This window comes from Lytechinus pictus, chromosome 8, assembly GCF_037042905.1.
Source record: "Lytechinus pictus isolate F3 Inbred chromosome 8, Lp3.0, whole genome shotgun sequence".
Taxonomy (NCBI): Eukaryota; Metazoa; Echinodermata; class Echinoidea; order Temnopleuroida; family Toxopneustidae; genus Lytechinus; species Lytechinus pictus.
Window position 1 is genome coordinate 27,973,805 of NC_087252.1, and position 139,962 is coordinate 28,113,766.

At 36.7% G+C, this 139,962-nt stretch overlaps 6 protein-coding genes, 1 long non-coding RNA gene and 1 pseudogene across 12 annotated transcripts in view; 3 read left to right on the forward strand and 5 right to left on the reverse strand.

Annotated features, from left to right (window-relative positions):
• LOC129266937 (uncharacterized) overlaps positions 1–8,965 on the reverse strand; it is a 9,697-nt gene extending 732 nt beyond the window's left edge. The window contains exons 1-4 of one of the 4 annotated variants that reach the window (XM_064103138.1): positions 8,606–8,962; positions 4,326–5,495; positions 3,396–3,461; positions 1–1,616 (exon numbers count right to left, since the gene is read on the reverse strand). The exon at positions 1–1,616 is cut by the window's left edge and continues 732 nt beyond it. In XM_064103138.1, the coding sequence (XP_063959208.1) occupies positions 1,429–1,616; positions 3,396–3,461; positions 4,326–5,495; positions 8,606–8,873 (1,692 nt within the window). In that variant the 5' untranslated portion in view covers positions 8,874–8,962 and the 3' untranslated portion in view covers positions 1–1,428. Of the gene's footprint in view, positions 1,617–3,395; positions 3,462–4,325; positions 5,496–8,605 lie in introns of all 4 variants that reach the window. The other 3 variants (XM_064103140.1, XM_064103139.1, XM_064103141.1) reach the window with 3 other exon arrangements.
• A 160-nt stretch (positions 8,966–9,125) lies between these two features.
• LOC129266585 (uncharacterized) lies at positions 9,126–14,496 on the forward strand. The gene is made up of 4 exons (XM_064103142.1): positions 9,126–9,698; positions 11,626–11,758; positions 12,828–12,898; positions 13,460–14,496. The coding sequence occupies exons 1-4, from the start codon at positions 9,329–9,331 to the stop codon at positions 14,179–14,181; spliced, it is 1,296 nt and encodes a 431-aa protein (XP_063959212.1). The 5' UTR covers positions 9,126–9,328; the 3' UTR covers positions 14,182–14,496.
• Positions 14,497–19,014: 4,518 nt separating this feature from the next.
• On the forward strand, positions 19,015–26,939 carry LOC129266584 (uncharacterized). Its single transcript, XM_064103143.1, has 5 exons — positions 19,015–19,303; positions 19,776–20,012; positions 23,593–23,725; positions 25,041–25,111; positions 26,140–26,939. The coding sequence occupies exons 1-5, from the start codon at positions 19,174–19,176 to the stop codon at positions 26,751–26,753; spliced, it is 1,185 nt and encodes a 394-aa protein (XP_063959213.1). The 5' UTR covers positions 19,015–19,173; the 3' UTR covers positions 26,754–26,939.
• A 14,708-nt stretch (positions 26,940–41,647) lies between these two features.
• On the reverse strand, positions 41,648–59,559 carry LOC129266163 (UDP-glucuronosyltransferase 2C1-like). Its single transcript, XM_064103877.1, has 4 exons — positions 58,394–59,559; positions 56,119–56,344; positions 55,663–55,882; positions 41,648–44,831 (listed from the first exon to the last, which is right to left on the reverse strand). Exons 1-4 carry the CDS (start codon positions 59,240–59,242, stop codon positions 44,549–44,551), a joined length of 1,578 nt encoding a protein of 525 aa, XP_063959947.1. The 5' UTR covers positions 59,243–59,559; the 3' UTR covers positions 41,648–44,548.
• Positions 59,560–66,585: 7,026 nt separating this feature from the next.
• LOC135155259 (uncharacterized protein K02A2.6-like) lies at positions 66,586–70,596 on the forward strand. Its single transcript, XM_064104183.1, has one exon. The coding sequence runs from the start codon at positions 66,586–66,588 to the stop codon at positions 70,594–70,596; it is 4,011 nt and encodes a 1,336-aa protein (XP_063960253.1).
• Positions 70,597–71,928: 1,332 nt separating this feature from the next.
• Positions 71,929–73,327, reverse strand: LOC135154906 (uncharacterized; annotated as a pseudogene).
• A 15,740-nt stretch (positions 73,328–89,067) lies between these two features.
• Positions 89,068–99,472, reverse strand: LOC135153056 (uncharacterized). Of its 3 annotated transcripts, none has more exons than XM_064103878.1 (5): positions 95,277–99,472; positions 94,424–94,593; positions 93,608–93,745; positions 91,851–91,940; positions 89,068–89,944 (listed from the first exon to the last, which is right to left on the reverse strand). In XM_064103878.1, exons 1-5 carry the CDS (start codon positions 99,412–99,414, stop codon positions 89,687–89,689), a joined length of 4,794 nt encoding a protein of 1,597 aa, XP_063959948.1. In that variant the 5' UTR covers positions 99,415–99,472; the 3' UTR covers positions 89,068–89,686. The 3 variants fall into 3 exon arrangements, with proteins under 3 accessions (XP_063959948.1, XP_063959950.1, XP_063959949.1); XM_064103880.1 differs by lacking the exon at positions 91,851–91,940 and adding an exon at positions 92,433–92,505; XM_064103879.1 differs by lacking the exon at positions 91,851–91,940 and having other exon boundaries at positions 89,598–89,944; positions 95,277–99,471.
• A 13,424-nt stretch (positions 99,473–112,896) lies between these two features.
• LOC135155134 (uncharacterized) lies at positions 112,897–118,593 on the reverse strand. Its single transcript, XR_010294480.1, has 3 exons — positions 118,438–118,593; positions 116,577–116,760; positions 112,897–115,546 (listed from the first exon to the last, which is right to left on the reverse strand). It is a non-coding gene; the product is annotated as an uncharacterized LOC135155134 (long non-coding RNA).
• Positions 118,594–139,962: the final 21,369 nt, after the last annotated feature.

A 139,962-nucleotide genomic window follows, 5' to 3' on the forward strand; every position in this document is an offset into this window, starting at 1 on the left:
GAGCAAGTGAAGCGAGCAAACCAAAAAATATCGACCTCTTTAAAATGATAATCATGATTATGCCATAGATATAAGCATTATATTCATATGATAAATATACAGTTTGTACATCACTATTTCATTTTTTCTTTTCTTGGTTTTTCCTTGGTCATGGAGCTTTTTTATTGCCCCCCCCCCCCCCCCATTACACGTCAGTTTGTGTGTTCATTAGCAAAAGTGTGTACATACAAAATTCCAACTCATTCTTTATCAAAGAATATAACTAGCGATGATGAAAATCAATTAATTTTAATTTAATCGTAATGATAATGATAATATTTCTAAACCATAAAACCTCGGTAGTGGGGGATGATTGTACACAGCATCTCCTCCACTTGAAAACTTTTTTTTTGTGGGGGGGGGGGCATCCCCCACACCACCTAGCTCTCTATGATGAAATACAACAATTTATGAGAATCTCTACTTTTCCAGGGTGAGTTTCATCATTACCCTGAAATAAATCATTTTAATCCTAATACATTTCTGCTATTTTGCCACTTCACCTCTCTTTGGCCATTATAGATGCTTTTTAAAGCATCAATATTTTTTTTTTTGATTAAACTGTTAACTAAACTATCACTAAGTGATTCTCGTATAAATAAAAGTAAAATGACAAATGAAAATGGCAAACGATAAATCAATGCAAAACAAACCCTTTTCATTAACAAGTACATCAAATCCTTTTCTTTTTTTTTTTTAGTACAAATTATAAGAAAGAATTTGTATTACTAATAGCGTACACATGTTTTACGCAAAATTTGGAACGGTTATGCGCAAAAAGGTGAATAAGAGTAGCAACGTCTGTCGAGCATTTCATGATAGACAAAAAGACTGCACTTTTCACTGACTAATTTGGTTAATGCCAATCAGGTTATATGATATCAAAGGCCTATGAAAAATACTGGGGATAGATCACTAGATATTTGTTTTATGAAACGCTCCCTTGCAATGGACCTATTGTCAAACAAACTCTATCCTTCCTCCTACAATGTTTTCGCGCCAACTATAGGGAGTGTTCGATGCTCTCTACAACGCACCAGTTCCTTTGAAAATGCAAGTCAAATCACGATCGATAGCTGAGAGGTTTTCTGTCGAAAGTTGGTGGACCGGGACAGCAGATTGCCCGAATACTCGGACCGTACGAAGAATTGCAAATAATTTTGTCGTTTGTCAAGATTTCACGACCATTTAGATTCACCGATTTTTGGCGAAGGCTGTTTCGTCTTTGAAGGGCTTTTTTGACAAAACAGAAAAGAGTATCTGCGTTTTAGTTCTGGAAAGTGGCTGCGGCGTCTGTATTTATAGTGACTGGGAAACTTACCTATTAAACCGTTACCGTTACTGAAACTTCAACACAAAAGTTGTTTAAACTATATAAACAAAGAAAATCTAAATGAAACTACCACAGTAGTAATTGTCGTCACTTTCCTTCGGATGCAAGTAACCACCGTGTCTGAGGGAACAGTCGCTAAGCCAATGCACCAGATTCGTTTTGGCATCGTCACTAAATGTTCCTGACTTCGGGCAGTAGCGAAAGTAGCAGACTCCTGAGGACGAAATGAGGCGATAAAAGCGGTCTGCATTCAATGAGAGATAAAATGAAAGTAAGTGAGAAGAGCAAAAATAAACAAATGTGTACACCCCCTCCACGATGAGATAGATCAAGGTATAGGCCTATTTTGAACAATTTTTATTGGCTCTATAATGCTCCTATATTTCATCGTTCAAGTTCCGTGTATGTCCAGGAATCCATAGAGATATACAATTTGTATCCTGAATGTTTTATATAAATACATTTCAACAATATTCTTATATATGCCATACATTCTTCTCCATCTCCTCCGTGAAATACATTTTGAACAATGAAAAGAAAATGGGTATTAGACCAACTGGTTATGAAACGAAATGGTCATAGACAAGCTGGTGATTAGACGAAGTGATTATTGGACCAAATGAATGTTAGACGAAATGTCGATTGACCGAATGGCATGAGACTAAATGAAAGTAGACCATGTGATGGGTGGACGAGTTGGCATTGGACGAATTTGCAGTTTACCAATGAATCAAACTACTTGAACAAAAGCCGTTAAGACCTAGGCCATATGCACTAAAATTACAACAACAAAAAACATCAAGTGCACCTCCCTCTTCCCCTTTTTTGTTCCCCTCTACTGTGAGTTATGTGCTTGACTGGAGGTTTACGTGAATGCTTTATTAAACAATAGAAGTTTAACCAAAATATAACCGAACAGGACACGCTAAAGCGCTCATAAAAAGTGATTAAAATTCATATCAATTTGTGTATCATTGTTAACTATGATGAACCTGGAGATTATCACACTTGTATGTCCGAGCTTGGCTTGCACTCAGGGGCGTCGATCCATTTTTCAGATTGGGGGGGGGGCAAAATCATTAACGTTCCAAAGGCGCTCGATCGTACAAAACACCCACCCACACACACACACACACACATTTGTATACATATATATATATATATATATATATATATATATATGACTCATGAGACACAGACACGTATCTCACTACACAGATAGTACGAGTGCCGAGAGTGAGCTCAAATTTCTTTATATTCTGAGCTGAAAACTTGATATTCTAAGCATTTTTGGTACCAATGATTAAGATTTGTATCTAAAAGAGAATAGATGCGAGCGCGAAGCGCGAGCTGAAAATTTTGATATATCGATCTGAAAAAATGACAGTTTACTGGACGTTTTTGATAAAGAACAAGCTATATATCCAAGAAAAGATGATTGCAAATTGAAGCAGTTCTTTTGAGGCTTAGAACTGAAAACGGGACATTTACATTCACCAATTTAATCATGAAAAGTATGGGTTTTTGCTACAGAAATGATGCGAGCGCGAAGCGCGAGCTGAAAATTTTTATATTCCAATCTGAAAAGCGGACACTTTGAGCACGATTTTAAATAAAGAACGAGTTGTGTATCTCAATCTCGCTTGCTGAACATTACAATCTTGTTTTTTTTATGCATATCCGGAATTATTGGGGGGGCAAAATGATATGTTTGCCCCCCCAATATTTTAATTGGTGGGGCGATCGCCCCCCCTGCCCCCCCCAGGATCGACGCCTCTGCTTGCACTGGCGTATGTCCTTGCGTCATATATCTTCAGGAGGGATGGAACAATAGATCATCCCCCTGAACAATAGGTGTGACGCAAGGATCTACGCCAGTGCTTGAGAGTACATTATTAAAGACCCTTGCTTACCCCACCCCATTCCCCACAACACTGACTCCCGCCTGCCTCAAAAGATATCCCAATAAATATTATGCACAGTGCGACGTATCCGACTTTGCGTATGCGCCTTGATAACTTACTCTCAGGCTCTGAGATGGGGCTTGTAGGAGTGGCCGGCAACAAGACAGCGACATTTTGTCTGTTATCTGGCAAGGAATAGAAAAGAAGTTTGGAAATTATACATATTGTAGATCGATATTACCCATTAAACGTTTATTCGCGGGATTTATTGATTTCAAATTATTCCTATTCTGCCGTACTTTGGCAAAAGGAAGCAAGTTACAAAAGTATCATTTGTTGTAAATTGGCAATGTGTGTTTGTCATTGGCGTCAATGCAATTTAACAGCATATTTTCTCCAATAACTTTCCATGGAACGATCATTTCGTCCCCCAAATTTTGCCCGAACGTGCAACATACAAAGCAGGTTTCAGAAACAACAATAACTCAAGTGTGTCACTTGCTTCATTTTGCCAAAGTTGGGCAGTATTGATACAAAGTGATGGATACTAATCTTGTTATTTAAATTTCCATCTATGTTTAGAAGATTTTAACATAGTTTCTGGAAAGAATGGTTTTCAACCAAGCTCCACTACTTGATATTCTGGCGGTAAATTTATCAGCCAGTTGTGAGCTAATAAAGGAGAAGTAGTACACCAGCTAGCTAACAGTCTTAACATGAAATGAACAGTGTATGACATGCTGTAGCACAGGCACGGATCCTGGAATTTTCTGAAGGGTGTCGATCAGGCGCGGTTTTAGGGGGGGGGGCTTTTAGGGACTGAAGCCCCCCCCCCAAAAAAAAATAATAATAATAATAAATAAATAAATAAAATAACTTTTAGTCTTTTAGAGAACTGCGCCTGAAGGGGGTGTATTTGTCCCGAATATTTGACAAGACAAAAAGATCTAAGAACACGGAGTACTGAGTGGAGAGTTATCATGGTTATTACAGCTAAATGAATTTAATTCAGATTTGAAGAGATACTGATAATTGTTAAATAAACATACACGTGTTTTTCAGACAAGCCATCAAAGCTTTATCAAATTCTTTATATGGTAGGGGATTTGGTGATGTCCCAACGTCGATAAGAATGGCCGTGTACAAATGCCAGTTGCGTTTTAGTTCTTTCCAGCCGCCAAACCGCATCAGTGTCTTTTGAGGAAAGAGGTCTTTAACAGCATCCGAAACTGATTGGTTTACACTACGAGAGAAATCCAAGAAGGCCAGAAGGAGACACTTTTCGTCTATATTCCTCTGCTTACTTGCCATCACTTGGTCTACACGCTGGTCTACAGTTGACTTCGATGGCGCAGATGGTTGCGTCATTGCTGAAGTCGCTTGTCCGTAACCATGGCTGTTCGGTTGGGGATATCCTTTGACGGCTGCTGACGAGTAGGCATCGCCGGATGAAGTTGTGTTGCGATGCTGGGAAGGTCCTGAAGAATCACTTCCTCCTGCTTTCTCAATGTATGATCCCGAGCCAATTAGGCTAACGGAAGGCTGATGAGGATCTTGTGACAATGGACGTGGAAGTGAGGACATATCTGCTTTGCCAGCTTTTATAGGAGACATATGTCTATCAATAGTGGCGGGAGGAATTCTACTTGACCCTATATACGGAAGAACCTCAGTCTCCTCTTTAGAGTCCTTTATCTCCATCGGTGCGTCAGCAGCGGAAGTTGAGTCTTCCTTAGCTTCCTGAGTCTTCCTTTCGCTACGAGCACTAACAGCCGTGTGCTCTAAAACCTCTTGCCCTTCTCCTTTACCACGTGTAATTTGCAAAGCAGTATTCTCATTATCAGAACTACCCTCGTGTCTCGTTACACTATTTTTGTGCGATGAAGCCGAAGTAGATTTAGTTTCTGGGATTTTCCCCGACGAATGCGATTGCTTAGGTCTGGGCATATTCGTTGTTGTTGCTTCACTCAATCGTGCTGCGGATGTAGACCCTTCTAGGAGAGGCTTCGGTTTTTCATGATGCGGTGCATTTTTAAGGAACTCAATAAGGCGCGAGATGTGTTCATCTTCCATAGTTGCCGGGTTGTTACATTGGATGACGCAGTGAGAACACTTGAAAGTTGTTGGCTGTGACTTTTTAAAAACCATCATGAGGGCGCTCTTTGATACTGGGCTGTAACTGGTCATGGAATGAACAATGACACCCACACGATCAGGACCTGCAGAAAAAATGTATAAGAGATATGAAGAGTATTGTTAAACACTGATCGTTATACAGTGACACATGCACGTAATACCGATATCCTGATACATCACAATGATGAAGTCTATTCTTGATGATAAGGAAACTAACTTTAGCTTACTTTCAGAATGATGGTAGTCGATGAGTGCCCAGAAAAGTCCCTGAATTAAGTGATATTAAACAATATTTGCAGATGAAACGTCTACTGATGGTAATTGAGTGCATTCTTTGAGAAGATGCGATTGTAAATGATATTCAACAAATTCGACACACATACATCATTCACAAGCATTCAATATGTGATTACCTATGCAGTACATGTAAATAACAAAAACATAACGATGGTCCATAAATTATCAGTAGCTATTTGGGTTAGGTGGGTGTGACTTAAATTAAAAAAAACACTTTTTAAAAGGGTGCTCTTCATTGGAAACGGTGTGAAAATTTTGGCCTTGTCCAAATGAAAACCTCAATTTGTGATAGACTTGGACATGCTATTCAGAATTTTTTTTATTTCACTGATTTCGCTTTCATTTTCTTGGTTGTGGAATTTTTTCCCTCCAAGCCCCTATCGTTACGTCAGTATGTGTGTATTCATGTAAACATATGCAGGGGCCGCGGAACGGTTTTCAAAGTGGGGGGCTGACCATGCAAAAAATCACAATCGTATGGTCATTTTTACGTTTTTGTACATGGTTTTGGAAAAAAATGGGGGGGGGGGGGCTGAAGCCCCCCAGCTCCCCCGCTTCCGCGGCCCCTGATATGTACATATGTGAATGTGTGTAACTTCCACCTAGTGTGTTTTAGAAAAGCGAGCGAAGCGCAAGAGGGATATATATATAGTAATAATAGTGATAATAATAAAGCAATAATAAGAATTGTAATAACAAGTTTTTAAAAAATGTAAAGATTATCACTTGATTGTTCCTCACTTTGAAATGGGGGGGGGGGGTCACAGCGTCTCCATTCTAAGAGTTGGGGGATGCAGCCCCGATTGCCCCATATTCCCCTCTCCCGACGTCAACGCCCCTGAGATGATAACCAAATTATATGTTGATTCAGTGGATGTTATAAAAGAATGAGACAAGAAAAATTTCGATGTTGTTGTTTTTTATAGAAAAGTATGCTTGACACTAAAATTGTGAAGAAAAATTTTCCAAACTGAACATTTTTTTAAAATTCTCAGATCATGGTATTTATTCACAATAGCATTTATATACAAACAATAAAAAAAAAATTCAATTTAACAATGCAATAATCGGATGGAAAACTGGTTTAAAATCGAATAAAAAACATATAAACAATAAGTGTACATATCTCCATGCTTCGTAGTTTTACAACTTCCTTGTGCATTGGATTACATAAGTATTTTCAAAAGGTAAAATTCCACATAAATTATAATGAAACTCATTTAACGCTGGCGTCGCTACACCACGCCACGACAAATAATGCTAACTTGAAGCTCAAGCAGAAAGTTTTGATAGAAAAACATGTCTGATCACATTTAAGTATTTTCAATTTTAAAAACAGAATTCGTATTTTACTGAAATACCCAAAGCACGGAGGGACGAAAATATCCATTGTACGTGATTTAATGATTGGCTTAAATTTATTATAAGCGCTATGTATAATCCACCTGAACTGTCTGAACAAGAGATGGATCTCATTAAAAAGGCAATGCAAAAGCGATCAATCACAAGGGGAATGTTTATTTTTCAATCATTTCCCTCTATCTTTTTTTTACCACCCCACATCTGTATCCAACTAGTCTTGTCTTTTTCTTTCCTTGTACTTTTTTGCACCGCCACAAGTGGGTAGGACGGCCCCTTCGATCTCCCTGTATCCAGGGGCGGATCCAGCTTTTGTCAATAGGGGGGCCCGAAAAAAAATCACCCATATTTTTCCCGATCGGCAGCTCAAAGTTGATTTTGGTTTGTTTATTTGAAGGGGTAGTCCTAACAGTCATTTCTTAGCTGTAGCTATATTCTCATGAAAGAGCATACATATAATAATCTCTTAAACTTTATTATAATAGTGCGAGCGCTAATCTCTTAAACTCTATCATAATAGTACGAGCGCCAAGCGAGCAAAAATTTATGAATTTTGTCCTGATAATTGAACATTTTGGGCAATGTTTGTAATCCTGAACAAGATGCGTATGTAACTGCGAGCAGAAATGTCTGATATATTTATTTCCTGATCGAAAAAGGACCTGTTAGTGTTAAGGATTGTTTGCAGTACAGCCGTGAGGACGATACATATTTCCACAATCAAATAATGCGAGCGCGAAGCGCAAGCTGTAAATTTTTGACATTCTGACCTAAAAAAATGGACATTCTAAGCACTTTTCGTAATCATGAATAGGATAGGTATATATATATATATATATACTAAACGATGCGAGCGCAAAGCGCGAGCGGAAAACAAGAGATTTAGGCTCAAGAATGAGACACTCTATTCATGTTTTGTAATTGATTAAAAGAGATGGGTAATTGGGTACCTTCGTACGTTAATAATGCAAGCGCGAAGCGCGAGCAGAAAAAAATGATATTCTGATCTGAAACTGGATAATTCAAGCACGTTTTAAACAAAGAACAAGCTGCGTATCTCACTAAACATGCGTGCGCGTGTTTTAGATTTAGACCTAGAATTTAGGCATTCTAAATACATTTCTTAATCATGAAAATCAATGTACGATATGATTTGATATTCCGATCTGAAAAAAAGGGGTCGATTGCAAAAAATTTATATGATGACATGAAAGGTTTATATTTCCCATGTCTTCACCACCACTTGTTTTATTCACATGTCTTTCTCCTTTGTTTTTCTTTTTTTTTCTCCCCTCTTTTCCCTTCTTTTTTCCTTTCCCCCCTTTTTTATTTTTTTTTTAGCTCCGCCAATAAGGGGGGGGGGGGCGGGTCCCTCGCCCCCCTGGATCCGCCTATGTTGTATCTGTCCATGCAACCAGATACTTCTCCACATTTGACTTGCCAGCCTGGACCTTAAATGTAAATGTAAATTTAAATAATGTAGATCTTTCAGAACTTCTCGTTGGAACGGCCATTTAATGTAATATTTAATATTTACCATATGTTTCCTTTAGCTTGAGCAGCAGTTTGTTGTATTTAGCGTCCGCAACATCAGTGATGGAGTTACGACCTTGTGAAATTGAATGTAACAGAACCACAGCGTCATACTCATCTTGAGGCACAAAGGACTGTAAGTCCCGATGTGTAAGTTTCACAAAAGTACAATGCAGTCCATGTTTTGTATTAATACGTTCAATTAACTGATCGACACAGGATTCCTTTGAGAGAGAAAGAAAAGCAACTACGATACCACCAGCATTGGCCATTATTCTGGGTTGTTTGTGCTGTGCTGTGCGGGAACTTGTAAGAAAAATACACTGGAATTCGAGTAGCAAAGAAATCTGATGATTATAATTTCCGCAAGAGTTGACGATTGCGAAATGTCATATGACCCTGAGGAGAGGGCGGGATGTTCTATGGAGGCCCGCCTTAATGGGCGTATCTTATACCCGTGTTAAGCATGCGCACTTTGCTTCCACTGGGAGGCTATTTACCAAGCCTTATTTGATGATCACATTATGCTAAGAATTTTGAAATCAAATTTATCTGTGTTTATTCATTCGACCTCTCGCAATAGAATTTCCAGTAATATTTTACAATCGGTTATAACATTTTCTTTCTTTTTAATGACACCGAACTGCAAACGTTTCCCAAAGAAACTACTTTCCTCGCTTATATTCTGCAGCTCTAGACACGGGAGTGCCTGAAACCGAAAAGTCACATGGCAGCAGACCTTCTTCAAGACAACATGGAGTCGGAAATAAAAGAACTCCGTGAGATCGTTCAAAATTACAAACCGGGTATTACTGTAACAGTTCCCGACAAAATAACATTTCCCGAAAATTTGTTCATTGGACTGTTTGGCAGGACAGGATGCGGGAAAAGCTCTCTTATAAATTCCCTAAAATTTGCTGTATCAGGACGTCTGAGAAGGGCACAGTGGATCGACGTTGCAAGTCAAGAAAAGGCAGGAGGCCACACAATGTTCAGAAAGATAGCCAATTTGACCCACTGCATGTACGTAATTGATAACCGAGGCTTAGACAACCCGAGTGCAGAACAAGCACAAGCTGAAATAGCAGCGCAACTGGGTAAGTTAAGTTTTAGCGTTTTGGTCAGGGATTTGTATGGGAACGATTTCTAAAAAGGGGAGCTGGTTTGTGAACAAAAGATTGACAATCCCCTTCCCCCACGAAAAAATGATTTTCTCTCCGAAATTAAGGTATCCACCTGGACCCCCCCCCCCCCCCCCAGCATCCCCGCTTTTCAGTTAACTACTCTCATTCCGAGTTCCCGCTGTCATGATTTGCGCCACGACATAAATGGCGTACTTAATCGTGGAGTAGTCGTGGTGATCCTATCAGATCGTATCCACTAGCGTACCTACGGGGGGGGGGGGGGGGCAGGGGGGGCACTCTGCCCCCCTGACGAGTCAAAACCCATGCAAAAACGTATCTTTCCCCCCCCCCTGACGGGCTTGAAAAACCTTTTTTGTCCCCCCCCCCCCCCCCCCCCTGACGAGCTTTAAGACCTTCAATGCCCCCCTGACGAGCTTGAAGACCTTTTTTTTTTTTTTTTTTTTTTTTTTTTTGCTTGTCAATTTTGTTCTGGTACGAAATCCTTTATTTGTGATCGAAGACCTTTTTTTTTTGCTTGTCAAATTTTTTGGCGGACGGTTTTGCCCCCCCTGTGGAAAATCCTAGGTACGCCACTGATCGTATCAGATCAGTCGTGGTAATCGATCGCATCATCGTAGAAATATTTTGAATTGTTCGATTTTTTGCGATCATTTACGAAAGGCCAATCGTGGCTTTCGTAAAGGATCGTTACAACAATGGGAACGAGGTATTAGTTTAGTCTGCTGTGCAAACCCCTCACTCGAATTAAGGGTCTGAATGTGCAACTTACTCATGCATTGTAAAACAGCACATTTTGTATGTGCTAGTCTTTGCGTGGAGACACACTTGCTGATCAAATTTTCAATAAGGGTCTGTGCATGCAGACTAGTATTAGTTAAAGTTCATACCCAGTTCCCAGTGTCGTGCGATCCGTTTCGAACGTTTAGATATCGATTAATTAGCCCTTCGTAATTGATTGCGAACATTTTTAAACCATTCAAATTTTTCCAACATGAATACGAACTTCACAGCCGGTATGATGCGATCTGACGCGATCACTGCGATCAAGTTTTTACGAATAAGATGCACCGTTTCAATCGTAATACGATTCGTGACGATGTGAATGAGATATTAATGGAGGTACAGCAGAGCAATCGTTAAAGTGGCAGGCACATTAATTAAAAAGGGATCTTACAGAACAATTTCAGCAATGAATGGTAAAGCATTTGAAAAAAAAGTCAAACTGACTATCAGGCCCGTATTCTGAACTCGGGTGTAACTTAAATTCAGGTTTAAAGTTGTGGTTTAAGTATGGGTAGCCAATCGTGAAATAAATCACTAACAGTAGAATATAATATTTCAGCTCAATTGACTCTCAAATCATCCCCCATTGTCTAGGAAGTATAAATAGATGATTGTCTTCACCCTCAAGGAATCAGGAAAAAGCACAGTAAACATAAGAAATACACAATATAATTTTTAAAAAATGACACTTTTGACTTCCCATAATTCTAGCACAGAGTTAGACCATGGTCTAAATTAAACCAGACTTCAGAATACGGGCCCAAAAAATAGAAAACAAGATAGTATACTCCGTAACATTTATGATTTTATCGCTCAAGTGGTCTCTTTTGGAATGTTAGCCTATAATCGTACAGGTAAAATCTATTAGAGGTAATTGTAAGCATGGTAAGGTAAATTCGCTGAACCATTAGGCCTACCCACGTATTGGAACGCATAATCCTATAAAACTATTAAATAATTTTTATTTATTTATTCATTTATTTATCTGTAGTTTTATTTATGCAGGGTGGCATTGTCAGTTTCAAAACGATTTCCACAACGAGCCTGTCATATAATATAACTGAATCAAACGTTCATATTGTACTTCTATTGTAAGATGGTCATCGAGGCTACAGCGAAAGTGTGCAGTGGGCAACAGACGAAGAGCAACCAAGTTCTGATACGTCATGTACACCAACACTAAACCTTGAAACAGGACACCCGATTTCATGTGTTATCTTCGTGTTCAGGTACATTAAACACTGTACATTAAACCCGGCGTACACTATGCGATTCGTTGCGATTTGATTTACAAAGAAATTATAATAACATTTGATATGAACATTCCAACCAATAATATCTTTGCGATCAGAGATAAGAATAGAAGTAGGACTATAGTGAAATACATTTTCAGTCTAGTTCAAGCCTCCATGTAAGAATAAACTCAAATCCAATTCAAAATCACAATGACGTAATCATCGATCGGCTGCGACTTGGAACCGATTTGGACTTTACTCCGACAACAGGGCATGCCACAAAGCACAATTATGATTTTATTGTTTCTAACATTGTACCGGTCTTCAAATAAAGTAATTTTCTTCTTAGAACTTTAATATTTAATGCATAATGCGATTTATTTAAAAAAAATCGCGTCGTATCGCATCGCATTATGTGCGTTGGGCTTCGGGTGAATCGGTGTTCTGAGAGGAACACATCCTTGGGTGTTATGAATCACCATAAAAAACGTAATTTACGCCAATTGAACTAGCCATAAATTAAACACTGGTTAAAGTGCTTGATAAGTTGGTAAAGTGTTCTCGGATTGCCTAATGGTGTAGGCTAGTCTTAATACCACTGTTTCGATCTAAACACCTACCACCCAGAAATGACAGGAATCATTTCTGTGAATTTATTTGAAAATTTCTGACATTTGACTGTAGCGAACGTAGTGGTAGTTCAGCGAAACAACCGATGGTGCAGAGACTTTTCAAGCTTATCGTCTAAAAGGCGAGCTACCTATTGCTTAAGGGCCTGAACGTACTGCAAGCTGACATATGGTGATATTGCTCCATTTCTAGAACGCCATCAAAAGACGACAATAATACAAAATCATGGCAAGAGTTTTCGTAAGATAGAAAGGGAAATGATTAGGACTTACTTCTCTTCAGAAATTCATTGAGTAATTTGAAATGATGTTCTGTTTGAAATGGTTAATAGAAGTTCATTTGTTTTATCATCATACCGATCGAATGTTGCATCGGTTTCGTTGTTTTGTTATGGTAGAACTTATTTTTAGAAATCATCTTTTATTTCTTGCAGCGCCATTCACGATATAGAGGCTGACTTCGCAGGGCTTAATCTCGTGATCGATTTCTTTCATCGACACCAAGGTATTCCTCAATTTATAATTTCGTCCAAGCCCTTCGATCGGCAAATAATTGTTAGCCTACGCTGTCACTGGCCTAGAAGCCGGCATATTCCCGCATATTCGACAGCCTTGAGAAGCATAAATGTCTGCAATTTTCATCAATCAAAACAAAACCAAATGTCAATTATTATACTGTAAGCGATCTTCCTGTTTGTGTCCCTTTCATGAAAAATTTGTCCCCAGCAAAATGATAATCTTATATTTTTGTTTGCATTCTAACGTTCTGATAATTGAATTTGCATCATCAACATAACAACAAAAAAACATTTGGAGAAGTGGCATTGCTTCAAGGCATAATATGACCTCGCAAGATTTGTAATGAATATACAAAGCGATGTGTAGAGGTGACATTCATTCGAGGCATATACATGTATTACAAGTTAAGACCTCGACAGATTCGTAATAAAAATACACAGCAATAGGCTAAAAAGAGTGATGATAAAAGTTTTGCCATAGTAATTATTATATAGAAATCAATTAGAGAGGGTAAATGTCACAGGTACATTTTGTCATTCAACTATAGGTTGCTACCCCATCGCTGTTGTCACTCACGTTGACGTTGCAGAGCGAAAGAACGTCGAAATCCTGGCTGCCGTGCTCCGTGTATCAGGGTTTGGTGACATCTACGAGGTGGCTAACATCACAGACGAACACACCAAACTCGACGAGCAATACCAACTCAATCTTTTGTCCCTGCTTGAGAGATGCATGACGATCGGAGATAATACTGCTGTCTTCAAGCATTACCAACGAGTAGAGAAGGAGAAAAAGAAAAATATGCTGAAGATGGGTCGTAGAGAAAAGGTAGTAACACCGGAAAACACTTCGCGTACCAAGCCCACTGACATGACTGAAGACCAGCGTTGCAAAAGGGGAGAGGTTAAAGAGACGTTGCAAAAAACGGAGGAGGAACGGAAGGAGATTGAAACACTCAAGAACGAATTTCAGATGAAGATGATGGAACTGGAGATGTTAGAGTACGAGCACAAGATGAAGATGAAGCTGCAGCAACAGAGGCATGAGCTTGAGATGCAACAGAACGCCCTGGAGATCCGGGAGATGAAACTCCAGGAGGAAGAAAGGGAACGTCGCTTTCAAGAACAGTTGCGGAAGATCGAGAGTGATAATCGGGGAGAACTCATCCGAGTCATGGAGGCAAATAATGCCGTCAAGGGAGCTAGATTTCCAAGGTTCCAACCAGTAATCAGTCTTCCTAGCCCACTTCCTTCATGTCGTCTTCAGTGATTTCAGAATTATTTTGAATTCAGTCGACACACCTTGACTGTAGACGTATTGAGCGGACGCATGCGCACAATTTTAAGACGCTCGATGGGCTAGCCCAGCGACAGCTCTATTTAGCTTATATTGTTAAGACAGGAGCTGGGGGCTTCAGCCCCCACTTTTTTTTAAATCCCAAACTGTGTATAAAAACGTAAAAATCACCATAACATTGAGAATTTTGTGCATGGTCAGCAACCCCCCCCCCCCCCCCCCCACTTTGAAAACCGTTCCGCGGCCCCTGTAAGAGTAGACTAATAGACTTATTTCATTACTATCGACAAATTGGAAAAAAATACAAAATACACCACCAATTCAATTCCCGTAGCTCAGCTGGTAGAGCTGAGTGTCCTACTCATACTTTATTCACTAATAATCATTTAAGAGGCTGGCCAAGATCAAACATGCCTAAAAAGTATTGCGAGTACTGCAGTGTGATTCCTGCGGCAGTAATGCCTCCAACCTCAAAATGTGGTAAATTAATTTACAACAGCTATAATGAAGTTCTCGCACTCTCGCAGTCCTTTTTACCCCTTTTTAGCACCAATGGAATCATTCATTTGAACTGGTTCTACGGAAACACACGCCATGGGGGATAACCATCACATGTACGGTATATACAAATATGATGAAAAAAGGTTTTACCACTGACTAAAGATTCGGTTATCATGTTTTATTACGGTCCGGAAATAAGGTATTTTACGATTCAATGTATATTTTTTTTACTTAAAAATATATGTAAAGGTATATTAATCTAGGTAATAAGATTGATCATGAATTGAGTTTTATCACCTACCGCTTTTAGTCACCTTCCTTAAAAATCATCATCAGTGTCTGATTATTACCAATCATCTGGAGGTCTTTTCCTATTATAATGTAAGTCCTGTAGCTGTTGATAAGCTTTTGTGATTATTATTAGTAGTTTTTGTTCTATTTTGTCTAGATTGCTAGGAAAATTGTTAAACATGATAGGAGATAGAGATAGAATGCTGCGCCTATAAAACGGGAAATAAAGCATGAGATAAACATTTAAAAAAATCATCTATCTTTATCATTCAGGAAAGGCTATTATGATGTGTGTATTATGATATTATTTAAGAAAATATGTGTAATCCGGAATGCAAAGAAAAAGGTCATCCATTTTGTGTGTGTACAAAGCTCTGGAATCACGACACTACTGGCACAAAATGACAAAATAACATGAATCCTGACTGGAGGCCGGTGAAAAAATAAATCGTATTTTAAAATTCCCTTAATTGGACCTATTCTCAAGCAACGTACTCTGGTGGCAAGCGGTGAAAATGCTGCCAGAACAATACTCAAAGCAAACATCCTCACCCCGTCTGATCAGTTATTTAAAAAACTTGAATGGTTCTCCTATCCCCAAAGAGTAATGTATTTTCGATGTATATTTATATTTAAGAGCTTAAATAATTTATCTTCCGACTTTTTTAATGAAAATTTTAAATTAGTATCCGAAAAACATAACGTAAATACAAGATCCGCCTCCAATCTACAGCTCGATGTCCCAAAATGCAATACTGAATACTATAAATGCTCATTCATTATTTCCTCAATATCAATGTTCAATTCCTTGCCCCTTCATTTAAAAACCCTATCCACCCTCTCTAGTTTTAAAAAAGAACACAAATCATATATAATGTCCAGCAAATGTTAAAATGTCAATGATTCCTGTGCCACAAATATTTTAATAACTCAATTTTGCATGCCTTTCTGTGTTCTAATATGTATGATTTATATAATGTTTTTACCTTGTTTTACCTAGTATGTTTTACCACTTGTATATACATGTCTTGTTTTTATGCTTTTAGGGCCCCTTTTGATACCAGCTTTTGCTGAAAGGGCACCCTATTGAAATATTGTTTAATAAATAAATAAATAAATAAATAAACATTGTCAACTTCATTTTGAGGTTCTGTCAGAGTTTTTAACGTAATTAAATATATATCCATTTACCCAGCCTACCCAGCAAAAAACTTTGTGATAATTAAATAATCACATGGTTCAGGAACGATTAAAGATAACCCGTCGGCATCTTGCGGTCTTGTGAGAATATCAACAAAAACCTAATTGTTTTTTTAATAGAAGCAAACAAAAAATTATTAAAGAAATTTGAAGTCACTCCAAATAAGCAGTGTAGTAAATGTAATAAAGCATGATCATGGACAATTGATTACTGGTAGGCCTAATAGAGGGAACCCATCAATAATATTAAATAACTTTTGGAATTTGGAAAGATATTTATATGTAATTATTTTAGTACCATTTCAGTGTTATATATATATACAAACAATAACGCAGATATGATATCTAGAATACAAACACAGACATGTCCAAGGGTTATGCTTGACATGATAAGAGAGAGCATCTTTTTCTAAAGGAAAAACAACTACTTGAACGGCTTGTGACACCAGTGTGCGTTCGCTGAGCGGGAGTGAAACGGGGTGCACTTACCGCGCTCTTTCCAGACAACCGGGGGGGGGGGGGCTTTCACGAAAGGCTATGTTGAGTAGTTTCTCATTGCCCTTGGAAGCGGGGTGCTGCGTATTTATTTTTCATAGGCAGCATCAGTAATTCTGGAAGGTGTGAAAAATTGAGAAATGTAACGAAAATGACCTAAATTTTGTACAGAAACCTTCCCTTTTTTTGCTTGTCAAATTTACACCAGCACAGCAAACCCGAGTCATAAAGTTGTTCCAAGGGCCCTGAGATAGCTTTTCCATTAAGGCAACTGCCATGGTAACGAGGTTCAGCAGCCATTTGCAAACCTTCCAAGATATATATATATAAAAGTTATCTTTGCTCTTAATGAAACGAAACCAAAGTGATATATTGACTTATGAAGTTATCTCGTTCGTTAAAGTTAATGTTTAATCTCAATGAGTAACCAGACTAAAATCTACAGCAACTAGGCGACTCCTTTAATGTCAGAATTGTAATGGAAAGTGTATTATATGCAGCACAAACGAGACTGGGGAAATGACTAGGATATACATGTATATGTGTATAGTTTGAATAAACTAAGTGTTTCATGAACCATCTTGTCTGTGATTCTCCTGCCTACATGTATGTTGTTCTGCGCCAATCAGATGCAAGGATTACAGTAGCATATAACAATTGTCTAACAGTTTTGTTTTACGACATGCCGTTGAACAAGTGCATTAAGAAATAAGAAACCCCGAATGGCAACACGAAACAAAGAGGAAATGTTAATAAACTTTTGCACAGTGGAATGTAAATGGAGGAAGCTATGAGATTTTTTTTTCATTAGATTGCGAAATAAGTTTGGGAAATACCAAATATTTGAACTAAAGAATAATGCGAATTCATTAATGATACTCTACATTACGTGGAAATAAAATAATCCTTATTTTTGGTAATAACAAAAACACAATTACAGTTACAAACAATAGTCGATACGTAGTAGGCCTATTGCCATTAAGAAATGAATAACAAATTATAATAATACGTCACCTATATAAGGGAAAAAAAGAATATCAATCTAAAAGCTATAAGCACTTTTTTACTAGACATCCCTTTTAAGCGATCAAAATGGTTATTTCTGAAATATTCATAAAAAAGGGCAAATTGTAAAAAAATTGGTAATCCTCAGCACTATAAACGAATGTACCCCGAAACGTGATAGAACTTAAAATGTAGTGTGTGTGAGAAAATGGGAGGGCTAGACAGGGTGCGTATGGGTGTGTGTGTGTGTGCATGATAGTTTTAAGTGCGTGGGAGCGTCAAGAGAGGGAGGGTGAGAGAGGGGAGGGGAGATGACTGATATAAACTAAACCGAAGTAAATGATACTCCATAATAATAATGCACCCTTGATAATATTACGATTAGAAAGTGGCATGGGCAGAAATATAAACAAATGTTGAACTAATTGTTAAAAGACCAGGGTAGACAAAATTTATGATGCAAAAAAAAAAACAATCGCTGCTCTTGAGAATACCTATTTATCATTAATCTTTGTTGTTTTTTAAACTAATTATTGGTGTGGTAATCACTGATTAACATATTTAAATCTCAAAGGGTCAATTATAAGAGTTTTCGAGAATATAGATAAATAACGGTAAGCGTAAATTTACTTTTGAAAGACGGAAAAGAAACCCAAAGATAAATATGCAACAAAACTTTCTTGGGAAAATCAGTGTTGCCCTACACGGTCATCATAAATCACGTTTAACAGAGTTGAGGTGAACTCAAGGTAGCCGCGGGCGCACCCCCAAAACAACGACTTTTGAGCTTTTTCATTGTAATTCACGACGTTCTTTTAAAATGTTTTAAAGCAAATCCTTAATAGTCTATGGAATTGGTATACTATCAGACGGTTAAAGCGAATGAAGCTAGCAAACAAATTCACCTTGCTGAAAATTATAATATTAAAATATTTATATATAACATTGAATAAGGAAAACCAAATCAATTAGAAAGATGCGACATAATCTTTGAAAAGATAAGTAATAATGACCAAATAATAATGATAAGCAAAGGAAAAATTAGTCATTAGTTTTTAAGTCTTTCCTTTCATTTACACTCGTCAGTCGTCAGTTATCCCAGTGAGGACGCTCTAGATGACTTAATCCTACATGTCCAATATATATATATAAATTATGAATATAATCATCGTCAAATAATTCTTGGAACATGAGTGCGTGTCAGGTGACGTATTGTGACAGAGATTTCCCTCTGTAATTTATTCGAACCATGTGACCAAAGGGGGGTTGGTCCATGCAAATGTAGCTCCGCCCAACGCTGTTCAATAGCTAAACATGGTAAAAAATAATCTTCGTCTGTGTGATACCAATCCCACATTATGATTATTACAATTATCCAATGCATAACTAGAATGATAATCTCAAGAATTTCATGATCGATTTTTCATGACCTGACATGATAGAAAATTGTGCATTCTAACGTTCTAATCTGACATGGCGGCATCTAGCAGAGAGGAGCTAAAAGAAGAAATTAAGGAACTAAGAGGAGAGGTGTTGGAGTATGAACCGGGCAAAGCATCGGTGCATCCTGAACGAGTTGAATTCCCGGACAATCTTTACATAGGTAAACGCTAATTAAGTTCTATACTGTTCCTTTAATTATATATCTTAACCAACCTGGATACGACGTAAACATGAGGAAATTAAATTATAAGAAGCATAGTTGTAATATATTTGTAATTTTTCTTTTCGGCTATACTTTAAAATAATATATTCCAATAGTTAGTTCCAATATTCTACACCTCTTAGATGAGTGCAACATTGAATTAGAACATGTCTACTACCCTAATAAAATTACGATAAAATACAAACACTATTATCCTTAATTATCATTATTGATCAGACTGTGTTATACGTACGGCACGATATTGCCACATCAAGTTTTGTACAAAAGCCTCTTAATTTCTTAAATTTCACCACATTGTGCAAAATGCTGTGATAATGAACAGCCGAATCAAGCAGACAAAATATGAGTTGTCACCCACCGCTAAAATGCTCTACATCGATAATAACGTTTATATATATATATATATTAGGGCTTTTTGGTCGAACGGGGTGCGGGAAAACATCACTGATAAATTCCCTGAAGTTTGCCGCTCATGGAAAATTGCGAAGAGCTAAATGGCTACAGGTAGCTACACAGGAAAAGGCCGGTGGGCACACCATGTACAGAAGATTTGCTGATATTACCAAGAAGATTTTTGTGATTGATAATCGAGGTCTCGATGACCCTAACACCGATCGAGCAACTGCAGAACTTCTTTCACAGTTAGGTAAGGATGTGCTTGGGGTTGGATAGGCCCTATTAATGTAAGCCAATTATTTACTTATACAGTGCGTCTCAAAAAAACTATACACTTTTGAAATGGCTGCCAAACAAAAAATATGTCACCTTGGGGAAAAATATATGTATATATGGAAAGCCAACAAATTAAACTTTCAAATGACACCAAACAGTTGGAAAACTATTCATGCTTGAGTGAGCACTACCCACTTAAACAAAGGGTATGAAAAATAGGGTGGGCAGGAATTAGCCTTCCAATTTCTTTCAGTTTTTGAGAGGCGAGTCCCCTGGAACTTGCAAAGTTGAGGGTGTTGTGATAAATTAATGATCAATCATTATTTATTAAGGTTCTTAGAGCTAATTTCAAATTTAATGCATGAGTGAACATGAATTACATTTTTTGGTGCATCATTTTGACCTTTTCACGTGGATCTCAGCAATGTGTTAATGGGAGTCAGAATAGGGATGAGATAGGACTTAGGTGGGGGAAGTAGGTTGATGGGACAAAGGCCAACAGAACACTTAGCCAACCCCCCCCCCCCTCTCTCTACCCCTTCCTCCCATCCTGAGAGACTAGCCTTTGCTAGGGCGAGCAGGAATTAGCCTTCCAGTTTTGTTTAGAGGTGAGTCCTTTGGAACTTGCCAAGTTAAAGGTGTCATGCTAAATTATTGATGAATTGAGATCAGTTTTTGGTTTCTTAGGCTAATTTCATGAGTTACTAAATTGAAATGCAGTGTATGAGTAAACAGGAATTTTAATTTTAGTGTAGCATTTTAAGTTTATTATGTGGGTCTTTCAAGTGTGCTTGTGAGAGTCAGAGTAATGTGATGGTACCTGTTGCATGCAACGTGGGTCAGATAGGGTAAGACTGGGTTAAACAGTTAAAAGGGCATTCTTCTTTGTGTTCTCTTACAAATTCCCTCCCCTTCACCCCCTCTTTCTTTCTTTCTTCTGGATCATGGTATTCAAAACTTAAATGCCAAGTGACTGATGGTTGATGGGTCTTTTTTTCCATTGAATGATTCTAAGAAATTGACTAATTATGATGATTTATGAATTCATTGAAAAAGCTGAATAATTTATTGATAATTTATTGAAAAAGCTGAATGTTTAATTGATCACATTGATAAAGTTGATTTACTAACAAATTGTTGATCAAATGGTAAAAGTTGATAACCGAATTCTCAAAATTTATCAAATTGACAGTCCGCTCTGGACTTTATGCGTAAATGTATAATAGCATTCAGTCACGATGTAAGGGAGGCTACACATTCTGTTGACCTTTTACCCATTAGCTTACTTCACCCACTTAAGTCCTATCTCACCCCTATTCTCCTTACTTCAATGAACACACTGCTGAGATCCACATGATAAAAAGTTAAAATGCTGCACTAAAGATTACAACTGACACTCACTCATGCATGAAATTTCAATTTAGTAATTCATGAAATTTGCTCTAACAATTTAAATTGATCATTAATTTATCACAACACCCTCAACTTTGCAAGTTCCAAGGGACTCGCCTCTCAAAAACTGAAAGAAATTGGAAGGCTAATTCCTGCCCACCCTAATTTTCATACCCTTTGTTTAAGTGGGTAGTGCTCACTCAAGCATGAATAGTTTTCCAACTGTTTGGTGTCATTTGAAAGTTTAATTTATTGGCTTTCCATATATATATAAGTATTTTTCCCCAAAGTGACATATTTTTTGTTTGGCAGCCATTTCAAAAGTGTATATTTTTTTTTGAGACGCACTGTATAGCTTTTGATAAGATACACTCTTAAAAACGTTGGGCATTTATCAAATTCTGGGAAGTTTTAAACCAATTATGTGAGCTGTGTGTAAAAACTACATAGTATTGGTTGAAAACTACCCAGAGTGATATTTTTTTTAATCAATTGTTGTGAGGACAGTATGTTGCCCAACATTTTAAGATTGTATATTTTTTCCACAAATGAATTATTCGTAAATAATGTTTCAGATTTGTTACCCATGATTGGGCTCGATGGGTGTGTGAGGACGTGTGGGTCGCATGGATGTACTCGTAGAGAGGGTGCGGATGCATATTAAAAAGTACGGGTGAGTGAGTGTGTGTGCGAGCGCGGCATGGTGGGTGTAAGTAATGCATGTGCCTAGGTGTGAAAGTGTATGGGAGGTTCTAATTCGCTTGTGCGTATGAATATAGAAGGTGTAAAGGCAGCGCGTGGTGGTAGGTGCATTTACTTTTCATATTTGAATTATGCACTTTGAATGATTTCAAACTTATAGTTCATGGGGGATTTAAAGATTAAGCTTTCACAAGCAGCACGGGCAGAAGATGGATAATACTAGTCAGGGGCGTCGATCCATTTTTCAGATTGGGGGCAAAATCATGAATCATCGTTCCAAAGGCGCTGGACCACACAAAACAAACAAACTCACCCACACACACTCAAACACACACACACATATATATATATATATATATTATATATATATATATATATATATATATATATATATATATATATATATATATATATATATGAACGAAATTAATGCGAGCGCGAAGCGCGAGATGAATTTTTTTTTGTATACTGACCTGAAAACAGGAAAAAGCACCTGTTTAGGACTGTTTGTAGTGACTCATGATGAGGATACATATCTCACTACACAGATGATGCGAGTGCCGAGAGTGAGCTAAAGATTTATTTATATTCTGACCTAAAAGCTTGATATTCTAAGCATTTTTCAGTGATTAAGACGGGTATCTAAAAGAACAACAGATGCGAGCACGAAGCGCGCAAGCTGAAAATTTTATTATTTCGATCTGAAAAAATTGACAGTTTAATGTAAGTTTTTAATAAAGAACAGGATATATATCCGTTTAACGATTATTGCAAATCAAAGCGGGAGTTCTTTTGAGGTTTACAACTGAAAACTGGACATTCTGTTCACCTATTTAATCATGAAAAGTATGGGTTTTTGCTAAAGAAATGATGGGAGCGCGAAGCGCGAGCTGAAAATTTTTATATTCCAATCTGAAAGGCGAACATTTTGAGCACGATTTTGAATAAAGAGCGAGTTGTGTATCTCAATCTCTCTTTCTGATTTCTGTGTAACATTACAATCTTATTTTATTATTGCACGTCCAGAATTATTTGGGGGGGGGGGCAAAACGATATATATACCCACCCAGTATTTTCATTGGTGAGGCGATCGCCCCCCCCCCGACCCCCCCCCCCCCCAGGATCGACGCCTCTGATAGTATTATTGTCTGGTAAGGGTAGCAGAATATAATGCCGTCATCGCCGCATTCGTTACACATGAGTTTCTTGGGGGATAGAAAAGCGGTCGGTCTGAATTTAAAGTTGTTGAATTCTTGGAATGACATTCAGGGATCTGCTGCATAATTTTTTGTAATTTTATGAATATTTTGTTATAATAACAAACAAAATAACCTTTGGAGATCCCCGCGCTGTGCGGCCATATGGCGCCTTTTTGTTGGTAGATCGTGTATTTCACAAATGTTTTGTGCTGTATGAGTGCATGTTTATTATGAATGATTGGGACATACTTTTTGTTGTAGCTGGAGAGCGAGGCTACGGATCCAAAGTCGAATGGCAAGGGGAAGGAGACGAGAACGAGCCAGATACCTTAGAACTGGACTTGGACCAGGAAAACAAAGGACATCCAATCGGTTGTGCTGTCTTCGTCTTCAGGTAACCAGATTATTGCGCAACATATCCTTCACAGCGAATACCTCTTTGTGTGAATAGCTTTGCACTTGTCCTTCAATTATATTTACATCAATATGATTTCGACTTTTTTGTTCCTTCTCTTTTTTCTTTCCTGTATATAAACGCATACAGGGTATATGAATAAATCGATTATATTTTCTTAATTTCCAAGGGGGATCCACACTTTATAAGCTTTGCTTTTTTAGTGGACCCCCTCATTTCCATTTATGCTCAATATTATACTGTTTTTTGTTGGTTTTACGAAGTAAGAATGCTCGTCTGTAAAATTGTATTTGATTTGTATTACTTTATATTACTTTGTATTATGTTTTGAATGGAAATGGAATAAAGAATTGAATTGAATTACAATATAATATAGAAGTTGTCTTGAATCAAAGGACGTTTCACCTTAAGGTGATTGTGGTTGTAATTATTACTCTCTAAAATGCAAAGGAGCTAATCTGTCTCTCAGAGTGAGATGAATGACCAGTCCTGATGGAATGAGATTTCAATCTTTCAAGAGTGAATTTTTAGATTTTTTTTTGGAGTGAAAATGTGCACATTTTTTTACACTTTCACTCCATAAAGGGGTAAAATTCAATCTTGAAAGATTGAAATCTCATTACATCAGGACTGGTTCAACATCTCACTCTGAGACGAGTGTGATTGTAGGGACCAGATTGGCTCCCTTGCATTTGGAGAGTGTTATATTAGTAGAAAGATGGGGGTGGGTCCTTTTCAATTTATTCTAAATATTACATTGGAACCTACACCGAGGACAAACTAAATAATTTAATCCGGTATCTGTGGGGATCTGGATTCTGCGTGAGAGATGGGAGTGTCAGTTTCATTCTAGATCCACGCCTTGAAAAGTCTCGTGACTCCTTCATGCATTTGGATATCACTAGCCTTTGTGCTTTTCCAACGTTGTTGTCTAAAGGCCTATATCAAATGCAGAGGGTGTTATTTTATTTTGAATAATTACAGTTTGTTTTCTTTTGTCATATTCCCCATTCTTCTGTGCATAATTTACCTTGCAGTCGGTGTCTTGTATTATTCTCATTATTAACTATTAATATTAATATTATTGTTGTTATTTTCATTATTATTAATAATATTGTTATTATTAACATATTCACTGTATCATTCAAAGATTTTTATTGCTTTTCCGAGACTATTCAAATTTTCACCTGCTTCTCTGATTTTTTCCATTCAAAACATCTTTTTATTTAGGTTGTAGTCTATTTATTCCCCAGTTAACTGATCAATTTCACAACTTTCTCCCTTTCTGCCACAGCGCTAAACATGATTTTGAAGAAAATACTACTGGGTTGATGGAAGTTGTGGACTTCTTACACATATACCAAGGTACGGAATTTATTTCAAAAAATGATTTCACTGCTTCAAATAAGAATTAGTCTGTGGAAACAGAAGTGGCAAAATAATAATTTTGTATATACTTATCCGCAAAATGGTTTTAAAAGGGGGGGGGGCTGACCACAACCCCCATTCCACAGAGAACAAGACCGCTGAAAGACCTTTGAAAGACCATAAATTCTCGTTGATCTTTCAGAGGTCTGTCAATGAAACTCCAATGGTCTTTGAGGTCTTACAAGAGTCCTGACCAATCTTTCAGTGGTATTTGTGGTCTTCATGGGCTCCAAAACTTTTTTAAACGGTTCAAAACAGTCTTACAACGGTCTTACAGGAAAATGGTCTTTCAGTGGTCTTTCAGCAGTCTTCCGATGAACTTTCAAAGGTTTTCATAGTCTTTCAATGATCTTTCGGCAGTCTCTGAAGATTTTTGCGGAGATCACTGTAAGACTCATGAGAGATCATTGAAAGATAATTCAAATATCACTGAAAGACCAGGCAAAGTCCATGGAAAGAATTCTGAAAGATCACTTGTTGCATATAAGATCTCTGAAAGACCATTGAAAGATCTCTAGGACTACTCTAAGACCAGTAAGACAAGACATATCCCTCAGTCTTTCAGAGTTCTTTGAGGGGTCTTTCTGAGCCATTCCACAGAGATGACAAATTTCAGTGATCTTGAAGACCGCTGTCACCAATTTTAAGTCTTTCAGTGGTCTTTTAATGGTCTCCGTTCTGTGGAATGGGGGCCTAAGGCCTAAGGCCCCCATTCCACAGAACGGAGACCATTGAAAGACCAACATGCAAAGTACCCTCAAAATCAGATAGTCATTTTTATTCTTAGTGATGTACATGTTTATTGAAAAAAGTTTAATCACGACCCCCCCCCCCCCCGGTTCCTTGGCTCCTGATTATGTTTAAAAATATCCATGGAGACCTTTTATATTCTTTCTCCATTACAAGCTCGCTTGCATATTTTTGAACATCTTACATATTCCTGCTCCTCGTCTTCGTTCTGTCAGGTCGTTATCCAGTGGCTGTCATAACCCACGTAGATGTGACAGGGAAGGACAACGTTGAAACCCTCAAAACAGTGCTGCGTGTGTGTGGTATCAGTGACATCTTCGAAGTCGCCAACCTGACCGATGAAAAGGCACAACTAGAAGAAGAGTACCAACTCAGTCTCCTGAGCTTCATTGAGAGGTGCATGACAGACGGCGACGAAACGCTCGTTTTTAAATACTACCAGCAGAAGGAGGAAAAACGAAGACAGGAGATCAAGAAGAAGCAAGAAGAGAAGGAGCGAAAGGAAGAAGAGCGACGAAGGGAACGCGAACGCGAAGAAAACGAGCGCGCGCAGGCGCGGAAAGCTGAAGAAGATCGGCGCGAGGCTGAAAGAAATCGCCTTGACCAGGCAAGAATAATGCAAGAACAGGAACACAGATTCCAGATGGAACAGGGGCGTTCTCGGGCAGCGGCTCTTCAGAGGGAACTACAGGAGCGGTCACGGAGGGAGCAGGAGCGAGAGGAGCGATACGAACGAGCACTTCGACAAGCAGAGGCAAGCAGACAGGATGAGCTCAGACGAATTATGGAAGCAAACAGGCAAAAGGAGGGTCCATGTTCAATATCTTGATTTGTAAGGCCTGCCTAAGATGATGCAGGGGCCGCGAACCGATTTTTTTTAATGGGGGGGGGGGGGCATGTACGAAATAGGTTTTGTTCACGTATATTAAAATAAAATGGGCCGCCCCCACAATGTGCATTGGTGAGTGAGCTTGTGTTCATGTGTGTTTAGTTTGCTAAAGAGAGAGAAAGAGTGAAAGAAAGAAAGAAAAAAAGAAAGAAAAAAGAAAGAAAGAAAAAAGAAGAAAGGAGATAGCAGGAAGAGGAGGCGTAAAACAATTTTTTCGTCATCTAACATGATCAGTGATTACATTTCAGTTCCGATTTTAATATAGTGACGTTGGAAAGGCATTTATTCACGCTACCAGGTCCCTTGGAGAAGACCTTAACACTTTGGTTATATGTTTGCTTGCTTGATAGCAATCAATAAACAAAGCACCATTAGTACTTGGAACAGTCTAAAGATTATTTCGAACAGAACCCAATAAAATTAACACAAAAGTGATTGTACATATTGTGTGAAAGTCCTCGTTAACCATGTGTAAATGCTTCGAAATTGATAGAATAAATGCTAAACATGACATGACTATAGAAAAAGGTTTCTGGTCTATTTCCAAGTAAAACTATACACTCCAAAAACTCCGGTGTTGATTTAACACCAGATCGGAATCTATATATGTCCACACCAGAGAAGTATTGAAACAACACCGGTTTGGAATCAAACCGATGCTGTTTTGATATTAATTGGTGTTGTATAAACACCTATCTTGTGTTAGACCAAAACCAAACTGGTTTTGTTTAACACTTCTCTGGTTTGGACATATATAGATTCCAGGTCGGTGTTAAATCAACACCAGAGTTTTTGCAGTGTACATGTTAAGCATGTGCTTGGTGATCGTTTTCACCGTGGATTTCATATTTGAACCAGATCTAGATCTACATGTGAATCAAGATGATGATATGGTGACAATATTTCTTTATACATACTTTCCCATTTAATTCATGGTTTGCTGTAAATATGTAAGCTTCAGTCACATTATACATGTATATATACGATAATAAATCAACAAATACTATTAACGTATTTTCTACATCCATTTCTTCAGTATATTTTGGCTCCAATATATCCCCTTTTTCATTCATATTGTGAATCTATATCCAATACACAAGTGAACAGATGATGAATTTATATGTCTTCAGATGTATATGGATTTTATTGTTTAATATCTAACAGTATCTCAGCAGATAATAGACCGAGTATGCCCTTCTGATAGACAAACAAAATAGATTTTCTGTTATCTGGGCGCGTCGTTGTCTAGTGGTTATGAATCTCGCCTATGCTTTGAAACAGAGTGACGTGGGTTCGAATCCTAGCAATGGCTTGTTTTCTGTCAGCAAGAAATTTATCTATACTGTGATGCAATCTACCCAGGTACGGTGAATGGTTATCCGGTAGGATTAATTCTTTGAATGCATGAGCGCTGAAAGGCAGCTCAAGCTAAAGCCGCAGTAATAATATTAATAGCAGTGCGCCTCGTAATAAATTGTTTCTAGTTATAATGCGCTATACAAATGCCTATTGTTATTATTATTTTTATCATTATTATTTTATGTTTGCTTATATTCTTTAGCTCTTTCTGTGTACGTTTAAATCATTTCTCATACCGAGTCAGTCAGAAAAAAAAGAACATTGATGATGCAGACATGAAAATAAAATGTATATACATCTCCTATAGGAATTTTTCTTACAAATACTTTAATATCAGTATTATGTGGTATATGTTTAAGCTAGGGTAATCGGGAGACAGTGGCGTAATAAGCCCAAACTCTTGTGGGGTCAAGATATGGTGTATTGGCAAAATTAATAAAAAGTTGTGAGCGAGCAATAATTTTTTATTAAAAAAATCCAACTTTGTGATAGATTTTGATAAAATATTAAGAAAATAACATCATATTGCACCCTTCTGTCTTTCCGTTTCTGTTTTTTTTTCTTGGTCGTCAAATTTTTTGGTGGAGGGGGCAAGCGCCACTGTCGGGAAGAATGTTGCTATGTTGTAAAATTCAATATGTGCGAAAGTGAGGCATTGAATGAATCTAATGTCCCTGAAGTCAAAATCCATGCATGGTGTATTGCCGTAACATTTACTACAAACTAATTTTCAATTAATCAACATTTGAATTGATATTGACATTTTTTTTTCTTTATGAAAATTAAATTCATGTCGATTATTGAAAACATGCAATCATTTTTTATTTCTTCATATGTTGTAGGATTATGCCTATAAAGTGTAAACATTTTTGTAACAATTCCGAATTGCTGCTATCGTAATATTTTATCAGCTATATTGTACTCTGTAAACAGTAATTGCAACTTCTTGTTTGAGATTTCCGTGAATAAATACCTTTATATTTATCATTATCACATTAAATATATTTTCAAAAAAAGATATTGTCTCACCTTAATTCATGCTTTCGATGTGACAAACCTTGAGTGTTTCATGATTCTACTTGTCGGCTGTTTTATCTGACAATACATATACATACATACATACATACATACATATATATATATATATATATATACATATATATATTGGGGGTGCGCTCGTAGCCCCCACCTCGATATGTGTGTGTGTGTGTATACTAAATGTACAAATGCGTTATTTTTATGAAATTTATATCCTCTCTATATTTTTTTTTAGAAAGTTCTGACGGAGCGAAGCGAGTGAGAAAAAAATGACCTTTATGACTTGATTTTATCATATAATATATAATTATAATGATGATTATAAGAAAAATTGTGTTTATGAGTATAATGATAATAACTATGGTTTTATATCATATAAAGAATATCACTTCAATTGCTTTTTAACTTTTTAACTTTTAAAACCTGAAGGCCTACACAGCATCCCCACCCGTGACCCCCCCCCCCCCGCTGTTAATAAACCTGGATTTGATTTATAAAAAAAAAATAATAGTGACGTACACTACAGTCCTATGTTTACCTAAATTATAAATTACAAGTCTTTATCTCTGTGTCGTGCATACTATCGAACATATGCATGTATCAATCATATCCATAAAGTGACGAATAGCTACACTCCTAAAGGTCAAGCCCACCCTTGCAAAAGTTGATGTGAATAAAAAAGAGAAATATCAAGCAAGCATGGGCCTAACAGTGATAAAAAATATCACAATCGGGTATATAATGAGAAAGATATGACATTTTGAAGTTTCGAATTTCCCAAAACATTTTCTGCACCTCCTTGTCGGGGTGCATATGGGGGAACTGATGACCTGGTGTGTGTTTCATAAAGCTGTTCGTAAGTTAAGAGCGACTTTAAGAACGACTGGTGAACCTTTCTTGTAGTAAATGGTATATAGAATTGGCGATGCTTTAGCGCGTAAGAAAGGTTCACCAGTCGCTCTTAAAGTCGCTCTTAACTTACGAACAGCTTTATGAAACGGCCCCCGGAGGCTATTACCACCCCGGCTTTATAACTCGAGCTTCCACCGTCAACGGCACTCAGAGCATTAAAGGAATTAATCCTGGGTCAAGTGCAGCACAGTGCGGCTAAATTTCTTGCTGAATGAAAACACGTCATTGCTATGATTCGAACCCACGACGCGAGAGTCTGAACCACTCTCTGTATAAACCACGAGGTGCTCACCTATCTGAAGTGCACCTTTTTGCGTGACAAGATGGTTAGTTTTATTACTCACTTCGAAGAAATCTAAATTTAGTGCAAGATACACATTCATATCAGGCACAGTTCATAATTTTATCTAAGTTCATTACCGATAAACATGATAAATTACTAACTTTGTTTGCTTACAAAAATTTCAATCACGCAACTCTGCGAAGTTCATTCGGGTCAGTCGCAGGTCTTGCGCAATACATACAAATACAGTTCGGGAATTACTATTTGTTATGAAACCACTCCAGGGATCTGAAAATAAAAACATAATTCTACTGTCTGATATTCGAGTAATATATTCCTCGGGATGTATATATAATTAATTATAAACACGATATTGATATGATGATAAATCAATTTTAATAAGAGTGTTTCATTTCACGTTAATATACTGCTCGATGCTGATATTTAGACATTTACCTACACGAAGACGCCCTTCGTTTATTTTCCATGTGAGCACTTGTCGCTTTTTATTTAGTTTGAAAAATATCAAATAAGAGTTGAATTCCAATATATGTTACAATTGAAAGTGATTTTTATTCAGTCAAGATAATTTACAAGATGACTGGTAATTTTGCTTAACAAATATTGATCGTTTCATGAAAGTCAAAAAGACTATTCATATTTTAGGTAAACCATTATGCTTTATTTTCAATTTAGGTATTCAAGAAGGCATAATTCCTGATAGTTGTAAAATATCCCAACTAATTCCTGTATATAAATCTGCCCCTAAAAAAATGTTTTCTCAAATTATAGACCAGTTATCATGTTTCTCTAAAATGCTGGAAAAATGTATTTATACTAGGCTAATTACATATTTCATTAATAAACATTTTTTATCAAAAAAACATTTGGAAGTAGAAATAACATTGTACATCTCATGCTCTGGTAGATTCTTTAAGTGATATTATAGATGCTTTAATATGATAATAATGAAATAACGTTTCGAAGTATTTATTGATTGATCTTAAAGCCTTTTAATTGTATTTACCATGACATATTGCTTGGTAAATTATGCTTTTATGGAATACGAGGTATTGCCCATAAATTAATACACAATTATTTAAGTAATAGAAAGCAATGAGTCTTTTATGATTCATGTCATTCTGAGTTCAAAACAGCATCAATAGGCGTACCACAGCTTTCAATCCTCGGTCCTCTTTTTTTTTCTTATATACAGTATGTTAATGATCTTCATCTCTGTCAAAATTTGTTCTTTTTGCTGGCGACACAAATATATTTTTTAGCCACCGTGACATAGGTTATTTACAACAAAATATGGATATTGAACTTAATAAAGTACAGAAATTGTTCTTTGTTAATAATTTAGCTTTGAATAATCAGAAAACAAGGTCCTATGATTATCAGTAGAAGCAATGTAGAAAAAAAATCTGTTAAATTATATATTAATGATATTGAAGTAGAACGGTTGGGGATTACGTGTCAAATTTCTTGTAATTTATAGTGATGATGATTTAAAATGGAAAAGTCATGTTAAAAGACAAACTCCCTCATTTCTAGAAATATAGGTTCTTAAATAAATTATGTTAATTTGTCCAACAAGATATAATCTTAATACTTTATAACACTTTCATACTATCATATTTAAATCATGGAATCATCGTTTGGGGGTCTTCACATAAATATTTATCAGATAGAACTTTAGTTTTACAAAAAAGAGTAATCAAAATTGTATTTTATTCTGTTTCAGAGCCCAAACTGCTCCACTCTTTTTATCTTGTATTTTTGTAAATAAATATTGTTTAGATTTTGGTTTATTGTTTCATGCAATGTATTATTTTGCATTGGAATATTTATATGTATGTATTGTACAATATTATATAATACCATCTTTGCACTGTTTGTATTGTTCTTATTATGAAATGTGGAAATGAAATACTTCGGCCCTATTGTAGGGACCTACTGTTTTTTTTTTTGAAAACCCCATCCCCTATTTGCTCGTCAGATTTTTGAAGAGGAGAGTTTCGACCGGTATGGAGATACTGACAACCTCCTCCCTCCACACACACCCTCACACACACCCCCTCTCTCTCTCTCACACACACCGCGCACCTTCCATGCCTTCTTTATATTATTTCGTTGTCAAACGTTCATGAACCCATTCTATCAAAATGACAATGGCCGACAGTTTAGTGGTGAACAACCTTCCTGGCAAAAAAGCTTGTGTGATCATGCTAACTTTATCATGTTTATCAGACTACAATGAGTCAAGAACAGATGGAATTTTTTTTTATCCAGTTATTTTTACATTCATGTCTACGGTAATGACCAACTTTGGGATATATCTCGCAATGCTACGAAGTTCATTCAGATCGACCAAACTTCTTGCGCAATAGTTTTAAGTTTTAAAGCTTATCCTGTCGTCTCTACCACACACGAAATAAAATGTACTACAAGTATTCGTGATCATGCTAACTTTATCATGTTTATCAGACTACAATGAGTCAAGAACAGATGGAATTTTTTTTTTCCAGTTATTTTTACATTCATGTCTACGTTAATGACCAACTTTGGGATATATCTCGCAATGCTACGAAGTTCATTCAGATTGATCAAACTTCTTGCGCAATAGTTTTAAGTTTTAAAGCTTATCCTGTCGTCTCTACCACACACGAAATAAAATGTACTACAAGTATTCGTGATCATGCTAACTTTATCATGTTTATCAGACTACAATGAGTCAAGAACAGATGGAATTTTTTTTTTCCAGTTATTTTTACATTCATGTCTACGTTAATGACCAACTTTGGGATATATCTCGCAATGCTACGAAGTTCATTCAGATTGATCAAACTTCTTGCGCAATAGTTTTAAGTTTTAAAGCTTATCCTGTCGTCTCTACCACACACGAAATAAAATGTACTACAAGTATTCGTGATCATGCTAACTTTATCATGTTTATCAGACTACAATGAGTCAAGAACAGATGGAATTTTTTTTTTCCAGTTATTTTTACATTCATGTCTACGTTAATGACCAACTTTGGGATATATCTCGCAATGCTACGAAGTTCATTCAGATTGATCAAACTTCTTGCGCAATAGTTTTAAGTTTTAAAGCTTATCCTGTCGTCTCTACCACACACGAAATAAAATGTACTACAAGTATTCGGAGTAGTAGGCACAAATAAGTACAACCCATGCGAGTAAAAAACAAACAAACTCTGACACCTACCAAATCCCGAACTTTAAGGTAAAATATGTCATGAACACATAAATATTATATATGGCCTGAAAGAGTATCTTCTCAAAAAAAAAATTGTGCCATACTTCTGTGATATGTGTTAACGCTCTGATAGTGATGAGGTTTCAAGTTCTGGTGTCCTTTATTTACTTTCGACTCAACATATTACACAGATATGAAATAATAACCATACAAATAAATACAAGGGAATATACTATGTTAGCAATATGACCATTCAAAGGAAATTGATGTTTTTGGGTAATAAACAATAATGATAATCATACAGTTATGATATATACAATGATGGTAAAACAAAATGTACAACAATCTCGATTAAACATCTGCAAGGCTATTTTAATTGTTCTTCTTAATAAAATAAGAGTTGAGGAAATTGAGGGATCCACTGAAAAGCAGTGCGTGTTAAATGTGGATCCCTCCAGAATTGGATAAAAGATATATTAGTAGGTCTAAGTATAACATACGAGAAGGAGGGGGGGGGGTAAATAAAATGTATTTGATTGTTGATAAATGGAATATGGAGTTAATAGGAGAATGAAAGAAAGAAAAGTAACCGAGAGGATAGAATGGGGCCTAGGTGTGAGTGAAAGAGGAAGAAAAGAGAGAGAGGGAGAGAAAGAGATATAAAAAAGAGGGAAGTACGACAAACCTAGTTGTGTACCGATCGCTCAATGGGAATTCGCCCTACACTGTAAAAAAATGATGTGCTAATTTAGCACTCACAGTACTTGTATAGTGACTGCACTACAAGTGCTAAATTAGCACTTCATTTTTACAGTGTATATGATTCGATATTTTTTTAAGCTTGATAAAATAATTCAAACTAGCGGTATTTATAATGTCATTGCTGAGAGAGTTCCAGTATTTAGGACCGTAAAATGTAATTGTTTTTGGTGCAAAGAGAGTTCGGGTACGGGGAAGATTTTTTAGACATGAGTATTCTAGTTGGTTCGGTATGAACATACCAACGCCTCTTCCTACCGCCTTTCACACTATAAGTAAAATCATAATTTGAATGATGATTCCAGTGAAAACAAGGCTAATGACGAGTTTTTATTACGTGTGAGCCCAAACTAGAACCACCAACGCTAATCACAATCACGAATTCAAGTTCTACTCCGGAAGTGAATTCCAGTTAAGTTCCACTCAAATTATGGTACGAATTTTCCGTGTGAAAGGTCCGATGGTTCTTAAGTCATTCAATGATGATTCAAGATTCATGTGTAAAAGGCCCCTATTATCTTTTGTCTGTTGTTTGTAAGTAAAGAATAACCATCAATATTCATTAGAGAGTTGCTAGGATCTTGGAGCCAAGTTTCATTAAGACCAATAATAGGGCTATTGAGTGCATTAAAATGTTCTAGGAGTTGATCAAGCTGATCAAATTTTTTGTTCAGGCTCCTGATATTTAGATGTAAAAGAAAAGTGCTATATGTTGTACTGTTCAAACTATTTGATTTGAATTCGTTAATCGTATTTACGGCCTTTTCACACGTGAATCTTGAAATATCATTGTAATGATAATTGATTTGATTTGATTTGATTTATTTATTTTCACATTCCAATAACAAAAGTATATACAAGTGTAATCATTTTTTTTCTTAGCATAACATAACAATAAGCAAATGACATAATTAATAACATATGCAAATATACAATCTAACAATGTAATTGAAATATATTTATACCTGATAAATTTCTTTTTTTTAATTATAAAAACAAATAGCAGAAAGAAATTATATATACATAATTATATCGACATGATACATTTTGAAATGTGGGAGACCTTCATCTTAAGCTTAGAGCTTGAAATTGATAAAGGCCTCAAAGGAAAGGGAAAGGAAAATCAGACAAACAGTGCAATATTGCAGGCGTTAATTGCATGCGTTAATGTTCTAGTTTGGTTTCATATGTGCTAAGAAGTCGTCATTAGCCTTTTTTTCACTGGAATCATCATTCAAATTACGATTTTTTTTTTACTGTGTGAGAGGGCGGTAAAATGCTGCGCTTGATCATTTTCATCAAAATTAAGAGTCAAATCTTCTGAGTTTGTATTTAAATCATTAGAGATGTTTATGTTATATTAATGATTAATTGTATGTCTAGTCATAAGCCTATCTGAATGTAACTGGAACAAAAACTTGTCATCATCAATAGAGTTAAAGGAATGGTCCGGGCTGAAAATATTCAAATAAATACATTATATTTAAATAAATATATAATAATAAAAAATATCTCAATAAATAATTTATCTAAGTAACATTCACAGAGCAAAATGCTGAAAATTTCATCAAAATCGGATAACAAATAAGAACGTTATTGAATTTTAAAGTTTATCAATATTTTGTGAAAATAGTTATATGCACATCGTCATGAATATTCATTCGGTAGGCTGATGATGTCACATCCCCACTTTCCTTTTTCTTATGCTATTACATGAAATAATAAATGTTTCATTTTTTTCATAGTCGAGTGTAAATGGTGTGTCTCCATTATGATGAAATTAGTTGCAGCAATAAAAAAATAATGCACTTAATCAGTTGTCAATCCAATTGTTTTAGTTCTTGGTAGAACAATTTTGAATAAACCTAATTTCATATAATAAAATACAAAAGAACAAGTGGGGATATGGCATCATCAGCCCACCTCATGAATACTCACAAAGACATGCCTAGAACTGTTACACCGGAATAATGCAAATCTTTAAAATTCAATTACTTCGTTATTTGTTATCCGATTTTGATCAAATTTTCAGCATTTTGCTTTGTGAATTTTACTCTATTTATTGAAAAAAAATATCTTCACCTTGGATCATTCCCTTTAAAGGAAAATTATGTTGCTAAAGCAAGAACGTTTTATCAAATCTCAATACCCCATAAGTATTTTTAGCATTGAATGTAATTCGAATTGCGCTGCAATTGAGGAAATCAGTTAACGTTACCAGAAAGTGGAAAGAGGAAATAGTTGGTGCAGTGCATGTATGTAATGAGAGATGACTAAGGGTCTTTTTACACGTGAATCTTGAATCAGCATTTTAATCGTGACTGTGATTAGCGTTCGTGATTCTAATTATGTTCTAGTTTGGTTTCATAACTTTTAAAGTTTATGGATCTAGCTAATAAAACTTGGACATAAGCGCAACCATGTATCCCTGGATATCCTGATCATGTTTCAGGTCACATGCCCAAGATCGAAAGTCATTTAAGGTCAATGAACTTTGATCGTGTTAGGGGTATTTGTTAAATTGGCATCATAACTTAGAAAGTTCATGGATCTAGTTCATAAAACATAGACATAATGGTAATCAGGTATGAATAATTGTTTTGCACATGTTTTCGGTCACATGATCATGGTCAAAAGTCATTTTGGGTCTTTGAACATAGTATTACATTATCATATGAATGTTTTATTTTGTGAATAATTATTCAATATCTGTTTTCAAAGTCAGCACTGCTACTATACCGAATCGCGTAATGCAGGCGAGACTGCCAGAGGCGTTCCACTTGTTTTTTGTTGTGTTGCTTTATTCACACGGTAGTAATACGCTTTGTTTAGGATACAATAATTTAGTGTAATGATTTATTTAGCTGTAGCTCGGTGGCGTACAGATATTGGGGGGGGGGGGGGGCTTGAGGCGCCCCCCTGAAATTGTTCACTACCAAGAAAAAAAGGAAAGAGAGGGTGGTGCGATATATAATATTATTTTCTACTTGTGTCAAAATCTATCACAAATTATATCTTTTTAAATATAAAATTCTGCTGTAGCTAGGCCTAACATGCTTAATATTCTGAAATCGGGATAAATTTAAACCGTATACATACTGGTAGTTTTATCTTTTAACTGTTTTATGGAGGGCAGGTTTTTCCTTTTATCAGTAAGCGCGAGCAAATGTTCGCTTTCATGAAACACGGATTTTCCGTACATGTTAAGCACAAAGACGTTTTTAAAAGGTACATCACCTTTTCAATGATGATGGAATATGACAATGTTTCAACCATTTTGACCTTGCAATTAACAACGTGAACGAGTTATCAGCAGGAAAATCAATTTATTATCATCGTGAGTATACATACTCTGTTTAATAGACGATATAACGATAATAAACAATGCATGGGTGAATATGCGGTTAATCTTTTCAAAAATAAATGTTATTTGGCATTTGACGTGTAAATTTAAAGGTGTTTTTTATGTTTTCCAATTCTAAGAAATCAGATAAGGACCTGAAGCTATTGCCAAGTGACATGTCATTTATCGTTATAGTTATGTGTTTATCTTCGTTATGAGTCTTGGACTGGTAAAGATATCTTCAGATTTCAAAAAAAAATAATTTCTATTCAATTTCGTTATTATTCCTGAATTCATTCCAAATCTGTTATGTAATTTATATATGGAACATTTGAAATGAGATGACGTCACATGCATAATGCTTATTTTAGGTCTAGTCATTTTAGTGGCTGGATCTGGACCCTCCAGAGTATACATGAAATACAACACTCAGAATGATAATTTCTGTCCGCCCGACCGCTGCAATATTTTACGCCAAGAATTTTCATCCACTTCTCTGATTTCTACCTTCCCGCGCTTTGCCCCGCCCCTCGCGTCCATAATCTTAAACCATTCCATCATATTAAATAATAGAATCTTATTTATTCAACCGATTCGAGCTAAAGATGGCGCTAGTGTATCAGGACTCCAGTCACCTTCCAGTGACTCGACCAGTAATTTATGACTAGTGACATTTTAAGCCTGCCCGTACTTATTCATGACACAGTGGTTGCTCCCCATGAATGACAAGAACTCATAGGCGACGGAAGCGGGGGGGGGGGGGGGGGGGGCCTGTCCCCCTAAATTTGAGGAGGGAGTGGGGGACGATCCCCCCCTTGAATTTGTTGTTGATTTTTTTTTTGCTTGTCAACTTAGTTTTTAGTTTCTAACGTTCCCCCTAAAATTTTTAGTTGATAATCTGTTTTTGTTGCTTGTCAAAAAATTTGGTTGTCCGCCCCCTAAAATTTTGGCTTCCGCCGCCAATGCAAGAACTTACTTGAAATGAAAGTCATGAAAGTCATAATTCATACTGCAAGTGTGAAACGAAGTATACAGCTATTAAAGGCAAAGACATTCAGTCGCGATTGCTAAGGAAGTTGGATCCGACCAGCATCTGGTCGAAGAGGAATGTGACAGAGGACAGTTGAGAGAAGAATAAAACAGGATATGGTGTAAAATGTTACATTTGTGTACATTATTTGGAATTATACATGGATTGATTTGATACAAAACATTGACATTGACCGGTGTGTTGGCTCAGTTGGTAGAGCGTCCGTCTCACAACCGGGAGGTCGGGGGTTCAAACCCCGGCCGCGTCAGACCAAAAGACGTTAAATAATGGGAGTTGCTGCTACCCTGTTTGGCCTTCAACGATTAAAGGGATAGAGCCTCGTCGATCTGGCGCTCCCGGGGGGAGGGGGCACTCGACCAAAAAAGTGGTAAGGGTGTACCGCGGGCGAGACAAAAAACGGGGGCCTTGGAGCGGGCTTATTGTAAAAAGGAGGGTCCTCGGAACGGGCTTCGGAGCTACAAATGTTTGTGAAAACGGGGGTCCTTGGAACGGGTCGCTTGCGTTTGAATGCGTATGTATGATTGTATCCCTATGGAACGTGCATGTCGCTAGCCCGGCGGCACGACTGCCGGGCGCGCTAGCGCAGAGGCGATGGTCGGACAGCGCTCTGCGGCAGCGCTTTTCACCAAAAGTCCAACCGGAACGGCGTAACGGAAAATATGCGAAGCTTTGGAGCGGATTTCTTTCTTCTTTTTTCTCGAAAAGAAGAAAATGCTATGCATTGGAGCGGCTTTCTTAGTTCTTTTTCTCAATAAGACAAAAATGCTATGCCTTGGAACGGAAATTTGAGTGTAAAAAATGGGGGTCCCCTCCGCAGCACATACCCACTATGCATTATATACTGAGTGCCCCCCCCCCCCGGCTGGCGCTGTACAGTGGCTGCCGGGCCCATGATCAATTGGGCAAAGCAAATTTTCGGAGTACTTCATTTCATGTCTATTTCGAACAATAAATTATGGATTTTCATTTTTCATTTGCATGATGCTTTTAGATGTTTCAATGATATGTGTTTACCATGAATTGTTTTCCATATAGGGTTTTGAAAACGTTTAAAAAATTGTGTTCTTATAACATCGTTTAAATACTTTTCCGTGACCTTTCTAAAGTGTTTAATGTTATTAAAGTAATATAATAGCATTTTAAAAAATATTTTGTTACAGTAAAATAATTAATATGATACTATAAAACATTTTAAAGAATGTGTTTCAAATAAATATTTTCAACTTTTTTTTGAAAACAAAACAAAACCTTTTCTTCAAGAATATTTATCTATTTGTTTTTTTATACTTTATTTTATACTGCATATGGAAGGCCTGTTCAGTCATACAAGACTCCTTTCGAAAGGCACCCTGCAGTTTAACAAATAACTCTACATCAATAGCAATTCAATGCATGTGACATAACAATAAAGTAAAAGCAGAATGCATTACATAGATAAAGAGTGAAGTATCATGCAATCATTACATCACGCTATTCAGTGTATGGCTATCAGAATGCATGAGGGACGTGCATTTTTGTATACCACAAGGGAGCGAATTAAATAAGACGGCAGCAACATATTCAAAATATTTTCTTTTAAAATACGTCCTTGGGCAGGGTATTTGAAGCGGACATTGTTCAGAATAAAATACCCTGGTCACATTTGTTCTACGGCGGCCGTACGGCGAGTCAAAAACAGCCGCTTTATTAATTTTAATTCAAACTACCTATATGCAGCTGGTATAAAAATTTTCAAATGGCTGTTTTCAACTCGCCGTACGGCCGCCGTAGAGCAAATGTGACCAAGGTATTATTATAAGTTACATTACGTTCGCAGATTAGTGGTTCCAGATAGGCTGGTGCTAAATCTTTTTGTATTTTGAAAGCACTGTTTGCCTTTTGAGTGTGGTAACAATTTAGGTTGAGGAGTAAAATAGTCCTTATTCAAACTTATTCGGGCACACTTATTCTGCAGTTTTTGTATCTTATTTTTGTTGGTTATTGCACAGCTTGCCCAAGATGTACAACAATAATCAATATAAGGTAAAATCCTGGCAAAATGTAAAATCTTATGAATCCTAGACGGAAGAAATTGTCTGATTCTCTTTATACAACCTGTGGCGGTTGGCGTTTGTGACAGGATGACTAACTCATAGTTTGGAAATGTTCTAACATAATTTCTGGAGTGACGAATTAGTGACAAGATGAGTACCAATGTTATCACACGAGTTGATGTTTCTTCCAGACTTTAATGACAAATGAGGTGTATCTTTAACCAAAGATACTACATCCCTTTTTTTTAATATTACATTCCCCCCCCCCCCCCCTTAAATTTGAGATGAATATATTTTCAGAGTTTTCTTAGTAATAAAACGTGGAATTATTCCCATGCGCCACCCTTGAGCCCTCTCCAAACTCTCCTACTCATTTTCCCCATGTTTTATACACAGTCGCGTGCCGATATGCGAAGGTTTACTTACTCAACGCTGTTGGGCGCCCTTCCCCATAAGCATTTATCGAGCGTTTCAAAATATCGTCGAAGTGTCCGATCTTCCCGTTGTAGTATCTTTGCTTTAACTTGAACTGTTCAATAACTTTAGCATCTCCAGATTGACTTGAATTTTATCTTAAAAATCCCAAAATTACTTTCATTCTATCTCAAACAAAATTTCGATCCTCGATAAATCGACTACGCCCTCACTCGGCGTGTTCGAGAAAGGAATCCAAAACTCTCGCTTCTGACGTCATCGCAGAAATTCAGAAGCTCGTATTTATACAACCTATCATACGACATATTTAAACAATGATACTAGATACATGTTCTCCCCACGTCATACCAGAGTCAAGTAATACACCCAAGTACATGAAGTATTTGACTATATTTCACATTTTCGATGGGTTCATTTCTATATTTTATCATTAAAGCATAATTTTTCAATCTTTTCCTATGACTTTTTTAATGCAAATGCATTACGTTTTGGTCGAGCCAGTTACAGGTAACATCAAAATCGCTTTGCATTTTTTTAAACCTCCTTAGATAAAACATCATAAGAGAAAGTAGCAGTATCATCTGCATGAAGACACATTTTGGAATTAACATTCAAATTCAAGTTACATACATTGATAGAAATACAAAATACTAATGGACCCTAACTGGATCCATGTGGGACGCCTGATTTATTTTTTACACTTTCACTAATACAATTATTTACTTCGGCAAGCTGTCTCCTGTCTGTTAAAAAAGCTTACATCCAATCATATTCTTTACCCTTAATTCAATAATACTTCAGTTTTCCAAGAATGAAATTGTGTGGTATACCATCAACTGCTTTACGTAAATTGAGGAAAATACCTCCGATCATTCGCCCCTGATCCATTTTATCAGACAAATAGTATTTAATTTTAGTTAGACATGAATGCAAAGATCTAGAACCTGACTGAGAATTCGTTGGCAGTTTGTCTTCATTCAAGTATTCATAAAGTTGATTGTGGATTGCTCTTTCAAATATTTTAGACGAGGCAGGTAGAACAGATATTGGTCTCAAATTATCAACATCATATGATCCTCCTTTATGTCTTGAAGTAATACCTGCCGTCTTTAAGTGTGTTCTATTTATAGTACAAGTTCGAAATGTCATATATTGTATAAATAAACCAATGGTTGTACTAACAAGGAGCACCCAGTTTAAGAAGCTATGGATGTATGCCACCAACTCCACTTGAACAGCCCTTGAACAATCAATGTACGACAATGGCTTAAAAACAACCTTTTATTTTATTTTACTGAATTGAAATTCACATTCGGGTATAGATAATGTCTGTAAACTATTCAATGCATCAATACTTTGCAAATTTTTTAATAACTTTTCTACAACTCAGTTCTAACTATTCTTTGAAATTGTATTTTTATCCATTGTATTTATCGTAATATAGAGATGTTATTACGATAAATACATTGGATAAAACTTACAAAACTTTTTTTAAATTTTTAGTTATTTTTAATAACATATTTTCATAATTTTTCGAGGACGTTTGATGTTATTGTCACACCCAATACATAACATAAAGATGTTAGTAAATAGTTGTTTCTCGAAAAATGTTTAAATGATATGTAAAAAAGTCAAAATAAGGATATTTCTGATACATTTTTTAAAGACATTATAAAAACATTTCTAAAAAATGTTTTGTTATAATATTTGAGAAACATATCATGACATTTCGAGAATATTTTGTTATTTTAATGTTCTTTTTACATAATTTATGACAATATAAGAACGATGTTAGTAAAATGTATTTTTTCTGAAATAATGTATCATAAAACCTATTATACAATATTTTTCTCCTTGTTTTAGTGAAAGTAATCTAAAAACATAGTTTCATAGCACTTCAAGAACGTTTGATGTTATTGCTATGGTATTATAACAACCTTAAAATATATTTTTAGATCCCATGTATAAAGATAATAGTATAGTTATACAATGTTAAAATTGTATTATGAAGACACTAAAATAAGGATGTTTCTGATATATTCTGAAATATTTTGGCAAATATTAGAAGAAAAAAAATATTTTCTATACGTTTCTATAACTGTTGACGCTATTATCATATTCTAACACATTTTTAAAAATGTTAATTTTTCATTAAATATATATCCTTCTAAAAATGTTAGTAAATATTACTAAGTTTCTTAAATAAATGTAAAAATCATATCCTAAAAACATTGGAAAATATGTTAAAAATACATTCAGTAACGTTTGGAAAAATATTAGGAAAACATTTTTTTATAAACTTTTAGTTGAAATATTATATAAAAATTGTTTTATAACATTTCAAGAACGTTTGATACTATTGTCAGAATATTGTAACAGCGCTTTTAAAATGATATTTTCACATCCAATGTGTAACATTATAAAGATGTTGGTAAAATGTTATTTTGTTTCTCAAAAAATGTTAATATTACATCACATAAACGTAAAAAAGAAAATGTTTTTAATATATTTTTGGAAAACAATTGAAAAACATTTTTCAAAAAATGTGTCGTTAAAATATTGTAAAACCATCGTTTCATATCATTTCAAGAACATTTATTGTTATTGTCATAATATTCTAACAACGTTTTTAAAATAATATTTTTACACCAAAGATATATTGTAAAGATGTCATTGAAACATTGTGTTTCTCTCAAAATGTTAAAATGATATCACAAAAACGTCAAAATTATTATGTTTCTAATACATTTTTGAAAAAGTTTTAGAGAACATCACAAAAACATTTTTCAAAAATGTTTTGTTGAATTATTTTGAAAACATATTTTCATTACTTTTTATAACATTAGATTTTGTTGCCGTAACATCCTAAGAACGTTCTAAAAAAATTATTTTCACATTATGTAACATTATAAAAACGTCAGAAAAATATTATTTCGTTTTCTTAATGTTTTTTTCATGTCATTTTAACATCATGATTGGACATATTGATAACATTTTTAAAAAATGTCTTTTAATTGTTTTTGTCTGGCCATCAAAACATATGCTTGATATTATAATGACGCTAATGTTTCATTAATGTTATGCAAATATTCTTAAGAAATGGTTTTTGAAAGCATTTCTAAGATCTTTCAAAATATTTAATGGCAATATGTCGTTCAGACACGATTCCTTTTAATTTTTTTTTGCATGTCAAATTTTCCTAGGGGAAAATGTGCCACCCCTTTTCAAAATCCTGAATTCGCCCCTGACGTCAATACATATGTCCTTCTACATAATACCCCCAAAGACAAAAAGGTGTCATTATTCAGTTTTAGCTTTGCTACCGTTAAACATTCGCTTACATCCCTTAAAAGCAAGTTTGCATGAATACACCACAAAAACAATTGCTGTGATGAAGACGAGAAGAAAGACGGCGGCGACATCGAGAAGGTAATACTGATACCAGGTTAGGTCATGAATCGGTGATCGCATGTAGCCGCCCCCGTGCTTGAGGACGTGTTCGATCCAGTGGACTGCCGTTTCAAGAGGTGTCATCGGTCGGTCATGGAATATCGCCGACAGCTTTGTAACCGTTTCTTTGTATCTGAAATTGTTCAATAATTGAAATTTACAATTAGTTGATTATCATAATTGGTTAATTGACCAATTTGCCAAATATCTAGAAAAAAAACCCTCAAACTAGACATGCCAGAAAACCAGAATTGGGACCATGGTTATGAAATTCATTTCCCCTTAAAGAATTTACATGAAATTACTTTTGTGATAAGAATTAATGAACTTGTGTTTTCTTTTTCGTGTTTTTAAAGGCTTAATCTGAAAATGTTCGAATAGTTAAAATGTAGTCAATTACCAATTTTGCAAATACGTCGAAAACACAAGAATTCCTTAAATTAGAGATTTACATTTGGCACCATACGGGAAAGGCAATTTCAAGATATAAACATATATTTATTAATGTATTGTTAATTGGTTACCAAAATTTTAAAAATTAGGTTCCATTTTCATTTCTCTTTCATAGCATGTTTGTTATATTTTTACTACAGTGTCGGCTGTAATAGGAAACTGTTACAGCCCACACTTGAGTCAGGTCAGTCTTTCTAACATAAATGCGTTTGGGCAGATTTCTACAACCGATAACATGTAGGTCGGTACACTGGCGGATCCGGGGGTGGCACAGCCGGCACGTGCCCCCCCCCCCTCCCTTGAGAAGCAAAACGCCGTTAAAACAAAAGTGCCCCCCCCCCTTGAGAAGCAAAATGCCGTTAAAACAAAAGTGTCCCTCCCCCCCCCCTCCCCCTTTGATAGTGAAGACCCATGTTAATTTGTTTTCGTGGACGCAATTTTCTTTAATTTTTGGTTAAAAACCTTGTCAAATTTTTCCTCGGAAAAATGTGCCCCCCTCTTTGGAAAACCCTGGATCCGCCCCTGGGTCGGCACTACCTGTCGCATGGGAGCTGAGGAGTGGCTGCAAGATGAGGAGACAAGAATGAAATCACAACAGTACAGCACCAGGCTTCAACCCCCTGCTTCTAATCCAAACCCTGATTTGCCCATGTCGGAACACCCTAGTGACGGGTTGACCCTAAAGCTTTCGGGACGGACCAACCTTGATGATAGTGACAAAGTCAAGGTGGATTATCTTATCAAAAGAAAGAAAACTCTAATAGTGAGTAGTTTTAATATACCTTTACTTCAAGATCAAGAGGCAATTGAGGGTTGAACTAGCCCATGAAGCACCATATTTAGGCATTGATGTTATTTTTCTCAAAGAACATCGGATAGATCATTCTGAACCAATTGTACAACAAACATTTTGCGAACGGGTAGGCCTATACTTTGATGACTTTCTCTGCATGGAAGATCTCCATAAATGCATACTAGTATTCTGGAAGTGTTGGTTTTCTAATCTCACCATCTGCTCTGAGAGCATGTCTTAAAATTCATGTCTTAAAATTAGAAAGCTTGGGAATCGTATCGTTGAAATCACTTTGAACGGCAATCCAGCAACCACTAAAGTTTCCTTTTACAGCCTCCATAATGAATATTCTGGCGAAGACTTTACTCAGTTCTATGATGAACCCTCTTTCGCTATATACTCTTTGCCTGCACATGATTCTATGTTGGCGATGATTTTAATGCACAACTTGGGCCCGAAGACGCTTACTGTACCATTTTATACAAAACTAATAGGTATGGCATGCTCCTCAAAGACTTTATGGAGCAACACAACCTCCTCGCGACTAATTCTAGATTTCAACACCGGATTGGACCCACAAGCGAGCAAATGGTCAGCTTGCTCAAATCGAATATATCCTAGTCAGAAGGAAGTGGATCAATAGACCAGTTCGTAGTTACTTCATGGACAATTTTGGTCAAATGACCTTTCATTTCTTTCATTATGATAGGCAGATTTCAAAGCAAGATATTACGTAAGCTTGCCTTACATAGCAGGATGAAGAAATTGAATAGACCAGGTGACTAGTCTGGACATAGTTAATTCAAAGTTGCTTCAATGCTATGCAGATCTCGACAGTTGTGAATTAGTGGAAAGTTATGAGTTGACACTGAGTAATATTCTTGAAAAGCATGCTCCGCTTACAGTCAGGACTATTACAGCTCGACCCCGTTCACCGTGGTATTCAGAAAAATGTCATGAAGCAAAACAGAAATTGCGTAAGCTTGAGAGACGTTGGCGGATAAGTAGGTTGGAGATTGATCATCAGATATTCTTAAAAGAAGCCAGACGTTATAATCAAGTCTTAAAGCGAGAAAGAAGGGCTCACTATTCAAGGGAACTTGAAGACTGTGGCCCAAGAGACTTCTTCCAGAAAGTTACTAACCTGTGCGCAAAGTCTGAGCAAACACTTCCTAAAGATGATGAAAAGAACCCGTCACTTGCAAATCGGTTTAGTACCTTCTTTGCTCGTAAAACTGAAATTATTGTATCATCACTTGATCCCTCGAAGTGTCCTGAAGTTGCTGATGTCATGTTTGAGAAAACTGACCATGTGTTTGATGAATTTCAGGAAGTATCCTCACAGCAAGTAGAAAGAATCATTTCAGGTTCCAAATCATCCACTTGTGAATTAGATCCAATGCCAACGGATTTGCTGAAGAAGTTCATCAAGGAGTTAGCTCCAGTGATGACCAGGATTGTAAACTTGGTACTTAGTAGTGGACATTTCCCTGATTCATTGAAGGAAGCTCATGTCACACCATTAATAAAGGGAGATGGGCTTGACTCTGAGGACTTGAAAAACTACAGACCTATAGCACATCTAAAATTTATTAGTAAGACGATTGAAATAATTATGGTCATTCAAATTAATGCGTACCTTAAGGAAAGTAATTTGTATTCTTCTATTCAGTCAGCATATAGACAGTACCATAGCTGTGAGACTGCATTGGTAAGGGTTGTTAATGACATCCTTCTGAATCTTGATCGTGGAGAGGAGGCTATTCTACTTTTGCTTGATTATAAAGCAGCATTTGATACAATTTTACATGAAAAATTCCTATCGCGCTTAGAGGAAAGATACGGGATATGTGGTGTTGCACTTAAACTGATTAAGTCATACTTTCAAAATAGGTCGCAGAAGGTGGTAATAGGAAATTCCATGTCAGATGCTAAGTCATCTCCTTACGGTGTTCCGCAAGGGTCGGTATTCGGCCCGGTAGCATTTAGTCTGTATGTTGCACCGTTATATGATATAATCTGTAAGCATAGATTAAAAGGTATGATGTATGCTGATGACACCCAAGTTTATGTGCTGGTTCAAAAGAGTCATCAGAATGAAGCAATTTTGCAAATCCAGGATTGTATGACAGATATTAAGAATTGGTCTGTTCATAATGGTCTTAAACTTAATGAGGAGAAAACTGAGGTACTACATTTTACAAGTAAATTTAGGCAAAGTAAATCCATTGAGTCCATTTCATTTGGTAACACGGTAATACATACTGTTGGTTCTGCTCGAAACTTAGGTGTTAGACTTGATGAGCATTTGACTTTGTCAGGTCATGTGAAACAGATCTGTAAGGCTACTTCATTTGCTTTGCAAAAGATTGGGACAATTCGACCTTTTCTTTCGAAGAAATCAACAGAGAGACTTGTGCATGCTCAAGTAATGTCTCGCCTTGATTTCTGTAATGGTATTTTGTATGGCCTTCCTGAGAGTGAAATTCAGAAATTGCAAAGAATCCAAAACTCTGCTGCAAGGTTGGTGACTCGCACTAGACTTCATGATCATATTACCCCAATCTTACGACAGCTTCATTGGCTTCCGATGAGACAGCGTATTGAATTTAAGATATTGACGTTAGTTTTCTTGTGCATGCAGGAATTGGGCCCTGCTTATTTGCAAGAATTGATCACTAAATACTCTCCTGCAAGAAATCTACGTTCCAAATCAAAATGTCAGTTGGCTTCCCAGTCGGTGTTAACAAATTTCTATGGTGCGAGGTCATTTCAACACGCTGCAGCAGAGCTGTGGAACAAGTTACCATTTAACCTGAAACTTGCCGATACAATTGAGAGTTTTAAGAGTCTTTTAAAGACACATTTCTTTCTTTCTTTATAATAATATTTTTTGGAATTTGTGCCAAGGTATTTTCATCTTTATATGACACTGACCATATATCTATTTCTCTTTTTTTCTCTTTTTCTTTTCTTCTTTCAAGCGCATAGGGACTTAAATTTACTTTTTGTGATATGCGCTATAAAAGAATGGTTCATTATTATTATTAGAATAGCACACCAATGAACGCTTTATGAAGGTATTTGTTGCATTTCTACTTTGAATGCATATCATAGCATGTTGCACAATGTACTTGGCAAACTGTGAAATACCAGTCGTTCGTGGACGCATTGTTGTTTTTTGTGGATGTAAATGAATACCACTATTCAAAAGAATATTTGAATAATCAAGACATCTAAGTTGGTGCTTATCTCATTAGATTTTAAACCACCATGTCCCTTTCGTACAAATGACCTTCCTCTGATCATGCGTAGAATCTTTTCATCATGCGCAGAAAGGAACTACGAACTGGCTTATTCGGTTCAGAATAGTACAGCATATCGGTTTTCTGAAGGGGTTGGGTCTGATCATGATCGAATTGCATCATGTAAATGTCAAAGAAGTTATCGGATGTGTAAAACTCAATCTAAAGACCTCATGAAGTTTAATAGAGTATTTGATTGATTGGCTCTGGTAAATCAAAATGACCAGTTGAAAGATCTATACACATGTTGTTGCGTATAATTATTATATAATAATTACCATTATAATGAGTATTATTGTAATAATTTCAATTCTTGAAATAATTTAGCCGTATATCAGAGGGACACTTTTTGGAACGCGCGCTGTACTGTCATCTAATTCATCACAAAGTGTTAAAAAATATCAAAGGTTTTGTACACTTTGTGATTAATTAGATGATAGTACAACGCGTCCCTAAACATATATATGGCTGAATTATTTCAAAAGTTGAAAATTGTTCTCAATTATAATGTGTTGTATTGGGAAGCTCATCTCGATCATATTGTTTTTAAATCTCACTGCATTTTACCTATCTTCATCTCTATTAAGTGGTATATGGTGTGTACATGTCAAGATGTGATGAGCGTGATCTGTTCTTTTTCTCCTTTTGGTTTCTCCTCCCTTTCTCTCCTCCCTTTTTCATTCTCTCCATTTATATCATTACACCTTCACGACTTCCATTTACATTCGTATAGTTTCCTTCTTTCTTTTCGCCCACCTACCACTGCATTCTTTTTTTTCTCTACTGACCTGAATTCTTTGTTGTAAGATCACATAGTTTACATAATAGGATTGTGTATCATTAAAGAAAATGCGTTGATCTTTAAATAAGCCATTTTATCTATATAACTTCGACAAAAAAAACTACGCTCCAGTGCTTTTGAATACACAGTCTATATGTAACGATGGTGCTTTTAAGCCCATTCCAAGTTTCCATACGTTTGTCATGCATGGAAATTAATTCGTAATGTATGAAAATTAATTTGTCATGTAGCACTGCGCGGAAACCCACTGCATGACGAATCGTTCATGTCGCTGACAACAAAGTTGTCATGGCATGCACAACTTTAAAATTGTCACACAAATATTGACAGTTACACTATAGAGCTGTATAAACCTAACTGTTGCACATGTAAGTTAGAACGCTAGATCTAGATAACTTGATATAATGTGTGTGATCCGAAATGCAAGACTAGATTATAACTTATCTAGATCTAGGCCTAACCTAAAGAGTAAAATTCTAGACGTTATCAAAAAAATAAAAAAAGGTAGACCCTATAGAACTAGGCCTACACTCCTAATATCTAAGAAGGCTTATCAAATCACAACCTTGCATGTCCAGGGGCCTGTTGCAGAAAGAGTTGCAATTAATCGCAACTCTAAAAATCATGCGCAACTTGATTTTCAACCAATCAACAGCGCGCATTTCGGACTTGCGATTGATATTTTGACTTGCGTTTAAACGCAACTCTTTCTGCAACGGGCCCCAGAACTTCCAGAAGGGTAACAACGGGAAATTAATTTCAAGTTTGTTAATGGGAGATGCAAATGATAGAAACAACAGGTCATTTTTGTTTCATGCCTAATTCCAACAATACTGCATTTTTGTTTTTATTCCTTCACTGTACATTTTGAATGAAAAATCAATTTCCACGAGTAGGGTTCGCTTTCGCGAAGTGTGATACACTTGTGGTTTGCCCTTCATTGTTCAGCTTAAAGTGATGGTCCGGGCTGAAAATATTTATATCTTAATACATAGAGTAGAATTCACTGAGCAAAATGCCGAAAATTTCTTAAAAATCGGATAACAAATAATAAAGTTATTGAAGTTTAAAGTTTAGCAATATTTTGTAAAAACAGTCGTCATGAATATTCATTAGGTGGGCTGATGATGTCACATCTCCACTTTCCGTTTTCTTATGTTACATAAAATCATTTTTTTTTTCATTATTTCATACTTGTGTGAATAATATGTCTCCCTTATAATGAAATTAGTTGCAGCAATTAATATCTAATGCACTAAATCAGTTGTCAATCCAATTTTTCTAGTTCTTGGAGGAAAAAATTTGAATAAACCTAATTTCATATAATAAAATACAAAAGAACAAGTGGAGATGTGACATCATCAGCCCACCTAATGAATATTCATGAAGACTGTTTTCACAAAATATTGCTAAACTTTAAAATTCAATAACTTTGTTATTTGTTATCCGATTTTGATGAAATTTTCGGCATCTTGACCAGTGAATTCTCCTCTATTTATTAAGCTATACATACTTACAGCCCGGACCAATCCCTTTAAGCATTTATCCATCATTTATACTTTCTTTTAGTTCGGTGCACTGATCTCCCGTCAATCGTCAAAAACTTCATTTTTGATGATTCTTACCCCTCTGCGCATGCTAAAGTTTATGATTGGATGAGCCCTGATAGATCAAACTGGGGCCCGTTGCAGAAAGAGTTGCGTTTAACCGCAAGTCAAAATATCAATTGCAAGTCCGAAATGCGCGCTGTTGATTGGTTGAAAATCAAGTTGCGCATGATTTTTGAAGTTGCGTATGATTTTTGAAGTTGCGTTTGATTGCAACTCTTTCTGCAACGGGCCCCTGGGATGGTAAATGTGGGTTAACATGCTACGGCAAATGCAGCAATACAGTAGAGCTGAAAACCTGGAATAGGCTGAAAGGTACCACTGTTTATACGTAACAGGGTGTTTATTCAAAGACGCTGAAGCGAGACCAATAAAATTTTCGTAGAAGTTAGATTATGAAATAAGCTTTTTTTAATACTCCTGTACATTTTATTGAGAATACTACTACATCTCGGAGTTAATCATTCAGCCCTATGTGAGAGGGATATTTTTGGCGGGACGCGCTGTATAGTGAGCCCGGGGGGGGGCACTCAGTTTATAATGCATAGTGGGTATGTGCCGCGGAGGGGACCCCCATTTTTACATTCAAATTTCCGTTCCAAGGCATAGCATTTTTGTCTTTTTGAGAAAAAGAACAAAGAAAGCCGCTCCAAGGCATAGCATTTCCTTCTTATCGAGAAAAAAGAAGAAAGAAATCCGTTCCAAAGCTTCGCATATTTTTCGTTACGCCGTTCCGGTCGCATTGATTTGCTACAAGGAGCTGCAATTTGGTGAAAAGCGGCCGTAGAGCGCTTTTCGACCATCGCCTAAGCGAGAGCGCACCCGGCGGAGGCCGCGCTAGCTGCGTCATGCACGATTGCCCGTTCCATAGGGATGCATACGCACTCACAGAGATACGGAGATCCGTTCCGAGGACCCCCGTTTTCACAAACATTTATAGTTCCGAAGCCCGTTCCGAGGACCCTCCTTTTACAATAAGCCCGCTCCAAGGCCCCCGTTTTTTGCCTCGCCCGCGGCACACCCCTACCACTTTTTTGTCGAGTGCCCCCCCCCCCCCCCCGGGATAGTGAGGCATCGGAAGCATACAATAAACTCATTGATGGTGATAAAGAGATCGCACTTCAAACTCTCCCAGAGAAAACTAAGAAATGAGTGTGTCTCAAACGATGAAAACTAGAGATATATTTAAAAAAAAGCTTCAACTCAATATCACGCAAGGCCTACTCAAAATAGTAAACAGAACAAGGCATATGTTGAGGCCTATCCAATGGCCTTTGAAAACAAACTTAAAGACAAAACATAAAAGTTTGAAAGTCTATACTTCGGCCACATTTGCTCTATATACGGCGGCCGTACGGCGAGTCGAAAACAGCCGTTTTATTAATTTTTATTCTAAACACCTATATGTAGCTGGGACACAAAATGTTAAAACGTCTGTTTTCGACTCGCCGTACGGCCGCCTAAGAGCAAATGTGACCGAGGTATAAGGTTGGTAAGAAACATGCAGCATGATGAGGCCTATACAATGGCCCTTGAAAACAAAATTAAATACAAAACTGAAAAAAAGATTGAAAGTCTTTAGGTTGATAAGGAATACGCAGCAGCTTGGCATCTCCTGAAAGATAATAATAATAATAGACAGTTCTTGTATAGCGCATAACACATTATAAATAACGTCTCTATGCGCTTCCAAAGGACTTGGATGTTATCACCCTGGCTTTAGCCCCGCAGCCTTTCCAGCGCTGGGGCGTTTCAAGGAATAAATTCCTGCCAGGTACCCATTCACCTCACCTGGGTTGAGTGCAGCACAATGTGGATAAATTTCTTGCTGAAGGAAACTACGCAATGGCTGGGATTTGAACCCACGACCCTCTGTTTCAAAGTCCGGAAACTAATCCACTGGGCCACAACGCTCCACATATAACCAATCCAGTTACTATGATGAAAGGTGACACTTCTGAAAAAAAGAAGAGGTTATTGGCTAAAGCACTTCAGAGACCTTCTCGGCTCACCAGTTCAGGACAGTTTGTGATCTCCTTATCAAAACAGGGTCATTTTCTAAGGCAGAGCTTCTTAATTTGTGCTCTGAAAAGGTGCAAGTTTCAACGTCATTTGACCCAGATAACATTCCTGCTATATGATATGGAAGAGTCCCCTTTTTAACGAAACTCTTCTCAAATTCTGTAATGTAACTCTTGGTGATAAACACAAAGCTTTCTCTTTGTCATCCGTTATACCTATTCCACAGAAAGGGGATCTTTCAACACTATCAAACCAACTTGAGAGGTATAACACGTACTATCCCCAGTTGCAGCTAAGATGTAGGATTCAATGGTTCTTGATCGTTTGATTCCATATGTTAAACCAAATATCAAGGAACAACCAAAATGGTTTCTGAAGAGGAAGATCCACAATACCGGTGAAAATTTACTTTTATTCAAATAGGCACCCCTAAAAGACTTCCGACCTCATTATGCTCATAGACACATATCTGATATTATCCAAGGATTATATTTACCAATTATGAACATAATTTATACAGAAATGAATAAATGAGAGCAAGGTGAGCAAAAACTAGCAAAAAGTCTGATTATCAATATTTTTTAATTTTCTGCCATTTGGCGCATGAAACAATTTTTTAATGGCATTTGAAAGATAAGACATTTATGATCTATTAACATCCAAATATAAACATCAAGATTCTTCCTTCTGATAGACTTTTCAAAACTGTCCCATTTTCTTTTATACGCACTGTATAGATACCGGTGTAAGGGTCGGATTTTGCCATGTTTAATATAATTGTTTATTTCACACTTTGCTTTCCATAGTTCTCTTCACTTCCCATTTCTATACCATTGTTACACACCTGTTTCTCTCTTTCCTTAGTTTGTACATCACACCATTCCATTGCCATTCCAACTCCATGCAGCTCCACATGTTTCTATTGTCCTTTACTCATTTATATTCAGAACATTCTTCTTCATTCATATCATCCTATCTCATCCTCATTGGTTCACCTTTCACCCTTGGTTCTTCCACTTTTCTGGGTTCTTCCATTCTCTCTTTCTCTATTGGTTGAATTTATCATGTGAGACTATTTTTGAATATATTTGAATATATTATTTGTAAAGGCAATGCCTAGTGAGGTCTGGATTTCAGGCCAATAAATCAGAGCATCACTGGACCTCATTTTGGTCGACATCTTTATTTTGAGTTTAGTTCAATTTAATATGATTTGAGTTTGCTCGTTTATGACTGATTTTGGGAGGTGGATCTTAAGACACTCGGTCACTCTACACCGGGTTGATGGTAAATTAACATCGGTGTTTTTGCATTGTGGAAAAAGTCGGGAACAAACATTTTTTGTGTGAAAACCTATCGAAATGTGTGAGCTGTTGCTTCCTTTTTTCCACCTTGTCGAAATCGGGCTACTAGTAGGGCCTATGTCTTTTTCTTACGGCCTTTTTTGAGCTTCTCTGTCGTTGATGGCGTGCGGGAAACCTAGTCTGCAGGCACATGCAGACCCTGATTGAAACTTTAATCAACAAGTGTGTCTCCACGCAAAGACTAGCACATACAACACTTGCCTGAGCGAGACGGCCTTCAGTACACAAGGCATGAGTAGGCTGCAAATTCAGACCCTTTACTCGAGTGAAGGGTTTGCACAGCAGACTACAGGAAACCCATGTGCAGAATATGTCTTTGATGGGCGCGCAGGTGCGGTAGCGTGGTTTGCGTTCTTTTGTGTGACTAGAACCAACAGAATGCGGCCTATATAGGTCGGGCCGGTCGTTACGAGGACGTATCAAACATGGGTATGATACCTCTTTCCTACTTTTCTTTCTGTTCTTAAGCATTTATCTGAAGTTAATAAGGACACTTTTTCATGCATGAAGGTTGCCCCAAAATTAGGGGCGGGGCGTGCTTGGACCCGCCCATGTGAAATGATCACCATTCGTACAGCTTTATGAAACACCAGGTAGGATTCGCCTCGATATACTTACTTCTTATCATGGATGACGGCATTAAGGGCGTCGACGATCTTCTCCGATGTTATGGTCACTATATCGAGTGAGATGCCCATGCCTCGAGACGTCACCCTAGCTGCGATGTCGGACTGGTCAGCGAACAAGGGTATGACGACGACAGGAACGGCATGATAAAGCGCTTCGTACAGACCGTTGTTTCCTCCTTGGTACATGAGGACACGTGTTTTATTGTGGCCTGCGGTAACAATATATTAAAAGGGCGATAATTGGAAAATTTAATATTTCCACTCGTAACTTTTTAGTTCCACTTTAGCCTCATAAAATAATATGAAGTTAAACTAATTTCTATATGTTGAACTACAAACAGGGTTTATTTCTTAATACATGCCATCAATGAAAGACAGTTTGGGTAATTTCACCCATGATTTTAAATGTTGGCATAGAAACCTCAAGACACGAGAACGGTCTTACCAAGCAGGTCATTCTGAGGAAGCCATTCCATAGTCTTTATGTTGGGCATCTTGTCAACTAGAGGTGGCACTTTTCCACGGAACTGCCAGAGGACCTTCTGCGGAAGTCTGGCGAAGGCATTTGCAAATTTGACAACGAACTCTTCTTCCATGTGCATCACGTAGGTCCCGAGAGAGAAGATGATGATTCCGTCATCCCCCGAACTCTGGACGAATTCTTCCAGGTCCTAAGAACAAAATAGATCAACAGAGCGGCGTGTGTGAGGGTTCGTGACAAAGAAAGAAAAGGGAGATATATACACAGGGGCGTCGCCCACCGGGGGGGGGGGGGCAGTCAAATGTATTCAATTTTAATTTATTTACCATCTTTAAAAATAAGTACATACAAATCTGACATGAAATACAAATACATATTGTTTCAAAAAGGAGGGATACCTTTAATAAGCACAGTGCTTGTAAGCAGGGTCCCAAATTTGCTGTATTGCTGTACACATGCGTGACCAAATTATTTCCAAACACCCCCCAAACGAGTTTTTCTCTATGCGCAAAATAACCCCCTAAACAAGTTTTCGTGGGCTTTATTTACACATTTTGGCCCCTAAACAAGTTGTCACTAGATTATGGCCCCAGGGAAAAAGCTTGGGAAAAAACATACTCTAAACACGTTAATTGGCTAGTCTTAAAAAAAAGCTTTGGGGAAAAAACATACCCTAAATACGTTTGACCCTGCGATTGACCATTGACCAGTCTTTCAAAACTACCCCTTTTTTAAATCGGTGTTTTTGATACCCTCAACGAGTGCACGCGCGGCCCGCGTCCAAAACTGAAGAAAAACACCCCTTTGGACGCATTTTTTTTGGCACGCGTGTGTACAGCAATATATTTGACTGCCCCCCCCCCCCTAAGGGGTGGGGGTTGAAATAAGAAATATTCTGAATATCGAAATCTGCCACAAACTAAATTGTCATATAACAAAGTCAACATATTTTTTCTTCGCTAGCAACTTTTTTAAAACTAATACTGCTCTATGCATCTCAGCTGTCTCGTCAAAATTTGTATCTAATCAATTTTTTAAGTTAAGCTGAGAGTACACTTTAAATAAATAAAGTGATCAGGGATAAAGTGGTCAATTTATTACAAACAAGGCGTTACTCCGAGTTAATATAGTAGGAGTGACTTTAGTTACCCCCTCCTCTAACACTAAGATACTCCTAGAGTTTTCTCAGAAGTATATCTTGGGAGCAGTTGGCGTATAGCGGGGAAGGGGTTGAGGACCTTACCGTCAAATGTCATCTTGCAGTCATGGCAACGCATCTTTACTGAGATGCGTCTTTATAGAGTGCACTTCCTCCATCTTCGTTTTCGGATTAACGAGTGAGCCTTCGGATTAACGAACCCTTTTCGTTATCGGATTAACGAACATCGAGGTATAGGTAATGTACGTGTTTCGGAGTTACGAACCTTCGGAATTACAAAAGTGTGACCGCCCTTCCTATAATCAGCACGATCAGTATTAATGCTTAATCATATTTATATTCATACACTTTAGTCAATCAGCAATATGAAGGGGAAAAATGCGATGGGCTGGGTCGAATGAATATATTTTGCCATCCTGTTTTATAACTAGGTTCGTGGCCCTTACCCTAGCTGTTCGTTTTTAAGGATATAGGCGTAATGCAGGGGCAGATCCGGGATTTTCCAATAGAGGGGGAGGGGCACATTTTCCCGAGGAAATATTTGAAAAGCCAAAAAGGGGTTTTTAACAAAAAACTAAGGGTATTTCGTCCACGAAAACATTTGACAAGCAAAAAATGGGTTTTTAATTAAAATATTATGGGTATTTCGTCCAAAAAAAGACAAGCAAAAAAGGGGCGCATTTCTGTTTCAATGGAATTTTTGCATTAAAATTTTTAGTTGTGCCTCTCGGGGGGGGGGGTGGCACGGGTCGGCTTTGCCCCCTCCCCCCTTATCCGCCAGTGGCGTAATGTAGGCCTAACCAGTGGGTCCATGCTGGCCTACCAAACCTATATATTGCTATAGCCTCAAAGTCCATATACACTCCTCAAATAATATATCTAATCTCAAACAATGAATTATTAGACAGATGCGGAAAAGACAAAAAAATAATTGTTCTCCTCTCAACCTTTTCTTACAAAAAATCATAAGGGTTGCCACCCAACCCACCCACCCTCCCCCCTCTCCCCTACCCCTAGCTGCCAGGGTCTCCCCTGTGCAAAATGGCACTGCTCTGCTCTTATTGCTTATAGAATACTAACCTGAGTTAGACTGCTTGCTGGTCTCGTACTAATGCCACCAACTGGTATCAGGTTCGGCATGACAGGAACCGGAAACTCAAAGGCGAAATCAACATTGACAAGGAGCAGTTGCGACCTTTGATAGAGGTCACTGGGACGAAGCCCCGGGCAGATTCCATGGGCATCCTGGATGGGTGAAAAGACATAGGTCATTCTTTTCATCAATTCATTAATTAAAACCATTATACAGTTGATAGCCCTTTGGATCAAGGTCATCTGATTTGTGAAACCAAGGCTCATCTCTGGCATGTAGGCAGCGTTTGAAGGGTTCCCATTGTCTCTAGCAAGGTGTGACCACGAGGTAGCCATGATCGACACGTGTCTTTTGGCAGCATACTCAGCTACAAACAACGTGCACGGAAAATAAGGATCAACCAAGGCAACATCAAACTGAGCTTGACGAAGTCTTTGCAGAAGTTCCTTGTCGTTGAACAAATCCTCACAATCACCAATATACTCGTTGATAGCTTCAGTCAACCTAGACCAGCTCTCTTGACGCCAAGTTCCTTTGAAGACCCCCTTTGTAATAAGTGCATGCCTCCTCCACACTTCTTCAACCGGCACCCTATGCTTGAAGATTTCAAATTGTAAGTCTTTGTACTGTTCTTCCTTTGACCTATTCTCATAGGCATTGCTAATTATGACAGTGACGTTGTGGCCGCGCCGCTTTAGCTCGTTGCCGATATTAGCTGCACACATAAAATGACTTCCTGCGCCATATGATGTGTATATCAAAATATTACTCCCTCTCCCTTGCGCGATTTGTAAAAACCAAAGCAGAACGCCAAGTATTGTTTTGAAAGAACCCATCGTCAAGTACCAAACTTTACCTAACTGCGAGAATCATTTTGATGCAGAACGTAGGCGCGAAATGTCTTCATCTGTACAACATGACTAGGCAACTATAATAAAGAAATATAAATAGTAAAGGCTCATTGAAGACAGCAGGGCGTGGGTGTGGCGTTTCAACTTGAGTGAGTTTTTATTGTCAGCTTACTGAAGAGCTTCGCGTTACCACTTTGCGATAGGTTTTCCAGGTCATAATGCCCACTGATTGGAACCAATCGTCCGTATAGGTAGTTCGAATCTCCGTGTAGGCCTACATGAGCATAGGGAACTGAATATCCAATTAGAAGAGTAATATCCCACTTGGGAAAACAAATGTCGTATACATGGTATAGGGATCTTAATTGTCCACAGTGATTTAGGTATGGTTACTCAAACATCATCACTTTATACACTTTACACACACAAATGAAGGATTTCGTACCAGAAAAAAATTTGACAAGCAAAAGAAAAAAAAAGGGGGGGGGGCAAAAAAGGTATTTCAAGCTCGTCAGGGGGGGGGGCAGGGATACGTCCTTTGCATGGGTTGTGGCTCGTCAGGGGGGGGGGCAGACTGCCCCCTCTGCCCCCCCCCCCCGTAGGTACGCTAGTGACTTTATATCTATTTATCTATCTCTTTTTCATTTTCTCTCATTCAGTTTTCCCTTTCCCTTCCTGCTTTATTCATTCTTTGTCAGGCAAGGAATTTTCGACCCCAGCGCCTATTTTCACCAATTTCATGACCATCTTGATTTTGATCATTTCTTTATTTCTTTCTGGGTTTTTTTCGGGGGGGGGGGGTGTGCTTCATCCTGTATATTGTTGTCTTCCTATTATTTATTTCCGGCTTTTTTTATTGTGTAAACATGTATTTATTTCTTCCCTTTCCATTCCAGATTCTACCCCCCCCCCCCCCTTCCTCTACTTTGGAGCCGTTAAAGGGGCCGTTAATGGCTTGGCATGCTTGGTGGGGATGGAGTAGTCTGCAGGCGCAGACCCCGATTGGAACTTTGATCAACAAGTGTGCCTCCACGCAAAGACTAGCACATACAAAACTTGCTGTTCCAATACAGAACGAGAGGGCAATCAGTACACAAGGCAGGAGTAGGCTGCACATCCAGACCCTTAACTCGAGTGAAGGGTTTGCCCAGCAGACTAGGGATGGAGCGCCTTTTCGTAACAAGCTTCCTTCTTTTAATCATATACCATTAATTCCACTTTTTTCTATTTTCCTTCTCCAATAATGTGTCATATGGGTATATAGGCAAACAAACCAATGTCGTACAGTGATTTCACTTGTTCCCATCAGGGTGTTAAATGATATCATAACAATTTTCTTACACATACTGTTATCTATTTACCAAATTATATCTACTACATATCAAACGCCACACGACATGATTATACGGACAAATTTATTTTACTATATTGTAACCAAATCCAGGATTCACATGAAAAACCTCATTATTTTGTAAACAATGCATAAACCTTATAGTTATGAAACCTATTTAAGTTATAAAATATAATCAATTTGTTTGATTCTTCTGAAGTCAAATTGTTTCACCAATAGGCCTACAAGATGATGGCAGCGTGCGCAGAACAATCAGAAATGCTGCAGTCACATTTCTCCTTTTGCGGCCTTACGGCGAGTCGAAAACAGCCGTTTTATTCATTTTTGTTCAAATCTTTGTAGCTAGTACCAAAAATGTTAAAACAGCGGCTTTCGACCGCACGACCGTCATAGGAGAAATGTGACTGCGCCGTAAGAGCACATCACGTGGCTCAGAGTGACCTCGCAATCTTTACTTTGATCATGTTCGAGTCTAATGATGGGTTCCATATGGGATTCCATGACCACTGACGTAGATCCGGTCCGAGCAGTGGGGGGGGGGGTGATAGCAATATATTGACCTGAAAACTTTAAATTTTGGGGACACAATTTACTAACACCAAGGGGCCATACATACGGGGTCATATAACCATGCATCTACATACTACTACAATCGCTCAAACATGTCAAAAAAGGCCTATAACGATTTTTTGTTTCGATTGCTATGAATCATTGAATTGCAATTAATATTAATATGAGAGAGAAAGAGAGTCGAGCGAGCAATATTTTCGGTAGTTGGGAGACAAAATGGTGTTCAAGACCTCTTTCAAAAAAATATTTTTTCTGTCTTGAAAAGTGGGGGGGGGGTGATTGTACATGCCACCCCCCCCCCCCCTCCGAAAAGATTGCTCCGCTATAAATTCCACACAAAAATGGAACGACCAACTTCAACCCTATCCTAAACCTAATATGAAACCTAATTGCAACATAGACCCAGACCGTACCCACACGTATTGCATGACAAATCAAAGATCAGTCGGAAGCTTATAAGCTACCTAACCTATTAACACAGAAATGCAAGCTTTGTGCCTTTTCACTGCTTACCAGCTTAGTACTTTGCTTAAAGGGATGGTCCGGGCTGAAAATATTTATATCTTAATACTTAGAGTAGAATTCACTGAGCAAAACGCCGAAAATTTCATCAAAATTGGATAACAAATAATAAAGTTATTGAAGTTTAAAGTTTAGCAATATTTTGTGAAAACAGTTGTCATGAATATTCATTAGGTGGGCTGATGGTGTCACATCTCCACTTTCCGTTTTCTTATGTTATTACATAAAATCATATTTTTTTCATTATTTCATACTTGTGTGAATAATATGTCTCCCTTATAATGAAATAAGTTGCAGCAATAAATATCTAATGCACTAAATCAGTTGTCAATCCAACTTTTCTAGTTCTTGGAGGAAAAAATTTGAATAAACCTTATTTCTTATAATAAAATACAAAAGAACAAGTGGAGATGTGACATCATCAGCCCACCTAATGAATATTCATGACGACTGTTCTTACAAAATATTACTAAACTTTAAAATTCAATAACTTTGTTGTTTGTTATCCGAATTTGATGAAATTTTCGGCATTTTGCTCAGTGAATTCTACTCTATTTATTAAGCTGTAAATACTTTCAGCCCGGACCACCCCTTTAAGAATATTATCGGGCTTCGAAAGTAGGCTTTCTTGTACTAGTCCAGGATAGAAGAGGCTTAACCTCGTTTTTTCATATATACAATATTTTTTGATGGTTTCTTGTCAATTCGAGGGTGCTGACTACGAATCTGAATGATTCCACTCGTGTAACCTTGAGCATTTTCCGCAAATTGGCAAAATCAAATATGGCCGCCAAAATATGCATATTACCCATGAAAATCATAAAATTGCCAGCAAATTGGCCATGAAATGTATGATATTGTCGTGCAGGAGTGAAATGCTCTCTGAAAAAAGCATTTTTTGACAAAATATTTCTTTCTTGATATTCGAAATGGCCGCCACAGACCTCTGTATACCTTATCATGTACAATATGAATAGAGAAAATCAATTTTTCACAAAAATGATCCCTAAACTGCAAGTAATTGTGATCTATGGACGAAGTAATATATGAAAATCATCAATGCTAACAGGATATATCATTTATTATATCATGTATGGGAAAAAATTTGTATTTAATATTCAAAATAGTTCAAGTTCAAGTTCAAGTTCAATTTCATTTTCTCACCAATATAAAAAAAACAATATACAATATGTACAAGAATGAACATTACATGTATCAGAGAAAAACGGAAACTACTGAAAAGTTCATAACAACTTGTGAGTTGTAGCTCCCAGTAAAACAAGGTAAAATACATATGAAAATCAAATGAAAAATATACACACAGCATGATCAGCAATCACCAGCATACATACAAGGGTGATGGGGACAATCGGGGTAAGTGTAGAATTAGGCAGAAAAAAAATATTTTGAATATTCACTTATATACACGTTTTTTAACTTGGCTTTAAATGAAGTTAATGTAGTTGAACACTTAATATTATCACAAAGATTGTTCCATATACGAGGGGCACGATGCCTTGATGAATTAAGTAGAATTTTGGATTTAACTTGGGGATAATGAAGTGTATTGCTTGACCGAGTATTATGAGAATGAACTGAACGATTTATGAGAAACATTTGGGAGATGTTACAAGGGATTATGTTACTAACTGTTCGGAACATCACAGATGCAATCTGAAATTTATGAATGTCATATATATTTCAAGTTTAAGACGGAAAAATAAAGGTCGTGAATGAGATTTAAAAGGTGAATTCGTACATATTCTTAGAATTTTCTTTTGCAATTTATGAAAGGGTTCCAATTTTGTTGTTCCAGTATTTGCCCAAACAATATTGGAGATAAGGTAAGGTAAGACTATTATAAATCATAAATAACTCTTTCTGTGGCAATAAGCTACTAAGTTTAAAAAGAATTCCAGCATTTTTTGCAATTTTATTAGATATAATAGAACGATGGTTGTTATAGGATAATGAATCATCCAAAGTAATTCCAAGAAATTTAGTGGTTTTTGAAGTACTCAAAGGGATTCCATTCATGAATATATTAACATCTGAAATACAATGTTTTATATGATCTTTACTAAAATACATAAAGGTTGTCTTATCATTGTTTATTACTAATTTATTGGCTTGGAACCAACTCGTAATCTTAATTAATTCTTCATTTGTATTTTTCACTAGAATATCAAAATAAAAATTGGAAGCAATTAAGTTTGTGTCATCTGCAAAGAGGACAAAATGAAAAAAATCAGTAACATTGCATAAATCATTAATATATATCAAAAACAAGAGAGGGCCCAGTGTGGAGCCCTGGGGGACTCCACACTGGACCCTATCATGACGAGAGACAGCATTATTATATACAGTATAATTGAAACGTTCAGATAAATAATCCTTTAACCACTTAAACGCAACACCACGTATACCAAAATGATAAAGTTTAGAAAGTAAAATATTATGATTAATTACATCAAACGCCTTACTAAGATCAAGAAATATACCAAATGAATTTAAGTTTTTATCCATATTATTAAGGAGATGGTCGTGGAGGTCAATAAGTGCCATATCACAATATGAATTTGATCTGAAACCATATTGGGAATTGTTCACAAGGTTGTTTTTATTAATATGACTTATAAGTCTAATATACATTAACTTTTCTAAAATCTTGGAAAAACAAGAAAGTAATGTTATTGACCTGTAATTAGAAAATAAATGAGGGTCTCCTTTTTTGAAGATCGGAATAATCTTGCCAACTTTCATGTCTTTGGGAAATTTACCAGAAGAAAATGAAAGATTTATTATATGTACAAGAGGCTTTGTAATGAAATGTATGATGTGTTTAATTACAGACTGACTAATGCCATCGAACCCTGAACTTTTTAATACTTGCTTTTAAATGTTTTACAACTTCAATAATATGAGTATCGTTTGTAGGGTTCAAAAAGATGGAGTTGTGGCATTGTTCTGAAAGAAAAGAAGAAAATGTTCAGTTGACAGTACAGCATTATCTTTTATAATAATGGAAGCAATATTGGTAAAAAAATGAATTAAATTTTTCAACGATGGCATGACTGTCAGTTATTTTCGTTCCATCTTTAATAAAGTAATTTGAAATATTTTGTTTTTTATTTCTGCCAAGTACATCATTAATCGTAATCCATAATTTAGATAAATTATTTTTTATGTTTGTGCAACAAGTTGCAATAATATTGTTTTTTGGCCTTTTTTGAGAATAGAATTTAATTTAGTTCGATAAATTTTAAGTGATTTTTCCGTGATTGAGTTCTATTTTGGAAAAAAGTTTTGTACATTCTATCTTTCTTATGTATACATTTCAATAAAGACTTTGTTATCAACGGCTTACGTATCAGATGTTTTTTATTTTTTCTTCCTTTTGATATACAATTTTTATCATAAGCAATCCTAAAATAATTTATGAATCGGCTGTAGGCATTATTAATATCCTCAGAAGCTAGGACTTCATCCCAAGCAATACCAGATAAGTCATTTTTTAGGTTGTTAATCGAAGCTAAATCTGATTTATGTATTATTGGTGAAGGAACATGGGATGTAACTTGTTCACAATCTATGTCGGTAATTTGGAAGATAGGCAGATGATCTGTAATATCGCTATAGAAAATTCCAGACTGAATTGAAGAAGAATGTACATTGGTTAAAATATTGTCAGTAAGAGTTGCAGATTTTGTGGTAATACGCGTTGGTTTATCAATAAGCGGGCGAAATGCATTATCATATCAAAGGTTTACAAAATTATTAATGAGGTTGTTTGAGCTAATTTTAAGAAAATTGATATTGAAATCACCCTTAATATAAACATTTTTATTTTCACAGGATAATTTTTCAAAATATTATTCAATATCATCATTAAAATTCTGTATAGGTGTATGCAGGTCTCTATAAATAATACCAATAATTATATTCTTCCAATTACACAATATAATTTCTAAGAATAGATATTCACATAGATAATTTGAAACACTTATATCATTTCTTATCTTAACATTAAATGAATTGTGAATAAGTAGGGCAACGCCATCACCTCTTCTGTCGGGTCTATCATTATGATATAAACAATAATCCTTTAAGTTGAAAAATGACGGGGTTTTATCATGCATCCAGGTCTCACTAAAACCATAAACAGACAATTAAAAATCGAGTCGAGAGATAAAAGAACTAATAGCATCAAAGTTTCTTAACAAACTTCTTGAATTAAAGTGAAGCATACTAAAAAAATTATTATTTTTAACGATTGCACTATTATTGAATTCATCACACAGCCAGTATTTTGAACAAATGTATAGAAATTATCGTCTGGGTCTAGATTATCGATATAGCTGAAATCATGATCATCAAAGGGTTCAACAGGCGTAGTATCAGTTAAATTGCCAAGTAGGGAGGGGTTATATGTTGACATTATCAATCACTCACACACAAACACACACATATATACAATTAGTAACAGAAATAAAAGTATATCGTATAATTACATACACTGACTGTTGTGTTCAGACATTGCATGGCAACCATTAATGGTAATTCAGTAGCTACCCTTGTGTAATACATTCTTCACCACCTCTATTGTGTTTGTGCACATGCCTAGCATGGTCATTTCTGAATGTTAAAGATTCCAATCCTAGGCTGTGCCTGCTTGATTTGATATCCAGAGATTCTGGGAGTCTGCCATTAAAACTTCTCTGCAACTGGACCTATTGAGTTTCTCTGCCTTTACTTTCAGTTACTGTACATATATATTAGTTCAAGAACCCACGATACAACATCAATTCTGGCGACGAGGATGTCTTTTCATTAATTTCAAAGGACTCTATAGTTTCTGATATTGTTCCTGATTTTACTCATTAATATGACGTCAATACCTCCACCTTCATTTTTTCTGCAAAACCCTGGAAAACCGACGACTCCATGGAATTTATGGTTCCAGCAATTCGAGAATTATCTCCTAGCCTCAGGAGGCAGCGAGTTTCTGCCGGATAGGAAGAAAGCGCTTCTGTTACATTGTCTGGGAGCTGAAGGACAGCGAATCTTTTACTCACTGGACATCTCCTCACCATCAGAGCCACGCCCAGCTCGTGGGGCTCAAGCAGCTACCAATGTATACCAGGAGGCATTGGCAGCCATAGAAGCGTATTTTGTTCCGCGAATCAACGTTGTCGCTGAGAGATATAGATTCAGACGACGTAAACAGAGGCCAGACGAGACAGTTGCTGAGTATGTAGCAGCTTTGCAAGAACTTGTAAAACATTGTGCGTTTGCAAACTTGAAGGACGAGATGTTAAGAGACCAGGTAGTAGAAGGCTGTCACAATCCCCGTATTCGTGAGAGGCTACTGTTAGAATCGGACTTGAATCTACAGAAAGTTCTCGATTTCAGTAGATGCATCGAAGATGCACAGCGAGACTCCAAAGCAATTGCCAAGGGACATGAAAGTGACAGTGAGAAGGTGTATGAACTATACAGAAAGAAAACGAAGGAAGGTAGAGTGGACGGAAGAGAAAGGAAGAAAACAGAGCAGAAAACACAGAAAAACAGTTGCAGAAATTGTGGAAGTCCATATCATGCAGCATTCGACGAGAGATGTAAGGCAAGAGAGAGTAAATGCTACAGCTGCGGCAAGACTGGACATTGGGCTAAGGTTTGCCGGAAAAGCAGGAGAGTCCGCAAAGTTAAAAGTGGAGCTGATGAACTTGAAATGCCCAAGGTATTAACTGTGAACACTCACCCTACAAAGCCAATAAGGTGTGAAGTTGAGCTCGCTGGGAAAGCCAAGGTTCACATGACTATTGATACAGGCTCTAGTGTGTCAATAATTCCGCTCAGTATCTACAAGAAACACTTTCTAGTCGATGCTCTTAAGCCAGCACACGTCAGCATTTCAGATTACTCTGAAGGAAACATTCCAGTAGTTGGAATCTTGGAGACACAGGTGAAGGTTGGAGCTAAGTCAATGATCGCCAAGATTTTCGTCGTACACAGAGGTTCAGCATTACTTGGTTTGGACATCTTCGACGAGTTGAAGCTTAAGATTGAAGGCAGCAAGCTCTGCGTCGAGACGGTCAGAAGTGATTCTCCAACGCCAGAGTCGACATCGTCTACATCAAGCGACATTCCACAGGGATTCCCTACTTTGTTTGCACCAGGACTTGGATGTGCACACAACTTCAAACATCGCGTCAAAGTCAAAGCTAATCATCCACCCGTTCAACAAAGGTTACGCAGGTTACCTTTATCTGTGAAGGATCAGGTTTCACAAGAATTGAAGCGGTTGGAGAAGGAAGGCGTGATAGAGAAAATAGATTCAAGCGAATGGATCTCTCCCATTGTAGTTGCCGCGAAAAAGTCGGGAAGCATCAGGCTTTGTGTTGATTTACGTGAAGTAAATAAAGCCATTGTTGTTGATAGTTATCCGTTACCTGATATCGGTGAGCTATTTTCTGAGCTGGAAGGATCCACAGTGTTTTCCAAGATGGATCTAGCATCAGCATATCACCAACTCGAATTGGATGAGGAAAGTCGTGATCTTACAGCGTTCATCACACACGATGGATTATATCGCTTCAAGAGAGTTTGTTTCGGATTAGCGTCAGCGCCATCCACATTTCAGAAGCTCATGAGTAGTATCCTCGCAGGACTACCAGGAGTTCAATGCTACCTAGATGACATCATCGTGTATGGTAAGGACAGATCAGAACATGACAAACATTTGAACAATGTACTGAAGAAGTTGCAAGACGCAGGATTGCGTTTGAACCCTAGTAAATGTCAGTTTTACTTGTCAGAACTCAGTTACTTAGGGCATTGTGTGAGTAGTAAGGGTCTAGCACCTGATGATAGTCATGTCCAAGCTATTTTAGAGGCACCAGCGCCTACAGATGTTAGTAAGCTTAGGTCAGTGTTAGGAATGACAAACTACTACACTAAGTTTGTACCAAACTATGCCACTGTTGTAGAACCAATGAGACGTCTTTTGTGTAAAGATGTACCTTTTGAGTGGGGGGCCGAGCAACAAGAGGCCTATGACAAAGTCAAAAGTACAATTGCAAAGAGAATTGTTCTTGGGTTATTTAATCCGAATTTACATACTGTAGTTACCACTGATGCATCTGATTATGGGTTAGGGGCTGTACTTTCCCAAGTCAAAGAGGGACAGGAGATTCCGATAGCATTCGCTTCCAGGTCACTGTCACCTGCTGAGAGGAAATACTCAACAGGTGAAAAAGAGGCTTTAGCTTGTGTTTGGGCTTGTAACAAGTGGTATACTTACCTTTGGGGTAGACACTTTGTACTTAGAACAGATCATAAAGCACTGGTTACCATGTTGAGTACTAGAGGTACAGGTAGACAAACCATGCGTATAGCACGCTGGTCTGCTCAGTTGTTACAATTTGATTACACTGTAGAGTACAAAGCAGGTCGAGAAAACTATGTTGCAGACGCTTTGTCACGCTTACCGTTAGGTGATGAAGAATGGTCAAATGTAGTAGATGAGGAAGAGTATGTTCTAAATCAAGTAAGAGTAGATTCACCTGTCACTGTCAAAGAGTTACAAGATGCAACTAATAATGATGAAGTATTGGTACAGGTCAGAAAGTACATTGAGGAAGGATGGTCTGGTAACCATAAATCCTTTCCTCCTGAGATCAAACCATATCTCATCTTGAGAGATGAATTGTCGGTAGTAGATGACATTGTGATGAGAGGGAATAGAATTGTAATTCCAACGTCACTTCAGGCCAAGTTTGTAGATTTTGCTCATTCAGCACATCAGGGCATTGTGAGAACAAAACAAAGGTTGCGAGAAACATACTGGTTCCCACATATTGACAAAATTGTTGAAGAAAAAATCAAAAGATGTGTCACTTGTCAAGAAAATGACAAATCACATCGCACACACAGTGCACCAATGCAATCGGTAGAATTTCCTAATTCACCATGGGAAAAGATTTCAATTGACATTACTGGTCCTTTTGAGAATGCACCTCATGACCAAAGATATGCAATTGTAGTAGTTGACTACCATAGCAAATGGCCTGAAGTAGCGTTTTGTAGCAATGTAACAAGCAGATCTGTAATACAGGTTCTCAAAACATTGTTCACTAGAGAGGGAATTCCGACCCATTTAGTATCAGACAATGGGCCGCAGTTTGTGTCACATGAGTTTGAAGAGTTCTTAGAAGAATATGGTATCACTCATGTAAAATCGTCGTTGTACTACCCTCGTGCAAACGGCGAGGTAGAACGGTTCAATAGGGTTTTGAAGTCTAGCATTCAAAATGCTATGATCGAAGGAAAAAGGTCTTTCAAAGAGACCACGTTAGATCTTTTGTTGGCATATAGGTCTACGCCTCATCAAGTAACAGGTCTGTCTCCATCAGAGTTATTACATGGTAAGAAGATGAGAACCAAGTTAGATGTAAAGGGTAGAATGCCAGTTAAGACTGAAAGAAAGAAGAATGAAGTCAAAAGAAGGGTAAAACAAAAACAAAGAAAGTCTGAAGAGTACACCGACGCTAAAAGAAAAGCTAGAGTGTCAGAGTTCCAAGTAGGAAGTTTTGTTAGAGTTAGGAAGCAAAGACATGTAAAGAAAGGTACTCCAAAGTTTGGGGAGAAGAGAAAAATCATAAAACAGAAAGGAAAAGCAACATTTGAATTGGATGATCATACAATTTGGAACGCTTTTCATTTGTCCCCATGTACAACAGAAAATCACACTTCTGTTGCTGAAAGAGAAGAGAGACAGGTCATAGAAAGAGACCTTGAAGATAGACAGATTAGGGAAAGAGGTCTAGAAGAGAGAAGGAGAAGTAGTAGAGTAAGGAAAGAACCAACATACCTTCAGGATTATGTGAGGTATTAAATAATAAATCTAGGAAAGATTTGATAACATCTTCTTGGTATATTATGTTAGTTGATGTGAGAAATCAAATCTTTTTGGTATTTTATGTTAGTTGATGTGAGAAATCAAATCTTAAATAAGTTTTACAATCTTGTTGCAAATCAAAGTAAAACTTTATAAAAACAAAAGTGAAGTTTATTGTTGAAAGATTTGATAATGTTATGCTCAATTTATAGTAAAAATGGATGTCAAGATATATGTCACAAAATTCACATTTAAACTTTTCCTTTGACAATGATCTCTTCACTAAACTGATAATTGATTGAAACTCATTTGTTTATACTTTGATCAATGTTTGTAAACAAACCAAAGTGTAATGACCCAGTAGTAGTTTCAAATTTCAACAAGGAGGAGAATGTTGTGTTCAGACATTGCATGGCAACCATTAATGGTAATTCAGTAGCTACCCTTGTGTAATACATTCTTCACCACCTCTATTGTGTTTGTGCACATGCCTAGCATGGTCATTTCTGAATGTTAAAGATTCCAATCCTAGGCTGTGCCTGCTTGATTTGATATCCAGAGATTCTGGGAGTCTGCCATTAAAACTTCTCTGCAACTGGACCTATTGAGTTTCTCTGCCTTTACTTTCAGTTACTGTACATATATATTAGTTCAAGAACCCACGATACAACACTGACGTGTCAATGAATATATAAAGCAAGATGTTCATTGACCTGGATATAGATTTTAGAAAAAAAATAAATAAAGAACTAGGTGACCGACCACAAGATCTAAACAGAGTATTGTACATTTATATATGCCCATGATATTGCATTATAGGGGGAAAATATTTTCAATGAATTCAATATGAAATATAAGTCCTCAAGGCCTTCAATATTATATAGTATACAATACATCATGACGGTACTGTCAATGATTCCAATATATATATATATATATATATATATATATATATATATATATATATATATATATATATATATATATATATAAAGTGCCTTCAAAGTGTGGAATCATAACAAATAAGGCATAAATATAGTAAAATATTGGTTCTATGATATAAGTACAGGTCTAAAAGTTATTTTGTGTATTCGAGAGGTCATTGGACAATTATATATCTCATAACATAGAATTAATAATATAATGTATTTACACTACATGTATGCCATGACATCCACAACCATGTAACACACAGTAAAAAATAAAACGAATTCAATGAATTAAATATCATAACCTGCCTTTGGAATGTTTCCATACAATTCATTAAGTAAATAGAAGAAAAAAATCTTCAATTAATTAGATACAAATAAATGAAGCCCTCACTGAGGCCAGAATGTCTCTATCAGTAACATATGAAAATAATTCCAATGAATGTAATAAAAATATATCTAGCGAATTCATTATCAATATAACAGAGTTGAAGTGTTTTCAATAAATTCAATATAAATACAATGCAAATTTCAGTACCTTCAAAAGTTGATCCACAGAAATCAAATAATAACACAGGAATGTCTTCAAATAGTTCAATTTCAGGTACGATATTATATAAAGAAAAAAAATGACTGTCTTGTGTCTGTTGTGTACATGTAACTGGTTGGAAAGATAAAGTTGAATACACAGGTCTAAAAAGAAGACAGGAAAAAGCACATCAACCGATGGCAAGGATGTCCTCTTCCGTTTGCTATTTACCTGTCTCTTCATTGAACCATTGTTAGTCTTCACCGATACAATTATTCTTCCATTGGTAGACCATGCTCCGAGGGTGTTCGATCCTTGTACTTTGGTGGCGTTCAAGACTTCCCATAGAAGTGAACGATTAGTCTTTGTCAAATCCTCATGCAGACTCATTTTGGTGCTCTTCAGTTTCCTTCTATTCAGCAGTAACTTTTGTCTATGTTGATATGATGTAAGCTTGATGATAATTGCTCTCGGTTTAACGTCACTTCTTTCATTAGGCGCGGGATCAGTGCGACGTGGTACTCGATGGCTCCTACCGATGTCCTGAAGATGAAGATCCACACCAAGTTGTTGCTGCGCTATTCACAAACTCTCTGACTGGTATTCTCATTTTCCTTTTCAGGTACTCCGAAGAGACGGACACAATTTCTCCTTGAATATTGCTCCTGATCATTAAGTTGTTTTTCTAACCATTTATTTCTCTCCTCACATTTCTGTTGTTTCTTTTGTAGATTAGCTAGGCTACTTTTAATGATGTTAATCCTGTTGTGGAGTTCCAATATTGATCCATCTTGGGTGTCAAGGCGTTTAATGAGTTCGTCGAACTTGGAATCTAGGGCTTCCATTATCGCGCCTTTTATGTAGGCCAGCACATCATCGTCCTTGAGTGCTTCCTTGACAAGGTTCTTTGATATACTTGTATTAGCCATTGTTGAGGGATTAATTAAGAGGATTAATCCAGGGGAATTAAATTCCACAAATAATCCTGTACGGCCAAGAATGAAATAGAATCACAACACACTACTGGAGTGAGGTAGAGACAGCTCGAAAAGAGTATAAGTGGGACTAGGATGACATTTCCCACAGAGGAGCAAGTATAAAGTTGCCTTTATTAAAATGTCATTTCTGTCACCAGTGAAGTCCAGGCAATGAACAAAATGTTCAATAAACTTACATTTTAATCGTCTCTCATCGTCAGAAGTTCTCAATATATTGTATCTAGTCCAACGATCAGGTAAATCAGGTAAATCCAAGGTGCTGCCACTGGCCCAAATAGTATTATTTTCTATGGCAAAGGGGCCAACAAAAATCGCAAGAGTGAGCACTATAATGCATATTATTAAGAGAAATGAGTGGAATACTGACTTAAAACACAATTGCTAATGAAATATAGTATTTAATATGTCATGTATATGATAAATACTGTATATTGATATTCAAAATGGCCGCCAAAGGCCCTAACAGTATTATGTACAATGAGAAAGAGGACCAAAGAAATCGTAAGAGTGAGCTCTGAAATGCATTTATTTGTGATGAATAAATGGGATACTGCCTAAAAAACACAATTTTTTACAAAATATATCATTCAGGTTTAAAGTTTGGGTTCAATAATGTATTTTGACTTTCAAAATGGCCGCCATAGACATTGATTGTATTATGTACAATGCGAACTAGGAAATAAATTTTCACACGAGTGAACACCATAAATGCACGTAATTGTGATCTATGAGTAAAATATTGTCTGAAAACATATTTTCTAACAAGATATATCAGTTCTTCTGCCAGGTAGGTGATAATTACTGTATTTTGAAAGTCAAAATGGCCGCTACATGCCCCAACAGTATTATGTACAATGTGAATGGGGACAAATGATTTTAACAGATTTTGGCTTTACTTGACTTAATGGTGTTGTATGAGTGAAATATTGTCTGAAAACATGATTACTAACGAAATAAATCATATCATCTAAAATTTAGGTGATAAATGTTTATTTCAAAATTCAAAATGGCCGCCATATGCTCTTTTGTGAAAATTATCTGTCCTCATTCAAATTGTACATAATACAATAAGGGCCCATGGCGGCCATTTTCCATTTCAGAATGCAGCATTTATCACCTTAAATGCACCAGATATGATATACCTCGTTAGAAACCATGGTTTTAGACAATATTTCACTCTTACATCATAATTATAGTCAAGCAAAGCCAAATTCAAAATTATATGTCCCAAATTACAATGTACATAATACTTATAGGACCTATGGCAGCCATTTTGAATTTCAAAGTACAGCATTTATTACCTCCATGACCAATATATGATGTATTTATTTGGAAATCATGTTTGAGACAATATTTTTACTCATACATCACAGTTACATGCATTCTATGATTCTCATTCTGGTAAAAAGTAGATTCCCTATACGCATGTAATATATTTTAATTAGGGCTTGTATGAGCTTTTTTTTAATGTCAAAATACAGTATTTATTACTTATATGGCAGAAGAAATGCTATATTTCATAAAAATCACGTTTTCAAATAATGTTTTATCATACAACAGGAACAGGATTTTATGGATTCCATAGTCAAGTAAATCCAAATTCTTACAAAATTACATGTCCCCATTTACATTGTAGATGATACTGTTAGGGGCTACAGGGGCCATTTTGAATTTCATAATACAGCATTTATCTTATGCATGAAAAAATAAATGACATGTTTTGCTAGAAAACATGTTTTCAGACATTATTTTACTCGGTGATCACAATTACATGCATTTTATAGTTTATTTAAATTAATTTCTCAAATCGCATTGTACATAATGTATAATGGGCCTATGGCGGCCATTTTTAATGTCAAAATACAACATTCATCACATAAATTGCATTTATATTTCGTTAAAAATTATGTTTTTAGTCAGTATTACACTCGCTTATCTTAATACTAGTGATATGTATTCTAGTACTCACTCATGTGATTTTCCTTTGTCCCTATTAACATTGTATATAATACTGTCGAGGCAATTGGTGGCTTTTTTAATAGTAAAATGCATCATTTATTACGTACATGACATAACAAATGATACATTTCGTTAGCAATCATGTTTTCATCAATTATTTCACTAAAAATCACAATTACTTGCATTTATAGTGCTCACTTTTGTGAAATCTAGTTTTCCACATTCATATTGTAGAATACAGGGGTCTATGGCAGCCATTTTGAATATCTAGAAAACATTTTTTTTGTCAAAATCGTTTTTCCATAGAGTATTTCACTCCTGCAACACATATACGTACATATTATAACCTATGTGCGGGCAATGTTATGATTTCTATGGGTAATTTGCATATTTTGGCGGCCATATTGGATTTTGCCAATTTGCGGAAAATGCTCAAGGTTACACGAGTGGCATCATCCAGATTCGTAATCAGCACCCTTGAATTGACAAGAAACCATCAAAAAATATTGTATATGAAGAGTTTAGTTGCAAAAGGGGTTAGGTCCATATTGGACCATTCCGAGAAAAACCATGTTTTTTTGTTCTCACTTATTGCAATATTTTTATGAGAAACTAAATTGTCATGATGTACTACCCTACCATTGACCTAACCCCTTTTGACAAATGAGCTCTTCAGAAGAGTTTGTTTGCAAAAGGGGTTAGGTCCACTCCAAGAAATCATTTTCTTTTTATTCTCCCATATTGCAATATTCTTAGCGAAACTAAATTTTCATGATATCCTACAATAAGAACATAAAATTTGGTATAAAAGAAATTTACCTGTCATATTTTTTTCCAAAAAAAATCTGTGTGGACCTAACCCCTTTTGAAAGTGAGCTCTTCATATATGAAAAAGCGTTTGGTAAATGTTCTATGGGGCCTATCCTGGACTATTTGCTTAAGATTATTATCGGGCTTCGAAAATAGGCTTTCTTGTACGTGATTTCACCGGACTCGAGACCGTGACGTCATGCTGTGTTAGAAGCTTTGTGGTTACAAACGTTCGTACACACACCAAAAAAAAATGGGCCGATTTGTTTTTGTTTCGCTGTTCAGATTACGTATTGTAAGGGTGACTATTGGAGTTAGTTGCTACTTTTATGGTTCAACTGCACATGTGTGTAATCTTAACAAATTAACACCGAAGTCTCTTAGTTCAAGGTTAGGGTGGAACTGCCCAAGAGCACATGGCCCACTTTCCACAATCATCTCATCAATTAAAATAATCATTGACCAATCAGGAAATAGTGTATCCTCTGGGTGGATATCTATCCACATTACATGAAACATAGAACAAACTAATAGCCAATCAGCAAAGAGTGTATAGTGTATCATCTGGATGTATGCATGTACCCTGTATCCACATTACATAATACACAGTGCATTAATGAGTATGTTAGATTCATAGACAGGATAGTGTATCAGTGTGTGTAACACAGAACATGACTGCACAGAGAAGGTCAACTCCATGTCTAAACAAAGAAGTGAAATTAACAAAGACTGAGCAGATGAACTGAATTGCATCAAACATTCCAACTTGTTTATAGAAAGTTCTCTGACCTAATAAAATACTAAATTGCATCTAACCTGTACATGTAAATAAAAAGTTATCTGACCTATGAAAATAAGTCCTCTGCATACTCTCTCTTACAGTAAAAATTTCTTTTTCAATTGGGTATCTTCCCCAGTTTCTTTTCTTTTTTTATCTAACAACTTTTTCCCATAATGGTTAGTTTCGGTCATGTTCGCTCATTTGGTTTACGTAGCAGACGATGCTAGCCTGCTAGTATGTAGTATACTTACGCAGACCCTATTGCAAATCGAAATCAATTCCGGACTCGATATATGCTTCCTCAAAATGTAGCTATATTATAAATATCAGTAGGCAAAGTTTTATAGTACAAGAACATTGTTACTTTCAACATTAAATGCGTTAATAAGGTTTGTTTGGACTGTATTAATTGTTTCAAATGAAAAGGGTCTATGAACGGAAACAATCAAACGTTAGTCACGTGACGTTGTACACAGAAACATATCATGTTCTGCCTGCTCGATCTCAAAGTTTGGGAGAAGAATGAGATGTAACCATTATACCAGTCATAAAGTATACATCAAACTGTAGGTAATCTATTTAGCATTGAGATGACAATCAATCTCGACCCTTTTTACCCTTAGGGATATTCCAGTGGGAAAACAAAGGTGCCAGTGTCTCGAAAATATGGGTGGTTTCAGACCGTTTGCCATAGCAAGAGTTGTGAACATGGACACTTTCAATTGAACAGCGAGACGTAAATAGTGAATTAATTGTAATAATATTTACATCAAATTAATGGAATTGGATAAAATTTTTACACTATTATCAATCTGGGGAGTGTTTTATCAACATTTTCATCCGACAAGTTGTCAGATCTGACATCTTTCTCTGGTGTTGATTGGCTGAGAGGTACTGTTACTATGGTAACTGTCGGATAAAATGGGACCTGTCGGATAAAACGTCCGACAAGTCCTTTCATGAGACGCTCGCCTGGTGTGAGATTATTAATATTTATAAAGATATACCCGGATATTTGCAATATTACGTTCATGAAAACCACTGTTCCCTGTGTTGAAGCTGTGTGTGTGGACTTTCGGACACTCAAATGCACGCGACTAACCATTATTCTTTTTTAAACAAAATCAGTCTTATAATGTTGTATTGTTAAACATCATCTTACAGTGCACACCATATCCTTCTTTGATATCTTCAGCATCCATGTATTTTTTTTCCAATATATTGTGGAGAGGTTCTTCTAAAAAAAAAGTATGACTTTGCAAAAACATTTGTGTATTTTATTTTAAATCATGAAAAATACAAGTAAAGTAATATGTTAATAAATATTGACCTCTCCAAATCTTTTTGGTATATCAGTAAGTCTTTCCATCTGAAAAGAAATATTTTATAGCTCAACAGGATAAGTATGAACAAAGGTGATGATATCAAAATGTAAGGCATATCGTTTTCGTTTTAACATCAGCTGAATGACATCCCAGTTGCCAAACCTAAGACAATATTCCCGCAGTCCAAAATGAACATGAATATCAAAATCTCATGAAATATTATGTCATCTCTGTATTAACTCCTCCTCTTTTTTCCAAGAAACGAAAATATGTCCTTTACATTCGTTTTCCATATTTTCCTTTGTAAACACTTTTTTTTTAAAACCTATAAGCTGTGTACATGTACTATTCAGTTTTCTTCTTTTTTTTCAAACACATTTTCTTTCAACTTTTATGCTGTGTACATATATACCGTTTATTCTTCAAACATAACTCCCAGTCTTATCCATTTAAACGCTGTCCTGAAACTCCTGCGAGGACTGCAAAACAATACCAAACATAGTTTGTTTGCTATTTTCTATACCCACTATAACTTCACCAGTCCAAACTAACACCATGTCATTTAGATTGTAATAGTCCGGTAGTCTAATAACAACCAGCAAAACTATACCATTGTGAGTGCTCAATGCGTTGCCAGTTAAACATCGAAAGATCAGTATAACTTGAAACTCAACTGCTACACACCGTGTGTTTAAATAATGTTTTCAGTTCACTTTTCCTCCTTTCAGAAAAACAAAAATAAATCATGAAAGTACAAGCAATTAAATCATCCATTAAAAGTATGCCTTCTTTTTTTTTTACATCCAATGCATGGCATAATTCATATACATGTATGTTTCGTCCTAGCTCTGCTAAAAATAGACATTCATAAGAATATACCAATATAGAAAAAAAATCAAGTTCTCTTACACTCTTCCATGTAAACTTATTAGCATATATTTTGGCATTTTCCTTCTTTTTTTTTATTCCTTTGCTTTTCTTTAGTAAGCAAAGTAGCATCAAGCATGTCATGTATAACCACACGTAACACTTACATAAAACGTCATATATTGCACAGATAAACATAGATCATGGTTAAAGAAATAAATACAAACTATCCTATATTATAAGGAAGAGCAGAGCGAGGGTGCTCAACCTGAGAACGAACCTCGGGATTATTCTGCCCGAACGTCATGGTTCGTCTCTCTCGATATAATAGCCATGCTAAAAAAGTAAGATTTGATCAATGCTGCTTGTATAAAAATATATATATATATATATTTGATCAGTAGAGCGAGGGTACAGACCAACAGTAGATAGCCTCAGGATTATTCTGCCCGATCGTCGTGGCTATCACTGTATAATTGTACTATCCTATAGTGGCTGAAATCTTCAAATTTCTGAAGTTTGATGTTCCAGAGTTAAACTTCCTGCATGATATATGAATGTAAGTGAAGACAAATATTTCCAAAAAGGTGTGATCCTGAGTTCAAAACTTGAAAGATGTATGAAACAAAATTTAAAGTCTGACAGTCGTCAGTCTCTGACTCGGAGTTCTTTCATAACGAATATGCAATTCATCCAGCACAAAACGAATAGCCATGACCATAATGAATAGACAACAATAAAGCAAGCAAAATCTCGTCATGCATGCATTTCAACTGAGTTCATGCATCCGATTTGATACACCTACAACTGAGTTCATATATCTGTTTGCATATATGGATGAATAAGTTCAGGTTCATCATTCATCGTACGTATATCAAAGTTCAATATCTGTCACATTTGATCTACGGCGGCCGTACGGCGAGTCGAAAACAGCCGTTTTATTAATTTTAATTCAAACCACCTATATGTAGTTGGTACACAAAATGTTAAAACGGCCGTTTTCGACTCGCCGTACGGCCGCCGTAGAACAAATGTGACCAAGGTATTACTCCAGCATACTATGTCAGTCATGTAGTAATATCCAGTGAAACGAAGTTACCTGTAGACTGTAGTTGTCCTATAGTTCCAATATTAATCACAGTACTATCCATATCTCAGTTTTTAAGATGTCAATGGCCCGTATTCTGAAGTCAGGTTTAACTTAGAACATGGACCTATTAGGTCCATGCTTAGACTCAGGTTTAAAGTTGTGGTTTAAGTATGGGAAGCCAAAAGTATCAAATTTTTTATTAAGTTGTACGTTTCTTATGTTTACTGTGCTCTTTCCTGATTCATCGATGGTGAAGACAATAATCTATATATACTTCCTAGACAATTATGAATGATTTGAGAGCCAAATTAGCTGAAATATGATATCTCTACCGTTAGTGATTTATGTAACAATTAGCTGTCCATACTCAAACCACAACTTTAAACCTGAGTTTAAGTTACACCCGACTTCAGAATAAGGGCCCTAGTCTGCAATCACATACTCATATTTGACATTTTAAACATATTACTTCATGTCTAGAGTGAAGACTAGACTCCAAACTCTTTGTTTCAAATAAGTATCGGTAGAGACAGCCGCAGTACCTACTGAATCTAGTCTCACTACTTCAGACTCAACATTGTGTGAATATGCGTATTACAAAAACCAAAGGTCTGTGTGGCTGCAGACAAGTGGACTCCGAGTTTAATTGTTTTATTTTCACACATATAAAAATGCAAGCCCCGTCGCATAAAAGTTACCATCATGGTAGCTTTGCCGAGCAATTGTAACTTGAATGGAATCCTTGATTTTGATTGGCTGATGATCATCGTTACCATGGTAATCACCATTGGATGGTATAATAAAGGATAGCATAATAGTATCTTTTCTGCAGCAGAGCCCTACGCCGGTAAGGGGGCGGGGGATTCAGGCTTTAGTTCTGGACCCTTTTGCCTAATACGACTTTTTAAAGGAAGTGATAACCTTCCTGCTAATAAAATAGGCCCTATTGGAAGGGGAAAAATAATAATGAAATGTATTGATATTAAAACAAGTTGACAATTTCTTATAATTTTATTAATAGGGAAACTATAAATTACAAGCTCTGCTTTTTAAATAGTTTGCCCTTCATATTCTCATCTTATTGATATATCTGTCTCCAATCCAAACGTTCGATTGTATAACATTTGTCTGATTTATTATGAATTATGGTGATGTATTGTATTATTTTATTATCAATGATTTACTGTCTTTCGATGGACGTTACATTGTATTTGATATTTTATGAGATATGAAAATACACCAAAACTGAAACTGAACTGATGTAAAAAGAGGATGTTAAAAAATTCAAGACGACATTAAACAGCATTTGTTTTATCTTGCATATTACATATCACCTTTAATTGTTCAGCAACACAATATTCATTAAATATATGTATTTACATTTTATTGTGGCACACATTCTGCTATACAAATTTAAAAAATGACATCTTCGTTAAAACTATACAACTATAAAGTATTACATGTACATAAACCATATAGTACAGGCAATGTAATATGAATTGACATAATTTCTTCGCAAAAATGTACATGCACACTGAAAAAACATTTTACATTCAAGAAAAAAAAATGTTTACAGCTTTAGAGCTAGAGCAAAGTGACGGGTCGTGTGGTCCAGTGGTTAGAGCATTGGACTCATAATTGCAAGGTTGTGAGTTCAAATCCCACTCTGCCATTGTCTCCACTTTAATAAAAAGGCCCGAGAGTAATATCTGTCGTCTATAAGGTCAGCCACTATGACTGATTAACCTAGACGTAAAATGTTTCCTAGGTAATTGGTTATATACCAGCTTGGCGTTTATCAGCAGGATGCTGTCCTGCCGAGTTCCTGCGGGAGTTACCATAAACAGAAACAGAAACTTTCAGGTGTATTACTGTAAGAAATAAAGGCATGTTTGATAGGTGAGTATTACTGGGGAGATGGAAACATTTAGTGCAAAACTTTTTAATTTGTACTTTTTTTTAATGCACATGCATCCTATTCCATGGTCTTATACAGTGGACCTCAAAATAATAATGAATAATAAATCTGTCCCTTTAAATCATTTAAAAAGGAATAAGAAATCATCCTTGTCATTATGATATGCATAACTGACAAAAAGTTTATTTGGTGGGAATGTTAAGTGGGTTTTTTAAAACCCACATTGATACTTTGTAAACTTTTCCATTTGAACTTTTGAAAAATGCACATGTATGTGTTCTATTCCATTGTCTTTACACAGTGGCCCTCAAAATAATAATAAATCGGTAGTTTTCAATTTTTTTAAAGGAATAAGTCATCACATAAATGCTGAAAATCATCAGCATCTTAGTAAAGATATGCAGAACTTAAAAAAGCTTCATGAAACATCCATGGATTGACCTAGTTCTTTCTTTTTAAGATTAAGACCAGGGGAGTGTTTCATCAACATTTTCATCCGACAAGTTGTCAGATCTGACATCTTTCTCTGATGTTGATTGGCTGAGAGGTACTGTTACTATGGTAACTGTCGGATAAAATGGGACTTGTCGGATAAAACGTCCGACAAGTCCTTTCATGAAACACTCCCCAATGGGGTGTTTCACAAAGATGTAACAATAAGTCGCACTTAAATGCCGACGCATACATGATATGCAATGCGCAATCTGATTGATGGATACACGGTAGTGCGCGTCCTGTGTGCATGATCTGACCAATGTGGTGATGTCTTCTATATCGTGGGCAACTGGGAGTTTAAGTGCGACTCTAAGTCATACTTAAATCTTTGTGAAACACCCCCATGGAGATGGACACAAGAGAAATACTGAAGCAATGAGATCATCAGTGGAAGTACAAAATATTCAAGGTGTATAAGATCATTAAATTATCAAGGTGATTCATATATTAAATGTTTATAGAGATCAAACCGAGGGACATTTCACAAAGAGCTGAGACTGATCATGCCTAAGTGCTAATATGTGACCTACCACCAATAAGTCGCCAGGTAAGGCTCCCTGTAAATAGCCAAAATAGTAATTTAGTCTCCAAAAACCCATAAAAATAGCTTATCTGAAAGAGTAATTCTTCTTCTTCATACTGTGAAAATTTGAAGTTGTGAAGTTGAATAAAAGAAAAGATACAAGAGTTTCTTGGACACTACTTTTTCAGACTGCTCGGAAGTTTCACTGAGATTACCCAGTATGCACATCTCACACTTGAGTGAACCCGAAACTTTAAACCTTGTTTTCTCCTTATTCTTTAAGCTCTTGCTGAATTTCCCCGCATTCAATCAAGTACTTGTACTGGTCAATTTTAACATATTATTTATCATTTTCCAGCTTACGAAGTGAATTTTCAAGCTCAATAAAAATCTCAATATTCATTTTGGTCGACTTATTGTTGGTTTTGGGGTGGCAGGTCACATATTAACATAGTAATGTGCAATCTCAACGATTAATACACAGTAAACCGGTAAACTGCCGGTAAACAATTTTGTATCTCCATTCAGTTTGAACAAATTACAATCTAGAGATATCTGTCAAAAAAAATCATATTAATATTTCTTTCTAGGTTGAAAGTGATGAAAAACAGCTGCTTTTAAATCCTACATATACATACCCCTAACGTGCCTAAAAACAACTGTCATATTTTCCAATGGCACAATCACACAAACAGCAATTCAATTGGGACTCTGCATAAGCTAACAATGACTTCTTGAACACAACAATGACAATATTTCAGACCAGATTAAGACACTTTAGACCTATAAATAAGGCAAGTACAACGCACGGACGGTTCATGAACTGGGTGATACACATACAACATATAGAAAACCTTGCAAGACTCAAACGCCAAGAGCATGGGCGGAAATCTGTCCCAAAATGTAGGGGGGACAGGGTCTGGAATCTTTTGTTCCCATGCATACTGCTTTTAGGCCTACATAGTATACAAATAATTAATGTTTATGAGTGCAATGGACAGAATACTTCATGAGGTGAAAGATGAAATAATCCATTCAACCAGGCGTAGCGAAGTTGAATGGATCATTATTTCATCTTTCACCGAATGAAGTATTCTGTCCATTGCACAAATGAAAAAAAAAATTCATTATTTGGTTTATATGACACCTAAAAAATTATTATTTTTTCCATATGAAATTCATGAATTTCGATGCAAAACATGCTCATGCAGTGCGAGTTCGGTATGTTGATTGTTACGTCATTACAACATGCGCACTGCTGGTGCATGAGCTGCAGCAGTCTCGATGCGCGAGTGCAATGGACAAAATTGTATGGATCCAAAATTGCACGATGAATGGATAAAAAATTGCATGGTTGATGACGTCATTGCAAAATGGGCTGAATGAACGATATCAAACAACCAATCAAATCACAAGGATCTATCTAGGTGTCATATAATTAATTATATAACTACTACATACATGTATCTTTATTTAATGACCCCTGGTACATTTCACTTTAATATGCAAGGTAAACTATCAGAACACTTTATGAATACAATGACCAAAATTTCTTGCCAGTCACACACAAGCACAAATGATGAGGGTTTCTGTTTTGCATAACAACATAGAGAATTTTTTTTTCTGCCTGATACAAAATATCCCTTGACATAAACTTAATACATATTTACAACACAATATCTATTTGTTCAAAAATGAGAAAGAACATTTTGTTGCAGATAAAATACATACAGCTAATTAGTCTGCAAGTATTTCATATTCGAATAATCGCCAAAGTCAAAGCATTTTTCCAACTGTGATATGGAAAACTTGTGTTATTTAAACTTGGTTTGTGAAAAAAGAAATATTTATCTGTTCCCTAGACATATGATGCTGTATTAGGGGGTAAATTGCCAATTCGTCTACTCATCACATGGTCTACCTACACTTAGTCTAATGCCATTCCGTCCATCAACATTTCGTCTAACAACCATCTGGGAAGAGTTTCATAAAAGGACTTGTCGGACATTTTATCTGACAACTCTATTTTATCCGACAGTTGCCATAGTAACAGTGCCTCTCAGCCAATCAGAATCAAGGAAAGTTATCATATCGAACAAAAATGTTGATGAAACGTTTCCCCGGTCTAATAACCATCTGGTCCAATAATCACTTTATCTAATCACCATTTCATCTCATAACCAGTTGGTCTATACACTTCATTTTCATTCATTTTTCCCAATGAAGACTTAGTCCAATTAGACCAAATGGTATATGGACTAAATGGCTATTGGACCAATTGGTTGTTAGACGAGATAGTGGACAAACTGATGGTAGACCAAATGATAGTAGACGAGTTGGTAATTGGACGAATTGACAATAAACCAATTGATAATACCGTATATGGCAACAGATTAAATTTACCTTGTGAATGAATGCCAGGATTCTCCTTACAACAATAATAATACAAAACTAATAGCTGGATTTATAAAGCACTTTTTGCCCTAGGATACAAAGCGCTGCTATTATTACCCCAGCTTTAGCTCGAACTACCATCACCGGCACTCAGTGCATTCAAAGAATTAATCCTGCCGGGTACCCATTCCCCTCACCTGGGTCTGGTGCAGCACATTGTGGATAAATTTCTTGCTGAAGGAAAACACGCCATGGCTAGGATTCGAACCCACGACCCTCTGTTTAAAAGGCGAGAGTCAGAACCACTAGACCACGACGCACCCAGACAGACACATTGAATCCTTCAGATCCCCCTCGCTAGATGGAAAGCAGAGCCCCGTCTCACAAGAGTTACGACTGATCCGATCAACCACAACTATGGAGAGCCAGCAACATCAACATTTAATACTCAAATTATTTTCTAGATATGAAGTACATGTATATTCATACATTCATAATTTTCTTGAAAACTCAGTCTGCCCCTCTTTGCTAACAAGAAGAAAATGTGCAAATTTCCTGTAGGAAAAGTTATGACATTGGTGGATTTCCATATAGTTGAGGTTGACTGGATCAATCGCAACTCTTTTTTAGATGGGACCCAGGCTAGTTGGACACTTGCAATCCAAGAGAGTGTACCAGTACTTCAGTATAAATTGCTTTGAAAATTTTGTTCGGTTTACAAACCCGTATTGTACAACGCCTACTTAGCTTGTTGTACGCGAGCAAATGGGAGGCTGAATGTCAAACATTCGTACCGTTGCACAAAAGACGTACCATCCAAAATGTACCGTCCAAACTGTACCGTTGCACGGCTTTAGGAGGTGACGTCACAATACGATTCAATTCATTGCGCTCAGTAAAAATGCAGGTGCAATACGCGTATAGCCTGCTGGCTAAATGCGCAATGCTGCCCGAGGTGTTCGCTTGTGGGATTTTGCTTTTCGCTTTTCATATTTTTGCTCCCTTTTCATAGAATAGATTACTGCAGGAAAAACTCTTTGTTTTTTCATAAATTCGCTAAACTCCGAAGCGTTGTACAACACAAATAGCGAATATTCTTATTCGTGCAATGGTGCGAGATTTCGCATTCGATGAAAGAAAGAAACACTCTATTCAACTCGGCTAACGCCTCGTTGAATAGAGCATCTTGCTTTCACCTCATGCGAAATCTCGCACCATCGCACTCATGCCTATTCGCTATTTGTATACTATCTTTCCCCACTATCGACTGAGAGCGTTTGGACTTGATCCATTATACCTGTAAACATATCTACACACTTAATATACATGTATCTATAAAACAAGTAGGGGTTACAAACTTCACTACTCTATTATCAGTTTGTTCATAGTGATTATTGACCTACGAGCCCACTGATTATAGAATTCTGCGAGTCCCATACACTTTGTACACCTTTGTTTCTGCTTACCGCAATTCCAATAAAACATCCTCTGTTCTTACATATACCGTATGAGAAATGAAACACAATTATTTCCAATTAGGAATATGAATGGAGTGCCTGAATTTCCGTCAATTCTTGTTCTCAGAGCATTGATCGTTGGTTGGCAAGTCGATTTGTAAAATACAGTTCTCTCGAATAAACAAATCTAAAATGCAGCTATGTACATGTACAAGAGAATTATCAAAGTCACTGGCCCGTATTCTGATGTCGGGTTTAACTTAGACCACAGTCTAACTCTGTGCTAAAATTATGGGGAGCCAAAAATTAAAAAATTATGTTTATATTGTATATTTCTTATATTTATTATTTTGTTTCCTTTTGCTTTCATAATGAAGAAAAATCCTTCAGTTATCATTTCCAGACAATTATGAACAATTTGAGTGTCAAATGATTTAATAAATTGGATGTATACTGTTAAGGATTTGTGCCCCAATTGGCTCTCCATACTTAAACCACAACTTTAAACCAGGGTTTGATTTAAACCCGACTTCAGAATACGGGCCAATATGTATAATGGAATGGGGTATCAAGGTGGAGAAGAGAGAATTTAACTAAAATCAATTTTAAGAAAATGGATACCAGCGCCACGTCTTACAAGGAGTATAGTGACTCAACCAATCAAAACAACTAAGGAAAGCAAGTGTAATGTAGTGATTGTATATAAAATTACTACATACATATAGTCTAGACTTCTCAGAACCATCCCTTTGAACCCCCTAAGAACCCTTATTCATTGATTTAATCCAAGCCACTAAACCCTTATTGTTAATAGTTTCAAACAGCCCCTAATCAGAGAACAAAGAACTGCCTTCCCCTTCCCAATAATTAACCCCCCCCCCTTTTGTCCTATACCCAAACCCTTGGATTATAATTTGTGTAGAAGCTTAAATATATAATGGGTGCACACCCAAGGGTTGAGAGGGAGTTATAAAGTTGAGACCATCACAGAGTTAAGATCTACATAATGCTGGAAGTGTATTATTAAAGGGATGGTCCGGGATGAAAGTATTTATATCTTAATACATAGAGCAGAATTCACTGAGCAAATAGCCGAAAATTTCATCGAAATCGGATGACAAATATAAAGTTATTGAAGTTTAAAGTTTAGCAATATTTTGTGCATGAAAACAGTTGTCATGAATATTCATTAGGTGGGCTGATGATGTCACATCTCCACTTTCCGTTTTCTTATGTTATTACATAAAATCATATTTTTTTCATTATTTCATACTAGTGCGAATAATATGTCTCCCTTATAATGAAATAAGTTGCAACAATAAATATCTAATGCACTTAATCAGTTGTCTATCCAATTTTTCTTGTTCTTGGAGGAAAAAATTTGAATAAACCTAATTTCTTACAATAAAATACAAAAGAACAAGTGGGGATGTGACATCATCAGCCCACCTAATGAATATCCATGATGACTGTTTTCACAAAATATTGCTAAACTTTAAAATTCAATAACTTTGTTATTTGTTATCCGATTTTAATGAAATTTTCGGCATTTTGCTGAGTGAATTCTCCTCTATTTATTAAGCTATAAATACTTTCAGCCTGGACCATCCCTTTTATCAAGTTTCTTGATTATATTTGGTACATGGAATGTTCCCGCGTTATCATTGATGCTCCCAACTAGATATGAACGATCCCAACACAACACAAGCAACACCAAAAATGCATATTGTGGCTGGCTCGATGAAACTTGGTATCTCAAAATGTAAATATTCTGATGACAGCTCAGAATGAGCAAGATCTTTAAAAGTTCTAACATGGGTAGCAAGTAGCAACCTTCTTTTGCCTCGAAAGAGTTCTTCACAGGTATCAGGAGACTGTCAATGTGGCCCAAATTCACACAGGTGGTTTTCAAAACAATCGGTTGAACCCTGGTTTATGCAGATTTCCTGTATAAATAACACTTATTTACCGCGTCTATTAAAAAATGTCCAATGTTGATGCACGCTTTTGTCACAGAGAACGAAATTTACACCGGTTGCCGTGGTTATCCATGCTATTTTATTCATGAGTCCACTGTTTTGAACTAATGAGTGTACTCTTCAAACAGTGGACTCATGAATAAAATAGCGTATTTAACCATGGCAACAGGCGTCAATTTGGCACACTGTGACAAAAGCGTGCATCAGCATTGGACATTTTTTTAAATATACATGTACATGTATGCGGTAAATAAGTGTAATTTATATACAGGAAATCTGCACAAAACCATTTGTTCCACCGGTGGTTTTAAAAACCATCTTTGTGAATTAGGGAAAATTAGACGGCCACCATTGCTATATCTTTGAAATTTATACAGAATTTTCTAAACTGCGCTCTCATATTTTTTATATTTTGAGGTACGAGGTTTTATCAGCTCAGCCACCATATGCTGATTCAAATTTTTGCACTGTGATCTTGTCTCCCCAACTGTCTGGAGGCACAAGACCTGGTCTAATTATAGGTTTTCAACATGAACAAAGGTGTTTGCACTAAGGTCATGGCAATCCTCTTGTGTGTAGGTCCAAGGCCTGCACTGAGACCATCTGTGAGTTTCATATGTTAGGACCTACCGAATTGCTTTTGCACTCTTGGTCCTGTCACCCTACATGTAGATGTCTCAAGCTCGAAGAAGTGGTCTAAGCCTATCTGTTGATTCGTGACCTGGAATAATTGTAGTTTAACGCATTTCCCTAATCTTTTGGACTTACATGTAAGTTCCAGTCAACGCTGTTGTCTGCAGGCCAAGACCTTGATTAAGACGATCTGTAGGCTTCACATGTTACCTACATGTATGGTTCTTACACTTTCGATCTGCCATCCTTATGCGTAGGTGGAAAACCGGGTCTAAGACTTCTCATAGAGTTTACATATTACCAAGCTGTCAGGCTAGAACATAGTTTGTAGGCCCAAGACCTGGACTGGGGCCATCTGCCGGTTTCGCACATTTCCTGCCTCTTTCCACTCACACCCACGTCACGTTGACAGCCCTTTCCTCAATCTATCAAGTTCATTCTTCTCTTGTTGGTGCCTCTCTGTGAGTTCCTGAAGCCGTGCCACCTCTACGGCGGTGTTCTCCTCGTGGCTGCTGAAGGTCTCTTCCCTCACGCTAGAGGACCTGGACCCACTCCTGCTGTTCCTGGAGTTGGCCCCGCTGCCGTAGAGTCTGTCATGGAGCACTTCAGGCGGTGTTGGTGCAGGAGGCTTCGGGATGTGTTTTGCGTACTCCAGGGCCTACAGAAATTGAAGTGAAAGAAGCAAAAAGATTTGTAGAGTATTGATAGTGCGTTGGCCTTCGCTGAATGGTTTATCTCATTCTCAATGGGCTGACGAAACCTTGTCTCTCAAAAGTTTATATTTTAGAACAGTGAAGAAAAAGCTATAGTGTTAAGACATTAGTTGCACATTCCTTCCTCTAATAGAAGTTCTTCCAGGAAGGGAATCTGTAATGGTTGATATATATTTTTTGTGTGTTTGCTTGTTTGAAAGATTGTTGGAGACTGTACACACTTCATAGCTAAAAATAGATAATTATTAGAAGGGGAAATGCAACGTTGGAAAATATGGCCATAATCAATTCAAGAATTAATGTGAAAAATACACATATTGAGATAAAAATGAATTTTATAAAGTGCATTTATTAGAAGGTCAGATTTCAATATTAGAAAGGAAAATAGAAACTGCAAAACACAAAAGATAAATGCAAAAAGACTCCCATCCGTGCAGTTAGTTTTTCCCCACTCATACTGTATATGAAAGTGAAAATATAAAATTCAGCCGTCATCCCAACCTGAGAAAATTAAAATGGTAGCCCTCCCAAAAACCAATCCATCTCACTACTGTCCAATTTTCATCGCAAGACCTGCTCAACATGATATCGCACGCCAGCATCATGCAAATAGTCCCCCCCCCCACCCCCGTACAAATCTGACCAAGTTCTCAATAATATTACCTTATTTTTTCTCTCTTTTTAAAAGTTTTATGAGTAGTCAACCTTCCACTTTCAGGTTTAAACAAAGGGTGTGTGAAATGTGTATGTTTGTTCCCTGAAACGTATTGCTTCAATACATATTACCGGTACATGTATGTACAATGTAGCAATTGTACTGTATTAAATCCAATACATGTATTAAATCCCTTATATTCACAAATTGATATTAGGGGAAATCAGACTGTTCTCCAACTCAAGAATTGAAACGTAAGAGGTTACAATGTTGACCATCAAGTGGAAATGAGATTAAACCCTTTGTTCAACCGCAATTTGGAGCAAAGTATGCGCATCAATCATCTTTTTACAATATATACAGTGCGTCCCACAATAAATAAATTTCACAATTGTTAAAAGTTTGTTACGATGAATACGATACTTATGGTAAGAGTGAAATCTCATCTTTAATTTGAGACCAACAGCTTAGCAAATCATTCACGCACGGCAGCTTACAAACAATAAATATTCAGGCCTATCAAAAACGATTTGCGCAGAAACGCACGTGTTAATCTGAGTCCACTCTCATTTCAGGAATCAGTGAGAGAAACTAAAAAAGAATACAAAAGAAATGCTAATGAGCCAATAGTCGAATACGCACGGTTGTCGTATCACGGACCAATCTTGTACTATTTTTTGCTAGCAATCCACATACATGTAGATCAGGAGCCGCTGTTCTGCTAATGAGTTTAAAAGGATTTAAAAAAAATTCTTTTAAACGGAGAGAGATGCCAAGAGGGAATCCCACTATTGCCATTGCAAAGACGGTGATCTGAATATTTAATAAGGTTAACAAAATAAATATGTTCCTTAATAACATTTTGAAGGGAAACAATAGAAGTTCAGACCTGGGGCCCACTTCATATAAAAGGTTTTATAACTGTTGTAACTTTGCCATTATAGCAACTACCATGGCATTAGGGCTCAGCAGCCAATCAAAATCAAGGTTTCAATGGCAGTTGCCATGTTGGCAAAGTTACAACAGTTGCAAGTCCTTTGTGAAACAGGCCCCTCTTTGTCATTTCAACAATAAAAATTCAAATCCAGACCCTTTTGTCATTTCAAGAGGAAAATTAGGATTGACAATAGCAAACACACTCTGTGCATGTTAAAAGCCAGTGCATGTGCCATCCTATTAAAAAAAAATCAACTGACCACAGATCTGGTGTCCCTGGGCGACTGATCCGCGGGGCTATTATTATTCCTTATTCTGGGAAGGGGGACCGAATCGGCATAGGCTAGCATCTGGAATGGTAGGAACAGGACCACCAATTTCAGTGAGGATTCAAAGACGTTTTTGAAAGAAAATAATGGGGGGGGGGGGAGAAAAGAAGGAAGATAATGGGAATAAGATGTCACAAATATCAAGATGTTTTTTATGTTGCTTGTGGCCCACAGAGCAATATTGTCCTCCCAAAAATTGCCTGGTCAAATTTTCTTCATAAAAAATACAATTTTGGGGGCTTTTTCTGATGTGGCTGAATTTCAAAAAATAAAAATAAATAAAAAATGGTACAGATGTAACTCTATCCAGTGTATTTTTTAAAGAATATTCTATTCTAAAATAAATCTTTTGGGGGATTATAATCATCGCAACACAAATTTCTTGGCAAAGCGGTGGTGAGGGTTAGATGTGCAAACATGACCATGTGAGTCCAACACTTTGATATTTCCTATGAAAGAATTAATCTCAAAACAAGAAGAAAATGGAAAATGTTGCATGTTCTGCACTCTCACCAGTACACGTCTAAAAACTTGTCAAAATCTTGCGGCTTTGTCATCTAAATGACCCATATGGAAATGAGTTGTTCTGCACGATTACAGTTGGGGTGGGGATAATAAGGTACACATAGGAACCAAGTCAATAGTGGTTAATGCATGCAAAACAGAAACATAAAATATATCATAAATAACGTGGAGGTTTACGGTTCACCATGTGTAATATGAAGAAGGGAAGGAAATACAGGCAGAAAAATTGAAATGGAAAGACGAGAAAGGATGAAAAGAGGAAATAAAAAGTATTCTTTTCTTGAGAGTGAAGTCCTGAAAAGGACTGTAAAGCAGATGAGATGAGCTGAATATGGCTTGCGTAGCGAAGGGTTGAGTAGTAGCAGGATGAAGTGAAGAGAGGTTACTTGATGATTCGGGCAGGTTGACTGTCCGTCTTCTAATTTCCTCTTTTCATTCTTTCTCGTCTTTCCATTTCAATTATTCTCCCTGTATTTCCTTCCCTTCTTCATATAACACATGGTGAACCGTAAACCTTCTCCACGTTATAAACTCCACCATGCAAACATACAAACATCATCTTTATCATAAATATTGAACAATTTAAGGTCAAACAATTTCAGAATGTAGGAAATTAACCAATCATGACCCTAAATCCTAAACTTGGAAGAGTAAAATAACAAGATATGAATTACAAATAAAATTAGACAACCTCCAATAAAGCCAAGTGAGACAGAATATGTGTGACTGTCAGAAATGTGCAGAACAGAATTGCATTAATCCAATGTAACTTTTCATGGATACATGTATGTGCATTGGGGATGTTCAAGGCTCAACAAGACTTTGTTCACAGATTTGAGTGAATGACAGGGAAATCTTATTCAATCAAAGTGAGCAAATTATTGGTATTAAAAATTTACAACTTGGCTTTCAGTGCGTATTTTAGATTTGAATGAGCAAAAATATTTCCCTAGTAAATGTTCCAACAATTTATTGTCCAATGAATTATCCTTGCAGATTCGGGCTACTTTTCGACTTGTTATAATAACAAATGCAAGATTTCTATAACAAATTTACTATCAGCCAATCAGATCTAATGATTTCAGTGGCTTATAACTGTTTTTGTAAATTTGATAATGTTACAAGTTTTACGAAACATTCCCTTGATTTGATAGGGACCTTACCAGTTCTCTCTTTGATGCCTCTGTCTGTGGGCTATCCTTCCCTGGGGTATGACTAGCCTGAGGGGAGGCCCTTATTATCTTCTTGTTCTGTTCCATCACCTGACGAGCGTAATCCCGCTGACGGGCCACTTTCTCATTCTGCAGGGATGAAAGACATAGACATAAAAAATTCCACCTACCCTTAGACTTAAAATCACTCACAAAGACCATTGTCCATTCCTAGACATCAAATCACCTCCATAGATGGTCTAATCCTTGACATAAAAATACCCTCTCCTCATCTCAGACATCAAATGGCCAACAGATCATTGTATTTTTTTTCTTTGACTACTGTGGCATCATATTGCTTTAAGTTCATTGTAAATTCTTAGCAAATCATTCAGTTGTGCCTTCAACTCTCTTACGCCAAAGTGCAGCAACGGCTTGTTACCGATTCCTTGCTGTTTTATCAATGTCATAAATTTCATAGCAAGGTCATTTTGAGGTATTGTGTAATCAATGAATGAGCGAACAAACAACCCCTTGTGGGAAGTTGGAGTTAGCGTGTTGCGACTCCATGGACAAGTCTTGACTTTAAAATTATAAGATCTGGGGTTCAAATGCCACTGCACTACTCGCATCCTTTGACAAGGCATTTATCTCACTTTGCCGCTCTCCATGTAGGAGTAGTAAATTGGTTTAGGAAAGGAATTCCTTGAATATTCAAAAGCCCGATAAGGGTAACCATGGTGAAGCTGTGGTAATAATAGGCAGTACTTACAAACAGGAACATTGTATTCAAAGCTATATTAATCATCATCACCATCATTATCTTACCCTGATATTCATAGTTTCCTTGTCCGGCCCCAGACCTCCAAACTTGAAATCCTTCTTTAGATTCTGGAAGTCTTTGAGGGTGTACGGTTTGTACTGAGGCCCTTGCTTCTGCTTCTGGAGCTTCAGTAGGTAGCCATCGGGGTCACTGGTCCTCAATTCCTTGTCTTCTCCTGCAGGTTTGAAGAGTATAAAATGATTTATGTTTTGCACACTTTGATTATTCCCAGTTATACTATTGGTCTTGTTCACAGATAGGGTATGCTTTTTGTCAATCTACATGTAGGAATAATTAATTTTTAAGTACTTACTTGACCATATTATCTTTTCCATGAATATGGAAGTATATTTTGAAACCCAGCTTTCAATAGAAGAGTGGTATGAAATTCTAGTTTACACTAGGGTTAAACCTAAGTTCAATCAGAATACCAGCAGATATTACTCTTTTCTCAGTTCAGTTCTACTTTATTTCATTACATCAACCTAAATTTTGAGTCCAAACACTGACCCTCTCGAACCACTGATTTACATGTAGGTTGAGTTGTCAGTGTATTACTCCCCAGCCCACTGGAGTGAAAAGTGTGATTTGCAAAGACATGTACGCCCATGATGTACATCTGTAAACTGTAGTTGTCAGAATAATGCCACTGAGTATCAGAGATCAAAGGGCAACTCCATCCCAACGAAATGTTGATTCAAATAAAAATATAATATGATAAATTACTTATTTTAGAGATGTGGTTTTTATTTAAATTGTAAGTAATATGCTAGTTTGATTTTTCACTTTCTATTCAATCAACTTGTTGTTAGAATGGACTTTCCTTTTATGATGACTTAAAAACAACCAGGAACTCACCACTTGTTCTCCCAGAGTTCTGTATGTCAGGAAGCACTTGGAAAGGACTTGTCCTGGATGGCATAGGATGGGTGTAGGCCATCCTTTGTCTTGGACTTGTCTGGGTGGCCTCATAGCTTCCTCGAGGATCCACAGAAAACGGACCTCCCACTCCAGGTTGATTTGCATTCTGCATGGCATTCATTCTTGCATAGGCGTTTGCACGATCTGCAGACCAGCTGTAGGGTTGACCGTTAACCTGGTTAAGATTGGTGTCAGGAGTGGGATAGCCACCTTGGTATGTGTTTCCACCTCCATAGTTACCAGGTAGGGACCCATTCCGCATGGGTGGTGGAGGCCCTTGTCCTTGGGGATAGATGTTTGGATCTGACATACCTCGGGCTAACATGATCATCTGCTGTTCGCGAATAACTGCCTGTGCCCATTGGTCATTTGATCGGCTGGTTGCACTACCATGTGGTGTCCACCCAGTTGAGGACTCCTGGCCATCATCCAGGGAGCTTTCCCTGGAGATCTGTGGCAGAGGTTGCCTAGGGTTCATTGGTGACCTTAAACCCTTCTTCTGCTGGAAACCCTCTGTGTACTTTTTATTTGGAGGATCCCGTCTCAATTTGGCTGATGTTTTATTGATGTCAATGAAGTTGTGTTTAGGTTTGGGCTGTTGCCTTCTGGGATCTGATTGTTTCCTTTCTGATTGCCCAGATGTGTCTCGCTCATGTGGGTAAGGGTCTTCCATGTCTTGTACCGGAATTGGCCTACCCGGACTAGCAAATGGACCTTGTGGATTTGGTTGATATTGGTATTGTAGTCCAGAATGCGGGTGCTGAGGCATTTGTTGTTGAAACGGACCTTGTTGCATGGGATCCTGCATTTGTGGGTGATGTTGTGGGTGATGCGGTTGGCCAGGGTAATTTGGCATCATCTGTTGAGGTATTTGCTGGTTCATTCCAGGACTCATCAATGGATCTACAAACTGTGGCTGAAGAGGGGCCGCAAACTGTTGGCCATGGCTTGGGTAGCCAGGTTGTCCCATGACAGGTTGCCAATGTGCCTGTGGATTACCCTGGTAGTTTCCTGGAATTGGCTGAGCATATGCACCTGCAGGAAATGGCATTTGACCCTGCTGATTATATCCAGGAGGAGGTTGATGCCCTGGACCCTGCTGTTGAAACGGAGCAACCCTCACTTGTCCAAATGGTCTTGTTTCTCCTGTATGCCTTGGGGACTGAAGCGGGCTTTGGTATGGCAGTGTGTTGTAATTATTCCCTGTGATGTGCTCATCTGACGTCTGAATAGAAACTTCCTGAACAGGACTCTTTATCTCGGATTCTTCAACATCTTCAGGTGTTGGTAGATCATCTAAACCTGTTTGGAGGCAAGCAGATTTCACAGGCCTTTCTCTAGGAGACTCAACTTGTGTCACTGGTGGGAGAGTGGAATCTAAGTTTCCCTCCTGCTGGGTTTCAACTGGAGAAATTTCAATCTCATCCTCAATGGGAGAAACATGTCTATCTACCAACTGTCTTACAGGGATCCTGGATCCTTCTCTACCAGATTTCTGTCCTGATCCATTCCTGGTGCTGTAACCACTACCATACCTTGAAGAGTCAGCTGCAGACACTTCCCTTGTCGGCTGCTTTCCACTTGAAGATTTCTTGTTTGATTTCTGTCGAGGTGGAGAAGGCTTAATTCTGTACATTATCCTTAAATCTGGCGTTTCGGGAGTTTGTGGGGCAAAGAGTGGTCTACCAAGTTGATCAATAGGACTTCCTTTCTCATCTACGAAGTGCAGATCTTCATCATCGCTGTCATCTGATATGTATTCCACCCTAACCTTTTCTCCGCTCTTTAATTTTACTTTCTCTATTTGGTCATTCCTTGGTTTGGAGGTAGGGTTAACAGTGGAAGGGTTTGCAATGGACTGATTCAAAGGCTGGTTGAAGACACCAGCTTGGTGCATGTCAGACCAGAACTGCTTATTTTCCTCCATCTCTAATCGCTGCCCTGGGGTCATGAAATCTCTTGGGCTAGGTTTTTTCCCAGTAGAATCAACTTGCCCAGCAGCCTTTGCGGCATTTGGCGAAGATACATTTTGTCGCAGAGGTCCTGGAGGGGGTTTCAAGGAAAGTGGATCATTGCTACCTGCCTTGACAGACTCCACTGTTTGAGCCTTTTCTGAGCCAGATGGTACTCTTCTGAACTTACTCGATCCATGCCCTCTGCTTGGACTGTTCCTGAGGTCTTCCTTCGAACTTTCATCATCAATATCTGAATTATTCATAGCTTTGCGTGAATATCTAGGAATGTTAATATCATTAGATCCTCTGCGACCATTCTCTTTTCTACTCTCATTGTTTCTTGAGGACTGGTCCCTGGGACCTCCTGAACCATCTCTAGACTTTAATGATCCATTCATGTTAGCTGACTGAGCTTGTGGTGAAGCAGGAGACACTCTATCATTAGTTACCTGTCTTGATCTTCCACTGGAAGTCTGCCGAGATCTGTCATTTGATGACTGTCTTGTCCTGCTACGTTGTGACTGTTTTGACACCGATTCCCTTTCTCTAGAACTATCTCTTGATCTAACAGGAGTACGATTCCTGGAAGTTGTCCGGTGCCCTGGACTTGAAAGAACACCTGTAGGATCACGCTGCCTACTACTGCTCCGTCTGCTATTCAAATTACTATGACCAGAATGTACTGACCCACCAGAAGGGGGCCTCTCATGAGGCCCCTTAGCATTGTTATTTGAATTGGAAAGTGAAGGCTTTGGAAGGACAGGCGATTGTTCTCTAGACTCCTGTTTCCCTATATGACTATGTACAGGTGGCTTTTCTGAATTCCGACCATCATCATCAGGATAACTCTCTCCAAATTGATCCCCTCTTAAAGCCGCTGGACTTTGTTGTCCTTCATCATCATCACCATAATCATGTTCTAGTGGAGTTGTGTCACTGACAAATGGCCTTACTCCATTCTGTGATACACTATTATGGTTTTCACCAATGCCATCATCAGATTCACCATCATTACCATCCAATGTCCTATTTCTATTAAGAGTTTCATACTCTTGCTCTGAGGGTGGCCTTTCTGAAACAGGTCCCGCATCATCCCTAAATGTTTCCTCTTTACTTTGATCATTTGCTTTATCACTTCCTTCATGGAATGGATCTGCACTTCCGTCATCATCTTCATCCTCTGGCTGCAACGGTTGTGACAAAGATGGGAATTGGTCAGAAGGTTCTCCAGGATCTTTCTCATCAAGAATATTTTGGTTGACAGGTGTTGGGAAGCTATCAGATGCATCTCCATCAAACTGATCTTGATCTACCTCTCCAAGACTGATAGGGTTGGAGTCATTGAGGTTGTCCAGCTCTGCTTCATCCCGATCCGTTTCCAAAGAATCTCTTACAAAATCATTTTCTTCTTCATCATCCTCAAAGTGAGGGTCATTACTCACTCCCACATCTGGAGCATTGTCATTATTTCCAGGCTGAATGTCATCACCTTGGTGCACAGGATAGTCTTCACTTTCTGCTCTGTGGTCAGATTGGCCTTGATGATTAGGTGCCTCTGCTTCAAGAGAGTCTGCAAGAAAGTTCTCGTCTTCATCGTCATCATTTACAGGAACCTCTGCTTCCAAATGCTTTTCTTCCTCATTTCCATGATCATCACGACCATCATCAAGTTCTTCGCTAGAATCAACGTCATCATCATTCACTTCACTATCAACAATTTCTTTTTTCCTCCGAGAGTCATATTCGCCTTCGCGAATCTCCCCATATGGTAGGTCCTCCTTGATTTCAATAGGATCCCTTGGAGTGTCATCCAAACTATCCTTCAACAACACACCCTCAGGTTCGATTCCTAGATCTGCAAAGGACTTCTTCACCCTCTCCTTGAGTTCCTCCTGGTATTTGGCTTCCTCCCTAAGATTTGCCGGTGATGCCCTATCATCTACCGGGGAGTCATCCAACTGCCGGCTCTCAACGGAAGACGGACTGTCAGCAGTCCTGAGGTCCAAATCGTCGTCAGGCATCATCTCGCCTCTTCCGTCCCCCGAGGCATCAGCAGGATCATCCTCAAGAAGATGAAGATTGTGCGCTGTGATCTTCCCAGACGATGACGCCATCAGCATCCATTCTCATTGCGGTCCTCAGAATGTGTGTGGCACTGTTGGTAGCATAAGGTATATCTGCAGAAAGAAAATAGAAAAAAACACATAGCAAAATAATATAAAGCAAAAAAACTGACACAAATTTAAGCTTCTTTATTTCCAAATTGACCAGTTAAAAAATGCCACATCCTAAAAACTAAAACTTTACTGTTATCCAGTTGTTAGATCTAATAGTAGCCTACAGTCAGCATTTAATAGCCCATGGTAAAGCAACAAGAACATTAGTAATCAAACAAAACTGGGTAATATTGCATAACACTTGACTGTACATGTTGTCTGAACTTTGAGATGAAAAGCCTTACAATTTTTCGAAAAAAAAAAGAAAATGCAACCCGTCAACAAAATAATAATAATAATTTTAATAACGGAAAGCAGATGTTCTCATATTTTTCAACCCCACTTCCTGGAATTGAAAGAAAATATCTACATTTAAAAATTCCAAATTCTTTTCCCTACCGAGTCAGAAGATTCAAAAGCTACATGTAGGCTTTCTCTCCTTGTATATATTGCTGTTATTTTTATATTTTTTCTCACATTTTAAATGTTCCAAATAAATACATGTAAATGATGATAATGATAATAATGAAATGATTATGATGATAATAACAACAATAATAATAATGGTCATAATAATAATAATAATAATTATAATAATAACAATGATAATGTAATAATAGTGATATTAATAAAGGGCAGGTCCAAGCTATTTGACTTGTGACGTACGGGACATTTAGAGACTTTAAAGTTGTATAACATAAAAAATAAATGCACAACAGAGAATCTTTTCTGGATTTGGAACCTGGCCAGTTGTGCCCTCTTTATTCAGTAAAAAAATTATTGATCTACAATTCTATTAACGATGTAATATTTTAATTAATATGCGCTGTGACGTACGGGACCAGAAAAAAGCTGTGTTTTTTTTTGAAAAAAAGTTTGTCATTAAAACTATGTGAATTGGAATAAGCTGGAAATCTCTCATTATCATGTTTTCATCTTGTATCTTATCAAGTTTCATTAGCCATGAATGAAATGATAGAACTCATTGTTGTTATTATGTAATAGCTCGAAATATAAACATCCGTGCAGTGACGTACGGGACATGTGACGTATGGGACATTTGTCCATGTGTAAAACGAATGGGGAAAGTGAAATTTCATCAAAATTTATAATTAACTTGATTTAAACCAGAGTAAGTTAAGTTTTACATGGATTATCATGATTGATATATATTTCTTTAATAGTACATGTATACAATGAAACAAACATAGCAAACACATTACAACCTTATAAATATTATGAAAGATGTCTTGCAAATAATTGCCTGTGTTAAACGAATGGGGAAAGTGAAATTTCATAAAAATTTATAATTAACTGGATGTAAACCAAAGTATAGTATTAAAGTTTTACATGGATTATTATGATTGATATATTGCTATTATAGTATATGATGAAACAAAACATAGTAAAACTTTTTATGACCTTATAATTATGAAAGATTTAATTAATAACATAAGACATATATGTTAACAAGTATGTTAATATGCACCTTTGTTATTTATTACAAATCATAACTTTATGACCACCCTTTTACCAATATTCAACCACTGATATAGAATCATTTATCTCAATTTACTTTATCTCTGCTTCTACATGTAATTGAAAAATAACCCTAAGTAGAATTACATAGAAATCCTATGTATAAAGTATGGTATGTCCCGTACGTCACAAAGCTTAATTAGCTGATATAATTAAACATGAAATTAATTAAGTAAATTCACATCAATTTGTGGATGTATAGTACTATAAATTAGAACTATCCAAAGTGTGAAGAAAACTGTTCAACTTTTTCTTAATTAGAATCTAAAAAAACATATGCTAAATTGTGACGTATGGGACACTGCCTATTGGACACCAGATAATTTACTTAAATTTTCAAAATGTTTGCATTAACTTAGCACTACAAGTCCCCACATAAATATTTGCAAATATATGAGTTGCATTATCTGCAGATCAAAAACTGTGATGTCCCGTACGTCACGCTAATTAATGATTTCTTGGAATCGTGACCTTGGCATTCATCAACTTTACGTTTTCAGAAGAAAGAAAATATAGTGCAAAAAACTTCAGAGTATAAGCTTTAAAATGACATACAATATGTTAGATTTAGGCAAAGATTGAATTTTGGCTTCAGAGGGGACAATAGCTTGGACCTGCCCTAAAGCTAACAACAATAATTTAACAATAATAATGATAAGTTAAAAATAACACCAAAAACAATATAGTAATAAAAAAAATCTCCTGCAATGCAGCATTATTAATGATTATAAATTAATCAAATGATTCAATAAAATCTTGAAGTAACAAGGGTACCGGTACACATCCACATTCCTACACCCCCTCCACGCCCTACAATAGAGCTGAAGTAAAAAAACATCAATAGATTTTCGGACAAGCCCTAAGAGGTCCAGTTTACACAATGGGCTCATAACTAGCTCGCAATCAATAAATCTTTTCATAGAAACCGATCAATATCTCCAAGGATTTCAAGACAAAACTTCTAACAGCAATTTACAAGTACATGCATACAGTGCCTCCAACACAAATGTACAATACTACATGCAGCATGTCAAAGCTTTTCTGGAAGCTGCATTGTTAAACATGCTGACTGGGAGCATGTACACGTAGCTTCATCTACAGCCAGATTGTCTACTAACCATTTTGTCTCATTGCCATTTGTCTATTTTCTTTTAAGGCTATGCCCATTTCCATCTAAAATTCAATTGGTCTGGCATCCCTCAGTGTAAATTAGACTTAAGGGGAATTAAAATGATATCACATGTAGATGAAGTGTTGTGTACAACAGAGCGATTAGCTTAGACCAAATACATTCAAATCCATTCAAATCAACAATTTTCTGGGGTGGACTTGACCGTTAAAAAACACATACAGGTACATAAGGGCATTTTCACCACAGATGGACACAGAGGCAAAAAAATCAAGTTGATATTCATGTCAAATGCTTTGTGTTTTTTAATAAAACAAGACCTGAAGTTTCTGAGACAAAAATTTTTCTGACTCTGGCAGCCATTTTTTATTTCAAAATGGCTGCCAAAGTATGGATACAAATTAGTGTTGAAAATAGTATATTGATACATATTTTGTTTTGACAGATTTTTAAAGAACAGGTTTGATCATGATGTTTTCGCCTGTGATTTAGCTTGCTATTATAACACTCTTTAAAATCCCACAGAAAGAAACACCAGTAATTCATTTATCTGATAAAAAAACATTGATGAAGTATGTGATATGGTATGTAATGTCAGTTACCGAAAACATGAACTTTTTTTTCTCATTTCCTGGAAAAGAGGATATATTATATGAAACTTGGTAGATTTCCTCTCTAGGTAACACCCCTCCCTTCTACACCAAAATTAAAGATTACCAATTAACAATGAAGCCATAGGGTACCATTAAATATATGTAATGTCAGTTACCAAGTGGAAAATGTAATGTCAGTTACCGAGATGTAATGTCAGTTACCATGATAAAACATTGGTTACCAATATTGAAAAGCAAATATGTGGTCAATTTTATGGTGAAGAAATATTGTATACTTGTTATTTAAGGCTTTCACTTAAAAGTCACACCAGAAGGAGCTTGCTATTGATTTTTAAAAGGTATAGTTCACAAGGAATACTATATGAAATTAATGAAATTGTGAAGGAAGTTGCATTCCCATCATGCAAAAAAAATTACAATGAAATTGTTTTGTACATGCACTTACCAATTACCTAATTGTTTGTATCAGACAATTTTTTGTTTGGTTTTCGGGGGGAGGGGGGGGTAGGGGGTACTTTTCCCAACCTATTGCCTAAATCTGCAACATTTTTTAAGCTTAACATTGTGATGAAGGGGATTTCCAGGGTCCCTTTTTTAGTTTCTAGGATTCTTTTGAGCATTGCCTCGCTAAAAGTAAATTCCTGGTTTTTATACCTGTTAGTAGTGTGGACGTGTGATACAATTTTGTTTTTAAGTTTTTTTAAAGTATAGATGAAAAGTGAAATTTGACAGTTCTGATCAATGTTGCATGGATCTACTGTGTTTTTTTTTTCTAATTTACAAATAGTTCAGTTTCAGTTTAGAAGCTGGAGTTTATTTTTTGTTGACAGCTTAAAAAAGAAATTAGCAAAGAAAATGATTAAACAAATTATGATGAGAATTGAAATCCGACAGATATGAACAAGCATTGCATGCACTGACCAGAATAGAAATCAATAAAACTACATGGCTGCATGAGATTCGGGGGAGGGGTATGTGTAGCCTAGGGGAGGAGACCCTTATTCATTTTGCCTTTTTTGAGGGGAGGGGGAGGTAGGAGAAGGAAAAGGTTTAAAAAAGTCAATATAAAACTGATGAATATATTATGGGTATATAGTCAGAAAAATCCATGTGTACAGTCAATGCAATATTAAATTACTAATAGGAAAACATGTAGCTGCTATGACCCCACCAACCCCACCCCCGCGAGTAAGTAAAACATACATTTCTTATCTTTTGATAATTAAAAATGTAAAGTATTATGAAACTTTTATGATTTAAAAAAGCCTTACATATAAGTACCAAGAAAATTATGCCTTTGAAAATCATATAGCACTGGTAAATGTTAATGTGTATTGTCAGTTACCGACAAGTAATTATAAAAATGTTCAAATCAAAGAAGGAATTAAGAAAAAGAAAAAGTTTTTTCATTGAAATGTTCCTAGAAACTCGGGTATACTTCCACATCAAGCTCACTTTCATGTGAAGCCCTGCACAGAAGATACAATGCAATGATTCCACACATTTGACTTCCAACTTATCTCTACATGGCAAATTAAGTGTAATGTCAGTTACCGTAATGTCAGTTACCAGCATGGTTGTGGAAAAATTATCATAGCCCCCAAAAGACAAAAACAAAATGTTTACTATTTTGACACATGTTAACCTAGTAATGAAGGTATATTTACATATTCAAATTATTACTCTATCTACTCAGGGACATGAGATATTTCAATTTTAATGAACACCCTGAAATTGCATGTCCTTTTGCGTAATGTCAGTTACCGACACATTTTTGCTTGCTGATGCGTAAAAAAATGTGGTTACATAGGAAAACTTAGTATCAGAGTATACAGCAAGGTTCACTTTATTAACTCTATCAAAAGCAAACTCCCATCATTTGTTGTTTTAGAGATACACACAATGAAAGGTGGGAAAACATTGTGCCGTGTAATGTCAGTTACCGTGAAAATGCCCATAAACGTTTATAAACCTCGGGGACTATTCTGCAAATATAATGAAAATTCATTCAAATGGGGGAGAGCAATCGGTAATTTTTATCATAAAATGCAAAGAAGCCTGAAACTAAAAAAAAAACTATAATGCAGATTCAGATACATGTGGTGACGCAACATTTGTTCCTGCGACATTTCAGTCTTGCATCCTAAGGGTTAGAGTTAGGATTGTAAAAGAATTTTGATTTATTTTGGTTTTGGTTTTTTTTTTAAATGTGCTTTACAGTTCATAGGAATTTCGCTATATGCATAGAATCAGAATTTTCTTGGTAGTTTATGCATCAAATATAAAGCTCCAATTCATTTGATTCAATATAGCAGCAGTGCTGACTTTGAAAATGACAAAAATAATTATTCACAAACAACACCATTCATGTAATAACAAGTGGAATGCCTCTGACCGTCTCACCTGCATCACGCGATTCAATATAGCAGCAGTGCTGATTTTGAAAACTAAGTACTATAACTCGTAAGATGTTCAGTGATACTTGATTACTCTTATTTAAACGTTTTATGAACTAGACCAATACACTTTACAGAGATATGATGGTAATTCAACAAATACCCCCAACGTGGCCAAAGTTCATTGACCTTACATGGCCTTTAACCTTGATCATGTGACCTGAAACTCGCACAGGATGTTTAGTGATACTTGATTACTCTTATGTCCAAGTTTCACGAGTCAGATCCATAAACTTTCACAGTTATGATGGTAATTCAACAGATACCCCCATTATGGCCAAAGTTCATTGACCTTTGACCTTGGTCATGTGACCTAAAATGCGCACAGGATGTTCAGTGATACTTGATTGCTCTTCTGTCCAAGTTTTATGAACTAGACCAACACACTTTCAAAGTTATGATGGTAATTCAACAAATAATGACGTGAAACTCATGCAGGATGTTTAGTGATACTTGATAAATTTACCTTAAATGTATAAGTTTCATGAACTAGGTCCATATATTTTCTAAGTTATGATGACATTTCAAAAACTTAACCTTAGGTTAAGATTTTGATGTTGATTCCCCCAACATGGTCTAAGTTCATTGACCCTAAATGACCTTTGACCTTGGTCATGTGACATGAAACTCAGGCGGGACGTTCAGTAATACTTGATTAACCTTATGGCCAAGTTTCATGAACTAGGTCCATATACTTTCTAAGTTATGCTGTCATTTCAAAAACGTAACCTCAGGTTAAGATTTGGTGTTGACGCCGCCGCCGCGGCTGCCGTCGGAAAAGCGGCGCCTATAGTCTCACTCTGCTATGCAGGTGAGACAATAATATACTACTATGTTCGTTGACCCTAAATGGCATTTGACCTTGGCCAAGTGACCTAAGACTTACAGTGCAAGATGAGCAATGATACTGGATTACCCCTACATGTATGTCCACATTTCACTACAGTATAAAGTTATGATAGCAATTCAACAATTACCCACAACATGGCCAAAGTTAAATGACCTCTGACGATGTTCATGTGACCTGAAACTCGCACAGGATGTTCACTGATACTTGATCACTCTGATGTCCAAGTTCTATGAACTAGATCCATAAACATTCAAAGTTATGGTGGTAATCCAACAAATACCCCCAACATGACCAACGTTCATTGACGCTACATGACCTTTGACCTCGGTCATGTGATCTGAAACTCACACAGGATGTTGAGTGATACTTAATTACACTTATATCCAAGTTTCATGAACTAGATCCATTAACTTTCAAAGTTAAAGTTACGATGGTAATTCAACAAATACCCCCTAAGTTCATTGACCTCAAATGACCTTTTACCTTGGTCATGCGACCTGAAACTGGCATAAGATGTTCAGTGATACTTGATAACTCTTTTTATGAACTAGATGTACAGTAACTCAAAAAACATTCAAAGTTACGATGGAAATTCAACAAATACCCCAAAATGCCTAAAGTTCATTGACCCTAAATGACCTTTAACCTTCGTCATGTGACCTGAAATCAACACATGAAATTCATTAATACTTGATTACCCTTATGTCCAAGTTTCATGAACTAGGTCCATAAGTTATTATGTAATTTCAAAAACTTACACTGCCACCGCTGTCATCTGAAAAGCGGCGCTAATAGTCTCGCTCTGCTACATGTTGATGCAGACAAGCCAAAAATCTTTTGGTTTTTATAATATATGGGCCAAAAACTCAAGTCGAACAAGCAAAGCACAGCAATGACAGCATGGTTTCAATTGTATGGCTAGCAATCAGCACAACTATAGACTTGTGCCAGCATTTTCCATGACAAACTTAAAAGCCCAGATAGGAGCATAAAAGCCATTACCCATCACCAAAAAAGTCTAGATCTAGATCTGAAGTTCATTAAAAAATAACTTGGTAGCGTGGACAAGTAAGATTTCGATAATCATTTCTACAAAAATGCAAAATGATTTTAATATTGATATCATTATTACAACATGCTACATATATTTTCAATAACAATATCTTATTTTTTTACCATTTCTGCCAGCAGGAAATGATTTTGGGCAAGCCGAAGAACTCGCCCGCTTTCATCTTTATTTCATACACCCTGTACAGTAATCTTTGGTGGGTTTAGAAATGCCCAAATGTTTAATTTTTCAAATTAGGAAAACTTTGTCTTCGAAGTTTATAGGGGGTCCTTTTCTTAGACTTGCCCTTTGCCAAACCTTCTTTATGTAAAGCAGTTTGATATTATTAACGTTTTTTTTTATAGGGGGGGTCATACATTGTACGATTGATATTAATAGAAATAAATGCCCGATCAGAAGCTTTTGAATGTCATGTGAGACCTCTCACTTGATTGAACCTCCACTTCTTTGGAGATTCCTGGGCAGGTGTTCATGTAAGTATCAATTGACTATTAAACTTAAAGTAAATTACTTGGCATTTTGCTTTGCTAAGCAAAATGCTTATCCTATTCAATTCACTTCAAAGTATTTTTAAAGTCAACTTTAGGCAAAATACTTCCTAATAATGTTACGTCATAAAGCCCAAGCCAAATGAATGAGCTATATAGGCTATGTATCCTGCTGAGCTGGGCACATTGTTGACTTCGGTCTTCACAATGCACGACACAAGCAAGACACAAGCCAGGTGGGTGGCTGTCTTAAAACATGTACATGTACATGTATATTGTTAAGCAAAATACTTTTAAAATCAAGCCATACATGTAGAACTGAATACCAAAGATGGATAAAGTATTACTCTGGCAAAATTTATATCGAATAAAATCAGCTTACTACCTTTCTGAAAAATAGCGAATTTTGATGGCAAACAGATTGGGATCAGTCAGGGTCTTCTTTAATCACCGTCAGCTACAGCTGAGCCGATGGACGCGCCAGCAAATTGGCTGGCACGTTCGTACGCTCAGATGGTGCTGCGCTGATGGTGATCAAGCGATCAAAGAAGAAACTGGCTGATCCTGATCTATTTGTCATCAAAATTCCCTTATTTTCCGCCATATTTTTCGGAAAGGTGGTAAGCTGAATGTATTTAGCATATCTTTATAATTTCTTGTCTTTTGCCACGCGTCAAAAAGCAAAATTTAGGAATAATCGAGAAGGGTGCAAAAGTCCCCCCATCTACATAGACGCTGTACATGTATACATGTAGTTAAGGACGTTCCACAGTTAAAGTGAAATCCATGTCATTTTCACAAAACTTTGCACATAGATACTTTAGAACCTTAATATTCGAAATATGCAAAAATTAACATAGGTCCATGTGCTTGATTTTTTGCTATAGAGCTTCAAAGTTCACCCAAATTGATGTTCTTAAGAATTGCGCATTCAAAAGAATTTGGCATTTTTAGACCGCCCAAGATTACTACAATGAGTTTAAACCTCCATTACTCATTCAAAATACATGAAAAAGTCATCAAACTTCGCAAGAGAGTTAATAATTGTATCGTTAGAATGGAGAATCTATTAATAGTGCTATTTGTTTGCAATTTTTAGTTTAACAGCACTGTCAGTTCTTAAAAATGGCGTAAAAGATAACAAAATCCCAATCTGAAAAATGTAAAATTTCAGTAACAAACTACAAACGTACAATAAATGCTGCACTTTATTCAAAATCCATGTCATTTTCACCAAAATTTGCAGAGTTGTAGAGGAAGGTATACCTAAGAGGTACAAACATTAAAAAATAGGGGTTCATGTGCTTGTCTTTAAACTATCAGCATGTTTATTAGAGCAAATGTGCTTTTTAAAACACCAAAAATGGGCCGAATGCTTAGTATCTATGTGAAGAAAAAATCAAAACCACTCTACCATTTATTCAAACTCGGGCTAATATTCGTGATTCTTGGCAGCACTGCAGAGTAAAGTATTTTGAAATTGTAGAGAATATTTTTTTGAATGGTCCATGGAATAATTCAATTTTTTAGCTTCATGAAATAACGCATCGGATCTGCAGTTAAAGTGCAGAAGATGAGAAAAATAAGCTCATACCCGCAGCTAATTAATACCTGTTCATCCATTGTGACGTCAGCGCGCAGAGTGTAAACTATGCGCAGATCATAATGCGCACAAATATAACTGTGGAACGTCCTTAAGCGGTGGTTGTTTGCTTCACTACTACGAGCCCAATGGCTGTCATCGGTCTATTGACAGAGGGGATACCCCGAAGCTAGACGAAGTGTTGGCGGAGCGTATCCCTGACAGAAATAGACCTATTTATCGGTCTAAATCTAATTAGTCCCTATATCTTGTTTGTGATTTATTTGGTGAATCAATTTTGTAATATTTTTTTTTACATTGTGAAAGTGGCAGAGTGGTCTTGATGAGCAGGGAAATGTGGGGCAGGCCTGGACAGATTAATTACAAAATTATAGACTAATTCCTCATTTGACTAATTAAACCTACATGTAGACTGATTTTTTTCAAACATTTTCTAATTTTTTTTGTCCTCCTCTTACACAGACGGATGACAGCCACTGGGATCGCAATGGAGGAGCAAGCAAAATTTAGGAGTTATCGAGGACGGGTAAAAGCACACGCATACACAAATCTCGAATGCGGGTGCTTCTGGCTGAAAATCAAGTTGCACAAGATTTGTCATGTTTTTGAGTTGCATTTGAATTGCAACTCTTTCTCTAGACCAAAAGCTTTGGTCTCTGTTATGTTGGTTGTTCAGCTGAACTCCATTGGCTTCACTCACCAAATACAGAGACCGAAGTTCTAGCGCGATCTGTACAGCCTACAGTACAGGGGACTCAATGGCCATATGTTTATGTACTATGTTCGAATAAAACAGGGACTGAGGGAGGTGAAGTTGCGCAACAGCCGAGGTAAGTCACTGTTTTTGTTCCTTTTAACTCGATTTTTTCCCCGTTTTTTGGCAATTAATGCCAAGAGGGAATATTAATTTGCATGCCATTTCGGTCGCATTAATTTTTAAAAGTTTGATTCATTGAAGACAAAAATTGAAGAGCCCCCGACGGGGGGAATTTGCATTATAAGTCCCCTAATGAGTAATGTGGTGGCTGCACGATTGACGGTCGATAGCGAGCCGTCTGTGTACGAGGAGAAATTTAAAATAAAAAATAAAAAATTTAAAAACTCCTCGAAACAGACGGCTGCCAGTGCCAGCTGTCTAGGAATGGCCAGTATCTCTCTCTCTCATGCATGTGTATGTGACTGATTTGGTCTTTCATTTTTTCGTTCTTACAAAATCTTACTGACCTCCGGCTCAGGCTCAGCTCCTCCCTCGCTCGCGCTCGCCTTCGGTGGTGGAGTTCCTCGAGTCGAGACACCACGGCGCGGCAGCGGGAGCCCTCGGCCTCAGCGGCCGCTTTCGCACTTGCAGCTGCACAGAACAGTGGCACAGGCACAGCGCAGTTAACATAACTGACTACCAGCTACCCTCCGATTACACCCTAATTTGTCATTAAAAACAATGACATGAATTTATATTGAAACCTTACCATCACTGCAATCCAGTACGTATCTCCAAAAAGCTATTTCCAAATCGAAACATGACTTTTTTATGTATTACATCCATTTTCACATCGACTTTTTCAGAGTGAAACCATTCCCATCATGCCTCACGATGTTGTTGTCACTTCATTAACATATTGTTGTTAGGCAACTTTGACCCCGCCCATTGAAAATGACAGGAAGTTCTAGGACGTAGTCGCCCTGCGATTACTCTACCAAAAAATGTATCGCCCTTGCAAATGACGGTCAAAACACTGCCGTATATAAATAAGGTGGATTGCATGGGGAACGCCCCTCCGAAAATAAGTTTCACGACAAATTAAAAAAAGAAGAAGAAAAGAAAAGGAAATGGATAGAGTAATATTATTTTCTGAATATTATGTAAAATCTAATTTGGAAAAATAATATTTGATAGTTTTATTAAGAAAGGTCAAATGTTTTGATCACTCGATCACCTCGTTCTTTCGCATCTTTTAGAACCATCCGCTATATATCTAACCTCTCAAAATTTTCGGATTATAAAAGTCTCAAAATCATTGATACACCCTTAACAGTTAGACAAAAGAGTCGCGCAATTAAAGCAAGTTGCCAGGAAATCACAATTAAAAAATATTCTTGCAACTTTTTCGCGACGGCTTCCAATTCTCTCGGCCTACTTGACAGCTATCTCCAAATTAATCTACGTCGGAATTAAAAAGTCTGACATGAAAATGACGGACAGCTACAGGGCGGACGTGTGTAAGCATATGCGCGTGTCGCTACAATGTTTCGCCAAAATTTATTTACACTATTTCTTTGGGAGAGTCAAAGGATATTAAAGAGGATAATACAAATCTAAATCAGATCATTTTCGGGAGTTCTGAATTTAAAAGGCCATGAAGTAGATATTTCACTATAAATATCTTGAGTCTTTTCCACAACTTTCACCCTTTCACATTAACTTTCACCCTCCTGTCCGTGTTTTGATTAGGCCTTATAATCATTCCATTCCATGTTATAGGGATTGTCTATGGCGAAAGACGATAAAGATGCCAAAATTCTCTGACATCCGATTTGTTTTCCCTTGTTCCTTATCAATGGGGCCATTACAGTTAGGCAGCTGATTGCAGGGTGAAAGATTTATGAATATATTACATTTAGAGTTTTGCATTGAACTTATTTTGTCAATTATGTATTTATTCAAGGAAATATGCTCTCCGGCAGGTTCTCTTAATCATGTTTTGCATTTATTTATGTTGTCCTATATTTTCTCTTGATACGAATATTGTTGTGTAAAATGTGTCTTGAAATAAACTCATATCTCATCTTCAATCAATTATCAATAAATCAATCAACCCTGATAGCAGAAACTGGTAAAAATGACGTCATAATTACGTCAGTTTAACGACGAGTGTCACGTCATTTTGACGTCGTAACATGACGTCTTATTGACGGGATCTTGCACCCGCGAATAACGTCATTATGACGTCTCCAAGAGTGACTACGACGTCTTAATGACGTCTTAGCAACGTTTTTACAACGTTTTCCTGACCAGTATCAAGGGTCAGATTGACGTCGTGTATTGACGTGATTATGACGTCTTCGAGAGTCAACAACGACGTCTTAATGACATCCGTGCAACGTGTTCCTGACCGGTTTTAGACGTCATATTAATGTAATTATGACGTCTTTAAAAGTCATCTACGACGTCTTAATGACAACTTTGCAACGTATTCCTGACCAGTTTCAGACGTCATATTAATGTAATTATGACGTCTTTATAAGTCAACTACGACGTCTGAATGACGACTTTGCAACATATTGCTGACTAGTAATAGACGTCATATTGACGTCGCATATTGAAATGAATATGACGTCTTTTGGAGTCAACTATGATATCTTAACGTATTCTGACGTGATAATGACCTAAACATTAAATTCTACATGCAATGTACATACACACATCACTTCAAAGACCTTGTCATTGAGGATTATCTATATTTGGTGAATACTGAGGTGGTCTGACAATGTCCAGCATTCCCAGTAACAATATAATGATCCTCCATGCCAGGGCCTTGCATAACTTGTCTCGGTCTCAAGAACATGACCCCCCCCCCCCCCCCCCCGAAAAAAAAAATATACAAAAATGGAAAACGAAATCAAATACATGTACGCATTTCAATTACGAAATCGTGGCAAATATTCTATTAATAAATAAAAGTTGCATAACATATTACCAGCAAAAAAAAAAGGAATACAAAATGTTGAAAACTCTAAATAGATTGAAAAAAAAACACTTTTCTATGAAAATGCAGTATTAGGGTCAAAGGAATGAAATTACAATGTTTGTTATACCAATACATACAATTGTACATGTATAAATACACATTAATACATAACAGAGGCATAATGATCTCCAAGAATAAAGCTTTTTCGTTGAAATTGTAATTAAATATACCTTCAGCTTTAGACAACTATGTAATGTAGGTAAATATATACTGTATGTAAAAAAAAAATACCCGAGTTGGAATAGTTTCAGGATTTATGGAAGCTCGCATTTGGGTGAAAGAATCATACATGTACATTAATTCTTATGAAATGTTTGGGTTGTATTACACTATCACTTAGGGCCAGGGGTAAAAGACAGTAGTTGCAGCAAACAATTATTTCTTCGGAAAGTCTTTTAAATTAAGGTTAATTGTCAAAATATTGTACATAATCTAGATCTGGGCCCTGTCTTACAAAGAGTTACGATTGATCCGATCAATCATAACTCTATGGAAATCCATCAGTGTCATAATTTTTTTTCTACGAAAAATTTGCACAATGTCCTTTGTATGCAAAGAGAAACGCAGCGAATTTTTGAAAAAACAATGAATGCATGAACATACATCATAGCTAGAAAATATTTTGAACAAACATGCTTAATAGATGTTAACGTTGCTGACCGTCCATAGTTGCGATTGATCGGATCAATCATAACTCTTTGTAAGACGGGGCCCTGGTAAATTAATGTAAACTTGTATCTTTGTAAAATCATGAATTTTGATCTTAAAATCAATAATTCTGATGATCACTAACACAGAAAAGCATATGTGGGACAAGACAGTGTATTATGATTGATTTGAAAAATACCCGACATTTGATAAAATTACATGCTTATTTTGCTCATTTCTCAGCAATAACACATTTTCTTCCCGAGCTTTTTGGCACACATCTTTTATATATACATACACTTTGCTGGTAATTCTGTTGGATTCTGTTCGAACTCATTTTAAGATAGTTACTACTAGAGGTGCGCTATTAACTTAAGGCAACTATGTAATGTAGGAAAAAATATACTGTATGTAAAAAAAAAAATACCTGAGTTGCAAAGTTTTCAGGATTTATGGAAGCTTGCATTTGGGTGAAAGAATCATGCATCAATAAGTCTGATGAAAATAGTTTGTGGAACTGTTGTATTACACTATCACTTAGAAGGAAAAGACAGTAGTTGCAGCAAACAATTATTTCTTGAGAAAATCTATAAAATCAAAGTTAATTGTCAATATATTGTACATAATCTACATCTGGTACATTAATGTAAACTTTTATCTTTGTAAAATCATGAATTTTTTTACTTAAAATCAATAATTCTGATGATCGCTGTAAACACAGAAAAGCATATGTGGGACAGTGTATTATAATCGATTCGAAAAATACCTGACATTTGATAGAATTACATGCTTATTTTGCTCATTTCTCAGCAAATTACGCATTTTCTTCCCTACATGTAGCTACGTAGGCTTTTTATGTGAGCTGAGAGATTTCATACCAGATTTCCTTTGCTTGATAAAGTTCTTATGATAGTCTGTGTATCAGCATAGCATGTGTTCAGTGTTTTGAACCCACAGGAGATTGTGCATCATATCTTTATGTATGGAAGTCATTTTGCGTCTGCGGTCTCCATGGTTTTTTTCAGGATCTATGTGTTGACTAGACCAGTCCCATATTGATATTTTCGTGCTGTGTCACTTTGGAAGGCCGTCTCTAATTGGTTGACTGGTGAGTTGGCAGATGCACAGCCCATCCCACTTTTCAATTATATCATTATATTATATCACGTAATCTCTAACATGTCTAAGATATCCACCAGATCAAGAGGCCGCTTGCACTCGGCTAACGCATGTACACAATCCTCTGCTTCATCATTAACTGGATCTAAACAAAGCCCAGCATACCTAGATCATATTGATACAGTCGTTCAAAGAGCGGTGGCCGTGGAAATGGAACGCGAGAGACAAAAACTCAATGATGACATGGATAAGCGCGAAAATAAATTGCGTGAAGTTCTTGATGAAAAGCTCACTAGTCTACACGTTCTTGAAATATCTATCGATACTAAATTGAAGCAACTCCGTGATTTTGAAAAATCGGTTTCTGATAACATGACTAACACCATAATGCTTTGTCAAATAGGCTTGACCACATCGAGCAGTACTCCTGTCGCAATAATATCCGTATCCGTATGAGATTGTTCGAAATGTAGCAAAGCAGATTGGTATCGATCTTACTCCATGTGACATTGATCGATCCCATCACCTTTGCCGACCAACTAGCAGTCATGATGTTCAACCCAAAGGATCATAACCCGGCGTGGCCCTGTAATGCCAACTTAGCAGCTCCACCAATCAATGTGAAATTCACTTCATACAGGCCGAAACAAACGATGATGAAAAATAGAGGAAAATGAAAATGCTCAGGAACAGATGACTGGGTGCAGGCAGGCAAGGCAGTTCAGGTGGGATGAAAAAATATTGGCAGGACACCTTCCGTTTCAAATTACAGCATCTGCAAAAATAACAGAAGAGGAGAAACATAAAAACTTTTTCTACATAAACTATTTATTAATCTTCATTAAAAACTAGATGGTTTCAATATTAATTTCCAATTTATTTTAAATGATTAAAAAACGATGTGGGGTTTGTTACATATTTTATACTTCAAATATTAACATGTTAAGTCAATCTCTGTATAAGGAAGGACATTTTAGAATCAATTTATTTGACACATAAAACATATTATTTTTTATAATTACAATTTTAATTCATGCCTTTTTCATGTGTTTTAAATGGTTATGGGGTAACCAGGACTGTCAGGACCGAGAATTCAAACTTCGAGGCTGAAATACAGCCATTCCCTATGCCTGATTTGGCTTAAATTCAGGTCAAGGATCAATTAAATACATATTTTGCAAAAAAAATCTGACAAATTTTGAGGTGGAATTAGTTTTCTGGCATCGCGAGATCGACCAATGCAAAATTTTATTAGCGCCAATTTACCATCTAAACTTGTCATTGAAATTAGAACGTCCAAACCGATCTAGTACCAGTACTAGCACAATGAATCAATCAGCTATGCATGTGCACCAATTCTGTATTTCTTGCATACGTACGTCACTCGAGTTAAAGTTCATGTCATAGCGTTATATAGCGTGGGAATTGTAAGAAAGTGATCCTTCAAAAGTTTTACCTTCCAACAATTAACATTTTTTAAAGCCTTTGTATGCATTTAGAGTACAAAAGCTTATAAATTGGACAAATTAAATGTTTGCCCCAAAATTATTGTGGGAAGGGTGGATTTTCTAGGGAAATCCATCTTAGTGTACAAAGTTCTACAGGCAACAGAGACTTGTCTAGGCTCCGTGAATGAAAATACAATGAAAAAATATCAGAGTCCTCGAAGTACAGTTAGGACCATTAACAGATTATAAGGTGCCCCGAGTTTGTGCACACCCAAATCTGCGTGATTCTGATAATAGAGATTCCCAATGATCCCCCCCCAAAAAAGGCTTTACATCTGAAATAGCCTTCTAACTTACCTACTGCCCGATGCCTCCTATCATGTAGGGCAGCAACGAAGGATCTCCACTCCTGGCATCCAGCGATTCTGGGCCTTCTTCTGGAAACTCCCCCAGGCCAGGTCATATTCACTGACTTCGTCTCCTCCTCAACTCCTCATGTGTGACACCGAGACAGGTGGTTTTGTGTCTCCCTCTCTTTCTCCTGAAATGTCAAACAGATCTATTCATTAAAAATCTTACTGAAAATGGTGCTTTTGGTAGAAAAATAATGAATATAGGGCATTTCATGTGACTGCCTTAACCCTTATTAAACTGGGGGGGGGGTCAATTTGACCCCCCCCCTCAACAAATTTCATCACTACGCTGTCGCGCAAAAAAATTTGATCGCGCCGCTCACTGACTTTTTACTTTCAAGTCTCGCGCAAATTTTGGGACCAAATTTAGGACGCCCGGGTACGCGGTTACGACATTACGCAACATTATGTAAGTGCATGTCAAACCCCAAATTGCTCATAAACATGATTTCATGTACAAATCCAATGCAAATTGTGTATTTAGCCAAAATTCATAAATTTATCATTATTTCTACTTTTACTGATTAAACTTAATTAATTTTGCCTTGTTTATGATTAGAATTAAGTCTAGAACGATTTCCATCGAAAATACAATAAAAAACAAAATGTAAAAAAACAAAGAAATACATGATTAAAAAAAAAATAAAATACATAAGAAATCGGTCTTGGTACCAGATTTTTTTTCATTCACAATTGTTAGGAATGCTATAAAGAATATTTTCACCCAAAAAATAGCATTCTAGGAGCTTTATTTAGTGAATCAGAGCAAAAAGTATGATTTCATGAATAAATTAGCATAATTAATTCATATAAAATAAAAAAAAAAATGAATTCAGTGAAATTTACCAATGCAACTACGTAGATTACGTCATTCTCTACCATCATGCAAATTTTCGTTGTGATCGTGCAATCCACGGCCGAGATCTTATAAGGGGGGGGCAATAATACCCCCCCCCCCCCCCCGGGAATGACAAGAATCAAAATACCCCGGTAGATTTAGGATTTAAAAAATTGTCAGTACGGTATATCATCGAGGATCTACATAGTACATGTACGGTAGATCTGGTACAGTTACATAAACTGAACTTTGTGAAATCTTGAAATCTACACTGAAAAATGTTCAAACTGAAGATCACCAACACAGATAAGAGCACGTGGGACAGTTATTATTGCTCTGATTAATGTCGGCCCGACGCTTGCCTTGGCTCGAGTTGACCCGAATCCTGTGCTTTTTTTGCTTATTTCGCAGCAATTACACAATTTCTTCCAGAATCCTTTGGCACATACGGTATATTATTTATAAATATAGACAGACACTTTGGTGGTCATTTCATTGGATTATGTACGAACTCATTTTGATATCGTTACCACAACTGGCATATAGGATGGGGGATCGGGTGTCCGGACACTTTATATTTTTGAAGCCTTCTTTTTTGTCTTAAGATTACACTAAAAATATGAATTCAATAGTTGTAATCATCTTCTATTTTGTTCTCTATAATATTTTCTAAAATGTTGTACTAAAATTTGATGAAACTTCGCTTGTAATTTTTTCCAAATGACTTTCTAAAATTGATCGTCCGGACACACAACCTGTCCGGACACACAACAACTGGGTATAAGTTAAAGTGTGCACTGTGTCTGTGCAGACTTGGGCCCTGAGCCCACCAGCGCAGCCTGTCCTATTCAGCATGCCGGCGCTCGGGGCAGCCACCCCGGCCGGGCAGTGTCAGTGCACGAAATCTAAAGCCAAAGGCAAGCCGCGCTCCGAAAAGAAAATATTAGAAGATGGTTATCTAACTTACTGTTTGGTCTCCTGCGAATGCCTTCGAAGTCGTTATCCAAATCTGAACCGTGTTCTTAAAGTAGTAGAACTATTATTAACGGCCATCTTCGTCGCACTTAATTCTCGATCCAAAATTAGGCTGCAACATTTAACGGCAAAAAACGGGCGCATTCCTTTTTCAAATTAAATGGTTGTGACCAACGAACGTAGAGGGCAGCAACACACAAGCGTGTTGCTATAATAAGGAAGGTCAACTCGATACGCGCATGCAGCTGAGCTGCGCGCGTATTTTATTGTCCATGCCAACGAAATCAAATGCCGATCAAATACAACAACAAATTAGTAGCGATCAAAAAACGAATATGAAAGAATATGACTACAACAATATCAAAGATAACTTAAAAAATATGTTGAGGAATATACATACATATAAAAACATACTTTGATATTTAAAACTTTACAAATATAAGTTTCAGGAAACTAAAATCATTACCAAATCGGTGATTGTTGTTATCAGCGATTTCACCAGACGGCTGTATTAGGTGATTTGCGTCGAGACGATTTTGTGACCACTCGCAAAGCATTTCGGGATTGAATATAACCACCTTATTTTCTCTGAGCTCTTCGCTGAACCCATCATCACAGTGCAGCTGCAGCGCAGCGCGCAGCCAATGCAATGCATCCGATGCATGGGTTGTTTTTTCGCCGTCCATGCCATGGTCTCGGACTCAGAGTTGAAATTTAGACCCGGATTTCGGGGATACAGCGCCTTTTTTTCAGATTTATAGACTTAAAAGTCAAATGACATTTAAAATTTGAAATCTAACCTTGAACAATCATCGTTGATAAACATCAGCCCTGAAGCCATTACACTTCAAATCAGGCCAGGCAAATTAGACGTCATTGTCTAAGTTGCTAGATCTATGACGAGTCGCCTGAAGCCCCAGCGCATCATCAACGTCACTAGCTAGCTGCGCGACCGGCCCAGACTCGGCGCACCCAGGCCAGAAAAATGACCTCGATTATTACGGTGGTTGTCTATGCATTTATTAGTGGTGCAGCGAAATTCAGCAGAAGAAAATAAGAGATACGAGGTATCCTCGTTACAGGCTTAATATTCCAAAATGAGAAAAAATGTCAATATCATGATTATTTAAGCTAAATATTTTCTTTAAAAATGTAAGTAATATTTTTAATATTTATACCCAGAATAACCGATCTAATAATTGTTCATTAAAAAATATTTAAAATTAACAAATGAAAAAAAATCAACTCGACAAATTTCCCAAAACCCCACCTTATTTTTTAAAGTGGTCACAAAATTCGAGCGGAGTTGACCTTCCTTAGAGCAACACGCTTGTGTGTTGCTGCCCTCTACGTTCGTTGGTTGTGACTGCGCCAGTTAAGTTGCATGCAGTGCAGCGCGCATGCGCAGGCTCGACGCCCGGCGGCGAATTAATTCTGCGGATCATGAATTTTTTATAGGGGGTGAGCCCGGGGGCGAAATTATTTTTCCCACCGAGTTCTGGACCGACATATGAATATTCATGACTTGCGTCTTCGGATTGAGAGTACGCATGCGCGTGGACTTTGCCTCGACCAGTGCCGATCGTAAGCATTCACGTTGCTCAGAATGAATTAGCATCGTCAAATTACCGGTACCCTTACATAGTTAAATAGGCCTTATAGGCTTAGATCTATATATACATCCAATTCTTAAACACTTATCAAACTAGCTGCCATTAATGGCAAGACATGTGCTAGGGTGGGGCTAGCTTAGGCTAGCGCATTAACTTTACCTCAAATCTGGACCTGTCTAATGCCTAATACTAATAGGAATAGCCGACTAATGCCATGGTTAACTTCGAACTTGTTAATTCCGAACTTTACGTTTGATTAGGTTTGGACCAATATTAGCTTATTTACCATGGTTTAATATGTCTAGTCCGTATACAGAACCAGTCCTAGATCTAAAAAAAAATATCTTAGTTCTAGTCTAGTCTCTAGATCTAGACTCTGATCTACGCGCTATCAGCATGGAACCACTAGTGTACCAAAGGGGGGGGGCAGACTGCCCCCCTGACGAGTTACAACTGATTCAGGGGACGTGCCCCCCCCTTGAAAAGCCAAATTAATAATTTGTAATGTCAAAATGCAACGAAAAAATACGTTTTTCCCCTCTTTTGAACGTGAAGATCTTTTTTTTTTTTCTTGTCAAATTTTTTTCAGCTACAAAATCCATAATTTTGGGTGACGGGGATCAAGATCACTGACGTTAATTTGTGCCTGACGTTAGAATACGTTCCATGCACGCACTGGTGTACCTAGGATTTTCCAAAAGGGGGGCAAATTTTTTAGAGGATATTTCGTCCGCGAAAAAATGTGACAAGCCCCCCCCCCAAAAAAAAAATTGTCTTCACCCCAAATTATGGATTTCTTAGCTGAAAAAAAAATTGACAAGCAAAAAAAAAAAAAAAAAAGATCTTCACGTTAAAAAAAGGGGACATACGTCTTTTTCATTGCATTTTTACATTACAAATTATTAATTTGGCTTCTCAAAGGGGGCACGTCCCCTGAATCAGCTGTGACTCGTCAGAGGGACAGTCTCCCCCCCCCCCTTGGTACACTATAGTGGTTCCATGCTGATACAGCGTAGATCAGAGTCTAGATATAGAGACTAGACTAGAACTAAGATATTTTTTTTTTAGATCTAGGACTGGTTTTGTATACGGACTAGACATATTAAACCATGGCAAATAAGCTAATATTTGTCTAAACCTAATTAAACGTGAAGTTCGGAATTAACCAGTTCGAAGTTAACCATGGCATTAGTCGGCTATTCAGTGTTGTATGTCAAGGCTCAAACATCCAAGGCCAAGGCCAAGGCTTTAATACCCAAGGCCAAGGCTTCAATACCAAAGACCAAGGCCAAGGCATGGAAACCCAAGGCCAAGGCCTGAAAACCTAAAGGCCAAGGCATTTCAAACTTACGATATACAGAACAATGAACTAACAATACTTAGGCGGCAGACATCACACATGGTAAAATGTATGTGAGCGAGGGGATTGAGCGAGAAAAAAAAACCTTTGTACATTTAAAACAAAAATAATTTCATGATAGAGACATATTAAAATAATGATATAGTTACCTGTGTACACATAATCCATAATTTTTCTATAGGCGATTTACATTGCAATAATTATTATTACCACGGTCATCTGATCCTGGCATTCTCAACGTATGTTTTCTCCACTCCCTGGGACAGGGGCAGCAGAAAATTATTATGGGGGGGGGGTCAACGCCAAAAAGGCACCCATTTTTCAAAATGAGTTTTTTTGTGCAAACAGATACATGTATTTGAAAAATGAGATTATGAACTGCGTGAAGTAATTGTGTGTTTTATAGAAATTAAGTTGAGCAAAGGCTTTCTAAAGTGATTTTTAATTATAAGATAGATATTTTGCTTTAGGTTTTACTTCTCAGCGAGAAAGCATAGCGAGCAAGCGGTTTTGAAAAAAAAAATAATTCTGAAGTTGTAAAACTTGATTTATGGTCAATTATGGGGCTAATCATTGTTGAAATTTCCTTGCGCGATGTTGCCAGCGCGAATCACGAGCTCAAACTTCTTGACATGTCGTGTAATAAGACATGGAAATTATTTTATTCTGAGCTGGTTTTGTAATCATGAAAAAGATGTGTATCTAACTAAAAAATAACTTTGCGCTCGCTAATTCTTTTTATATACTGACCAGTAAAGGAAGCAGTTAATTAAGCAGTTAATTACTGCATTTTAAATAAGATACATAATTTACCAATAAAAAATAATGCGAGCGCAAAGCGCGAGCTCAGAAATTTGTGATATTCCAACCTGAAAACTGGACATTCTAAGCATTTTTTTGTGAACGGGAAGAGAACGAGTACAATAATTGATGCGAGTGCAGGAAGCGAGCCAAATATTTGTGATATTTCAACCATAAAGCAACATTCTATACATTTTTGTAACCATTAGCAGTACTGTATACTAAACAATAATTGATGCAAGCACGATTCAAAATCTGTGATTTTCAAACCTAAAATGTATTATGTTTTATTATTACAGAAGGTATTTCTTTTTTTAAAAGGGCATATTTCATTTGAAAAAAAAAATCCTACAGGGATTTTTTTTTTTGGGGGGGGGGCAAGAGAGCACAAAGCGCAAGCTAAAATTTTCAAATGCTTAAACTGAAAATGAGTCATTTTTAGGACTCTTGTCAGTTTTCATATTTATTTCTGTTTTCAACCACTTTTATTAAACAGTTAATTAATCATTGATTATTAATACTTATTGATAATATCAATAATTATTAATTATTAAATTATTTTTTGTTAATTATTATTTCTTGAAACCATATTGACACAAAAACAAATACGTTGTTTATTTCCTTGAAACTGTAGAGATATGAGATTCAATGTTGAACGATATATGATTAAAAAGAAGTAAACATTTTTTCCCCTTTGTTTTGTCAATCTAACCCAAAACAAATATAAAATTTAGAAGAGAGATAGAGAGAAGAAGAAGTCCCACCACCAAGAATAAACTTAGACAAGGGGGGAAGGGAAAGGAAAAGATGGAGTAAATGTGATATTATTTTTTAAACAATCTATTGCAAAATTAGCTTTTCTTATAGAAAGAGGGGGACAAATTTTGAATTTTGTTCACTCGCTCGCTTCAATCGCTTTCTTCTTTTTTTTTTTACATAAATTTTGCTCTATATATGCCATGCTTGGCCCCTCAAAGTTTCTGGCTCATCATGCCATTGACATAACCCATTTGGATATGACACAATTGGAGACTGTGTTCAAGTTTACCAAATCTTTTCAGAATATCATTAAGACTTAAAACATTCTTGTTGGCCAAAGAAAATAATACAAGGAAAATCCTAATGGAATAGAAATCAACCTTGTTATCGTTCTTTAGAGTTAGCTATGTTTAAAGTATGAAAATTGTTGTCAAAATTGCAGTCAGATGTAAAAATTATTCTTGTCATCAAAGCACTATTATCTTGATAATGACCATTATTATTTACTGTCATTATCATCATATGATTACAACACATTACCAATACATAATGCTATTTTTCATAACTGATGTATTCTTTGTTTGAATTTCTTGATAATGGTGACAATTACAATTGATGACACTGCTAGTACACTTACTACTGCTGCTGCTACTGTTACTGGTGATTGGTAGTATTGACCATTAGTGTTATTAAATATATATTTAAAAAAAACAATTGAAACATTTATAATTACTTATTTAAAACAAATGAAAGTACAAAATACAAAATGCCTTGAAAATGCCTTTAAAAAAAAATTCAAGGCTCAAAATCCTCAAGGCCAAGGCCCTCTCGAAGCCAAGGCTTTGAAAAAGTAGCTAGGCATTAAGGCGCCTTAAGGCCAAGGCCGAGCATCAAGGCACTACAACACTGATTAGTGTAGTAGATTTCACGGTACACCATGTATCTTTCTTGGGCAGATGTTGGTCCTGAAAAGGACCACCCAATCTCGACGTTTCGACAAGTGTGTTCTTGTCGTCCTCAGGAGAAAACGACAAGAACACACTTGTCGAAACGTCGATATTGGGTGGTCCTTTTCAGGACCAACATCTGCCCAAGAAAGATACATGGTGTACCGTGAAACCTACTACACTATTCTTCTTCGCCATGGAAACCTTCAGAAATTATAACACTGATTAGTACTAGGCATTAATTAGACAGGTCCAGATTTGAGGTAAAGTTAATGCGCTAGCCTAAGCTAGCCCTACCCTAGCACATGTCTTGCCATTAATGGCAGCTAGTTTATTAAGTGTTTAAGAATTGGATATATATATATATATATATATAGATCTAAGCCTATAAGACATATGTAACTATGTAAGGGTACCGGTAATTTGACCATGCTAATTCATTCTGAGCAACGTGAATGCTTACGATCGGCACTGGTCGAGGCATGCGTACTCTCAATCCGAAGACGCAAGTCATGAATATTCATGTATTGGTCCAGAACTCGGTGGGAAAAATAATTTCGCGTCCGGCGGTAGATGTTCGGGGTAGATGTTCGTGGTAGATGTCCGGGGGTATTACTGGGGTTAGATGTCCAGGTGGTGGATGTCCGGGAGGCGAAATTATTTTTCCCACCGAGTTCTGGACCGACATATGAATATTCATGACTTGCGTCTTCGGATTGAGAGTACGCATGCGCGTGGACTTTGCCTCGACCAGTGCCGATCGTAAGCATTCACGTTGCTCAGAATGAATTAGCATCGTCAAATTACCGGTACCCTTACATAGTTAAATAGGCCTTATAGGCTTAGATCTATATATACATCCAATTCTTAAACACTTATCAAACTAGCTGCCATTAATGGCAAGACATGTGCTAGGGTGGGGCTAGCTTAGGCTAGCGCATTAACTTTACCTCAAATCTGGACCTGTCTAATGCCTAATACTAATAGGAATAGCCGACTAATGCCATGGTTAACTTCGAACTTGTTAATTCCGAACTTTACGTTTGATTAGGTTTGGACCAATATTAGCTTATTTACCATGGTTTAATATGTCTAGTCCGTATACAGAACCAGTCCTAGATCTAAAAAAAAATATCTTAGTTCTAGTCTAGTCTCTAGATCTAGACTCTGATCTACGCGCTATCAGCATGGAACCACTAGTGTACCAAAGGGGGGGGGCAGACTGCCCCCCTGACGAGTTACAACTGATTCAGGGGACGTGCCCCCCCCTTGAAAAGCCAAATTAATAATTTGTAATGTCAAAATGCAACGAAAAAATACGTTTTTCCCCTCTTTTGAACGTGAAGATCTTTTTTTTTTTTCTTGTCAAATTTTTTTCAGCTACAAAATCCATAATTTTGGGTGACGGGGATCAAGATCACTGACGTTAATTTGTGCCTGACGTTAGAATACGTTCCATGCACGCACTGGTGTACCTAGGATTTTCCAAAAGGGGGGCAAATTTTTTAGAGGATATTTCGTCCGCGAAAAAATGTGACAAGCCCCCCCCCCAAAAAAAAAATTGTCTTCACCCCAAATTATGGATTTCTTAGCTGAAAAAAAAATTGACAAGCAAAAAAAAAAAAAAAAAAGATCTTCACGTTAAAAAAAGGGGACATACGTCTTTTTCATTGCATTTTTACATTACAAATTATTAATTTGGCTTCTCAAAGGGGGCACGTCCCCTGAATCAGCTGTGACTCGTCAGAGGGACAGTCTCCCCCCCCCCCCCTTGGTACACTATAGTGGTTCCATGCTGATACAGCGTAGATCAGAGTCTAGATATAGAGACTAGACTAGAACTAAGATATTTTTTTTTTAGATCTAGGACTGGTTTTGTATACGGACTAGACATATTAAACCATGGCAAATAAGCTAATATTTGTCTAAACCTAATTAAACGTGAAGTTCGGAATTAACCAGTTCGAAGTTAACCATGGCATTAGTCGGCTATTCAGTGTTGTATGTCAAGGCTCAAACATCCAAGGCCAAGGCCAAGGCTTTAATACCCAAGGCCAAGGCTTCAATACCAAAGACCAAGGCCAAGGCATGGAAACCCAAGGCCAAGGCCTGAAAACCTAAAGGCCAAGGCATTTCAAACTTACGATATACAGAACAATGAACTAACAATACTTAGGCGGCAGACATCACACATGGTAAAATGTATGTGAGCGAGGGGATTGAGCGAGAAAAAAAAACCTTTGTACATTTAAAACAAAAATAATTTCATGATAGAGACATATTAAAATAATGATATAGTTACCTGTGTACACATAATCCATAATTTTTCTATAGGCGATTTACATTGCAATAATTATTATTACCACGGTCATCTGATCCTGGCATTCTCAACGTATGTTTTCTCCACTCCCTGGGACAGGGGCAGCAGAAAATTATTATGGGGGGGGGGTCAACGCCAAAAAGGCACCCATTTTTCAAAATGAGTTTTTTTGTGCAAACAGATACATGTATTTGAAAAATGAGATTATGAACTGCGTGAAGTAATTGTGTGTTTTATAGAAATTAAGTTGAGCAAAGGCTTTCTAAAGTGATTTTTAATTATAAGATAGATATTTTGCTTTAGGTTTTACTTCTCAGCGAGAAAGCATAGCGAGCAAGCGGTTTTGAAAAAAAAAATAATTCTGAAGTTGTAAAACTTGATTTATGGTCAATTATGGGGCTAATCATTGTTGAAATTTCCTTGCGCGATGTTGCCAGCGCGAATCACGAGCTCAAACTTCTTGACATGTCGTGTAATAAGACATGGAAATTATTTTATTCTGAGCTGGTTTTGTAATCATGAAAAAGATGTGTATCTAACTAAAAAATAACTTTGCGCTCGCTAATTCTTTTTATATACTGACCAGTAAAGGAAGCAGTTAATTAAGCAGTTAATTACTGCATTTTAAATAAGATACATAATTTACCAATAAAAAATAATGCGAGCGCAAAGCGCGAGCTCAGAAATTTGTGATATTCCAACCTGAAAACTGGACATTCTAAGCATTTTTTTGTGAACGGGAAGAGAACGAGTACAATAATTGATGCGAGTGCAGGAAGCGAGCCAAATATTTGTGATATTTCAACCATAAAGCAACATTCTATACATTTTTGTAACCATTAGCAGTACTGTATACTAAACAATAATTGATGCAAGCACGATTCAAAATCTGTGATTTTCAAACCTAAAATGTATTATGTTTTATTATTACAGAAGGTATTTCTTTTTTTAAAAGGGCATATTTCATTTGAAAAAAAAAATCCTACAGGGATTTTTTTTTTTGGGGGGGGGGCAAGAGAGCACAAAGCGCAAGCTAAAATTTTCAAATGCTTAAACTGAAAATGAGTCATTTTTAGGACTCTTGTCAGTTTTCATATTTATTTCTGTTTTCAACCACTTTTATTAAACAGTTAATTAATCATTGATTATTAATACTTATTGATAATATCAATAATTATTAATTATTAAATTATTTTTTGTTAATTATTATTTCTTGAAACCATATTGACACAAAAACAAATACGTTGTTTATTTCCTTGAAACTGTAGAGATATGAGATTCAATGTTGAACGATATATGATTAAAAAGAAGTAAACATTTTTTCCCCTTTGTTTTGTCAATCTAACCCAAAACAAATATAAAATTTAGAAGAGAGATAGAGAGAAGAAGAAGTCCCACCACCAAGAATAAACTTAGACAAGGGGGGAAGGGAAAGGAAAAGATGGAGTAAATGTGATATTATTTTTTAAACAATCTATTGCAAAATTAGCTTTTCTTATAGAAAGAGGGGGACAAATTTTGAATTTTGTTCACTCGCTCGCTTCAATCGCTTTCTTCTTTTTTTTTTTACATAAATTTTGCTCTATATATGCCATGCTTGGCCCCTCAAAGTTTCTGGCTCATCATGCCATTGACATAACCCATTTGGATATGACACAATTGGAGACTGTGTTCAAGTTTACCAAATCTTTTCAGAATATCATTAAGACTTAAAACATTCTTGTTGGCCAAAGAAAATAATACAAGGAAAATCCTAATGGAATAGAAATCAACCTTGTTATCGTTCTTTAGAGTTAGCTATGTTTAAAGTATGAAAATTGTTGTCAAAATTGCAGTCAGATGTAAAAATTATTCTTGTCATCAAAGCACTATTATCTTGATAATGACCATTATTATTTACTGTCATTATCATCATATGATTACAACACATTACCAATACATAATGCTATTTTTCATAACTGATGTATTCTTTGTTTGAATTTCTTGATAATGGTGACAATTACAATTGATGACACTGCTAGTACACTTACTACTGCTGCTGCTACTGTTACTGGTGATTGGTAGTATTGACCATTAGTGTTATTAAATATATATTTAAAAAAAACAATTGAAACATTTATAATTACTTATTTAAAACAAATGAAAGTACAAAATACAAAATGCCTTGAAAATGCCTTTAAAAAAAAATTCAAGGCTCAAAATCCTCAAGGCCAAGGCCCTCTCGAAGCCAAGGCTTTGAAAAAGTAGCTAGGCATTAAGGCGCCTTAAGGCCAAGGCCGAGCATCAAGGCACTACAACACTGATTAGTGTAGTAGATTTCACGGTACACCATGTATCTTTCTTGGGCAGATGTTGGTCCTGAAAAGGACCACCCAATCTCGACGTTTCGACAAGTGTGTTCTTGTCGTCCTCAGGAGAAAACGACAAGAACACACTTGTCGAAACGTCGATATTGGGTGGTCCTTTTCAGGACCAACATCTGCCCAAGAAAGATACATGGTGTACCGTGAAACCTACTACACTATTCTTCTTCGCCATGGAAACCTTCAGAAATTATAACACTGATTAGTACTAGGCATTAATTAGACAGGTCCAGATTTGAGGTAAAGTTAATGCGCTAGCCTAAGCTAGCCCTACCCTAGCACATGTCTTGCCATTAATGGCAGCTAGTTTATTAAGTGTTTAAGAATTGGATATATATATATATATATATATAGATCTAAGCCTATAAGACATATGTAACTATGTAAGGGTACCGGTAATTTGACCATGCTAATTCATTCTGAGCAACGTGAATGCTTACGATCGGCACTGGTCGAGGCATGCGTACTCTCAATCCGAAGACGCAAGTCATGAATATTCATGTATTGGTCCAGAACTCGGTGGGAAAAATAATTTCGCGTCCGGCGGTAGATGTTCGGGGTAGATGTTCGTGGTAGATGTCCGGGGGTATTACTGGGGTTAGATGTCCAGGTGGTGGATGTCCGGGAGGCGAAATTATTTTTCCCACCGAGTTCTGGACCGACATATGAATATTCATGACTTGCGTCTTCGGATTGAGAGTACGCATGCGCGTGGACTTTGCCTCGACCAGTGCCGATCGTAAGCATTCACGTTGCTCAGAATGAATTAGCATCGTCAAATTACCGGTACCCTTACATAGTTAAATAGGCCTTATAGGCTTAGATCTATATATACATCCAATTCTTAAACACTTATCAAACTAGCTGCCATTAATGGCAAGACATGTGCTAGGGTGGGGCTAGCTTAGGCTAGCGCATTAACTTTACCTCAAATCTGGACCTGTCTAATGCCTAATACTAATAGGAATAGCCGACTAATGCCATGGTTAACTTCGAACTTGTTAATTCCGAACTTTACGTTTGATTAGGTTTGGACCAATATTAGCTTATTTACCATGGTTTAATATGTCTAGTCCGTATACAGAACCAGTCCTAGATCTAAAAAAAAATATCTTAGTTCTAGTCTAGTCTCTAGATCTAGACTCTGATCTACGCGCTATCAGCATGGAACCACTAGTGTACCAAAGGGGGGGGGGGGGCAGACTGCCCCCCTGACGAGTCACAACTGATTCAGGGGACGTGCCCCCCCCCCTTGAAAAGCCAAATTAATAATTTGTAATGTCAAAATGCAACGAAAAAATACGTTTTTCCCCTCTTTTGAACGTGAAGATCTTTTTTTTTTTTCTTGTCAAATTTTTTTCAGCTACAAAATCCATAATTTTGGGTGACGGGGATCAAGATCACTGACGTTAATTTGTGCCTGACGTTAGAATACGTTCCATGCACGCACTGGTGTACCTAGGATTTTCCAAAAGGGGGGCAAATTTTTTAGAGGATATTTCGTCCGCGAAAAAATGTGACAAGCCCCCCCCCCAAAAAAAAAATTGTCTTCACCCCAAATTATGGATTTCTTAGCTGAAAAAAAAATTGACAAGCAAAAAAAAAAAAAACAAAGATCTTCACGTTAAAAAAAGGGGACATACGTCTTTTTCATTGCATTTTTACATTACAAATTATTAATTTGGCTTCTCAAAGGGGGCACGTCCCCTGAATCAGCTGTGACTCGTCAGAGGGACAGTCTCCCCCCCCCCTTGGTACACTATAGTGGTTCCATGCTGATACAGCGTAGATCAGAGTCTAGATATAGAGACTAGACTAGAACTAAGATATTTTTTTTTTAGATCTAGGACTGGTTTTGTATACGGACTAGACATATTAAACCATGGCAAATAAGCTAATATTTGTCTAAACCTAATTAAACGTGAAGTTCGGAATTAACCAGTTCGAAGTTAACCATGGCATTAGTCGGCTATTCAGTGTTGTATGTCAAGGCTCAAACATCCAAGGCCAAGGCCAAGGCTTTAATACCCAAGGCCAAGGCTTCAATACCAAAGACCAAGGCCAAGGCATGGAAACCCAAGGCCAAGGCCTGAAAACCTAAAGGCCAAGGCATTTCAAACTTACGATATACAGAACAATGAACTAACAATACTTAGGCGGCAGACATCACACATGGTAAAATGTATGTGAGCGAGGGGATTGAGCGAGAAAAAAAAACCTTTGTACATTTAAAACAAAAATAATTTCATGATAGAGACATATTAAAATAATGATATAGTTACCTGTGTACACATAATCCATAATTTTTCTATAGGCGATTTACATTGCAATAATTATTATTACCACGGTCATCTGATCCTGGCATTCTCAACGTATGTTTTCTCCACTCCCTGGGACAGGGGCAGCAGAAAATTATTATGGGGGGGGGGGTCAACGCCAAAAAGGCACCCATTTTTCAAAATGAGTTTTTTTGTGCAAACAGATACATGTATTTGAAAAATGAGATTATGAACTGCGTGAAGTAATTGTGTGTTTTATAGAAATTAAGTTGAGCAAAGGCTTTCTAAAGTGATTTTTAATTATAAGATAGATATTTTGCTTTAGGTTTTACTTCTCAGCGAGAAAGCATAGCGAGCAAGCGGTTTTGAAAAAAAAAATAATTCTGAAGTTGTAAAACTTGATTTATGGTCAATTATGGGGCTAATCATTGTTGAAATTTCCTTGCGCGATGTTGCCAGCGCGAATCACGAGCTCAAACTTCTTGACATGTCGTGTAATAAGACATGGAAATTATTTTATTCTGAGCTGGTTTTGTAATCATGAAAAAGATGTGTATCTAACTAAAAAATAACTTTGCGCTCGCTAATTCTTTTTATATACTGACCAGTAAAGGAAGCAGTTAATTAAGCAGTTAATTACTGCATTTTAAATAAGATACATAATTTACCAATAAAAAATAATGCGAGCGCAAAGCGCGAGCTCAGAAATTTGTGATATTCCAACCTGAAAACTGGACATTCTAAGCATTTTTTTGTGAACGGGAAGAGAACGAGTACAATAATTGATGCGAGTGCAGGAAGCGAGCCAAATATTTGTGATATTTCAACCATAAAGCAACATTCTATACATTTTTGTAACCATTAGCAGTACTGTATACTAAACAATAATTGATGCAAGCACGATTCAAAATCTGTGATTTTCAAACCTAAAATGTATTATGTTTTATTATTACAGAAGGTATTTCTTTTTTTAAAAGGGCATATTTCATTTGAAAAAAAAAATCCTACAGGGATTTTTTTTTTTTGGGGGGGGGGCAAGAGAGCACAAAGCGCAAGCTAAAATTTTCAAATGCTTAAACTGAAAATGAGTCATTTTTAGGACTCTTGTCAGTTTTCATATTTATTTCTGTTTTCAACCACTTTTATTAAACAGTTAATTAATCATTGATTGTTAATACTTATTGATAATATCAATAATTATTAATTATTAAATTATTTTTTGTTAATTATTATTTCTTGAAACCATATTGACACAAAAACAAATACGTTGTTTATTTCCTTGAAACTGTAGAGATATGAGATTCAATGTTGAACGATATATGATTAAAAAGAAGTAAACATTTTTTCCCCTTTGTTTTGTCAATCTAACCCAAAACAAATATAAAATTTAGAAGAGAGATAGAGAGAAGAAGAAGTCCCACCACCAAGAATAAACTTAGACAAGGGGGGAAGGGAAAGGAAAAGATGGAGTAAATGTGATATTATTTTTTAAACAATCTATTGCAAAATTAGCTTTTCTTATAGAAAGAGGGGGACAAATTTTGTTCACTCGCTCGCTTCAATCGCTTTCTTCTTTTTTTTTTTACATAAATTTTGCTCTATATATGCCATGCTTGGCCCCTCAAAGTTTCTGGCTCATCATGCCATTGACATAACCCATTTGGATATGACACAATTGGAGACTGTGTTCAAGTTTACCAAATCTTTTCAGAATATCATTAAGACTTAAAACATTCTTGTTGGCCAAAGAAAATAATACAAGGAAAATCCTAATGGAATAGAAATCAACCTTGTTATCGTTCTTTAGAGTTAGCTATGTTTAAAGTATGAAAATTGTTGTCAAAATTGCAGTCAGATGTAAAAATTATTCTTGTCATCAAAGCACTATTATCTTGATAATGACCATTATTATTTACTGTCATTATCATCATATGATTACAACACATTACCAATACATAATGCTATTTTTCATAACTGATGTATTCTTTGTTTGAATTTCTTGATAATGGTGACAATTACAATTGATGACACTGCTAGTACACTTACTACTGCTGCTGCTACTGTTACTGGTGATTGGTAGTATTGACCATTAGTGTTATTAAATATATATTTAAAAAAAACAATTGAAACATTTATAATTACTTATTTAAAACAAATGAAAGTACAAAATACAAAATGCCTTGAAAATGCCTTAAAAAAAAAATTCAAGGCTCAAAATCCTCAAGGCCAAGGCCCTCTCGAAGCCAAGGCTTTGAAAAAGTAGCTAGGCATTAAGGCGCCTTAAGGCCAAGGCCGAGCATCAAGGCACTACAACACTGATTAGTGTAGTAGATTTCACGGTACACCATGTATCTTTCTTGGGCAGATGTTGGTCCTGAAAAGGACCACCCAATCTCGACGTTTCGACAAGTGTGTTCTTGTCGTCCTCAGGAGAAAACGACAAGAACACACTTGTCGAAACGTCGATATTGGGTGGTCCTTTTCAGGACCAACATCTGCCCAAGAAAGATACATGGTGTACCGTGAAACCTACTACACTATTCTTCTTCGCCATGGAAACCTTCAGAAATTATAACACTGATTAGTACTAGGCATTAATTAGACAGGTCCAGATTTGAGGTAAAGTTAATGCGCTAGCCTAAGCTAGCCCTACCCTAGCACATGTCTTGCCATTAATGGCAGCTAGTTTATTAAGTGTTTAAGAATTGGATATATATATATATATATATAGATCTAAGCCTATAAGACATATGTAACTATGTAAGGGTACCGGTAATTTGACCATGCTAATTCATTCTGAGCAACGTGAATGCTTACGATCGGCACTGGTCGAGGCATGCGTACTCTCAATCCGAAGACGCAAGTCATGAATATTCATGTATTGGTCCAGAACTCGGTGGGAAAAATAATTTCGCAGCCCGGGGGGCGTGCATGGGGGGGGGGGGGTGAGCTAACTAGATAGAGGGTTTGCATGACACCGGGGCATGACACCACTTGCGAAAAAAAGTTTTAAAATAGATACAAACTTCTTTGACATATAAAGCTTCCTCTTGTTTGGTTTGGTAATTGGCAACCAGTTATAAATGATTATTTTTGCCACTGCTTTTGAAACTTTTTTTCTTTGAAGAATTTAATATATACTTTACCTAAAATAAAAAAAAATATGTACTATTTTTTTTTAGTTTTACTTTTCCTTTTATAAGTAGAAATAGCCTTGCTAACATGGCAAGGTTGAAAAAATGGCAAAATAGTATGTGGCTTTGAAATTAAACTTGTAAATTTCCTCGTCGTTGATTGGTAAAATTTGATGTCATAATCACGTCGTAATGTGGTCATATGAAAACGCAAATTTCTTTGTCGTTGTTTGGTAAATAAATGATGTCATAATCACGTCATAATGTGGTCATATAAAAATGCAAATTCATTTGTTGCAGATTGGTCGATAAATGACGTCGTAATCACGTAATAATCTGGTCATATAAGAAAGCAAATTTACTTGTCGTAAATTGGTCAGTAAATGACGTCGTAATCACGTCATAATCTGGTCATATAAGCGAGCAAATTTACTTGTCGTAAATTGGTCAGTAAATGACGTCGAAATCACGTCATAATCTGGTCAAATAAAAATGCAAATGAAAGTTGCCATTCTAAGTCGTCAAAATGACGTCGTAAGAACGTCATAAATACGACGACATGACGAGTATTACCACTTTACGATCAGTTAATGACGTCATTACGACCGTGTCTGCTATCAGGGAATGAATCATATTTATGAGGACGGGTTATACTGAAAAGGTAGTAAAACCTAAATTCCTCTGCTATATACATTACTGATTTGGTTGATGATCGACAGTGTCGTAATCATGAGCCAAAATAAAGTTGCGAGCGAGCAAGCAATAATTTCGACATATTTTTATACAAAATTCTGTGATAGATATTGACATAATATTCGAAATATTAAATAATATGCCACCTTTCTCTCTTTCCTTTACTCTTGTTTTCTTGGTCGTGAAAAAGTTCCCCATCTGTAGGCCTACGCTACCGGTTGATGATGCAAATTATTTGTACTTACGTGTTATTCACATTTGAAATGAAAGTGATTAGGGCCTTTTCACACGTGAATCTTGAATCATCATTGTAATGATGATTGCTATTGTAATCGTGACTGTGATTAGCGTTCATGATTCATGTCCTACATGTAGTTTGGGTTCGCACGTGCTAACATTCGCCATTATAGCCTTATTTTTCACTGGCATGATCATCATTCAAATTACGATATATTTTTTTTACCGTGTGAAAGGGCGGTAAGTTGATTTTGATCTCGAGGTCACATTTTATCGATCATATGGCATTGCATAGCCAAAATCCGAGTCACTTACTGGCAAGTTCTTCTCCGACGGCCTCATAACATCCGGTTTCAACTCCATTTATGTCAGCTGGATAAACAGGACCAATTAAATAAATTATGCAGGGAACACACATACATATCCCCGCACATAGCTAGCTCTAACACAAAAACACACACTAATTACCATCCTTCTATCACCCCAAACCATCATTAAATGTTCACAACCATTACGAAGACGACCACCATCACCCTCACCATCGTCATCATGATTATCATTATCACAACAATCATTATCGACCTCCCTTCTATCATCATGATCATCATCGCCACAACCACCATCATTATCTTCACGACCCCCACCACCATGCATCGTCATCATCATCATCACCATCAACATCATTATCATGATGGTAATCATCGCCATCATTATCACCATCACCACAACCATCATCATCACCAACACCATCATCATCATTATCACCACCAACATCATCTTCATAGCCATCGAGCCACTTTTACCATCATCATCATCATCATCAACATCATTATCATGATGGCAATCATCGCCAACACTATCCCCATCACCACCACAACCACCACCATCATCATCATCATCATCACAACCATCATCATCATCACAATCATCATCGTCATCATCATCATCATCATCACCAACACCATCATCATCATCATTATCACCACCAACATCATTTTCATAGCCATCGAGTCACTTTTATCTGCATCATCGTCATCTTCAATACTCATGTAATCCTATCAATCATCTACATGCTATGATCTTGGTACACATCAAGAGATACAGATTTACTACTCCGGAAATGCTGGAAAAGATAGATTTGCTTAATCAAATTTAATAATGTAATCAAAGGAAATACTTCACACCAAGACCACCATGATCATGGTTTAAGTAATGAACACACAGAAAATAGAATAGAATAATTATGATAATGAATGGCCGAGTTTTCCATTTACCCTTTACACGATTTATTTTATACTTAGCTACTAAAAATTGATTCATCAATTCGAAAAGGACAAGCAAATTTTGTAAGAGGATTTAAAGGAGAATGAAACCCTTGAAACCAGCTGAATCCATATCAAAGAGAAAAATCAAAGAAACATATTGTTGAAAGTTTGAGGAAGATTGAATAAATAATAAGAAAGTTATGAGCATTTGAATATTGAGATCACTATGCCATGTAGATCCTCCCATTGGCAATGCGACCAAGATCTGTGATGTCACACACGTACAACTTTCTCATTACTTTAGTACTTATTTCACTTATATTCTCACTTTTATAGAGTCTATCACAATGTGAGGTGTTCTCTTTATGAGAGGACAAGTACAGAGGTTTCACAACATTATATCATTGATGAATCGTTTGTCATATATGATTAGAATGAGCAAAAAAAAAATGTTTCGGGGTATCTTTTCAGTGTCCAAAAGGGGAGAGTTGTTCATCTGTGACATCATAGATCTTGGTCGCATTGCCAATGGGAGGATCTCCATAGCATTAGTGATCTCGACATTCAAATGCTCATAACTCTTCTATTGCTAGTCCTATTTTACTCAAACTTTTGTTGATCTTATTCTTTGATTTTTCTGCTTTCACAAAAGTTAACTTGCTCCAAGAGTTTCATTCTCCTTTAAGAAGAAGTGTCACACAATGTGATCATGATGTGTTCATCGTGTGTTCATGGTGTGTTCAAAATGTGTTCACAGTGTGTTCATATTGTGTTCATGGTGTGTTCAAAGCGTTAATAATGTGTTCACATTGTGTTCATGGTATGTTCATAATGTGTTCATGGGCCGTTCATCATGTGTTCATGGTTTTTTTCATAAGCTTTCATTACGTGTTCATGATGTGTTCATAAGTGTTCATGGTCATGATGGTGTGTTCACAATGCGTTCACGATGGTGTGTTCATGATGTGTTCATAGTGTGTTAATAGTGTTTTCGTAATGTGTTCAAACTGGGCGTTGTGGCGTGCGCCTGTAATCCAAGCTATGTGGGGAAGTTACAAATTGATGCAGAGGTTCGAGGTTCGAGCCCTGGTCACGTCTTTCGGATGGTGACGTTAAAGGTCGGTCCCAGACGTAAATAATCATTTCTGATTGATACACGTCTGACAAAACTCAAATACACACACACGTTCATGGGGCGTTTAACATGTCTTCAAGGTGTGTTCATAGTGTGTTCAGGGTGTGCTTAAAATGTAATTGTCACAGTGTGTTAATGGGGCGTTCACCATGTCTTCATGGTGTGTTCACAATGTGTTCATGGTGTTTTCAAAATGCGTTCAAATAAAATTCTTAAACCCAACAGTGAAATGCCGATTTCCTCTGCTGGCTCCCATATATTTTTTGTATTTATAGTGTCATTTATTGTAAATTTAATGTATTTAAATGTTTAATTTTTTTACAAGAATTGGAAATATATAAATGAAATGAATAAATGAATGAAGATCATTTCAGATTGTGTTCCACACTGTGGAAAAAAAGGGCTGGGCTACTGACAACAAAGTTTACAATTCATGTCATACGGCAGCACTGCTGTCTTTGGTAAGCCATTAAAACGGAATTTGCAATGAAACTTGGCTTCTATTAAAGATAAACTTACCAGAATACAAGAAATGATTTGCTGAAAAGCACTGTAATTGTGGTAACTATTAAATAAAAACTGACTTTGTCCGGTAAAAAGCCTGACAGTTACTTACGCAATGTATATAACGTAATGGCATACTTGACATATACTTTATAAAGGCCCTGGTTGCAAAGTTTAGCATTGTCAAAATTTGGATATGGTTGTAGGAAATTAAGTTCTACTTTGTAAAAGTTTTCAATGTTAATCATTATTCATATTTATTGCGTTAATAATTGTTATTTATATCAATCATTATGCTATTTTGCTTATTTCTATAGTTGTTGAAAATGATTATATTTGTAAATACTTTTGTAATTGGAATGTGGAAATAAAATTAATAAAACCAAATCAAGAGCAATCATAAAAATATCCAAAGGTGATATATCAAGAAATGGTCAAGATTTTTTCTCTACATATGTATACTGAATAAGAAAATTTAAAAGAATCGTTATACATATAAAGTAAAAAAACTCTAAGTTGATTATAGTAGCTCAATCAACCCATAGGTTTCAACCATTTTAAACCGATCTGAAAGAAAGTAAGTATTATGCAAAAGGATTTTCGGCGGGACACGTACGTGAACCGCCTATGTATCACCTCAGCGGAGCCCGCCATTATAAAAGCCCTCTCGCGGTAGGTCGCCTGGCAATCTTGTTAGCAACGCTTACGAGCATCGTCTTGCTCACTCTCCAAAATGTCTGCGATATTAAAATCCTAAAAACTCATGGAATCGTTAAAATTTAGTAAGGCTATGAATGTTTATCATTTACATTGACTATCGGTGTATCAACCCATATCGAATTTACAAGCAAGTGTGGGTAAGAAGGCGAATTACCAGTCATTTTGATGTGTGATACAATATGCCAAAATTTATGAAAATATAGCGTAAATTTTATGTAGCATTTCAAAACCCTTATTTTCAATATCTTCATAATTTTGTATTGTTTTAAAAAAACATTTTATTACATTTACTAGAATTTTCCCGAACTGATAACGTTGGTAGACTATTTTCTCCATCATTAATAAGAAAATGTCAGGCCTTCAAAATCAGGGCATTTTTTGCTATATTTTTAAAGAAAATCGTTAGATTCGAACTACTATAGCATTGTTCTCCCGACAAAGGGTTATCATCTCATAATGTAGTGTAAATGATACATAACATTAAATATTACGAGTGTAGCAATCAATGTTGGATAACAATTTTCACGATTAGTTTCGTAATGAAGAGAAAAATCAAGTTCATTAGTTAGCACGCGAGCCGCAGAGTGATACATTTTAGTGTGTGCAGACAGGGCTGATCGCAGAATGATAAATTTTAGTGTGTGCAGACAGGGCTGATCGCCCTGGCTGTCCGCTCAGATTATCCAGTCCGATACTGGAGTCGGGTGGTATATTTTACGTACCTCTCCCCTCGCGGAGACCACAGTGCAGTTTTAGTGTTTAATTTTGATACTCAATATATGAAAATAATAGTTTACCGATATCTAGAAACGCTTGGAATATACCTGACACATAAATTATTTCATTTTCGGTAATTAATATTTCTTTCCTTAACAGAAAATCAAACTGATGTCAAGAATGTGTAACATTGACTGTATACTTAAACATTAAAACATTATCAAGGTTTAGGAAATATCGTGTTAAGTTTGCCCAATGTCATCAGTATCTCACGGTATATGTTAAACAGAAAATATAGAACAACTATATATTTTGTAAATTCCACAGCCGCCTCCACCATTATGGGACATAATTATAGAAGCCGATCTGCATGGCCGCCGAGGAGGGGGGGGGGGGGGCACTCAAATTATTTGTTAAAATCAAATAGCCATATTTAAAGAACTGCAATATGCCTATTACCAGGCTCTCGTGATTATAAATTATAACCATGGTGAGATGGGGGAAGTAAAAAGGGTTGGATGAAATAGATTGGGGAGGGGTCAATTAGGGAGAGAGAAAGAATTAAGGGGCCAAAAGGAGATTGCAGGCCGGTAGAATGACAGAGGGGCAAATAATAGGGTAAGCTTTATTGGAGGAGAACTTGACCATAGCAGGAGGGAAGGAATAATAC

What these genes read in the sequence shown, in the direction of transcription:
- LOC129266163 (XM_064103877.1), bottom strand. Translation starts at nt 59,242, where the DNA reads ATGGGTTCTTTCAAAACAATACTTGGCGTTCTGCTTTGGTTTTTACAA. An exon ending in CAGCAAGCAGTCTAACTCAG is followed by an intron (nt 56,345 to 58,393) that starts GTTAGTATTCTA and finishes TTTTGTTCTTAG; the next exon opens with GACCTGGAAGAATTCGTCCA. An exon ending in GCCGTCATCCATGATAAGAA is followed by an intron (nt 44,832 to 55,662) that starts GTAAGTATATCG and finishes GAACAATTTCAG; the next exon opens with ATACAAAGAAACGGTTACAA.
- LOC129266584 (XM_064103143.1), top strand. Translation starts at nt 19,174, where the DNA reads ATGGCGGCATCTAGCAGAGAGGAGCTAAAAGAAGAAATTAAGGAACTA. An exon ending in CCCGGACAATCTTTACATAG is followed by an intron (nt 19,304 to 19,775) that starts GTAAACGCTAAT and finishes TATATATATTAG; the next exon opens with GGCTTTTTGGTCGAACGGGG. An exon ending in TGTGCTGTCTTCGTCTTCAG is followed by an intron (nt 23,726 to 25,040) that starts GTAACCAGATTA and finishes TTTCTGCCACAG; the next exon opens with CGCTAAACATGATTTTGAAG.
- LOC135155259 (XM_064104183.1), top strand. Translation starts at nt 66,586, where the DNA reads ATGACGTCAATACCTCCACCTTCATTTTTTCTGCAAAACCCTGGAAAA.
- LOC129266585 (XM_064103142.1), top strand. Translation starts at nt 9,329, where the DNA reads ATGGCAGCAGACCTTCTTCAAGACAACATGGAGTCGGAAATAAAAGAA. An exon ending in TGAAATAGCAGCGCAACTGG is followed by an intron (nt 9,699 to 11,625) that starts GTAAGTTAAGTT and finishes TTCTATTGTAAG; the next exon opens with ATGGTCATCGAGGCTACAGC. An exon ending in TGTGTTATCTTCGTGTTCAG is followed by an intron (nt 11,759 to 12,827) that starts GTACATTAAACA and finishes TATTTCTTGCAG; the next exon opens with CGCCATTCACGATATAGAGG.
- LOC135153056 (XM_064103878.1), bottom strand. Translation starts at nt 99,414, where the DNA reads ATGCTGATGGCGTCATCGTCTGGGAAGATCACAGCGCACAATCTTCAT. An exon ending in GAACTCTGGGAGAACAAGTG is followed by an intron (nt 94,594 to 95,276) that starts GTGAGTTCCTGG and finishes TCAAACCTGCAG; the next exon opens with GAGAAGACAAGGAATTGAGG. An exon ending in AGGCATCAAAGAGAGAACTG is followed by an intron (nt 91,941 to 93,607) that starts GTAAGGTCCCTA and finishes CTACCATTCCAG; the next exon opens with ATGCTAGCCTATGCCGATTC.